Genomic DNA, 144,179 nt, shown 5'->3' with positions numbered 1-144,179 from the left:
TAACATAGTAGGCTAAGGGTAGCTATTAGAATGCTTCTATCCACTTTCTTCAATCCACAATCCACTTCCGTTCGTTGTGACGTCATTGTTTTACTGAGCAAAATACAATGGTATCCGAATTACCCGTGGCGCATGCGCAAACAGTCGATACCAGGCCCTCTCTCTTAGCGGCCTGGAATCGAGGCTAGCTCAGATCCAGATCATATGCAGTGCAGGGCATTAATTTGAAAAAAGAGGTGGGGCTGGCTATTAGATCCACGCGCATGCGCAATACTTTCCAGGTGCAAGGCAGCTGCAATCTATATCTCTGCACTCAAACTCTGCAATGGGAACTCTGCAATGGGTACCGATTCCGAAGCTTGTTTAAGTACTGCGCTCTTCTCTTCGGACCTTGAGGATTCAGATGTTATCCCACTTGTTGATGCTACACCATCGATACAGGTGGCTTAGATAATCCTGTGCATCGCAGAAGGTTATTCAGTGAAACCAATGAAAATCTGCCTTTGAATAAAGGAACCAGTAGCTGTACATCCAATAAGAAGCGTAAAAGCCAACAGAAGATCCTTATGAAAGCAAATTCTACCATTGAAGATTAATATTTTAGCAAAAGCTTCTCAGGTATATTGGATGCCGTTGAGAAGAGGCTAGAGGCCGTTGAGCGGAGATACCACAGTGACCAGTACAGATACAGGCAGCTCTGGTGTTCCCACACGGGTTAGGGTGAGTCATCTTATGTGTACGTTTAGAATTTTATATATCCGGTTTTTGATGTCATGGATACTAGCTAGCATTATTGTTGCTGTACAATGATGTTTTACATGTTTATAGCATGAGCTACGAGAAGTATACAAGGTTCTGTTGGATTATGAATCGAGAGAATTCGATACAAAGTAAGAAGTTCCCTTTCCCTTCTGTTAATTACTCATGATTATTATGATAGAAAACGCTTCACTGACCCTGTGAATCAAAATATTTTGCGAAAACTGGTGTCAGAAATGAGGGCAATTAATTCACATGTGGCTGCTATAACAGTAAGAGAATCAGTTACTTGTAAATCCCTCCTTGTGCGTGTACTATATCCTTGGGGCACACACTACATATACCTTGTAACCACTGACATCATTACATTTATGCTTCACTGCATGTAGATGCTGCAAGACGTTTTTATCAAACTAAAGTGGAAGAAGCTAAAGTGGAAGAAGCTAACTTAGCGTCGGCAAAATCGCATTAAAAGAGTGAGTGGTTTATTACCTGTGATTAATCTCATTATTTTCATAATCCAGAAACGTGATTGGAGAAAATTCAACTAGACCGAAGCCACCCCTTTTTGCTGATGATTTCTGGGGGTTTGGTGCTGAATAGACAATTGAACAAAACATGCTGCTGGCATTGTGAACTTGCGTTGATATCAAAGTGGATTATTATATACGATTATATGATTATTCTGTCAAACTAATATTTATGAATTGCTATATAAACATGGAATTTAGGGTAAATTTTTCTATACTGTAGCTTTAAGTTTCTGCATAGGAAACTTAATATTAAACATCATGCATCCAATAAAGTTTCCAGAAAAGAAAACGTGCTCTTTCCTATGAGTATACTTCTTCATGAAATTAATTAAGTGTTTTCAAGGAATATCAGGCAGGCAAAGGAAACTCAAAATTTTTTCCTGTGTGTGTGTGTGCTGTGTGTGTGTGTGTGTGTGCGCGCGTGCGTGCTCGCATGTTTGTGTGTGTGTGTGTGTGTGTGTGCACGTTGGTGTGTGTGTGTACATGTACATGCGTTTGTGTGTGTGTGGGTTTGTGTGTGTGTGTGTTTTGTGTCTGTGTGTCTGTGTGTGTGCATGCGTGCTTGCATGTGTGTGTGCGCGCGCGTGCGTGCTCGCATGTTTGTGTGTGTGTGTGCGTTTGTGTGTGTGTGTGCGTTGGTGTGTTGGTGTGTGTGTGTACATGTACATGCGTTTGTGTGTGTGTGTGTGTGTGTGTGTGGGTGTTGTTTTGTGTCTGTGTGTGTGTGCGTGCGTGCTTGCATGTGTGTTTGCATGTGTGTGTGTGTGCCGCATGTGTGTGTACTTCTCCCACAAACCAAGTCTAGAAAATAAACACGGCACAGTGCACAAAACGTTCCATTCATACTCTCTTGAATGGACTGAAATTCTTTTTGCGAGTTTCCCGCAGTAGGTCTTCTAACACACGATCTCGTCAAATTCACATCTCTCAGGTTTCAGGTAGGCTTGCTGCTGCTTAATAACATCATGTAGGGTCCTGTAATAATGGGTCCTGTAATAATGTCCCACTGGTGACAATAGATTATCATGAAATCGGTAAACACATGTACGTTACACAAGCAGGAGGATTATTCCAGGATGAATTACAGAAGGCATCATTTTCATCTCTCTCACGGCTCAGAGCCATCCATCAGGGCACGTTCAGTTTCAGTAACTGTAGCTGGTACTAGGCATATCCTGCAAAAGTTTATCAAGATCCATAAAGCTCATCATCAGACTCTTCTTGTATTGGAATGCCTTCATCAGTTCCACAAGCGTCCACCCTGAATAATAACAACGCATAGCTTATAATAACTACTAAATGTATTAAACTGTGACAACAAAACACACTTTCCTCCTTAGTTCAGACAGACAGAGCCACTGGTGCCCCACACTTTTCACTCTAATAATTATGAAGACAGGGTCGAGATACAGGTTGTATAGCTGACGTCCTTGAGATAAATCACTCTGTGTACCCACCACGAGGAATTGGGATCACTTCAAGACATTGTACAAAACCACCAGCATTGTCTCCTGCTACTTCTAGAAAAGATAGGCTTTTCATCCCAAGATCTCTCAATAGTTTGTAACATTTATTATAATTATACTGTCCCTATCAGGTCTATTGGACTTGGTGTCTTCTCCTGGTCGATTCAATTTTTAACACCTCAACCTCTACTCAGGTGAGACATTTATAGCTGTTGTCCTGCTGTTGTTTACTGTGTATAGTTACTGTGTATAGTGTAAAACTTTTATGATGAAATGAAACACTAGCTCTAAGAAAATATTTAAATGAAGCCCCGCCCATAATCAGTGGGGGTGGTCCTTTTTGTCAAAGCACTATTTCACTAAGTCTACTAGCTACTAGCTATTGCTGCTGCTCATTAAAAGCCCTAACAGAGAAATAACAGAAATGCTTCCCAGGGACAATTTTTTTGACAAAGTTATCTATTGCCTCACAAGCTTTACTAGAGAGCACTGCATAAGTCCACCGCATAAGTCACTTCACTGATTTACTTACTGCATGATGTAATCCACTGCATGATGTAATCCACTTCAGTTATTGTGCAAAGCTGACTGGTAGCAACTAGGTGTGTAAATTACCGCTTCACCGCAAGTTCCTCACAGAATTATTTTGAGTGGATCCTAGTACATTGTTTCATCTGGCTGGCTCAGCTGGCTGTTTTTTTAAGTTTTCTCTAAAGTGCACCATTTTATTTACACAATTCCTTGCACTCAAATTCAGGTGTAGACAACAGAAATTCAGACTCTATTGCAGTGTGTAAAGGAAATAACCCCAAAAAATGCAAAAAATGGCAGCAGGCCTTGTGTTTAGGATTGCGTTTAGGAATCAAACAATTTAGCACAATCGTCTAATCCAATTTCAAACGTCCAAGCCAATAATCAGATTGACGGAGCTCACTGAAAAGGGAGGAATTTATTCATTCAATTATGCTTACGTGCTGAAGCTTGAGAATTTTCTTGACAATTCCAATGGGATGCTCCGTCAAGCTTAAAAAACTTTCACCATCGACACCATCGACATCAAACCATCGACATCATTTTTGCTTGCTATAAATGTGTCACAAAACTTCTGCTCTTCTTCCTGAACTGATACTGCTGAACTGATACTGCTACTGCTAGAGTCATTCATTGTAGACATGTGCAGAAGAGTGATTTCCAGGAAGTTTAAACCACGCCCACTACCATGCAGCATGGCAAAGGACTAATTGTATGTTGTATTTGGGGTGTACAAGCATGGGGTGTACAAGCAAAAATGTACAAGCAAAAATGTACAAGCAAAAAGTACGTGCATGTTGTAATGGGGATAGTTGTTATTATGAAACGTCTGAAATCCTACAATTGCTAAGTCACCTCCATCTTGTTCATTCAAATGATGCTGTGGGATAAGTAGTTGCACTGTTACATGCAAGAGTTACATGCAAGAGTTTCTCATCACTCTACAATAGACATCATCCTGATGCAGGTATCAGAAAGAGATATCTCATACCGGTACCCCACATGGATCGCTAGACATTATGTCGGATTCAACAGGTAAAGTTGTGGTATGCAGACTTATACACCATCCTCTTATATACACCATCCTCTTATACACCATCCTTATAATTATAGTTAAGTTAATAATAATACTGCCCTTGACACGCATACTTTTACTTTTACAGCTACATGCTTGGATAATCTACATGCTTGGATAATGATAACGAAGCTCGTAAACGTGTTTCTCAAGTTGCTATTGACGACATTGTTGAAAACAGGAAAACAGTAAAGCTCAATTTGTAAAGCTCAATTTGAAAGAACAACGTCAATGTAGTTAGACCCCAAACCAAACCCATTGTTCAAGCAAGAAAATGGAAAATTACTTTAAAGACACGCTTGGATTTGTAAGTATAATTATTATTTCCTTTCTTAACCCTTTCCCTGCTTAACCCTTCCCTGCTTTAATTAAAAGTGAATATATTTGCATATTTTGTTTAAATATAACTCATGAACTAAAAACACTAGGTAGAACCGGACCTGTCACATCCATGGACTCATCATCGTCCAAACACCACCCCACAAATAACAATTGTTAACAAAAATTCACAATTATGTACACAAACAATAATTATTGTATGATGTTACGAAGTGACTGAACACATGATATGACTGAACACATGATATAAGTGCTGACTTAATCATGATCTGCAGAAACGAGGTCCCTTTTCCCGGGAAATATTTTCTTCACCTATATTTTCTTCACCTACACAGGTTTACAAATTCAATGGTGGCTCATGATGTCCACTGTTGTACTAACTAGCCTAAACAAACCTATGGTGAAGCTATCAATGCTACTGGTTCAGGAAGATGGTCCACATCTTTTTAGTTTGACCTCTGAAAGGAAGCTTCCTACCTAGCTATGATCTCAGTCACTGTCCTCTCACGTCCTCTCACTCTACAAGGCCATAAGCATCGATATTCTCACTCTCCCTGAGGTTGTACTACGAAGATCTTGTAGCAATTATATAACGGTCACTTTTCTTTCGACAATTCTGATCGAACTGTACCTCGAAGCAAATACCATGTGGAAGAGCAGCGCATAGCTCCAACACAGCGTGCACAATGATTTTTTGAAATTTATCAGTAGCCATGCCGACTATAGTCGGCTAAAGCGGGAAAGGGTTAATAGGAACCAGAGGAAATCCAAATTGGAGACCCTATGTATTGATTGTCGACAATATCGAAGCCACGTTCATATCATTATGTACGAGAAAACTGATGCAACAATCGCGGAAACATTTCTATCTCTAATACGAAAGGATGGTTTAACCCTTTCCCCGTTGAAGCCGTCATATGACGGCCACTCTAGTGGTCATTTTCAAAAATTCATTGTGCCCGCTGTGTTGGAGCTATGCACACGCCAGCATTGAGCTGCTCTTTCACATGGTATCTTTAATATGCTGCCTCGAGGTACGCTTTGTACAGTAATGTCGAAAGAAAAGTGACCGTTTGATAATGTTTCAAGATCTTCGTAGTACAACCTTAGTGAGGTTCTAAAGTATAGCTAGACAGTGAGAATATCGATGCTTATGGCCTTGTTGAGTGAGAGGACAGTGACTGGGATCATAGCTAGATAAAAGCTACCTCAAGCTAGAAAATATAGAGCCTGAAGGCCTGAGGAACAACTTCTTGGATCTGGTAAGTAGCATTTGTAGTCTTGATAGCTTCAGTATAACTGTGTTTAGGCTAGTTAGTACAGCAGTGGACATCATGAGCCACCATTGAACTTGTAAACCTGTGTGTAAGTGAAGAAAACATTTCCCGGGAAAAGGGCGTCTGCTGATACGACCTCGCAGAGAACTTTCTGCAGGTTCAATCATGTCACATTGAGAACACTCATTTAGTGTCTTTAGCCACTCTGTGCCCTCATACAATATTATTTGTGTACATAGTTGTGAATGTTTGTAAATAGTGGGGGTGGTCAGTTGCTAGGTAACGAAGATGGTGTCAAGATACCTCAGGGGTCTGCGCTACCTGTAGGATAGTTACAAGTGATTTCAATGTATGGTTCATGACATATGAATTTTGAAAGAAAATTGTTATTTATTCTGGTATTTTCTTGTTTGAAACGTCTTTGCTTTGCAAATAATTGGATACTTGTAATCCTCTAGGGTCACACGCAAGGTAGGAGTATAGTTTTTGGAAATAAGAGTCGATCCGCATTCAAGGCTATTAATTTAGCAACAAAAACCTGTATTAGCTATTCTAAAACCATTCTTTCGAGATTTAAGTGCTCTGCAACTTCCACTTCCAAGGAAGAAACAATTATTAAAGATGCATTTTTGTCCGACAATCTTGCCATTGCTCATGCTGTTGTAGACTACTCTGATAATCTGTGCATATTATTGACAGGACCAACAAAAATTCATTACTCAAAGACCTGCTCTGGACCTGTAACAAGGATATCATCAAGATACACACATACGTGAGGGAGGATGGTGCGCTGCCGAAAGGTAGACGCTGGTACTGAAACAGTGTCACTGTGGTGTACTTCCGGCTAGTTTCAGTTAGGGGGTACGCGTTCAGTTTTGTGAAGGCCTGCGAGGGAGTGGGTAAGGGTCTGTCTTTGCTACCGCGTTCACCGTCAGCTCCTTACCGCGTTCACCGTCAGCTTGTAGTCGCCTATCTTCCCTTCATGCTTGACCACAGGTACAATTGGGGCAGCCCATTCAGAAAAAGTTTTTAAAAAAGGTTTATTACACCTTGGTTTTGAAGTTCCCCTTATACCTTAGTGCGCAGAGAGTAGGGAACAGGTCGGGCTCTGAAGAACCTTGGTTGCTTCGAGGAGTCAACATGCAGCGTAACCGTGGATCCAGCAATCTCGCCGAGTTCCCCATTGCAGGGTAGCAATCCAGAACCTGCTGTACTGACTGCTGAGACGTGACCTGCCGTAGTAGGTGAATGCAGTAGGTGAATGCTTTGCCAGTCAAACTTGATTTTCTCCAGTCAGTCACGTCCTAGGAGGGTAGGGCAGGTACCACTAACAGTGAGAGACTGTGGTTCTGCTGTTGAAAGGAGACACGCAGGGTTATCTGTTCTAACACAGAAATACGCTCACCCGCGTAGGTTGAGGGGGGGCGGCCATCAGTTGGCCAGAGTGTCTCTCTCTCAGACATCACCGAGAGAGTGGCCCCCGTATCTAACTCCATAACTGTTTCAACAGTTAATATTACCTTGGTCCGAGGTGTGGAGGTTCCTCCTCTGAGTCAGAATTGTGAGCCTGTATCTGGTCACGGGCTGCAAACTGAGGCTAGATGTCCCAGCTTCTGACAGTAGTGGCAGGTGAAATCTTTAAATTTGCACGTTGTAGGGGAGTAGGCAGCACCACAACGAGAGAGTGGGCGGCTGGTTCATAGGGGGCAGTTTTGTCGAAAAAGTTTGTGTGCGCCGTTTTTGTTGACCATACATCTTATGTAGTGAGTGGTAGTGAGTGGCCTCCAGCCAGATCCTTAGTGCCCAGTGCCCCGTTCAGCCGAGGTTAGTGCAGCATTGGAAAGTAGTTTAAATTGCGCAGGCGTCGGTCCCTGCAGCCACAGACGAGCCGCATGTCGTCCAAAGTGTCGCCAAAGTAGCCACAAAATGCCCAATGCTTTCCGTGGAGTGCTGCTTCCTCGTGAAAAAATTATACCGTTGCAGGATTATTGAAGGGGCGGGGTCTTGACTAGTTCATCGAACCTGATGAGTTGATAGCAGTGAGCAGAATGGAGCGTTTTTTGTAGTGCCCTATGCGCTCTGTGTATCCAGTCCAGTCCTCGACGGTGGAGCCAATGTGTCCTAGAGAAGCTGCCATTTTTCGAGAGGTAGGTTAGGGAGCCTGTTTTTATCCTCGTCGCCAATTGTTGAGTTCGTGCACCGAAGCAGAGTTCAAGATTAAGATTTAAGATTTAACATTCAACCATAGATCAACTGACAGTATGCACAAAACACAGACGGTAAATACTAAGACAACAAAGACAGGGCTCCCATACACAAAGGGCGCCGCTAGGAGCAGGCCGCCGGGCTAGAGCACAAAGCAATAAGATAGACTATACAAAAGAAGTGCATGTACAATTAAACAGACAATTTAAACAGTAAACATTACAACACAGGAAATATTAAGAACAGGAACAGGAAATGACTAAGTGAATAACTAACTAGCAAAGTCATTACAACTCGTATTTGTGACACTTATAGTTGTGGTGTATCTACTAAGCTTCAACTCTAGTAGTTATTATAATGTTGTTTTACATGTACGTAAAAGTAACCATAGTTGTTACAACATTATAATGTACAGTTTTTCAACTATTGTTGATTGTTCTAACTATAACACTGTGTATAGTTGTTATAAACATCATGTACAGTCGTTTCAACTATTGTACAGTTACAAATATTGTTGGTTAATTTAATTTAACTTATAGATGTACCTATTATGTTTGTTTGTTTTAACCATTCCTTATTGTTGTACATTAATACAGTTTTCAATTGTTATTCTTATCCAAATGAGTAGAAACGACTTCTTTTTTTAGTTGAGGCAGTAAAAATATAGTTGCATGTATGACCCAACCAATGCATAGTTGTTTGTAACGTTTTTTAAACGTTACTTTACAAACAATGTGGTTATTCTAACCCTAATACCTATTATCTTTAGTTTCTATAACCATGCGTTCAACTAATTAGTGATTAACTATTGCAAATAACACAAGAATCACTGATTTGTAAACCTTGCAACCAACAATCCAACAATACGAAATCCAGCAGGATTTGTGCCAGACACTACACTACATCAATAAATTGGACTCTTCGGTTCTGATAGTGCATCAACCCAAAAACGTTTCAATGATAGAAGAATGCAGACAGAAAGATGAGCAACACTAGAAACAGTTGAAATTGTAGAGTCGATGCACCTTGGAGAAAAAAGCGGTATCGTCCAAGAAGATGCTGTTACTGATTCAAGTAGGAAGTACAACCCAGTTCATAAATTTGTACACGAATTCTGCAAGTTGTTTGGCAGTATGGTAGTGGTACTAACGATTTCCCAGACTTTCTAGCTCTTATGATTAAAAACCACACGGCTTGAACAGCAATCACGTCTGTTAACAAGAGGAGAGAAGCATTTAACATCACTTAACCCTTTAACCGTCAGATTCTTAATTAACAGTGAAGTGAAATGTCGGTTTCCAGAGCAACCTAGCAACAAGGAATAAAATGGTGCAACATGTGTTGCCTATGGCAACCACGGTTATTACGCCCACCCGTTTTTAAATGCCCGGCCAGCGGTGAGATAAAATCCAAAATTTTTTTTATTGATCAGCCTATCATATGCTTTACTAAGCTTGATTTTTGTGTTTTCACATCATCATATGAATATAACAGTGCTAAGATTGAAGTACCCAAGAGGTACATCGTGGGTATCGTTTGGTTGTTTTTGACGTTTGGTTGTTTTGATAAGGTGTACCATCGCCTCTGGACATTGTATAACCATCAGCCCTATTGTCACCAGGTATCTCTTTAGAACTGCACAGCTAGTGTGAGTGTGATACTCTTTAGAACTGCAAAGAGCTACCGTCACTGTCAGACATCAACAAACGTCAGACATCAACAAACTTTCATCGTCGCCCTTTTGTACCTTCACTGTCAGACATCAACAAACTTTCATCGTCGCCGGACAGTCCATCACCCGATGACACACTTTTGTCTGTCATCGTTGGACAGTGACCCCCTGATACTGTTGACATCAGAGAGAAGGTGGGGCTCGGTGAACGATCTATGAAATTCTGAGCTCACATAAAGACAGTGAACCAACCACGGACGAATCTGATCACTCTACCAAATACGATTTAATTGGAGGAATAACATCTTTGATGGCGGCTTATTATGTTTTCGACATTGTTTACTCATGGATCAAAGCGATGGATAGGCCTGTGAGGTACAGCATGTATATAAAAAACGCACATCTATAAAGACAGTTTGAAATGACATTTATAGTGTAGTGTAGTAAGTATTGATTGTTATTGTGCGCAATAATTATTTATTGCTTTATAATATTACTATATTAATTTTATTCATGACATTCTCTATCTGTTGTGCTATGTTGTGTATATACTTACGAAATGCGAACTAACTCGTGGGTCAATTTAACTATTTTATGACACGGTTCATGGTGCTTTTAACCCACTTAAAAGGTAACCCATTGGTTAATTTAACACATTGCAAACATAACCCGTGAGTAGTGTGGGTCATTTGGTGAGACATTCAAATGTGGTGTATAACACATGGGAACATTCTTAATTTCCACAGTGTGCCGGCCATCCTTGACTGGAAATGTGAAGGGAACAAGCTGACACTTAAGATTATCTATTCCTATGAGAGAGTTAGCTTCAGCCCGCATCTTCTTCTCAGACGCTATTTTTACACTGGACCCTAACATTCTAGAAGGAAAAATTAAAAGAGGTAAGTCATATATACATACATAACATATTCACCTTTTCATGATCCGCAGCTTGTTCCTGGGAATCATGAGAACAGACTGGATACCTAAACTTTGGCTGACTGAAAACGTAACCTGGAAGCACCCTGCCGTCTTTTTCAGCTCTTCTATCAACTTATCCTGATCTTCCTTCCCTGCAGTCTTGACCTCGTTGCTCATCTGCTGTACCTCCGCACCACCACTCACTCTCTTCCTGATGTCCTGCAGCTCACTACTGCGCCGTCTCAGGGTGGTTTGGCTTGCAGTGCCGCTGGACACGCTAGGTGAGCTGACTTGCATCAGCTTGAGAGGCTGTAAAAAATATATAATTATAATTATGTCATTATTGTTTTTATTCTCACCCGTCCCCCTGTCTTCACCTCCAGAATGCTGGAGTTGCGCATACTGCGCTTGATGAGGACAGTTTTCAGTTTCTCTTCAAATGGGGACAAGGACAGTTCTTCAGGTCTGCTTAACAAGTCTGAAGGGCTGAGGGCTGCTGGTTTGAAGTGTGTGCATGCACACTTGCTGTCATGGTGGGCCTTGTGGTGTTTTAAGCACCCGTGTTTCCTGCACACACTGCACGTGACCTCAAGGCTTCCCAAGGCTCTCAAAGTGATCTCGGAAGGAGGTTGTATTGCTTCAACATCATCAAGATGTCCTGATTGGCTGATGTCGTCTGAGACTCTTGTAGACACTGGCACAGACAATCTGCACAGACAAGACTACCGCACGTCTTGAGTTCGATAGGTTTGTCTACTATCTTTTTACAGATAGGACAGTCAAAACAACCTTGCGACGGTAGTACTGTGTCTTGTTCGCAGAAGGTGGAGGGAGCTATCAGCTTGATGTGCTGGATGGCTGACTGACTGAAATGAGCCTTTTGCCGGTCTGCCAGGTTTGTATTGCTTCTTCGGCCTCCCACCAACACTGTGAGTCTTAATGCTCGTACACACGGGGCAATCATCTTCTGTGTGATCAGTCCACGTAGCAATCACCTTTTTGGGGTTGTACAGTTTACCATCACTGGCCTTCTTGTGTGTGTGATATATTATGTTGTTGCATGGGTGGCAGTATGTTTTAGGGTGCATTAAATCCGAGTCATCTGTTACATCTATTCCAAACACCTCCAGGAGGTCGTCGTGCCTGTCAGAGCAGACATATCTCCAACCTGAGGGACCTTTCTTGTTCTTAAAGAGAGATCCACAAACCCTGCAGTGCCTGCAAAGTGCCTCAAGATGTTCTTGACTCATTCCTGAAGGTTGATGCAAATGAATTGTCTGTTTTTGTTCATTATATATCAATGTGCATGTGTAAATATCGTAAATTTGTGTCATGTTTCATATTGTTGCTGCCAAAAAATTTTGTCCAATACCTGTCGTTGTTGAAACTGTAGTATGGAACTTCCTCTTTCAGTTGTTGCAAATTTCACTTCAAAGAAACACTCTGGTAGTCAGTGAGTAGCTATCAAAACATCCACTTACAACTTGTAGTTGATACCTTTAACAGGTGCAGTGTAGTTTCTAGCTGCGCACGCGCAGCTAAATGCCTGTTGTTATGCGCGTGTCATTCAGTAGATGACAGGGTGCACATGACACTCATATAACTTTCATGTGACTTCAATGAATAACAAACAAGTTGCTATGGGTATAAGTTTGCACAAAACAGGAAATAAAATTGTTCAAAAACCACACCCACTTTTCAATATTTCGTTGAATTGCAGTCCGTTCTAATTACAAACTAAGTGGAGGTCTTGAAACAGCGGTGATGTATCAGCGTTAACGGTGCCGGTTGTAGTATAGCAATCCAGTACACCTTCTAGTGAGATTGCACATATAGAGCCGTAACTCGCTGTCCACGCCAAAGCAATTTTTGAACAATAGCAGGCTTTCCTCTTAGGCTGTATCCAAATTTCCGCATACAATCCCACCGATCAGATCCTGTTTCGTCTATAAAGACGAAAAGCTCCGGGTGGCCTTTATAGACTGAAATGTCAATCAAATACTGTGCACGCAACAGCTCACAGCTCTCAGAACCATTTTTTGTCTTGTCATCCCAGAGGCATGTATGTACCTCTGGTGCTTACGTTGACATCTGTCCCCGTTCTTTCAAGAAGATGTCCTTGTATTTCCCTTAGAAGATTCCAGGTTTTTGAATAATCAACTCCAGTATCATCACTTTATCTATAGCAGTGAGTTTAGCAGTTCCCTGATTAGGAGGATATTGACTAGGTTTAACGTTCCCAGTAGCTCTGAATAGACACACTGTTCTATGCACTGTAGATGGATCCACAAGGAGATTAGCAGCTACCTTTCTATTGGGCAGACCAACTACTTCTACTTGGTAGATCATTCTCCATCTTAAATCTGAGGAGTATGACTTAGATCTCTTCTCTTCACATGAATAGGCCATAGCTATAATACTGAGACTTTTCAAATCTGCATTAAATGATGATTACATAACCACAGTTTACATAAGGCTCTACTCTATCTGTGTTGCAAAGATTCTGCAAAGTCCAGTAGAAATAATTATCATACAGTCATGCATGCTGCACAAAATAGTGGTCTATGCTCTATATCTTTTCGTTTGGCATGAATATACAGTGCCAATCTCCGGGTATTCACCTGCATAAACAGATAAATCTAAAAAGGGGGAAAGCTGAATTGAGGAAGTTCCCCTTATAAATACAACTCCCAAAAACTGCCTAAGCACACATCAACTATATAGTATCTATAATTATCGCAGGCCGCCATTATTATTTTCAGTTTGACTCAGTTTGACCAACATTAGCAAATAGCAAATCCTATTAAATAATGTGCGTGCCCTTGGAGGTGCATGGTAAAGGCATGGTAATTGTGGTGAGATTAATTGTGGTGAGATGACCCTAGCAAAGCTACATGTAGCAAAAGACTGTCTATTGATAATGTTGGGTCTAGTACTCAAACTCCCTCTCTCTTCGTCTCCCCCCCCCCTACTAGATGAAACACATGTCCAACTTCCTCTTGACTTCCTCTTGATCAACCCCAACACCTTACCCCCTACCTGCCATGTACATTGTGCATGAGATCTGCAAAGGTCACATGATCCTAAAATCACATGATCTATGAAGAGCACATGTTGTAACTAACTCGATCTCAAGGAATCCTGGTAGGAAAAACAACATAGCAGTAAGTTAATTTGGGTGTGTTTAATGTCTATCACTTTGAATAATGTTTCTCGTAATGTACTGCATGGAAGTTGTTGATTGGACAAAGTTGTTGATTGGACATTCGTTTTTTTAGGTTTTTCTCTGGCGCAGGTTTGACGTGTTGAGTTCGTGTTGAGTTCGTTCACTCGGGTCAGAACCCTAAAAAAAAAAAAACAATACCGAATGATACGACATAGCAGAAAAAAACTGGATGATACTAGAAAACTTTTGAACCTTTGGCACAAGTTATAGAAATCTGGCACTTCTTGTCTGCAAACATAGATAATGTATATCACCAACTTTTAACATGTGATTCTATACAGTGTATTTTTATATAAGCGCAGCAAATAAGTTTCATAATCATCAGTATGTAAGGATTACTCAACCAAAACCACCTAGACATAACAATGATAATGCAAGATGCCTGATTAAATGATTTTGACCCCACTGTGTCTGTTGCCCTACCAGATGTACTACCAACCTTTCAATATAGCAAGTGAAGTGAAGCTAATTGCTCATAACAACACATAGGTTTCTAGCTATGCTCACAGGTGATGGGAGGACAAAATAAATAATTAGACGCTATTTAGTGCAGCGCGGTGCAGCTCAAGCAATTAGGCACTGATTACCTCGGCGAAAAAATAGGCGGATAATTATTGCTCAATCAAAGGCTACTAACGAAGGCTAATTGCTTGATCAATTGTCACGTCGTACCTCCTCTGAGTTTGCAGTATACAAAACACTCAACCCAGTGAGAAACCATTAACTTAGAGCAGCTATGAAATGCATATTTATTATAGCTACCTTAGTAAATTACTCACCTTAGTAAATTACTCACCTCCAGCTCCACAGGTCTTCTTTATTTCTCTGTTGGATACTAGATGCATAAAAGAAGACAGATGGCAGTAGTATAGTATAGTGCAGTGGTAGTCTACAGCAAAATGAGCTATCTAGCTACTATTATACTAGTACAGCAAGTACAGCACTTGCAGTTTAAGATACTCATAGGATAGATCATACTATTAACAGGAGTCATCTGCTCCTGCTATTAACTATTAGTGTGTCTTGCGAGCGCTGCTACAGCTAGCAAAATCAAGCGAGGCTGGCTAATTTATTCTTTTTACATCTAGACTAAGATCTAGCTAAGATCTAGCTGTGATTTAAACTAGGCTATAAGCTAAGTCCGTTGTTACACACACTTGCCAGGACACTTGCCAGGCAATTCTCAGAGTCAATGGAGTCAATAGTTTCAAGCCAGTTTGACGCGTTCAATTAATTGGAATGTTCTTCAAATAATGCACGCGTGGGCGACTGGTAACCGTAGGGGCGGAGCTTAGAATTTGCAGAGTCAGCAATAATTGAAAGTCCCAGTCCTTAAGGTTACGGTCAACCGTTTGCTCATTAATTATTCATGAGCTAGATCTAGTGATCTTTTCCAGCTAGAATGAGCTAGAATGAGCTGGACTTAGTCCAGCTGAAACGCAGTAGTCATTTTATGGCTCGAATAGACATTTTTACTATAATGTAGCTTCACTGCATGTAGAGGCTACTGAAAGCTCACAAGAGGCTGTTTTCCTTGGCTCTGGCCGCCATTTTAAGTGGAGTTAGTCTACATATTATTATTTTGTGAGAGTTTGTTGGCCTGGAAAGAAAAAAACGCTTCTACACGCCCTCCAGAATGGTAAGAAGCATCATATAAGACCAAGAACACAGAGCTAGAAGTGTTTTTGGAAGTTTAAAATGACTACTAGTTTTGTGTTGTTCCTAGTAACTTGATCGCTCAGAGCTTCCACTGGAAGATGTCACTGGAAGATGTTTTGAAGATTGATACTTGTCATACAGATTGATACACCAATATATTTATCATGTATGTGCTTCAAATTTCTCTCATGGCATTTATAGTTTCACAAAAATCATTATAAGAAAAATCATGAATATTCATGAGCAAACTGTTTGCCGTAACCTTAATGCACCTGAGCAGTTGTGGAGCGTGCAACTTATCAGTGTGCAGCTGGGTAAGTATTATATACATATATACAGCTATACAACTATGCACAACTATGCACTACTTTTTTGTTTAAAGGAAATCTTTCTGGACTTCTTCATGCCCTCGTGGCTGTGGCCGAGAGTTGGCTTTCAAATTGAGGAGGAGGATGAAGTGTTGCCGATAACATCGTATTCTTGCCAGTGGAACGTTCCGAAAAAACGTAAGGAAAGTACTCTTTCTCACCAAGCATGTGTATGGAAGGGAGAGAAAACATTCACTGAGACAAATTGAGGGTTTTGATCCGAGACTAGCCTCGATTCCAGGCCGCATTAAAATACGGCCTGGTGCCTGGTACCTATTGCAGGGGTGATAGTGCGCATGCGCTTCAAATTACCCAGAATATGGGTAATCGTACTACGAACGTAAAACCTTAGTAAATTACACAGGAAATTAGTCAGTTTACTAAGGTAATACTTTATCTCTATGACTGAGCTCTGTAAAGCTGTGGCTTATGCCGTCTATTGTGTTGGTCTAGAAGGCTTGAACACTAGTTTTAAGACAGAAGAGGCTCTCATCTACGTCTAGGATGGTCCTATAGCCGGGTTGTCTTCGCAAGTAGCAGTTTGAGGCACCATACACTTCCCATAGCCTGTACAGATCCAAGGTAAGACATCCTGACCATACAACCGTCATAGAGGTAGATGAGAGCCTCTTCTGGCTTCAGACTAGTGTGAAAGCCTTCTGGAACAACGCAATAGAGAGCTAAGCTGATGTACAAAGATAGAAAATAGATGAGAGAAAGAAAAAGGGGATTCCCCAGATTTTGGAGAATAAACTAACGCATGCACACTATCACCCCTGCAATAGGTACCAGGCCGTATTTTAATCGGCCTGGAACCGAGGCTAATCCGAGACCAGACGAGTACAAACAAACAGCCAATGACTCACTCCCTACTAAACTTCGAGGACGTGGATTGTCTATTTCCCTATCTCTAGATGACAGTCACAGTTGGAGAACTTCCATCAAAAAAAGAGCTGCAAGAAAGAGTGAGATTTGCCAGCCGAAAAATTGACCCGTGACCAGAGCAAATCACACTCCGTCCGAAGGTACAGGTTGACCGCTTCATATTTTGGATTAATAAAGCGAAGACGGCTAACGGCTGACTGGGGCAATAAACAGGCGCTTGAACAATAATTTATGAAAAATCTAAAAAAGAAGCCGGCAATTTTGATTTGTACACATGTCCATCTGGCTTTGTGATATCCGAGGATTATCCATTTCTTGGTGCATCACCTGATTCTGTGGTGTATGATTCATTGTCCAGCAACTCATTTGGCTTAGCGGAGGTGCATGAAATGTCCATTCTCTTTTCGAAACATGCCACCAGAAGAAGCCTGTACACACCCAACTTTTTTCTGCGTGCTTGATCAGACAACAAATACACACAACAAATACACCTAAACTGAAAAAACCCACCCATACTACTGTCAAGTTCAAGTGTCTGTGGTGTGATTTTATTGTTTTCACACAGAAAGTGATAAGCATATGAAGAGTTCTGGCAAGATCTTGTTCTGAGTCTAACTGATTTTTATGATAGCTGCCTTGCTCCTGAAATAGTTAGCCCGATTCATGTTCAAGTGCGAAATCTTAATTTGACGTAATTTCTGTATTCAGTGCTATTATATAAATAATATTGAGCATCGTAATTATCAATCAGAAATACAATCATGTTCAATATCAGCATCGTAGTCAGAATCATATACAGTGTCACTGCCTCCTCCCTCCTGCTCAGATCTTCACCGAGTGCCACCAATGCAATGATGTCAGCCAGGCACACACGCTCACAACTTGGTTGGCTATACGTGCCATGCTTAATGGCAGAGTAGATCTTAATATGGCAAAGTTCTTGATTCGGTTGATTCGGCCAATACATTGATTCGGCCAATACATCGCTCTACATGAGTTTGAACTTCGGCTGCATCTAGTTGCTTCCTTCCATCCAAGAATGAGGGGATATTCAGAGCAACACCCAACGGCTCAAGTTCAAGTTGGTCTTTTATGGTAAACCCACGGTCAGCCATTACTGAAATTTTGTTTTGGGAATCTTCTCTATGAAACCGGATATTCGAGTAAGCTGGATATTGCTCCTACAAACAATGGTGAAATGTACGACACTGTTCCATTGCACCCCACCAGAAATTTACACGTATTGTGGTGTTTGTACACTGTAAAAACTAATGGCTAACTATTTCAGAATTTCACATAAAGTAAGGTATGTGTATATAGTTATTCCTTTTACCTGAAGCACATGACAGCCCATATATGTTACACAGGAACTCATAATCCCCGCTAAGGAATACTCGTACACGTTACAATTATAAAACATTCAGTTTTTAATATTCTGCTTAGTACCTCCATGTCTTGCTCTGTAGGCTGTCCACCTCATCTTCGAACCTCTGTAGTGCGATCTTCAAGTTGGTAACGTTGTCGGGAGCCTCGGGAGCCTCAAAAACACAAAAAGCACAGGTATTAACAGGGGAATTAGGATGCTCTACATTACATATCTGAAATACCATCTTAAAACAAACTCCCTCCTCCCTTATCTCCACCCAACTTGACCCAGATCTCGTCAGCAGGTATCTTCCCTTCATGCCAAGTAAGCCGGTGCACTCTAAAAAGAATAAAATGTTTGCACAGTCTCTTAATTGGTTAATTAAATTGTACCTTCTCTCATCGTCATCATTGGAATTAAGAATGTGTTGACACCACAGCTTCATTGCAGCCGGAGGGATCCTAAAGAACGTCAAAAGCTTCAACAATTGTGTTCGGGAACCTTTTTTCAAATGCATCCCTTTGAATCAAGTAAGATCTACATTGTTAATTCACACCCACCTTATTCCAAAATGGAAATGCAGGTTTGCCCTCCAGGACTGCACATAAGTTTAGGGATTTTTTACCGGCTCTTCCAATTGATGGAGGATGAATGTCATGTGCTTGACAATGCAGTCTCATGGTTTGAAGATAGTCGCGAGAGGGGTGGCCCTTCATACTCAAACTTCATGAGTGACTCTGTGAGAGAGAGAGCCCTCAAGACAGGTGATTAAATTTACATGGAACACATAAAGCAATAAAATAAATGTATAGGGTAAACGAAGAAGTGGCTCAACTCAATGACCTGGTGGCCTTGCTCTGTGTGTTTGGTGAAGGTGAGGAGGAAGACGATCCTCGACTCACAGCACTCCGCTCAGAATTTGAGGAGAAAGCTTCGCACGCGAAGAAGCTTGTGAGTGATAATTATTATTAAACTAAGACGATGAGTTATGTACATAATTATGGATTAGGATGCTGAGTGGACTAAGATTAACGAGAAAACAGCAAAAGGGTACAAGAGAGAGGACGGACCTTTTGTTAAGGCTCTAGATGCTGCTCTAGAAGACTTCAATGTTCGGAGACAAACGTACTATGGTGGCACGTTTGTGGTGGGAAATCACGTAAACCGGACCCTCCAGGTACGTTATTAACTAAAAACAAACTTACTTTGAATATCACTCTACAGGTGAGGAACATTCAGAAACTCTGCAATGCCGTTGTACTCAGAGCAAGCAGTTATGAGCCGTCCATAGTTAAGAGTGCAAGTTTTGTGTCACCCTAACTCTATTCAGCAAGTGTCACAATATATATAATCAAAATATGATCACACAGGAGGAAATTGCTTCCCTAGGTAAATTTAAATTGTGTAAAATGACAACGTACCATGTAAATTTACTCCAAAGGTACTCACATCTCCACCTTTATGACATTTTATCGGGAGCAATTTCCTCAAGCAACCGTCATACCAAAGATGCACATGCTAGAGAAGCATGTGGTTGATTGGCTGGACCAGTGGCAGGTGGGAATAGGACTCATGGGAGAGCAAGGGGCTGAGGCGATCCACGCCTATTTTAACAATTTAAAAGTTACATATCGCAACATTCCAAATGGTGTGGAGAGGCTCCGATGTATGATGAAACAGCACTATGTTTACATAGCACCATCCACCATTGCATGCAGACCTCCACCTGTAAAGAGGCAAAAGAAGAACGATAACTGATTTTATTTATTTGATTCCTCTACAACATGATTGTGTACGTGTACAGACAAGAAAATACATGTTAAAAAGTGTTGCTTTGAAATAGTTAAAACTCACTTACAAAAATTTTGTCCCATTTAAGTCGCCTATCAATAGGTACCTAAGAGCTTACCTTTTCAAATAGTAACGGTTGCTAGTCTTGCGAAACACATTCTCCGGCAGTGGTACTTTTTTGCCAAAGACACCTCACATGACGTCTACAATGATGTACTTGTACAAACCAATACAGCTTGTGCTGGGATTGATCAATTTTTATCAAACTGGTATCTAGGGAAAGCATATGCTCTATACTTCCACACAGTCACATTTTTCACATACTTTGGAACCCCCCCTCCACAATGGGATGCTCTAAAACAGCCCCCAACTTCCACAGGTTTGTGGTTTGGTGGAATGTATTATCTTGTCATAATCATGTACTACATCCTGATAAACTAAGTGGTGAATTTTCATTGTTGTGAAACAGCGGTGACATTCGAGGACTTTATCACTAACTCTCTAGCTAGCAAATTACAACCATTTAATGGAACGAACTCTAACAGTGTGGTGGTACTGGACAATTGTAGCATTCATCATGTGGACACAGTTGTACAGGCCATACGTTCTACTGGAGCTATAGTACAATTTCTTCCACCATATAGCCCAGACCTAAATCCAATAGAAGAAAGCTTCTCCAAATTGAAATTGGTACTCAAAGCAAACGAGGAATCATTGGACTATCTTGCCACAGAAACAGTCGTTTTAGCAGCTATGAACAGCATATCTGTACATGATTGTTCACAATGGATAAGGCATGCAGGATATACGTAATCTATTGTAAAAACTTAACACTTGTACTTATTCTTATTAGTTAGTTACTATGGTGTTTGTTAGGAATGTATGATTAGCCCTTAACTGTTTCCTGTATGTGTGCTTTTGTTCTATTGTTCTATTGTAAGGAGGCCCTGCGTGTCTCTTCTATTTATAGCTTGTCTATTTATAGCTGTGTGTCCGTCCGTCCATGTGCTTTTGTCTTGTGTCTAACTTTCTAGCTGTCCAACTGTGTCGTGCTGATTACTCTCTAGCCAACAGGTTATGGGCCCAGGACTGATATAGCTAGAAAGAACTATAAGAACTCAATCGAACGAATCGACTCTACTAGCAACTATAGTCTACAAAAGTCTCATCAACTGGTATGGCGAATGTCAAGGTTTCGATCGCACCACTAAACGGAAAGAACTATCCTACCTGGAAGATTCAGTGCAGAATGGCACTGATGAAAGACGGTCTCTGGGGGATAGTAAGTGGAACAGAAGTAGCACCAGATGAAGGCAATGCAGAAGCCCTTGCGAAGTACATGTCGAGGAAGGACAGTGCTTTGGCAATAATTGTGCTCGGCGTAGACCCGACACTGCTGTATTTGCTTGGAGATCCGGAAGACCCTACCGAAGTGTGGAGAAGGCTACAGGATCAATTTCAGAGAAAAACATGGTCCAACAAGCTGCAACTCAGAAGAAGGCTTTTCTCATTGAAGCTAAGAGACGGAGAGCCTGTCCACGAGCATATAAAGACTATGACAGAGTTGTTCGAAGAACTTGCGGTCATTGGTGACCCTGTAACTGAAGAAGACCGAGTGGTGCACCTGCTTGCTGGTTTGCCTACATCGTATAATGTGCTGGTCACTGCACTAGAAGCACAGTCGGAGAATGTTCCAAAATGGGAACTTGTCACAGAAAGACTTTTGCACGAGGAACGAAAACTCAAGGAAAAGTTACCTGCAAGTGACGGACGAAGAGCACTTGCTGCTAATGGTCAAAGGAAGGGTAGGAAACCACCACTAACCTGCCACTTTTGCAAGAAACCTGGACACTTTAAACGTGATTGCAGAAAGTTTTTAGCGACTCAGGAGGCACAGACCAAACAAGGTGAATCAGCTAGCACCGCAAAAACGGATGAAGCGAGCCCAGAGAGCGATAGCGAGGCCCTAGTAACAACTCATGCGTTGTCTGCTGCTTCAAGAGGTAACTGGATTGTCGATTCAGGGGCCACATGCCACATGTGTAACGACAAAGAACTCTTCAGCGAAATTCAATTTCTGGAAACGCCGCAAGAAGTAACTCTCGGTGATGGACACCCATTACAAGCGAAAGCCGAAGGTACGGTGACACTGGAGACACTCTTGCCAGACGGCAGTACCAAGAAATGTAACCTGAACGATGTGCTATTCGTCCCAGATCTCTCGTACAGCCTCTTAAGCGTGTCAAAGGCTTCTCATGCGGGAAAAGTCACGAAGTTCGACAAGTCCGGGTGTGAAATCTTGAATAAAGAAGGAAAGGTGATCCTGTTTGCTACCAGGGTCGGAAACCTATACTATGTCGAGCATTGTCGAAAGACCCAAACAGTCCACCTGGCGGAGAATAACAAAGAGCGATTATGGTACAGAAGGTACGGACACATTGGTGAACAGAACCTCCAAAAGATTGCAAAGAATCAACTAATAGAAGATTTTGATTACAACACGTCAAACAACATTGGCTTCTGTGAAACGTGTATTGGAGGAAAACAACACCGAACCCCGTTCAACAGGTCAAAGAGACAATCGAAAGAGACACTTGAACTAGTCCACTCAGATGTTTGTGGGAAAATCAGTGAGAAATCCCTAGGAGGAGGTCAGTATTTCCTTACCTTCACTGACGACAAGTCAAGGTACTCCTGGGTGTACATACTCAAAACCAAGGATCAAGTGTTCGACTGTTTCGTGAAGTGGAAGGCACTTGTTGAGAAATCGAGCAAGAACAAAGTGAAAACACTGAGAACGGATAATGGTGGCGAGTACACCTCAACTCAATTCACAAACTATCTCAAGAGCGAAGGAATACGACATGAACTGACCGTACCCAAGACACCGGAACAAAATGGGGTGTCCGAGAGACTAAATCGCACTCTTGTTGAAATGTCACGTTCCATGTTGATTGATGCCAAACTACCGAACAAGTTTTGGGCTGAGGCAGTGTCTACAGCCGTCTACTTAAAGAACCGGAGCCCAACCAGAGTCATCGATGACAACAAGACCCCATACGAGTTGTGGCATGGATGTAGCAAGCAGAAAAACCTGCAGAAGGTGCTACAAGTGATATGAACACTAATGGTGATTACCAATTGATCCTCGATCTGTCTAGCACCCAAGAGCCTGAAACGGAACCAGAAACTCAAGTGGACACACAGACTAGAAGTCCTACTGTACCAGACGAAATTCGCAGGTCAACGAGACAAACGCGAAAACCTGACTACTATGGCAGAGTGGAATGCAACCTGTCAGAAACTCCCACATCATTTCGAGAGGCTACCTCTAGTCCTGACGAATCAAAATGGAAAGGAGCAATGGAGTCTGAGATGAGGTCGCTGAAAGAGAACGAAGTTTGGGACCTGGTCGACCTTCCACCTGATAGAAAAACAGTTGGGAGCAAGTGGGTTTTCAAGGTGAAAACAGGAGCTGACGGATCTGTTGTGAGATACAAAGCAAGACTGGTCGCTCAAGGTTATACCCAAAAGTACGGGACAGATTATGACGAGACAGTCGTGAGACAAGAATCTCTACGTGCTCTCTTCGCCCTCTCAGTCCAATACGGCCTAAAACTCCACCAGATTGATGTCACCACCGCACTCTTGAACGGCACCCTTGAGGAGGAGGTTTTTATGCGACAACCGGAAGGCTTTGCTACTAAAGGAAAAGAGCACCTGGTATGCAAGCTCAACAAAAGCATATATGGACTCAAGCAGTCGCCCAGGTGTTGGAATGTCGCTCTCGATTCTCACCTGAAACAAATGGGATTTAGTCAATGGTGACCCATGCATCTACTACAAAGGAAAAGGTGAAGAAATGGTCTATATGGGTGTGTATGTCGATGACATAATACTGGCAGCAAAAACAGAATCGAAACTCGAGCAGGAGAAGAAAGCTCTTGCGAAAAAGTTCAACATCAAGGACTTGAAAGCTCTAAACTATTTCCTTGGAATAAAAGTCGAGCAGAACGAGAAGGCTGGATCTCTCTGGATTGGGCAACCAGCTTATACTGAGAGTCTCCTAAAGAATTTTGAAATGCAAGATTCTAAGCCAGTGAGCACTCCAGTTGACATCAGCTCCAAACTCACCCAAGCAGCTGAAAACGAAGACGGTATTGACCAACCGCAGTTTCAATCTGCCATTGGGAGCCTGATGTATCTGTCCATCAACACAAGACCAGACATCTCATACGCTGTCAGCAGTCTGGCAAGATTCTCTAGTAAACCGACAAAAGAGCACTGGACAGCCTTGAAACGATTGCTTAGGTATCTCAGAGGAACTGTCGGGCATGGGATCTTATACAAACAGGAAGGATCCAAAGAATGAATTGGCTTCAGTGACGCAGATTGGGCAGGCGATGTAAATGATCGAAAGTCTACATCAGGCTACGTGTTTATGCTAAACGGCGGAGCAGTTTCATGGAGCAGCAAAAAGCAGAAATGTGTGGCACTCTCCACCGCCGAGGCAGAATATGTTGCACTGTCTAGTGCCGCCCAGGAGTCTGTCTGGTTGAGACAACTCATGACCGAGCTTGGAAGTGGACCTGAAACGCCAACATTGATTTTTGAAGACAATCAATCAGCGATAGCCATGACCAAAAATCCCCAATTTCACGGTCGTGCCAAACACATATACATCAAGCATCACTATATTCGAGAACAAGTGACTCTAGGAAATATCACCCTTGAGTATTGTCCAACAAGTGAGATGACTGCAGATTTCCTAACTAAAGGACTAAGTCGAGAAACCTTTTGTAAGCTCCGTAAGAAGTCCGGAGTAGTTGAACACTGAATAAGTAAGTGAGGAGGAGTATTGTAAAAACTTAACACTTGTACTTATTCTTATTAGTTAGTTACTATGGTGTTTGTTAGGAATGTATGATTAGCCCTTAACTGTTTCCTGTATGTGTGCTTTTGTTCTATTGTTCTATTGTAAGGAGGCCTGCGTGTCTCTTCTATTTATAGCTTGTCTATTTATAGCTGTGTGTCCGTCCGTCCATGTGCTTTTGTCTTGTGTCTAACTTTCTAGCTGTCCAACTGTGTCGTGCTCATTACTCTCTAGCCAACATAATCATGAAAATATTAATGTATAATGTATTGTGATGTCAAATCAGTGATGCGAATCAGTTCATGAAAGTCATGAAAGAGATAAATATGTGTTGTCAAGTGTTCTTTTCTGTTCTTTTCAGGATATACAACTATCTTGGTATAAATGTGAAGCAGATTTAAGTGATGACAAAATGTTCTTTTTCTGCTCAGCAAATTCTTCTGAGAGAACATGATCTTCAAACAGCTCTTCCAGACAGCTTCTTCTAAGCTGAGCAGTTTTCATTGGTGAAACAGTTGAGCTGGATCAGTGCACTGGCTATTGCGTTGGCTGCCCCAGTAAAAGCATCAGACATGGTGCTGATGCTCTCCTTTTTTCCCTTTGTTGGGTTGGGTGAGCCGGTTATAAGGGGTATATTTGGAGGAACGTCATAATTATCATGATGTCCAGAATGAATTAATCGTGCCCAAAGCCGCAGTTCATGCTTTTCCTTCAAGGTTTTCATGATGTCATCTACTTCATCTTCAACAAGGTCACGTTTGGTTCTTTGCTTCTTTGGTGGTGGTTCACTTTCATCTATACTGATAGGTCTCCCTTCACACCACAAAGTTACACTCTTCTTGTCAATATTCTTATACATTTCTGACACATCTCTGTCTTCCAACAGCCATCGCTTGTTGCTACCTCTGCCATGATAGTAGCCTACTTGAAAGCTCAAATCATCTGCAACTTCATTGGGGTAAAACTCAGCAATCTTAGCCTTGAGGCTTAACACCGAGTTAAATACTTGTTTGACATCATGCCAAGTCAATGTCTTGTAGCTACTTTTCTTCTTTGGGTTGATAATTCGAATTGTGTAGGAGTAGGAGTCTTCAGAGTTTCTTTCTAATGGTGTTGGCTTTCTAATGGTGTTGGAGGATCATCTACTTGTGTCGGAGGATAAGAAGAAACATTCCATGCTGGAGCATAGCTTGAAAAAAAGTAGTTATCCATTGCTAACTTATAAACCAGCTGCTGCTTGCAGTGACACATGCTAGCATTTTTAGCATAATCATATCTGTGGTCTCTGATCTGTGGGTTTACTACAATAATTTTGTTGCTCCATATAAGGAACGCACAACGCTCTAATCCTTTAGCTGTGTTGCTGCAAAGTCCAGTATATACCCTACTATAAAAATGTAATGTGTACGTTCAACAATTAATTATAATAATTGGTCATGAATATAATAATATTATATGCATATGCATGCTTTTGACAATGCATGCTTTTGACAGAGACACTCCTGTAATGATAATTTATATGAACTATATATAATTATATGTGAATTTGAAACAATTATTCTGAGTGTATATTAATTAATGTGTCTCAACTGGTGTGGCAATAATTACTGGCATGCTTCCAGATATTCTCCCAAAGCTACAGCTCGAGATATAAAACTTGTAATTGGTATCAAATCAATTTTAGAACGCTGCACGCATGACCAAACTTGAGAAGGACATACTTTACAAGGGTGTTCCATATACCATGTGACAGCGATTACCCACAAACCTTTCACATAAAAATTTTGGAACTCCATGCAATTTAAAACAGGTGATATATTTTCATCCGAAGCATCAAGCTATCTCTTTCTGGCGTGTATGTGTCTTCAATCTGCGAAAATTTATACGAAAATTTATACCCTCGAAATATACCCGCTATACGGTAGTACATAGATACTCTTTCGAAACAATAATATTAGCTTCATAATAATCAAGCATTACGTACCGAGAAGGTTTCTTCGTCAGATCCAGACTCCGGACCATTAGCACAGGAAAAAAAGATGCATTTTGTGACCTGAAATCTCTAAGGAAACGTGTAAATCATTTGTTGGAGCTTTATATTCTTCTCTTTACGGTAAAGAAAAGTGTACGATCAACTTACATCTCCATTGCCACCTAGCAGACTGTGCTAAAGATTTCGGACCGGTGTATGCATTCTGGTTGTATGCATTCTGGTTGTTCGCTTACGAACGTTTCAATGGAATAATGGGTTCTTTTCATACGAATGGTAATTTCTAGATATGAGCGCTTACATTCCAAGCAAATGGCCTACCGAACCGAGTATGTCAATGAATTTCTTCCAATTTTGGAACAGTTTAAGTATCAGCAGGGATCACTCCTTCAAAATACAGTTGAAGCCGCTACCAGCGATAGAAATTTTGTGTGTAATCCTCTCACTCCCGTTCACGAATGCTGTTGGCAATCAAATGAAATACAACGAAAATATGCCAGGTTGAGCTGAACTCACGAGACTGCCGAGTACGGTTAGTGCTTTATACGAGTGATGATAGGAAGATGAAGTGGAAACGCCTTTAGGTGGAGACTTGAATAATCCCGAAAAAAAGGCAATGAAGCTATAATGTGTTTTTTCTCTTGCTATTTCAAACTTTATTTCGAATTTCGGATACTGCTTTGTCTATGCTAATGTTCAAGTTTATGTGAATTTTGGGAGCATAGTTAGTATAGGTAGTATAGGATTTTCAGAATTAATTCAGATCATAACAATAATTTTTGGTATCACAACATCACTCAATTAGAAATCAGGTTGCAAATGTTACATACACTAATCATAAATTCGGAGGTAAACTATGTTTTACGAGTCAATTTACGAGTCAAAGGCCATGCTGTAATGCTAAGTCTTCATCGGTCCCTCTCACCAATGGCTTTGTGCCAGGATTGATCTTGCTCACAGTCACTCGAATAAAGCCGTCAGGGATGTCATGGCAGTGCACCCTACGACTCGGAGAGAAGTTGAACAGTCGCACCAAAAATACAGTTTGATGTTGTCTCTGAGTCACATTTAATACAATGTCATCCTCAGCCCCTTTTTTTGACAAAGTTGTGTACCGCTAGACTGTCGTACACGTGTGTTGCTTGAGCCTCTACAGTAGGAGTGTTCAGTCTCAGTGTACAATGGCACACCTGGAATAAAAAGCACTACCGTAAGAGTATGGGAGTATGGAACAAGAAAGAGTCTTTTCTTATTAAGACATTATTTTACATGTAAGTATACAATGTAAATTCAAAAACACATACCAACAAACTTGATGGAAGACAAGCTATTGTAAACAGCTTCCAGATTAGACTGAGATAAATTTGAAGGATGGGTCAGAGATATCCCAGGAGGCAATCCAATGACGTGCTGGGGTTTAAGGGCTTTGTATGGTACCCTTGCTTGTGAATCTCCAACAGCAAGAGCTGACAGACGTTCCAAACATACTTGTACATGTACTACTCTAATGTCACAGTACATAATTATGTATACTACACACATGTGCACATTGTAGTTACTTCTTAGTTACTTCTACCGGATACCGGGTTTGATAACTCACAATATTTAGCATTAAGCTGCTGCTGAACCAACACTCTTAATTCCCTGCTATTAGTACCATTATCATAATTATAATGATCAAATTTTAGCATATCGGATTTAGTTGATATTAAGAACGATGTGGGGATGTGCGGATTAGATTCCAAGTACCTCCCACATAGTCATTGCACACAATGTACATAACATGGACATCGAATTTTTCTGCCCAATCACACTGCATTCAATGCAAGCGATAAAAATGCACATGCATGCGACACACACACACGCACACACGCACACACACGCACACAAGTGGACTTTGCTATTATGTGGACTTTGCTATTATAATTATACTTTTTCTGGATAAGAATAACAAGTTGTTTTGAGTGTATGTACAGATACCACTTACATTTCCTTGCAAATTGCCCTTTGTGTTTCATGCCACTTGTCATGGTGGGTGCTTGGTCCAGGAGCAGATGACTCGGTGGGAATCTGAGCAGCAAGTTGTTCATACCTCCCCCTTTCATCTTGATTAAGTGCCGCACGATTCTTCTCTCCCAGATCAGAGATTGCCGTACCTTCTGTTGTGAGTGAATAATGTGGGTGGGATGTGTGTTAAGCGTGGGCAGATGGGTACAGCATGGGTACACATACGTACATGTCATGCATTTACAAGTAAGATGTATGCGTCTACACATGACACATGTGTTTGTATACGTACAGTACATGCAAACAGGTTTTAATTTGCTGTGACAGTCCATCCTGACTTCACGTACCTACTAACAGACACCACCACCTAACAGACACCACCACACCTCTCAGGTGGCTAATTATTTGCCCTGAAAGTATTATTATAATTATTATAATGAAGGATGTGAAATACACGTACCAAAATCAGCCACGAAATTGTTCAGATGCTGCGATCCTATTCAAAATCATAATAACTTGTACTATTGCACTTACCGGCAGACTGAAAAAATTCTCGTGTAAAAAGGTTATAGCAGTTGGGGGCCCTGAGCTTTTGGGCTTCTCTTTCTACGAGATCGCTCATTTCCAATCCAATTCTGCAACATAATAAGCATGGGCTTATTAATATTATATACTCAGGCTAATTCAAATTGTGTATACCACCAAACATTACTTAGATATTTATGCATCACCCTTAATTTCACTAACAGAAACACTACTGTAACACAAAATTCTGGAGTGAGGCACTGAAGCTGATGAGAGGATCCCATGTCTGAAATATGAAACTCTTCTGTATTATAGCAGACACTTCAATCCAGTGTCTGAGCAAATTGAGACCTTATCCTTATAGGAGCATGAGAGACCGTGGGGAATGATGAATACTGCTAGCCTAGTATACACCTAAACGTGCCGTATACATAATATAACCTGATCGGACGTCCCCCATAGTAGCGAGTATTACAGAGCTGACCAGAATAATGTCTGTTTGCACATATCGTCTGTTTGCACATATCGTAATGATATAATTTTATATTACTATAATTATTACACTGTATTCGTACACTATTGTGGGAACAATAATTATAACGTTGAGAAAGAGCTAGAGCAAGCTAACAACAGTGAAAACAGAGGGCGCAAAAGACCCCCGACCCCCATGTACATGTCATGTTACTTTCATATATATTTATTTAACACAACGATGGGAATATGGACCGTCAGCCTAATATCAAACCAAGAGTGCATAAGAAGAGAAGAGTGTCAAACTTACTGATACTTCTACAAACACTGTGCACAAAGTAACGTGACATCCTGTCAATTGCACGTGAGCAACTCGGACGTTTGACGCAACGCACAGAAGTTGTAATAGTGAGTAAAGAGGAGACGTTTTTTGTGAAGAGATCGTCTCCTATCAGTGTGCAGTGTGCAGCTCTAAACGTTGAACGCGAACAACTAGCTAGAATTGTTCGATTACCACACCCCTAAAAAAACGTCACAGTTAACATTTACTAGGAGATTACTACAATACTTTATCACGTGCTACTTTGTGCACATACAGTGTTTAGTATCACTAGTTCGACACTATGGCACCCCCATTTTCTGAAACACTAGAGTGTTATTTGGGACACCGAGCAAATCGTCACAGGAACACAAAGTATTTGACTTTGTTAAGCCAGTTAGTGTTTACACTGCAAGGTTAGGCTACTGCGTGTAAACGCAAAATGTAAGGCAATGAGGTAAAAGACAGATCGTAGTGAGACTGTAATAAGCAAAAACATAGTACCGTGAGACCTCGATTGTGTGTGGAGGGAAGGGAGGGGAGTGTGTGTGTGTGGCGTGTGTGTGTGGAGGGAGGAGAGTATGTGTGTGGTGTGTGTGTGTGTGTGTGTGTGTGTGTGTGTGTGTGTGAGCGACCCTCCAAATATGCGACCTCTAAAAGTAGCGACTGTGTTGACAATATTTTTTTTGTCGCGTCCTAAATGGAGGTAAATTTAGCCACACCCTAGCAGCCCACTGGAACTAGTGTTTTAAGGCGGTTGAGGCAAGTATAGTCTGTAGAGCTACCTCCGGCTCCAATTAGATGCGACCCTCTAAATATGTGACACCAGGACTTCAACATAATTTTCAACCTCCAAAAGAAAAAGTGTCTGGCTTAAAATCTATGAATCTATGCTTTAAATCGAGGTATTACGGGTCCAAATACAAACCTTGATGTAGGGCACGAGCTAGCTCCTGAATTTTAGGGAGTCTATCTTTAGACACACTGTTCATACCCCCCTCGAATGCTTTCAACAGCTCTTCCTTTTCCTTCCCCTTTTCTTCATCACTGAACTCTACCTTAGCTTGCCTATAGTATATCTAGTGCATGCCTATATTCACTGGATTTGGCCACGTGGTCACAGGCAACTACTGTATCTATAGTAGCCAGTATCTATAGTAGCCATGGAAATTGCTTGGTCCTAGATGGATGATGTCATCCTATTATACCTAGACCCGACAGTACACGGGTAATACCTGTAATAGCCCGGAAATACCGTGTGAAGCGGGTGAATTCCACAGCTAATACCATTAGTTTCAGTATTTTTATGATGACCTTTAACCTCACATGTATAATTAGAACGGCCTGTCTAGAATTTACGTTGTAGCTAATCTGACAAACGTTGTTGTGTACGTTGTTGTACGTTGTTGTGTACGTTCTGATAATCGTTCTGTCTGTGTACACACATCTAGTAATTGATACAAATGTTCTTGTGTACGTTCTGATAATCTATTTATTCATGTGAATTAGCAGATCTGCTTCACGCAATTGTCCTCGATTCCAGGCCGCTGAGAAAGGCGGGCTCGAGTCGAGGCTACAACAAGCCTCTTGGACTGAGTCAAGCGGCGAAGGCTCAAGCAGTACAAGGTGAGCTTGTATATATAGGTATAGATCTAGCACTAGCCGACTATACCACTCTGCATGCTGTCAGGTCATGTAGGGTAGAGCAGGCTTGGGGCATAGCTGTTATCTTAGTAACTTGACTAACTAAGCTTTGTAAAGCCAAGTACCTCCTCCGTGTAGCATTACTGAGAGTCCTGTGTATACATCTTGGCCTTTGTGCCATGATAATTATAATCAAATTCTGTGTGCATGCATTTGGTATTCTCTAATAAAAGTTATACAGGTTATTTGTATAACACAGTCTGGAACACAGTCTGGCGAGTATTCCAATGCTACGTGTGTTTTATAATTACGACTTTTGACTGCCTGCCTGGAATTTACACGACATACACGACATACATGCTATTGTAATTGTATGTATATATAGTGCTCAATACACGCATGCAGACAGGCCATTTGTGAGGAGTTGCGACAGCAAAGCAGCTTCTTGTCGAGGTGAGTATAGTCCCCAATGAAATCAGCTGGTGCAAAATAGTGACCCAATTACACTCGCGAACTCATGAGCGTGCCCCCCCCCCTTGGAAAATTGCACGTGCATGGTTACATGTACAAAATACTTATGCTGACACTTTTTATACGGAAGTTTGAAGTAGAGAGGACATCGTATCCTGCCTACAAGACCCAACAGGTGGCTGGTAAAGCCTACCTACAAGGTCCAAACAGTACGGCCCTCTGTATGCAAAAAATGCACGCCTTATAACAGCTAGTAAGCTCTCATAATAGATTGGATGTCTCACTTCATTCCTAGATGGGATTGGCAAGAACACAAGAGCTGACGGTGGGGGTGGGAGTAAGGGCCCTTCTCTAAGTTCTCTACATAAAATACTTGCTAGACTGGCATAGATCGTGGCATTTGTTACCTTCCTAAGTATCTTTTCCAAATGTGTCTCAAGGCTATCTCGCAGCAGACAGCTAAAGTACTAAAAAAAAACAGCTAGCTAACTAAGCTAAGTACAAGTACGAAAGTATCGACTTGTCTTGAGTGCCTGCCCCCGCCACGCCCATCTATAGGCCCAGTCGGTTGCCGCCCTCGACCTTTGCACTGCAGGGCAATTAATTAATGGGTGCGGTTATCGATACATGGCCGCTAATAACGCCTTGGGAATGCCTTGGGATAGCTTGGGGCTTGGCAACTACTCCATCAAGAGCATACAAAGCAAAAAGAGACCGCAGCCAAACCAACCTTGTTACCGCTGTGGAAAGTCGAATCACTCCGCAGCTGGATGCAGAGCATGTGGAAAGCAGGGACACATAGCACGAGCCTGTCACTCCAACCCACCCTCTCAGTTCAAGAAGACAGAGAAGAGAAGGTTCAAAACTCACTTAGTGGAACCAGATGGGAACAGCTCGACCGACTCAGAAGCTGACACATACCGATTGACCGACTCAGAAGCTGACACTTACGAGCCTTCTACACAGCCGATCACAGTTACAGTCAAGATCGAGTATACTCCACTCAAGATGGAAATCGATACCGGAGCTGCAATATCTATTATCTCCAGAAAGGCCAAGTTCTCTATGCTAAAGACATATACAGATGAGGCTATGATGGTAACGGGTCAGATTAATGTGTGTGTTAATTATGGAGAACAGGTGGTGCTTGTGGTGGTTGCTGGAAGTGGACCAAGTCTTTTTGGACGCAATTGGCTGAAGTACCTCCAGTTGGACTGGAAATGTATTGCAACTGTCAAATCTCCCCCTGCAGGTACACTAAAGAATTTGTTACACGAATACGATTCATTGTTCAAGGACGAGAGTACGGCCAGATGCTACTCCTCGGTTTTTCAAACCACATACTGTTCCTTATGCAACCAAAGAGGCTATTGGAGATGAATTGGACCGCATGGAGCAACAAGGTATCATCCAGAAAATACCTAGCAGTGACTGGGCAGCACCATTGGTCGCAGTTCCCAAGAAAGACGGACATTTTCGACTCTGCGGCGACTATAAAGTGACTATCAACCAAGACCTTGACCTTGAAGTTGATCAGTACCCCTTGCCTAAACCATTTGCAACACTAGCAAATGGCTCCCTTTTCACTAAGCATGAATTGTCACAAGCGTATCTACAGGTCGAACTCGATAACTATCAACACCCATCAAGGGTTATACCAGTTCAGCCGACTTCCTTTTGGCGTGGCATCAGCCCCAGCAAAGACTGATGGACACCATCCTACGTGGAGTGCCTCACGTTATCTGCTACTTAGACGATCTGTTGATAACAGAAGAAGACCACCTACACAATCTGGAGCAAGTCCTAAAACTTTTTACGGAACACGGGAAGAAGGAGAAATGTATCTTTTTGGCCAAGTCGGTAGAATATCTTGGTCATCAGATCAGCAAAGCATCAGATCAGCAAAGAGGGAATCAGCTCTTCCAAGTAAAGTTGATGCTATCTCAGCAGGTGCAGACGGCTACCCAACGTGACCCGACCCAACCTTAAGCAAGGTGTTAAAGTATGTCAAATCAGAATGCCCACAGAAAGTGACACCGGATCTACAACCATTTTTGAAATTGGCATCGAAAGTGGTTGCTTGATGTGGGGAATTTGCACAATCATTCCACAGAACCTGCATGCAAAGACGAGAACCACCCTGGAATGTCCCGAATGAAGGCTATTGCCCGCAGTTACGTGTGGTAGAGTGGACTCGATAAAAACATCAAAAACCAAGCAAAAGCGTGCCTATCGTGCCAGGAACAAGCACCACTCCATCCTTGGGTTTGGCCAAACAGCCCATGGAAAAGGATCCATATTGACTGTGGTATTATAGCTTTAGCAATAATAATAATATTCAGAACTGAACAAAACTTAACATACAGTAATCATATATAGATGTTAAATATAGAACACATGATGTAATACTATCTAATAATAGTCAGTTATGTCACATCTCCCTTTCCCGGCAATCAAAGCCTTAAAGTCTATTGGGGGGGGTGACTCGTGTGCCCGCCCGTACGTGATCTAGTCATAATCGGGCTTCGATCGTGATCATCCGGGGTATCGACAGATTGCGTATCAGGGTTCACTGTCAGGTGAGTTCGGTTTCGACGGATCACTCCGGTTGGGGTGGTCACCAGGTATGATCTCGGGGTGTCCGCATGAGCAGTAACTTGTCCTGGTGCCTGAGTACCAGATGTTGTCACCCAGACTTGGGTATCATTGGGAATGTCAGCAAGTGGGGAATGTCAGCAAGTGGTCTTGCACCGTGACGTGAATCGTAGTTCGATTTCTGTTTCTGTTTTAACTCTGCGTTTGCAACTCGGAAGTCTTCCAGATGTGGCCATTGTGGAGTAAGAGTTCCAATTGTTTGGGGAATGTTAGACCGGAGTCGTCTTCCCATCAGTAGTTCCGCTGGCGATAATCCACACCAGGGTAGTGGAGTTGTCCGATACGTCAGTAGTGACAAGTATGGATCAGTTGAACCTTTTAACAACTTCTTGGCTGTCTGGACGGCTCTTTCAGCATGACCGTTGCTTTGTGGGAAATGAGGGCTACTTGTAGTATGCTTGAAGTCATACTCCTTCGCAAAATCATGAAATTCCTGTGATGAATATTGGGGACCATTGTCGTTGAGGACCTCTTCTGGTATGCCATATCTAGCAAAAATCGACTTGAGGGCGGAAATGATGCTTGACGAAGTTGTAGTCGTCAACTTTATTACTTCTGGATATCTTGAGAAGTAATCAGTTGCCACAATGTAGATAGTCCCCTTGAGTGTGAACAGGTCCGTCCCTATCTTTTGCCAGGGGAAGTCAGGAAGAGCTGTCGGCATTAGGGGCTCCTTCCGAGGTGTGCTCGACACAATGTGAACAGGTCTTCACCAACCTTTCGATTTGGCTGGATATTCCTGGCCACCATACTGAGATCCTGGCTCTCAGTCTACATCTCTCGATGCCTTGATGTCCTGCATGTAGCTTGATCAAAGTCTGTTGTTGCATTGATGCTGGTATGACTATCCGGCTCCCATGTAGCAGGAGGTTGTCATGTAAAGTGAAGTCTCCTTGGTTTTCCCAGTAGGGTGCAAGTGCCTCATCTACTTTATTCTTGGTAGGCCAGCCCGTACGGCAGTACTTGATCACAAGCGAGCACAGGGGGTCTAAGCCTTGGGCTTGTTGATACTCACTGAGTCGATCTTTTCCTGCTGGGAGATGAGTAACACAGGCTTCCATGGCCAGTTCCGCGAGCTCTGAGTCGGGGTCATCACTTCCGGAGACTGGTGCACGTGAGAGAGTATCTGCGGTGTACAAGTACTTCCCTGGAACATGCTCAATGGAGTAATCGAACCGTGCAAGCCGTAGTCTGAATCGGAGAACATGAGGAGGGAGTGTATCTAGGTGCTTGATTCCTAGAAGAGGGACCAGAGGTTTGTGATCCGTCTCAATTGCGAATCGTTTGCCCAGAATGTACATAGAGAATTTTTCACATGCCCAGGTGATGGCCAGGGCCTCCTTCTCAATTTGAGCGTACCTCTGCTCGGTTTCGGAGAGTGATCGAGATGCATATGCAACAGGTTTCCAGCCCAATTTGGTCTTCTGTAGTAGAACCGCTCCCACCCCGTAGGCTGAGGCGTCAGCTGAGATCTTTGATTCTTTTCTGACGTCAAAAAGGGCAAGGATTGTTGACTTTGAGAGCTCTTCTTTCACTTGAGAAAAGGCCTGTTCCTGACTCGGGCCCCATGTCCATGCTTGCTTTTTGCTCAGCAGTACTCGTAGGGGTGCTGTCAGAGTAGCGAGGTCCTTGGAGAATTTACCCAACTGGTTTACCATGCCCATAAATCTCCTCAGTTTGGACACGTTGGTGGGTGGTTTCATCTCTCGGATGGCGGCAGTCTTCTCTGGATCTGCTCGGATACCATTGGCATCAATTATGTGTCCCAAGAACTTCAGCGACTTGCGTGAAAATTCGCATTTTTCTGGGTTTAGAGTAGCCCCAGCAGATTCAACTTGTTTGAGGACTGCTGTGAGCCTTGTGTCGTGCTCTGCCTGGTCGCGTCCAAATACTAGAACATCATCCATTTGGCAAACAACTCCATCTAGGCCACACAAGATTGCCGACATTCTCTTTTGGAAGTGTTCTGGTGCGCTGGAGATCCCAAATGGTAGTTTGTTGAAATGGTAACGACCGAATGGGGTGATAAAGGTTGTGAGCAGTTGTGATGACTTTGCGAGAGGAATCTGCCAGAAGCCACAGTTGGTATCGAGTTTGGAGAACAGTTTTGCTCCAGTGAGCTGGGCGAGTGCATTGGGTGGACTTCACGGAGTACATTCTCATTAAGAGGTTTGAGGTCAACGCAAATACGGACTTTGCCCTGTTTCTTGGGCACCACCACCATCCCAGCACACCATGGGGTTGGTTCGTCAACCTTTGAGATTACTCCCATTGATTCCATCCGTTTGAGTTCTGCTTCCACTTGTGGTCGGATTGGTAGTGGTGTGTGTCGAGGTGCAAAGAGTGCATGAGGTGTTGCGTCGGGTTTGAGTTTGATGGTGTTTGATGGTGAATTCCTCCCCTAGGTTTCCCAGGCCTTTGAAAACATTTGGAAACTGCTTCCTAATCTCACTGTCTCACTGTCAGTTTTTTCTTCCTGCGTCGTAGTGTCCAGGCGGGCGGCTAAGTTCAGAGCCATAATGGCCAGTAGGCCCAACAGATTGGTCTTGAGTCCTGTGACCACATATACCTGTTGTTGGGACTGTTTGCCGTTGCGTGCAAACGTTCCTTTAAACTTGCCCAGCACTTTCAGAGGTTGTCTAGAAGGGCCATATAAGAGTTTTCCAGGGGCGTTTAGTTTGGGCTTGCCCAGTTGTTGGTGTGTGGCTGAGCTGATAGCAGTAACCTCAGCACCTGTGTCTAGCTTGAATTGTGTCAGTTTGTTATTCAGCTGAATGTGTGTTGACCACGTGGTTTCCTGCTTTGAAGGTGTCAAGGTGTCAAGAAATGCACAATCGGTGTTATCATCTTCTTCGTCTTCGACTGCAACTGAATCTGCAGTGGATCTGGAGAGACACTTACTTCCGTAGTGGCCTTTTTTCTTGCACCGGTAACACTCTGCATCCTTGGCTGGACACCTCTCTCTTGGATATGCCTCTTTGCCGCATCGTGTTCATCGTTTCGTTTGATTGGTCCTACCTCCCTGGTTACTTCGCTGTCTTCCGTAGCTTCTATGACTGTCAACTGCTGCGACCGTTTGTTGTGACTCTACTCCTTTGAGTAGGTTTTGTTGCTCGTGAACGGCTTCTCGTTGGCGAATAGTCTGTTTTGCTTTTTCAAGAGTGAGTTCTGCGTCCGTCTGGAGTCGCTCAGACAATGCTGCGTCTCTGATTCCTACTACCAGCCTGTCCCTGATCATTTCAGACTGTAAGTTCCCATAGTCACAGTTCTCAACTAGGTTATACAATGCCATAATATATTGTTCTGCACTCTCACCGTCTTGCTGGTTCCTTCGGTTGAACCGCGCTCGTTCGAAAATCACATTCTTGCGAATCTTAAAGAATCCATCAAACTTTGTAATGGTCGAAGAGTATGTTGCTCGGTCTTCTGCCGTGGCATTAGTGGATATGAGTACAGCTTCAGCTTGTTCACCAAGGCAGTAGAGTAGGGTGCTTACTTGCTTCCCTTCGCTATCTTCAGATAGTCCTGATGCAACACGAAACTGCTCGAAGCGGCGTTTCCATCGCGGCCAGTCATCTGGATTCCGAAAGTCGAATTCTGAAGGTTGTGTGAGGTGAAGTTGAGCCATGGCTAGAGTAGGATCACCGCTGCCACCATGTGGTATTATAGCTTTAGCAATAATAATAATATTCAGAACTGAACAAAACTTAACATACAGTAATCATATATAGATGTTAAATATAGAACACATGATGTAATACTATCTAATAATAGTCAGTTATGTCACATTGACTACGCTGGTCCATTCTTTAACAAAATGTTTCTAGTGGTTGTAGATGCCCATTTCAAGTGGCCAGAAGTGATTCAGATGTCTTCCACCACGTCTCAAAACACAATCGAGGCACTGCAAGTACTATTTGCTCGGTATGGACTACCAGAAGTTTCCGACAATGGTGCACAATTCACATCCCAAGAATTTAGCGATTTTGTCCAAGCCAATGGCATACGAAATGCTCCATACCATCCCTCGAGAAGGACTGAGTTTGAAAACAAGATTGGCTCAGTTTTTACTGTCATACCCACATGCTACCACTAACGTCTCACCGAGGGAACTGTTCCCACTAACGTCTCACCGAGTGAACTGTTCCTTCAAAGAAAAATAAGTACACGATTCGATCTCCTCAAACCAAACACAGTATCTGACAAGCAGATGAAACAGAAACAGCAACATGACAAACATGCTAAACCGAGGACGTTCTCTGTTGGTCAACAAGTAATGCTCAAAGATTTCCGAACAGATGGTACATGGCTTCCAGGAAGCATTGTACAACAGACAGGACCAGTATCTTACAAAGGATACTATGTCGACATCTCGACCACATACGTGATAGAACTCATTCTCTTTCTCTTTCCACCACCGAGTCATCACAAGACGATATAACAAATCCAAATTTGCAAGATTTTGAAGTTTCCCCTGATCAGACCCCACCTGATGAGTCACCCTCGACTGGTGCTATCCGCAAAGAAATCGCAACAGGCCTGAACGATATGGTGGGTACACTAACATTTAACAGGGGAGGAAATGTGGTATCCTTACGACATGGAACTAACATGGAACTAACATTAAGATAAAGACTGTGATTCCGTAAATACTGTACTGTAAACCTGTGATTCCGTAAATACTGTGTTGTGTTAGTTCTAGTGGTTTCATGTTCTTGTTTAGTCATTTCTGTACTAGTGTTCTAGAAGGTATTTTTGTATGTATCAGAGTTCTGATTTAATGAATTATTGAAGTTATCTCAATGATCGACAATGATCGACACTGAACTGCTCAAATAGTTCCAAACCCGTAATCATTTTCATCTGAAATTGTTCGAACTGCCATCTTCCTTGGAAGCATCAGTGATAGATACGTCAGTGATAGATACGTCACTTGTGGACACACAGTCAACATCTGTAAATCTGATGGTGGGCGTTTTTGGAAATCCTGTTGCAGGAACTTTTGACGAGCCACTCATAAACATCATCACATCCGCCAAGCGTACTTCGCCGTCTGCTTCAGAAAGACCGAAGATGCCAATTATACATGATGGCTTCTTCTTTGGTGCGATTGTTAGAACCATTGTGTGAATAATGTATCGATATAGAATCACACAAGTAAGCAGATGTCACTTCAAAGTCCTCCGACTACATGACCAAGATCCAATTTGGCACTTACTTGCCTTGACTGACGATTACCTGCTCCAGATGAGATATGTGCTCTGTCCTGAAAACGACAACATCGTCCAAGTAAGCCGCACAGAAGCTTAGACCAGCCACCACTGAGTCCAACAGGCGCTGGAACGTCGCTTGCAAACCGAACGGCATCACCGTAAACTCAAGCAGGCCCGTCTTTTCGCCAGTACCAGGAGAAAGAGGAACTTGCCAGTAGCCCTTGGCCAAATCAAGTGTTGAGATGTTGAGATGTAGCCAGCTTTTCCCAGTAGGTCATGGCATTGGGTAGGCATCCATTCGCGATACCGCATTCAACTTTCGATAAGCGATGCATATCCGCTCCGACTGACTGACGGCTCTCATCTTCTCAATCTCTCATCTTCTCAATCTCCGCCACAACTTCAGCCTTATGAGCTTGGGGAATCCGGTAAGCGGGTTGCCGTATTGGGTGTGCCGACACCGAGTGTGCAACCTTGTACTTTCTGATCAGAGTTTGTACTTGGCCGCACTGGCAGTTCTTTTCCAGTAGTCATGCGCTTCTAGAAGGGCCTTCAGTTAGTTCGCCTTTGACTAGCACTAGCGGTACTTGTTCTCTTGTATATTGTTCCATATCGTTCCTGTCGGACTCATAGATCATGGGTCTATCCAAACCAGTAGACCTACCGCTGCCACCAATATGTAGCTGAGCACTCCTACTTTACAACTACTTTAAATTAGTTTTCGTTGGGTAGCCTACTTTAAAATCAGCTTTAACACAAATACACAAATCTCTTTTTACTTAGTCTCTTTCTCAACACGAGGTCAGTCACCTGACCTCCCACACAAAAATGATACTAATCACAAAAATCATACTAATCACAAAAATCATACTAATCACAAAAATGATAATAATAATTAGTTCCAATCTCTCACAGCACCTCACCTTGTAGCAACCATTTTTTCATTTTTCCGATATAGAAGAACGTGTTGTCAGAAACAGCCTTGATCTGGGTACCCACTGAACAGTGATGCACTAAAAATTTCATTCAACAGCAGGTGTAAAAACTCCCTCTGGGGGCCTCCCTCATCTGATCCTGGCTCTCCTAAGAATCTGACACGCAGCATTTTAGTAGTGTCAAAGCTGCTTCTAGAGAACTGACGAAGAGCGTCCGAAAACAAGTTCAAGTTGGATCGTCGCACATGGATTCGTTGCACATCTTCAACATCAGTATCGCTCGGCGTTGATGTTGGAGTATAACGTGTTTTACATCTTTGTCCATCTTCTTCTCATCACTATAATTATAGAGCTGAAAATAGTGAACACATATTATGTAAGAAGAGACCATGTGAGACCATGTGGGCATGCAGATGAATAAGTGAAGTGCTAAAATATTTCTAGCACTTTGTCCGCCCACGTGGGGCTGTTTTGCTGTTGCATACATGTACCTCTTTGTACTATGTACAGTGCAGCACCGATTAGTAGTGCAAAAAATTTAGACCATAATGCATTAAGTCTATCAGGTCAACAAATTCCCTAAGAGTATTCATCACTGAAAATTCAATGGACAGCACACACACACACGTGAACACGCACACACACACACACCTGTAACTGTCACGCTGAGCCTGACTGCTAGATGACGCAGTCACTTGTGGAGTGCCTCCGGAAGTGGGCACCGTACTTTACCATCAGTCACCTCAGCCTAACCAAAACGAAAACGATTACACGTTCTGATAGTCGTAAGTTTCGAAACTTACGTACACTGCACACACCCCACACAACATTTTTAGAGTTGCAGAATGAATATCAAGTTAGCGCTAAGATGCGCTGATTTATATCTACTACACTTACATCACAGTAGACAAAGCTAACTGTATATCACTCCAATTTTTGCCACTTGTTGGGAACTCAGGGATGGTATTGTTAACGACCGAGCCCCCCCTCCAGTTGGCTGAAGGTACAGGTCGGGATTGTTCCCCATTGGACCGCGGATCCTCCATTTCTGTGGTTAAGTGCAGTTTCCCCTAGCCAACAGTTTCCCCTAGCCAAGAACGATGCTACCACCCATTCTTCCGGTATAGGAAGACAAAACACATCACGATCATATGTCTTTGGCCGTTTCACTTTTGAATGATGTATGATGGGAGAACATGTAGAGCAGTGGGCATTGAAAGTTGACAATATAATTCTAGTACATATTAACTTTTGGTAAGATGTTTATACCCTTATACCCTTCTTTATAGCATATTTACCTGTAGCAGCTTGGGATTCACTGGGATTGGAACTAGTAGACGTAGAGCACCAGCTAGAGTTGCCAGAGCTTGTACAATACTTGGACTTGTAGCCATTTTCTTTTCCTTGCCATGTGCTACTGGGCATGCCCAGTCTGTACTTACTCTAGTCACGTGATGCAGCATGTGCACATGTTGTACATAGTATGCATGATGTACATAGATAGTATGCACATGTTGTACATAATATATATAGTATGTACATGATATACATAGAGTATGTACATGATATATATATAGTATATATCCCACCTACTACACTTTTGCCATGTAGTCTAGTGAGGTTTAACCGTCATAAATTGGCCTCATAAATTGGCACCTCAAGCATAGCAGTAGTAAAAATACAATAATTATAAGAATAGAGCTAAGTAGCTATAGCTGCAGTATACAGGTTAAAACTGAGAGTACAGTTCGTCAACTTCAGTCTCCGTCATTTTTATTGCAGTTGAGTTATTGCAGTTGAGTTGTTTGAAATATTTATCGTACATCCTTGCAGGTTCCCAAAACTTATAGGAAGAGAAGTTTGGTTTACCGGTATATTGAGTGTTTTTCTTGCTGTTCGATGGTGTTTTTGCAGTTCAGTTGTGGGAGAGACATAATTGAGGATACAGCTTCTTTTTGCTGCTGATCGTTCGATCTTTCATAGGTGTCCAGTGAGCGATGTCCAGTTCTTTCTTGTATTGTATGAGCTTTTCCGGTATTCCAGCATTGTACATTGCTGTTGCACTGGATGCCCTCAGACTGTGGTTTGTCTTGTGTCCAACCACGCCAGCATTTGCGCATAGCTTCTGCTGCAGAGTGTGCTTTCCCAGTGGTACTGCGGTATACCATGGTGTTATCGTCGCCTGGAAGAGCTTTTTCATGAGGTCTCACATAAAAAAGGTCTTTGTCCCTGGCTTCTTGTGGCAGCCTCCTGATGTATCTGTCGAGAATCAATGAGCTTCAACAGAAGCTTCGCTGACAAATGCAACTGCCTAAAGCTTCCATTTCGATTCTTCGACACGTTTTCGTGGTATATGTATTTGCCGTCGCCACGTTGTAATTGGCTGAGTTTGAGACACCTGTGTTCTTGACCTCCGCGCAAACAGAAAAATTTTCCAACAGTATAGAAAGTAGTAGTCAAGTGTACGTTGAAGTGGTCTGAACCGGGTGTCTTTTTTGTCGAGGAAATTTGGGCATCCGACAGGGTTTGATTCACGCATACAGATTCACGCATACAGATTCACGCATACACCTCAAGACGCCACAAAGCAGGGAGTGAAGAGTTGCCGGTGGATATTGAGCTCCGTTTGTCTTCCTTGTTTCAATTTAGCTGGTTGTTGATGGTGTCTGGATCAGTGCACTGCAGGAAGTCTTCAGGAACTTGGTCTTCAGGGTGCCTGGTAGATTTCCAGGCCTGGCCACTTGGTGTTCTTGGAGGTGTTCTGTGGAATCAGCCCTTTCGAAAATTCTGCCAGTGTGCTGGCAGCTCAAAAAAAGAAGTTATTGGAGTCAATATAATTATACTAGATAGTCTAGATAGTTCTAATGAAATTTTAACATAGCTTGGAAATTCTAGACTAAATTGCACGTGATTCTACAGCTCTTCAGGGATGTGCGTAGTTCGAGCTACTAGAATTTCGCAAAAAAAGTCACTATTGCAGGCCACGATCGTGGTTAAGATACGTATTTTTTCCTTTTATATAAACTAGTAACCTACTATATATAGTATCATACTAGTATACCGTATAGCGTGTAATTTTCGTGGGGCAAAATATTCGTGGTTTTCGTGGTTGAACACTGGACCACGAATATCCCACGAATAACATTTTTTACCTGCCTGCTGCGCTGTGGCTGCTCTCTGATGAATGGCTCTTTGGAAATACTTCAGCAAGGAGGAAAGCGTGGTCTACTTGCAAGATCTATCCCAAAGAGTTCCATTCTAGGTGCCAATTCTAAAGTGAGGGAACTTTTAAAAGAATCAAACCTGTCTACAAGCTCAACTACTGTTACTAAGACTAGGGGCTTCTATGCCAAATTTACCCAAAAGCAAAAAGCCGTCTTTGCTGCAGAGAATGGTGTAACTGCTGCGGTTCGGAATTATATAAAGAATTTCCAGCTTTAAAAGAAAATACTGTGAGAGATTGGCATATCGGATTGAAGAAAGAAGATATCAAGTAGATCTACAGGTGTAACAAGAAAGGTAGACCACTATTGCTTGGCGAGGAGATGGATAGGCAAGTGCGGTGCGGGAATACTTAACTAACTTTCGAGAACGTGGTGCTTGTGCAGAAGGAATAGTTAAAAGTGTAGACGCCAACATGCTTACCTGTAATGGTGGTCATATACTAAATGGTGGGGAAATGGGAATGGTTAAACGAAGGGCTAGCACTAAGGCTAAGGTATCGACAAGAAAGAGCAATTTTTATTGGACATCAAAGCCTGTGTCAGCATGGAGAGTATCCCTTTGGACCTAGTTATCAATTGGGACCTAACAGGAATGTCCCTGTATCATCCTGGACAATGGGATCTAAGCGTGTTGAGATTTGTGGGATTGATGACAAAAGGCAGCTGTTTTCGGGGTCTCGATGAGTGGTGATTTCTTGCCTATGCAACTGTTATACCACCCACCCTGTGTACAATTTTCCAACCGATTGGCATATAATCCACAGTCCAAATCATTGGTCAAATGAACTTACGATGAAAGACTATATTGTCTTGTGCCCTATGTCATGCTCTGGTTATTTACGACAAATTTAAGGGCCAATGTACACCAGCAATTTTGGAGCTTCTGCAGAAAAGCAATTTCGATATACCCGCCAACTGTACTGATCGCTTACAGTACTGATCGCTTACAGCCCCTAGATGTTAGATGTGCCAAAGTGTTTATGCGTCAGATTAAGGCAGCAAATAGCCTGTAGATTTGAGACTGAGCATTGTTAAACCACTAGTGGCCAGATGGTTCCTCAAATCACATCCAGATATTATTAAAGAACGGATTTACTGGAGCGGGTATTACAGCTGATTACTTACTTGACTATTTTTGGCAGTTGAAAAATTTTATATATAAGCACGCACGACATTGGGAGGTTGGACAAGGGTATAGTAAGATTCTACGGCCTGAAAAACATAAAATAAATAAAGACCACTCCATGCATGTGTATATATATTAAACAAGTAACAGGCAGTCAACTTAAGTTCATGATCAATCATAATTTGTGTTCCTCTCCAAAGCATTTCAGGATATGTTTTCTCATATCTTCTTGCTTGAAATGTGTTTGGCAAGGATCAGTGCCATATGCAATAGAGGTAATTACTGCTATGGCAAACAGACCACAATCTGCCCCACCAATTTGTTTCTGTAAAGGCTGCATTTTAGTGTTTCGCGTATGAAACATCACAGAATCGTATACATTCACCTCATTTGCTCTACAACCAATAGTGGATGCTGCAATCCAGTGGTCTTCTCGGCAATGTATGATTTGTAGCTGTAACTGTACTGTAACTGTAATGCACTTTCAGTTACACCCCTTTGTTGTAAGAGCGTTGATTGAAACCCATTGAGGTTGGGAAATTGTCTTTTCAATAACTTCTGAGCATAGTTGACGTGGAGATCATTTAACTTATCACCTTTCAATCATGATGACACTGTACAGTCATCGGCTTATCATCCATCAACTTTCTCTTTTTAACTGTCACAGCTTCAGCACCAACATCAGATTGCTCGGATACGTTTTTAATAGAACCAAGAGCAGATTTAATCAGTATTTCAGCTTTAGAAGCATAAAACTCGCTACCTTCAAAGCGTAGAACACAAGGTATTTCAAGACCACCTTGCACTAAATCTTCAGAATAGTGCCTTATCCCTATAACCGTACAATACATGGTTCCTCCACGTCGAAGAAACAGTGTGCATATAGATGATATTTTGCGTGGAACATGCCCGACGACAACTCCAGACTTCATTATGGCCACAGCATAGAGATCATGAGAATTGCTACTATCACAGCATTCCAAATGTGTTGGTACTCATGATATCCTCGTATCATAGCTCTGACTTCAAAAAAGACAGCCATAATATGATGTTAGACAAGCTTGCAAGTTAGACAAGCTTGCAAGACGGTACAGAGGTTCCAGCATGCAGCCAGATGCCTTAGCTACGTTTTCTAATTGTAATTATTGGATGGGTGTGGTTTCATCAAACTGCTACCACGAAAATATTATCCACGAAATGTCTCAATATTGCTGAACCACGAATATTTTGTCCCCCGAAAATTACGCGCTTTTATGGTAGCTATATCATGCATACTATATCATGCATACTGTATATCATGTACATACTATATAAATTATATATATCATGTACATATAATTATATGTATTAGTTAATGCACAGTGTAGAGGGGTTTATGACAGTAAACCTCCCGACTACGAGGTGAGCCCGAGGGGTGGTGTGTCATAAACCCCGAGGCACTGTGCATTAACTGATATATGTCCCATCTGATTGGTTGCTGAATGACCACCATAACTACCGCAACATACTAAACTGCAAAAAAAAAACAATGGCGTATATGCGTTGCATTGGTATGTGCGAATGGACGGGCTGCCCAGGAATTGCCACTCCCACAAACTGGCTCCTTCCAGCTCCTCCCCACTGAGCCACTCCCCCTCTCTGCATTGAGCCCGCCCTTCCTTGCTCTCCTATGGCTGACCAGGCAAGCGAAGGTAAACTCCACTGCAAAAAATTAATACTGCACAAAAATTTGCACGAAGTTTATAGCTATGGCTAGATTGTTTACTTGGGATAGTAGGATACCTCCCAAAGGCTACCAGCTTTATGCCAGACGCTGATGAACTGTCTGGGGCTGAGGACATGCATGACATGGACCTAGACGCTAGCGCTATGGACCAGGAGACTCGGGTATATTAAGGGGACTGGGACCTTCAATTATTGCTGAATCAGCTAAAACGCAGCCACGCCCACGATTTTTAATATGCTTTGTGTGTAAAAATTTTGTGCAGCTACTTATCTTTTTTAGTTCTAAAAACGGTGTTCTAAACCTTCCTTTTAGCTCTAGTGTAGTAGATAGTTCAAAGGCTTAAGCAGACATATCCGCTGGGAGAGAGCATCATGTTCTATTTAGAGTAAGTTATTAGCCTATAAAAATAAAAATGTCACTTATTGTCAGCTGTAAGACTAAGTTTTGTGCAAAATCTCACCTTTGGCCAAAGAAGTGGCTCTCTCCCAGCAGATATGTCTGCTTAAGCCTTTGAACTACCTACTACACTAAGAATTAAGAGCTAAAAGGAAGGTTTAGAACACCGTTTTTAGAACTAGAAAAGATCAGTAGCTGCACAAAATTTTTACACACAAAACATATTAAAAATCGTGGGCGTGGCTGCGTTTTAGCTGATTCAGCAATAATTGAAGGTCCCAGTCCTTAATATACCTGAGGAGGGCTCACTGTGTGACTCTGGCAAGTAGTATAGTATAGTATAGAATTAGCAGTAATGAACAGTCTTTATGTGGCTTGTAAATTTCATAGATCGTTCACCGATAATTATAGTAATACATGTACGTATTGTACTTCAAATTGATATATCTTAGCACTGTTACATTCATATGATGTGAAAATCAAGCTTACGTTAGGCTGATCCATAAAAAAAAATTTTGGGATTTTATCTCACCGCTGGCCGAGCATTTAAAATGATAAACCGTGGAAACCGTGGTTGTTATGGCAACACATGTTGCACCATTTTATTCCTTGTTGTATTTGGTTGCTAGGCATTTTATTGCTCTGGAAACCCGATAGAGCAGTGCTTACGTTATGACGGTGACTTCATGCCGCATAGTTGCTCTGTATTAATTGCTACAGACCAGTTGAGCATAAGCCATGAGGATAATTAATTTACTGGGCTGCTCCGGAAAATTCCTTTCACTGGCAAATCAATGTAAAAATTGCACTGCATGCGCATGCGCTTTAACCTGCATCATAAAGATATGTTTATCTATTTAATATGTTTATCTATTTAAACAACGTACAGCTGGAGAGTAATAATTTCTACTGCAGTAAGTTGAACTGGCTAAATTCTGGAGTAAAGAGATGTCTGGCAAGATCTGCTGCCTCTGTTTAGAAGAAGATGGGCCCCCATACCTCTTTGTACTGCTTCCCAGAGCAGAGTAGATAGTAGTTGGGATTCGACTGGGTAGGTTTTTTGCATCACCAGAAGAAAGTGTCTTTAAAGACTCTCGTTTACTTCATGTTCTTGGACTTCTAACACTTCCAACCACTCCCACTCTCTACTACAAAGGTCACCATTTCATAAACAAAGGCTTGCCAGACATCTCTTTACTCCAGATTTTAGCCCAGTTCAACTTGCTTTCTAGAGCTACTTCAAACTCCACATGCAGTAGAAATAGCTGTATGTTGTTTAAATATATAAACAGATCTTTAAAACACTGGTCAAAGCGCATGCAGTGCAATTTTTACATTGATTTGAATTTTTCGGAGCAGTCCAATCGTGACGTCACGGCTAATTAAATTCCTCATGGCTTATGCGCAACTGGTCTATTGCAAGGCCGTAGCATTGCAAGCGGTCAGGCTGGTCAGGCTTTGGCCTGACATGGTAGGTAATAATTTAAAATCGAGTTTCTGGTAATAGTCGTCAATATTATAATCCATTATTGAAAATCACCGCAGGTGCTAGATAGCAGTCCACAATCATGCTCAAAGAGTGGGTAATGATTGACCATGATTGTTGTTAAAAACGATCGATTTTTGCAGCTCTCTTCTCACCTAGCGTTCTAGCTACTACTAAGTAGAGTCAGTGGCGGATCAGTGGCGGATCCAGGGGGAGATCCAAGGGAGCAAAGGAACCTTTATTAGAATAGTAGTCATATCTTACCTATTCTACAGATGTACTAAGGTCACTACCTGCTAAACCCAGCTAGTGGATCGTCACAAATAGCAAAATTGAGAGTTCCGTACAATTTCGGCCCATCCGTGTCTCGCCTACGCCCACGCAATGCTGTAGCGGTAACTGAAGCAAGGCATCTTTTTAGAAGGACAGAGAAGTGCCTTGGCCTCAGGGATATTGCACAGGGCTATGCCAGTTAGTACTATGCTCTTAGTACCTAGTATAGTTGTAACCTTAACCTAGAAGTGTCTACTAAAGGAGTTTTTTTTAAGCTTTCCTTGACTGGCTGAGGATTGTGGGATTTTTTTATCTCTCCAAAAAGAAGTACAGCCTGTTTGAGATTGAAGACAAGTACAGTGGTATGTTAAGTGTTTTTTAAATGTAGCAACTTTGTGATTGACTCTCCATGGACTCTCCATGGTAGTATTTGCTGACAAATTTATTATCACACTCATGACTTTCACTTGTGGGATTTTGTGGAAGTGTAGGTGTTGAAGTAGCAAATGTATATAGGCTAGAAGTGACCCTTTAATGTTACTACATGCTATTGTACAACGAATGGATCGGCAAGTTTTTGGGGAAGAGTTATGAGAGAATAAACGACGGAAGTGTCAGTTGTGGAAGACCCAAGGTAACTGTTATCTCAAACTGATACTGTTTTTAATCTCAGATTGTGTGCATCTGATGATGCTTCTTCAGAGTTTACATCGGCAGACTGTAGCACGTTCACTGAACCACTATATACCAAAGAGGACGTTCAAGAAAATTGCATCATTATAGTAGACATACAATAATTATGTTAAATTGTTTGTATAATGAATTGTTTATGATCTAGATCTATAAAAGAGAAGTTAACATGTTCTTGAACTTCTATTAATTGAACTTCTAATAACACTGTGTCTGATCCCACTGTAAACTATTTCATACAATGGCGAAAACTCCTCTAATACTAACTTCTGAAACACGAATGGAAGCTAGTAGCCTAACTTGATCCTAGTAGCCTTCCTGCCTGTCTCATGTCTCTTTCTGGCTAGTCAGTAGTAGCCTTCCTGCCTGTCTTTTGGCTGTTAAAGATTAAAATACTAAAATTATTAAAAAAAAATTTTGGGTTACGCCCACTTTCGGTATAATCGGTATAATCTCCGCCCATCATGTAGCCCCTGGGTTAAGGCAGTTATATCTGCAGTTATTTCTGCATTTTAATGCGCGTTTATTTTTAGAATTGCATTCGGTCAAAGTCATGAGACTAGACAAGATCGATCTAGCTAGCTAGCTATAGCAAGGTAGACTCGACTGTATTCGATTCAAAGCAGAGAGATATCAACAACTAGGATGATTTGTGAAAAGTGAGTGCTGAGCCCTCAGTTCCCGTCCCGTACCGTTGCACGCACCGTTCCGTTTTTACGAGTCGAAAAAACAACTGTAGGTAGGGTATTATTCATAAACGTGCGTGCGCACGCACCGTTGTGCGTACCATTGTACGGGATAAAAACGGGATAAAAACGGGTGAAATTAATTGCTGAGTGGCTAGCTAGCTTTCGTAGCCTTTCAGTGCTTGGAAAGGAACCATGCAGGTTACATTTCCAGGTCTAATTTCCAGGTCTACAAATGATTGATCTACACCCGGACCCTTGGACTCTTTGATTGGAACTGTCAGCAGCTTCGAAACAGTGAGTGTGTTCAGCCAGTGCAGTCTGGATTATAATACATACACTGTAGTTATTAACTACAGTAAATAGAGAATCTCTATTAAACACAGAGAAATTTTTCCTTGTCGAGTGGTCTTTCACACTGTTGTTCAAGAAAAGCACATCCAGCACAGCACGTTATAATATCTGTACTGTGTAGAGAATTACTATCTTTTTTTGTTCACAGGAACAGAAGAAGAAGACATCAAAAAGTTTGAGCTGATGAAGACGCACAACTACTGAAGAACCACCCAAGAAAAGAATAGACGCAAACAGAACCTACAAAAAGGAACTTAAAACGAAAACACCTATTATAACGACCAACAGCGACCTGACGAAGTCTGATTCTCCCCAGCCCCTGCAAGATCCAGCCCAATGCAAAACATTCAAAACCCTCCCACCCTCAGCCCAATCATACTGATGCAGAACAGTCAAAACCCTCCCACCCTCAGCCCAATCATACCGATGCAGAACATGATCTCACCCCCAGCCCAACTGTGTCCCAGAAATCAAAACCACTGCTCAATGTACCTAAGGCAAGCTACAAGTTTGATTGCAAATATTAATGGGCGGAGCTTCCGAAAATCACGTGCGCTTGCTATTTTTAGCGACACGCCCATTATAAATATAGATAAAGATATAGATATAGACAGCTAGCTAGCTAGCTAAAGAACAATAGTGTAGATCGACGGTATAGTGACTTTTGCGTATAGCGAGAGACAGACTAGCTATGTCTTAGGTGCGAGTTAACAGCTCTCCTACAAGGTAAGTGTTGCATAGTATGAAGCTTTGAAATTATTGGTAGCTATAACTTGTTATTAATTATAAAATTATGTCATGTAGGAATGCCATTCATACTTCTATATCTAGGCATGTTGGAAGATGACTATTAATTTTGTACATTCACTGAGGGACCAACTAGGCTTGCATCATGTACATGTATACGAGTCATGATTTCTTTATCTAGAGCCTATACGACATAACATTTTACAATACCGGAATTCTGATCATGCATGCGCCACCTGGCCTCTTGTTTATTAAAAAGCGATGCGCCTATTGAGAAAAATGTTTTTGATGTCATTAATTTTGTAGGTATTACTGTATTACTGTGCAACATTTATGGTGGCCAGTTCCTTGTTGGTTGTAGTATCGGATGTGAGTACGCAGCTGTCCGCTTGATAGGACTCCCACTTGTTAATTAAATCCAGCTCAATAATGGCATTGCGAAAGTGGTTTAGCTGTGGGCCAGTCTCTTTGTAGTGAAGTTCGTGACTACCATCCAAAAATTCCACTCCCCCAGAACATGCCTTCCCACCATGCCTTCCACCAAACCTCTGGATAATATTTGGTATGACATGTTGTGCATTGTTGTGTTTTTCAATATGCCTTTAGCTTGCTGGAATTGTCGTTCGTGTTGTTCCGTGCTTCCGTGCCAATTCTAAACAAATTCTGAACATTAATGCAGCATGGCAGGCTAGCGAATGCAAATATCTCCCGAACATTTTTCGTCTAGTGAAGAGAACTGTGCATTGGTGTGCGTGGAGAAAAGTGCGATTGTGTAAACACAGGATTGTCTTGGGTGACTGAGGAGGTAGTCGACAGCTGTGCTGTGTTATAGGTGACTGATATAGGTGACTGATAGTATTTAGCTTGACGTAAATAAGCCTTTCTTAAGTCCAATTGTGTCCTTGCATAGAACAACAGCTGAAATTGCGTTGTCTGTTGATATGTTGTCTGTTGATATGATTGTTGATATGATGTTGAGAAGCCTCATCAATGATATTGTGGAGGTGTCCTTTTAGGTCGGGGAAATCTCGTAAGTGTAGTGATGCAAGTGTAGCTCTCGGACTGTCAATGCAGGGAAGTTACTGATTCCCATTCTTAGTTCCTCGAATTCTTTTTCCAAAGCAGGTTTTAGAAGCAACTTGCTATATTTTTCCAGGCCTTACCATTCAGTAGAAATGCCTGTCATAGTGTGAGCTTTGTACATCTGTCTAGGTCACATCTGTCTAGGTCATCCAATCTGTCGCTTACAACCAACACAACTGTAATTCCCGCCAACAGTGTTTCCGCTCTCAAACGGTCCAAAACGGTCCATCGCCGTGAAAAAAACGAATAATGTCGGTAACGTCCAGCTGTCGTAGTTCGGTCTTAAGATAGCTGCACTCCTTTCTGCAAGCTTGTAACGATGAGGTAGATCTCCCTAGAATATGTAATTCTGGAGCTTCAATTGTGCTTTGATCTTTCCTAAACTTCTGCTTTGCTTCTTCGATCATAAACAGCAAGTGACCATGTCCGGCAACTGCAGAGTGGTCATGCCACCCAAATCTCACACCCCCTCTAAGGAAACACATGCATGGAGCCACGAAGAAGCTGCTAGCATCTCAACCAGTGGATGCAAAAATTAACTGGACAAACTCAGCAAGAATGCTCAACATTCCAGGAAAAAATGCAGGCCAGATATTAAAAGAATATGCATCAAAAGAAGGCTTTAACATTCTTGCACTAGAACCTACCTAATCTGCCAGGCAGAGAGGTATCGATCCCCTCTTTACCACTGCCACAAGTAATCACCACTGAAAAGAACGAGATGGTTGCCAGTGGAAGGCTGTCATTAGGTGAACCATGTTCCCCTTACACTGTAAAAAGATCAGTTGTCACATCCGATGGGGAGGTTCAAACACAGAGGTAAACCGAAAACTCTCATTACTAGAAATTCGAAATTCGAAAAAAACTAATAGAAAAACAACAGCCATACATGCGCCTCATGACTAACGAACAGATTGAGCTACTTAACAGAAGTGAAATTACTGACCTGATGAACCGTGCACACCACCCAGTTTCAGACACTGCATCCATTGGTGAGTTGCAACTTCAGCTCGTTCGACTACAACGAACAAGAACACTAGCGTTTTGGCATGACCACTCCACTATTCTCCAACAAGGATACATCTTGTTTGCTGTAACGGTTGTACGATCCAGCAGTTTTTTTCACCGAGGAGGAGTTAAAGGCATATCTGGGAGCGAGGAATCTGCAAGAAGAAATAGAGCAACCCAGTATCCACATGATAGCTCCATGTACATCAGCTGTTTTGTGCCAATTAGCACTGACACCAGACAGAATTGAATGCCTTAAAGAACTATCTGAGACAATAACACATAATGGCATACCAATAACTGACAAGGCAAGATTTTTCTTTGGAGATAAACCCGCTCAGCAATTTGAGCGAGGGACTCAAATAGGAGGGGCATACAAATGTGGAGGCTGTGGCTGCGTTGATAAAATGTGACATGTTTGCAAACGCTTGGAACGGTAGCCAGTAAACTTAAACCCTTCGATAAGCTTCTAATAGCAGACTTAAAAGCTGAGCTCACAGCTAGAGGATATCAACTTTCATCTATGAAAAAGCCTGAAATGCAAAGCTTACTCACAGAGGAGCTAAAAGGAGCACAAAGAGTCCCAGCACTGCTGATAACAAACCCAACCCAGTCACTACACGAGTTAAACTTGCAAGACTATGAAATATTGAATTGCGAACCACTACATGACCTCAAAGGTCCACCAGTTACACCATGCTCAGTAGCAACCCTAGGTTTTCCTTGTCAAAGTTAAGTTTCTCTTTTCTTAAACCATGTCTTTTTGCTGGGGGGGGGGTGTTCTCGTCAGAGTTGTGTCTAACTCTTTTCCTAGAGGGTGTTGGTTCGAGGATTCTAGTTTTATTGTATTTGTTCCTATTTTGTTTGCAGCCTGGCCAGCCTGGCCATCCATTTGATGTTTTCTTTATTGTAGTGTGACAGACTGGACTAGAACTATCTAGAACTTTCTTGTTAATATTACTCTCTATTTAAACGTGAGAACAACACGTGTGTCCTTGTATCTGAGTGCTAATAAAATAAGTCAACCTGTGACGGCAGCGGTGCGATACCTCGGAACAGTTGTAGAGGAGACCCAGTTAAATACTACTACGGATCTAGTATTGGAATTTATGTCCGGGAGCAGAGACAAGCAAGCAAGATACTCATTGAGGAACTTATCTAAGAAAGACTACAGTGGACAACAGTGGACACCCCTCGAGACGATCGACAACTCAAGCTAGTCAAGAACTACCTAGGGAGAGCAGACATGGAACAGCTAGCAGCTGCATTGACTGAACTTACTGAACTTACCAAGTTTCAACAGGAGAGACGCAGCAAGAGGAGCGTCGAAGAGAAGAGGAAGAAAACAGCAGGAGTCAAGGCTAGGCACTCATGAAAGAAACAATGAAGGAGCGTGAAATTTCCAACCCAGATTGCACCGTACCAGGAAGATGGACCCCGAGACACCGGAAAAAGTGGCACAGCTGATTGAAGCATATGATTCTGCCCACAACTGCCAAGTTCTGCTCGCCTCATCTATTATGTACTGTGTTTGAATGTTAACGTCACCTGATCGTATGGATGATATCCTGCTCTTAACCCTTTCCCCGCTTTAGCCGACTATAGTCGGCATGGCTGATAAATTTAAAAAAATCATTGTGCACGCTGTGTTGCATATGATTCTGCCCACAACTGCCAAGTTCTGCTCGCCTCATCTATTATGTACTGTGTTTGAATGTTAACGTCACCTGATCGTATGGATGATATCCTGCTCTTAACCCTTTCCCCGCTTTAGCCGACTATAGTCGGCATGGCTGATAAATTTAAAAAAATCATTGTGCACGCTGTGTTGGAGCTATGCGCACGCTGCAGGTACCAGCACATGCGCATTGAGCTGCTCTTCCACATGGTATTTTTAATATTTTGCTTCGAGGTACGGTTCGATCAGAATCTTCAGGATATCATTAATAGCTTTCTGTTCGAAAGAAAAGTGACCGTTTGATAGTCAGGGAGGTAGGTTCTAGGGAAGCTAGAGAGTGAGAATATAGAGTGAGAGGACAGTGGACAGTGACTGGGATCATAGCGAGGTAGGAAGCTTCCTGCACTTGAGGTGGACCATCTTCCTGGACCTGGTAAGTCACTTGGTAAGTCACTATAGAGTAGCATTTGTAGTGCTTCACTATAGGTTTGTTGAGCCACCATTGAACTTGTAAACCTGTGTGTAGGTGAAGAAAATGTAGGTGAAGAAAATATTTCCCGGGAAAAGGGTGCCTGCCGATAGAAACTCACAGACAAGTTTCTGCAGATCCTGATTCAGTCCTGAGTGAGCCATGTCACATTCTGATGAACACTTTTATCATGTACTTTGTAACATCATACAATATTGTTTGTGTACATAATTGGTTATTTGTGGGGTGGTGGTTGGTTGCTAGGCAACAATGATGATTCCATGGATGCGACAGGTCCGGTTCTACCTGTGGAACTTTGTTACAAGTGTTTTCAATATACGGTCAATATACGGTTCATGAGTTAAACAAACTACGCAAATATTTACTTTTAATTAAAGCAGGGAAAGGCATACACTTCACATCACTTTTTCTTAATACTAAGAAATTCGAGATAAGGGGTTATATTTTACAAAGTACCATACGAGAAGCAGCAGGGGATGCTGGGTCAAAAAAAGTGGTAACCTCAAGTCGTGGTAACCTCAAGTCGGAAGAACAGCGTCAGCGTATCAACACACATTGTTTTAAAAGAGATTTGAAATGCGATCTTGCGGAAATCTGCTCGATATTTCACAAAAATACAAAACTAAATTGTGCCAAAAAATCAGATTCACAATCAACACTCACACACACTCACACACACTCACACACACTCAACACACACACACCACACACACACACACACACTATTCTCTCACACACACACTATTCTAGTTTCTAAGACTTTACTGTTCGTTGGCACCAAACCCAGCAGCCTCCAGGTCCTCCTAGGCCGCGTTGGTAGAAGTAATACAAGCACTTAAGTGTCATATTCTAGTGTGATGCTTCGTCGAGTCGGATACTCCCTGTTAAACAGCTTTTTTTGTGTGCTAGCGATAGTATGTTTCTTAAGTTAAGGTTACGTTAATTATTCATGGGCTAGATCTAGTGATCTTTTCCAGCTCGAATGAGCTGGAAGTCCAGCTGCAACGCAGTAGTCATTTCATGGCTACATTTTTATTACAAAATACATTTTACTAACTTCTGAGTCTTATTTTGTGAGAGTTTGTTGGCCTGGAAAAAAAAACGCTTCGACCCGCCCTCTAGAATGGTAAGAAGCTTCATCATATACGACAGAGCTACACAGAGCTTATGTATGTGCTTCAAACTGCACTTATAGTAAGAAAATCATGACTAAACTCACACACTCTCTGCCAAGCAAGAGTATGCACAGAGTATGCACAGTCTAGTCACACACACACTACTTTTACAAGAGAAACATAAACACACGTACACACACCAAGTAGTCTAGATGTCTAGACTGAAGATGAAGTGTACTGTATACAACTAAGATTTATTGTATAATAATTATCTTGACCCAAAATGTATTGTGGACATAACCATGGGGACATAACCATGGTGTTGTGTGCTTTAGCTGTGACCAAAAATGACTGACCTTAACTAACATTTTAGAAATGCAGCCTTCACAGGCTCTGGGCCATATTCGCGCAGATATCAATTTTGAGCTAGAGACCAAAAACGGCATACCTACGGCAGTATAGGTATGCAAGCATTTTTATCGTGCACAAATCATACTAATTAACATTATTAACATCGGATCGCAGGCGAACGGTCTAAAGACAGCCACTTTCCACGTTTTCCCCATGCGCAAACGGTTGCGCAACAAGCAGCTGCTTGCATTTAAATAAAGTCAAGTAGTGCTTCTGAGACAGCTAAAGCTATTAATGATATCCTTAATGATATCCCTCAGCAGGACCTAGGTGACGACCTTGATGGGAGAGAGGGAAGTTCAGATGATGAGAATGATAGGGATGATGATGATAGTTACGAGGATGACAATCATTTGGATAAGGATGGCACAGGTTCATAATTATTTTTTTCTTAAACAGGAGACCTCACTGCAAGGTGAGACAAACTCTACAATAATAATTGATGAATGTGAGAACGATGGGGACTGCACGACTCTCCACTGACTGTTCTTCCTGTGAGACTCTCTCTACCAGAAAGAAGGTTACGAAATTCATTCGTAATACCTGCGGATGTACACGTAACAATGGTGGCCCCTGCTCTACAATATTTACAACTACACACATCAAAAAGATGAGGATGGACCTCAGATTGTAGCTGCACCAACTTCAGGATCCAGGCACATAGCTGCAGAAAGGAAGAACCCATACACTGGGGAAAAAAGTGTGCTCTAATTTCTCTTTGCACCTACAAAGCCATGTTTTATACCTAGAGTGCGCGGGCGTATGTGGCAAGTGCATTTTTTATTTACTGCACACACAATGCACACACATAGACAAACATACGTACCGTGTACCCTAGAGTGCGCGGGCGTATGTATTTTGTGGTGTGTGGTGTGTTTTTTAGAGAGCTCTTCAACACTGGGTCTGTACATAGTAAACGTTTCAGTGTTGTGACAAGGGCCTCCTGACACTCCGGTGACCACTGTACTCTTACTGGCGTAGTTCATTATGAACAGTATCCGGTGAGTCCAAGAAATGTACGGACTTCTTTCTTCGTGGTTGGGACTGCAAGTTTGGGAGTCTCAGGGCAAATGCTCATCCAAGAATCAGATGAAAATTCGTGGTGTTACATAATTATATTGGAGCATCCTTGATTGTGTTTGAGTAATTCAATCCTCATTGTGAAGATCGAACGTTAGTTAGTTATTATAATAGTTATCATGTGAATTCATATAGGTGCGATTCATTAATAATTATTAAGATCAGTGCCCTTGTCATTGTGAAATGGCATGCATGATTTAATGCTGGACGAACCTATAACGATAATTATGTTGCGCAGAACACAGATTCCAGAAAAGAGTAAGGCACAAAATTGTAGCTTAATAATTTCTTGTGCATGTGAAATTCTATTCACAAAGATGCTGAGAAACAGATGAGAAGAGCACGAGATGATGAGAGCACGATACGGCAGCACAAACTACAATGGCGGTCTCAAGGTTACAGAACTTTACAGAGCTCAACTACAGAGCTCAACAGGCTATCAATCCAAACTAGGAAGCACCCTTCTGGAGTCAGATGACATCGATGCTCTTGACACTATAGTAGCAAAGTGAACTACAGATCTAGCTCTAACCCTATTAAACTATAGATCTAGCTCTTGTCCCAAATTATATTTTGTATGGGGGTGCATTTTGTATGGGGGTGCTGCGCACGATCTAGCTGCTAGTATTTAGGCGCCACACAGGACGCCTCTAAAAGATAGCTCAATTAGGAAAAATAAGGTAATAATGGGGAGGAGTTGGATTTAGAATTTGTCAGATTTGGTAGGCATTAATTTAGCTGTGCTCTGGTTTTCCCAGAGCCTGTCACCTGATTGAACAATATACGAGCATGCGCTTGCTAATGCCTCTCGCCATGTTATTTAACTATTTCTATTTCTATTTCTATATTATTCTATTTCTATAATTATTAAAGTCAGCTTATCTGTAAAAAAAAAAAATTATTTTATAAAGTATAAAGTTATAAAGTATAAAGTCAAAGTCATTGAGATATTTACATGCATCTTATTTACATTCTATAGAAGATTGATTCTTCTTCCAGGTTCAATGTATGACCTGGATGATTCTGTTATTATTATTTTCTCACACGAGCCATTACATCCACAGGAATAATTACCCCACAGGAATAATTAACCCTTTCCCTGCTCCTGCTTTAACCGATTATACGCCGCATTGTTACGTCAGGGGGGTTACACCCCCACCGCCATATTAATTTTTTAAAAATGCAAAAATTAGTTAGTTCTTAGAAAACTGACTGCTCGTAACTCGAAAGCGTCGTAACTCGAAAGCGCTTCGACTTTTGATTATGCAAGTTAGGCTAGGAAGATATACCAGTCAAAGATCTACAAGATGATGTCCAAATCGCTTACTATCTCGAAGTGATCTGCTTCTGTCAAGCAGTAAGTAGTAGTTGCGTATAATACTACTTTGTTACAAGGCTTTTTAGATTCGCTAGAAGATACAGTCTAATACTTATTGTAGTAAGTATAAAGGACGTAGCTGTAGAGTTTGTAGTGCTAAGAAGCGTTGCTTAGCGTTTTTTTGTGCAGCTAAACAAGGTACTGGGTGTGGCTTATAACCAGAGGCAGCTATGTGTAAAAAGAAGCACTGGCAGTGGCAAAAAGGTGAGTACAAGCTTCCTAAGCTGTATGTGTTGACTCTACTGAATGTTTAGAGTCTGCCTGCATCACCTATTATAGACTTAAAATCAGGCCGTAAGATTAAAATATTAAAAATTCAATTGGTTGTAGTTGCTTACAGTACTGTGTTGCATGCCTACATTGTATGTAGAATCGCTAGAAGCTGTATGGTTAGTACTGACTGTACCTGACTGTACATGATAGATAGTAATTGTATCTAGAATTTTTAGAGCCTTCTTTGTGTACGTACATACATACACTACGTGTAGGTGTGGCTGGATCCAATAATCAGAGATGGGGCCACGTATGTACAGTGAACGTGAACAGAGGAACAGTGGCAGTAGCAGCGAGGTGAGCCAGGGTACATATTATGTGTGTTGACTACTAACCTAGAGTGTTTTTTGAAATAGTAAATAGCCTCTCCTTTCGTTCTTTGAGCCTTGAAAACATTTTTTTGACTATCAAGTATAACAATAATATAATTCTTTGCGTAACAATAGGTAAAAGTGTCTGTGTCTGTGGCTACTGCTGTCCGTGAGTACTTGCTGTCACTGCCCAGTGCCCTGTCAAGGGTGGAATACATGGTTAGACACATCCTCGCCTAAATTCACACACACACACACACACGCAAGCATAATTATACACACATACACACACACCACCACACACACTCTCACTCACACACTCTCACTCACACTCACTCACACACACACACACACGCACACGCAAGCACACACGCACACGCAAGCATACACACACACACACACCTACACACGCGCGCACACTTACACACGCGCGCACACACACATACGCACGCACACACGTACTCTCACAAATACACTACTCTCACAAATACACGCACATTACTTAGGTTGACGTTCGTGGTAGGACTGTCACAACAGTGGTCAGCAGTATTCCTCTCAGTAGATCTATTGTTGTAATTATTCTATTGTTGTGATTATTGTTGTATTTGTGGTCTTGTTTTTAGTCCATGCATTGAGTGAAGCTATTTTATTTGTTGGTTGGAGTAATGTAACTGTCCAGCTCCTCTCTAAACTGTTATTGATCAGAAAATTCATGCCTCCATGACTGGCACGTCTCTGTCTATTTCAGCTGTTAGATCTTCTATGTCAATCTCTGCAGGTCCCCATTGTCCAAAATTTCTTACAGCACCTCCTCACTGGTCTAGTGTGGCCTCTTGGCCATGATTGTAGCTCTATATAATTTTTTGAAAGTGTTTGTTTATGCCAATAATTAATATTTAATTTGGCTATTGCAAAAATATTTTCTACATAGTATGAGTTTTTGACTGCATATATACTTACCTGAACAGTAACTGGACGTAGTCGTAGCGTTAAACTAGCTGCAGCCTCACCCTGGTTTCTTTACCGCAGAGAGAAGCCGGATCGCTGCATATAACGCCAATTGGCCGTGTCGGCCACTCGGCCACTTACCAGAGTGACGCAGAGTGACGCCAATACGCCAATAGGCGTCATTGGCGTTAATTAAAAGTAAATTATTATTGTTTAAAAATTTAACTCATGAACCGTATACTTGCAACAACCAACCACCACCCCACAAATAACAATTGTTAACAAAAATTCACAATTATGTACACAAACAATTATTGTATGATGTTACCGGTGACATGGCTCACTAATCAGGATCCTGTCTATGAGTTTGTATCGGCAGACACCCTTTTCCCGGGACACACAGGTTTACAAGTTGTTGTACTTATAGTGACCAACCTCCTCTGGGTGGCGGTGCTTCCAATTGCAAGTAAGTCAACTCCTAAAAATGGTTCGTCTGCAGGTGGACTGGCATCCTCTAATGACAGTGCTGTGTCATTCTTTACAGGGTATTGTAGGGATAGGTGATAACTAAAGCAACTTTAGATAAAAAGTATTCACCACGCCCACAGTATTCGAAAGGTTACTGTTATTCAAAAGGTTACTAATTTTAGTATGCCCATGGTCATAATTATGCATGGCCTGCCATGACATTGTTTCACGTCTTCGTCCACGAACAGTTCCAAGTGGATACGTCTATCATGCTTGGAAAGACGGTGATTAGTATATACCTTTTTAATGTCCTGTAACAGTATACATGCACAACCATTATTAATATACATGTACAGGAATGTACGTACCTATTATGTATGCGCAGGTGCGCAGGACAAAAGATTGAATGTGAAGACAAACTCAGGTCTATTTTGGCCCAACTGGAGTTTACCCAGACTATCCGTGACTATGACCAGAAAGGTGCTTACATGTCCCAGAAACACATCCGGACACAGGTCACACTTGGTATGAGAGGGAAGATCGAGGGAAGATCCAGGTCATGTGGAGAAGGTTTGTCTGTTGTGCGTGCACATGCATTGTATTAAGAGAATGGCGAATTGTACTAGACAGGGTGGACCTAAAACCGTCAAGTTTGAACGATATGTCGAGGCAATCAAAGAAAAACTGGCCTCACCTACCCCGCTCTGGTTGGGCTTCGCAAGCATGTGCAAGATGCGGAGAGGATATTTTCTTCGCCTCTAGCTGAGTTCATGGACCGGAAAGGCCGGAAAGGTTACACTGAAGAGGCTAAATAACTGAAGAGGCTAAATACATCTATGCCGTCAATGGTTGGAGGAGGGCTGCTGATGAAAGAGGGCTTTCAAGTCTGCAAGTTGATGCCGTGGCATTCCAGCCTAGAGGTCAACAAGTAAGTTTTCACACCAGCATAATTTTATTTATGTAAAGCATTTTTTTGCCCATTTTTTGCCCATATGTAGGAGTATCACTGGTATTCGAGGATTTACACGACAAGTTTTGATTGCAGTTGTCGCCCATATTGAAACTACCGAATTCAGAACATCCTCGTGCAAGATGATGTGGAGTGCTTTTTCAGCGTCACAAGAGATCTTGTGGGCAAGAATTTTACCCTCAAACAGGCCCAGATCGGGTGGAGGAAGATATGTTGCAACCCCGACTTACCATTCTACTATGAGGGTGAGAGACAGAGACCTTCTTTCGACGATCAACCAGCAAGGCAGAAAAAGGGCCAACGACTGCCAGTCTTGGAAGCAGGAGCCGAAGTGGTAGAGCATCTCTGCCTCTAAATTGATCACTAAATGTGAGAGCAAGGTTCCACAATCCACCAATGAGCCCACCTAGTGTTCCTATTAACGTCACTGAACATTCCGATCAAATTAAAATTCCTCTGAACGTTCAGACTCAACAGTCATTTATTGTTATCTGTTAAAACATTTGAACTTTCATAATTATAGTAGCCGAACAGTCATTAATTGCTATCTGTTAACGGTTCAATTGGGTGTGACAACATAATTATAATGTATAACATATGATACGTGTGACTATACACGACTATGTATTGCTTATTGCTATGAAAATGTACTTCTTGCTTCTCTTACTTTCTGCGACCATTCTCCAGTTTTTGAAAAAAAACGATTTAGAGGTGTGTCTAAGGATAAGATACCTGCCTTTTGTACCACACCCCCTTTATTTTGCAGTAATTCTGTTCATAGTATGTAGTTTAGTGAAGTGATTTAGTCGGAGTTTAAAACACCCTCTAGTAAAGCTTGTAAGATAATAGATGACTTCCATAAGCCCTTGTACTTTGTCGAAAAATTGTTGACCGTATCCCTGGGAAGCCTACTATTTCTCCGTTTCAGAGACCAGGAGAGCAAAGCGCTAGGGTGAGTTTTTAGTTTAGGTAGAACTAAGCAGCAGTTGGTGTTTAAACGCCGATTTTTCAATAGAAAAGTGAAATAGTGAAATAGTGCCTCGACAAAAAGGACCACCCCCACTTATAAATTAGTGGGCGTGGCTTCATTTTTAGAGAATGGAAGTCAATGTTTCATTTCATCAAAAAAGTATAGCAGCAGGTTGTTATAAGATGTGTGACAGGCTCTGGGAAAAAGGAGCAGATATTGGTATTGAGCAATAGCCAGATTTATGGACTGCAGTGTATAATCTCATAATAATTTTTCTTAGCTTATAGTTATCTAGTCTTATGATTATTTCAGAGCTTGGTTGAGACTGGTCAGTTTAACAAATTAACAAAGACAACATCCTTCAACGGTGAATTTTTATTATGTTTTAAGCTGTTATCTTATTACATCTAATAGGTATACACTTGCGCTTGTGTTTGGAACCGTCCTCCAGAGGGATATGAGTGAATTTCTAGATGACTGGAATAATCATTACATCAGAAAAAACAAACATACGTGTAGGAACGTTCCTTGTGGTCGACCAGCTGACCTATATGAATGAATCATTTCTTGTTTATATTCAATGTACTATATACTATTTCTATAATGTAATAGGTGCTGTTGATTGCATTGTTGAAGCTGACCCTCGGATATGGGCAACAGCAATGATGACACTGAGTACTGAACCACTGCCTTTATGTCCTCCTGAGTTTTCAGAGAACGCTTTGTTGTTTTTAAAGTGGACTGTCACTCCATGAAATAAACCGTACTAACTGCAGGCAAGTGTATTTGGACACAGTTGATGTTATTAATGAATTATGTGAATGAATTGTAATTGATTGAAGGAATTCATAAGGAATTCATGTACATTATTATGTAAAGTGACGGAATACATAATTTGTTATGGTTAACCTCATTTTGAGTTTAAAGAACGTGGTATCTAGTTCAAAAATTTGTTTCGTTCGTTCCACCACACCATGACCTACGAACAATGTATATACAATGAAATATGATTTGATTTGTTGCTTGCATGTTTACTTGATGCTCGGTTGCTATGCTTCTTCATAGCATGTAATAATTTTAAAGTACAGAAGCAACAAATATGGTGGCAATTCTCCAGCATCAGAAGAGCCAATTGTAGAAAATGTATCTTTACTCAACAGCTGTTCGTCGAAGTGCTCTGGCTGTATTAATTCACAAGCATATACATAAGTAGTGTATATAATTATACCAGTAATGGATCTTTTCGCTTTGAATCATACACTTTCAATCCAGTGAACATTTCGAGGCACATTTGGCAAATAAATTAATATTGCAATGCTATACGAACACAAGAACGTAACTTACCACTCCGTAAGAGTATACATCACTCTTTACAACATCACTCTTTACAGAATGCCTACACGTACTGGTGCAGCGTATCCCAGAGTTTTAGCTATACACGCAGCTGTCTTGAGAGTCACTGAATCTGAGAGTGACTTGGGCATTTCCATGGTAAATCCAAAATCCCTGCATCGAGCAATACATTGCTACTGTATAACAAAAATCAAATAATAATGAGATACATAATTACTTCATAATTAATAGACTTAACGGTTTTAGATCACCATGTAACATAGGGGGTTGTGCACTGTGAAGCCCTCGACAAACATCTTTGAGAATTTTTGAACGCTGTTGCCAAGTCAGTACTACTGTTGACTGAATGGATAATACATCTGAATGGATAAATAACGTTTGTCTAGCCTTAATAATAATTATTACACCATGTACCGTAGAGCGCATGTACCGTAGAGCGCACAATTTTCGAGGCACTTATATTTCGTGGAATGGCTGCTAAACGCATTTCGTTGCACAATGTTCGTGGAATGACTGCTTGCCACGCCTGTAATCTTTGCACATTATAGCACTTAATAAAAAACAATTTTCGTGTAGGGTTGCTAACCCACGACAATTAAGCCCCTCGAAAATTTCGCGCTATACGGTATAGTACAGATTGCCCTTTTCCATATATTCATATACAATCATTGGAGGCCTTTCACAGTATCCCATTAGGTCGACGAGATTCTTGTGTCTACATCTGCATAATAATACATGTTGATACCACATGCACCAATGCCATACCTACTCAGTGCTACAATTATAGCTTCAAGTCGAACTTGTAGATCATGTGGATTCTCGACCCAGCAAATGCCCGGGTTCCAGCCTAAATGATAGTTACATGCACCAACTGTTTAAACTATCTCTGACTAGCAACACACTTTTGATAGACGCTTTATAGCAACCATTTAGTTATAGCAACCATTTAGGTATCTTTTAAACACTCCTCCCTCCCCCAACTTATTCAGTGAGCTGAAACGGTCAGTTGCTTTCTGAAGTGTCTCTTCATCAAATTGAAGAAATCCAATACCTATACTTAAATAACACTGAATTGAAATGACCGCATGCACTCACCACTACATGTAGCTTTTATCGGTTCTGCTGACTTCACTGAACGAGACTGAAAAGAACGAGACTGAAAAGAGTCATAATTTACATTTTAAATTAACTTACACCATGCCCAGAGTCAATCAAAACAGGGTTTTCTGCACATACGTACGATTTGAGATAACAATGGAGATAATTATAATTATATATAATTTTATTATATACAATTGCATGTCAATTATACCTGTGTCCTTAGCACTGGCTCCACCACGCATCTTACGGAGCATCCCTTCATTCTAGAGAAATATTTCAACGATTATTATACTGTAACAGTAGTCTAGACATGATTATAACCTGAGAAACAACACTCCTCCAACGTGTGCTGTGGCCCTCTTTGCCACTCGGAGGAAGAGTACTACTAAAGGTTGATGTTGAGTTGATTTTAGTTTTAGAGTCAATAATGTAGGAAACTCCAATCTTTACAGAGCCAGAACTTTTTTTTAGCAAAGACAAATAACTGCCAACTGTCCAACGTCGATTTTTCCCTTGCACGGATTAAAGCACCAAACAAGCGGATTGAACTACAGGGTAATGGTCGGAGAATAAGAGCATTTGCAGCTTTATCTGCAAACTGTTCGTAAGAACTACTCCTTTTGATTTGTAGCTCCACTGGTTGCTCCTTATTATGTCGAGATGGTTGTTCCATCATTTCACACACAGTTATCTATGAATATAATGCACAACACTAGTAGTAAGTGCTCACATAATCATCACCACCTGCATCATCCTTTGAGCTACCAGACCGACCACGCTTTAGAACCTTCTGCATTTTACCTGCTCTTGCCAATATCTCTGTAATGAAAAGAACAATTAAGGCGCATTACATCACAAGAATGTGCTATGCCCCACCCCATCTGTGGGGGGGGGGAATTGACAACCTATTACTAGAGTGACTTTTACCTACCTCACGTATCAGCTTTGTACTTTCCCCTACTCACCCCCCACGCATTTGACAATAAAACTGTCTCTCTTGTAGTACTCTCAGTTACTTAGGGAACAAAGGTCGAGGGCGGCTACAACAGAATACCTGCCCACCTAGAGTGGAAAAGTCCTCAGGAAGCAGCTTTATGATTAAGACCTTTGACCCTGACAATCCTCCTCTGATTTCCCCCATGTGCTCCCCAGGGGGGGGCATATTAATCAATAGGTATGTGTATTATAGATTCACAATTTTAGACAACAAACCTTCTTCAGTTGGACTCTTGCTACCTGTAGATCTAGATACTGATACTTGACTATATCTGGAACGCTTTATTGCCAACTTGTTTGCTTGTTCAGACAACATATCAGACAATTCCATCAATATACCAACTTCCTCATCAGGTTCAGCACTTCCTTCGGCCATTGTCCTATTGGATCCCTAGCCTTCCTTCTTCTCTGCTCCTGCTCCTTGTGTCTTAGTCCTCCTTATTCAATCTCTTGCCTTTCTCTCCTCTGCTCCTTGCTCCTCTGCTCCTTGTGTCCTTATTCAATCTCTTGCCTTTCTCTCCTCTGGTCCTTGTGTCTCAGTCCTCCGTATTAGATCTCTTGCCTTCCTTCCTTTCTTCCTTCCTTTCTTTGTCTCTCCTGCTCCTCCTCTGCTCCTCTTTGTGTCTCCAGTACGATTCTCTATAGACTAGTAGACTTAACTGTGGTACAGGTGCGCTTTAATTATAAACATTGACCTTTTGACCTCTTGCAATGTCGTCATTTTAGGGCGGTAAGGGGTTTACCGTTTCAGGCGGGTAAAGGTTTTACCGCTGGCGGCTAAATGAGGCGGCGACCCTTTACCCGCTGGCGGCATTTCCTCGTTTACCGCTCGCGGCAAAATGAGGCGGTGACCCTTTACCGCTCGCGGTAATAGTATTAGCCGCGGGCGGTAAATGATTTACCGCTCGCGGTATTAGTTGGCAAGTGGAGGCGGGTGACCCCTATCGGCCACCGTATGAACGCGTCGTGTGTTGCCTCAGCACGTTTACTGAGCGTGTGTTGCCTTAGCACGTTGCCTGAGCGCGTTTTCTGAGCGTGTGTTGCCTGAGCGCGCTGCCTGAGCGTGTCTTCTAACCGTGTGTTGACATGAGTTTTATATTCCCTTATTTTTGACCCAAATGGCCCTCCATACATATCAGGTGCACAGAGTTTCGAATGGTTAATTTATGGGTTCTGAATGGTTAATTTTTTAATTTTTTACAAGTTTTTTGAGAACGGTCTGCCTGTTGGACGAGTTTCGAATGGTTAATTTTTGGGTTCTGAATGGTACAAGTTTTTGAAAAGTTGTGGCCTGTTGGATGCTCTTATCAGGTGCACAGTCCAATTTTGAGTTTCAATGTTTTGGGTTCTGAATGGTATGAAAAGTTGTGGCCTGTTGATGCTCGTATCAGGTGCTCATATCAGGTGTACAGTTCCGTTCCAAGGATTTCGGTTCGACTGGTTAATTTTTGGGTTTCTGAGTTTTTTGTCTGAAACTTTAAACACAGCCTGGTGACACGACACTGTTCCGTTTCAACGATTTCCAATTTTGGGTTTCGAATTTGGGTTCTTAACCCTTTAACCTTCTTAACCCTTTATTCTTAATTAACAGTGAAATGTCTAAATTCTCTGTCGGGTTTCCAGAGCAATACAATGCCTAGCAAATAGAATGCCCATACAACAAGGAATAAAATATAAAATGGTGCAACATGTGTTGCCATAACAACCACGGTTATTACGCTCACCCGTTTTTATCATTTTAAATGCTCGGCGGTAAAATCCAAAAAATTTTTTTTATGGATCAGGGGTTAGGGTTAGGGTAGGGTTAGGGTTATATGGATCAGCCTATCATATGGTAAAAGGCTCAATTGACTAAGCTTGATTTTCAATGTAACAGTGCTAAGATAATTATAAATTATATCAATTTGAAGTACAATACGTACATGTATTACTATATCGCTATGAAATTTACAAAGCTCACATAAAGACTGTTGATTACTGCTAATTCTATTTTAGCTATACTATACTGATATTCTAGCTATACTATACTACTTGCCAGAGTCACACAGTGAGCCCTCTCCTGGTCTTTCACCGTCCTGGTCCATACATCTAGCGTCTAGGTCCATGTCATGCGTCCCAGACAGTTCATCAGCGTCTGGCTCCTTCATAGGCACTGTCATCACCATCGCCATTGCTGTCCTCAAGCTGTTCAAGCACATCGGCACAAGCCATAGCTTCGTGTGCTAATGAAATTTTAACATAGCAACGTGGCTTGGAAATTAGACTAAATTGCACGTGATTCTACAGCTCTTCCTGTATACAGGGATGTGCGTAGTTCGAGCTACTTCCTCATGGACCCTCCTCTGATACCCCGCTGCTTCTGGATCCGCTGCTAAGTATCGCAGAATTAGAATTTCGCAACATGACAAGGCTAGCCCAGGGGTTACTTTTCATTGGCTTCATTGGCTACCTAGACAGGGGCTACTCCGATCACCAGTGGTTGCCCACTAAACTTTGACCTTTAACCTGCTTTGGCGGGTGCTCCAGAGTTCCAATGGTAGGTTTCAGATTTTTTGGAGCAGCAAGATAATGTTCTACAGGTGTTCGGTCTGGTTTGATCCCTCCGAACCTCTTCGAACTTCACTTGGAAAACGAGAGTGTTCCACAGGTGTTCGGACCCCTACACTAATAAACAAATATTGGTGAGAGGTGTGAACGAGAGGTGTGGTTCACCTCCGAACCTCTTCGAACTTCACTATTGGACGACTTGGAAAACACTTAGTGACAGGTGTTCGGTGTGACACCTGTGGTTCGACGTGTTCTACAGGTGTTCGGTGTGGTTCGAAACCTCCGAACCTCCAGGTGTTTCTACAGTCTGGTTCGATCCCAGACAGGTGCACATTTCCGTTTCAACGATTTCCAATTTTGAGTTTCGAATTTTTTACAACGTTGTGGGAACGGTCTGAAACTTTGAACACAGCCGTTCCAACGATTTCCAATTTTTTTAAAAGTTGTGGGAACAGTTAGCCTGTTGACGCTCATATCAGGTGCACAGTTCCGTTGCAACGATTTCCTTTACAAGTTTTTTGAAAGGAAAAGGAACGGTCCTGTTGATACACACAGCCTGGTCCGTTCCACCGTTCCAACGATTTCCACAATTTTGAGTTTGGTTAATTTTTTTACAAGTTTTTTGAAAAGTTGTGAGAGCGGTCTGATACTTTGAACACAGCCTGTTGATACAGTTGATGCTCATATCAGGTGCACAGTTCCGTTCCAACGATTTCCAATTTTGAGTTTCGAATGGTTAATCTTGAACACAGCCTCATATCAATATCAGGTGCACAGTTCCACTTCGAATGCATACCGTATCTCAGGTTGATCAGGAAGTGAGATTATCATACGGTTAACGTGCATGCTGTATCTTACCCGTTACGAGTTACAGTGTTGCACAGCGCACACATATAGCTAAATAATACATATTCATATTCTGAGACACACGGAAGGTGCTCAGGTGCATTAACTTTCAATTATTGCTGACTTTGGAAAGGAAGCTCCGCCCATATGGTTTCCGCCCACGTGTGTGGTTTGGTTTAGCTCATGTGATGGTTTAGCTCATGTGATCGCACTTATGTGATCGCACTTTTATTATCACATCCAGTTGACGCACGCATCCAGTTGACGCACGCAATGCACGCATGCACATTTTTGTTCCTGTGTGAAGAGGCCAGCCTGCCTACTCTGATCCTAGCTGTCTCTAGAGGCTAGATCTAGTGTGTGTAAGGTAATCTAGACTCGAGTGCTCAATACAACAATCTACTGCTATTATTAATCATTTGCCTATGTGCGCCTGAGTCTAGATCTATCTCTCCATACATTATAGCTAGCAATTAAATTATTGTTTTTGTAGGTCCAGTTTTTGTAGGTCCAGTTTTCCAACAACGAGCTGCTAACACGATAATTTATGGAGGTGAGCAGTAGGGCATGGTGTATAGGACACCCAAGTATAAGGGAGAATTATGCACACTGAATACAGCACCTACACAGAATTTTCCCTTTATGATGTACGCGTACCAGGTCAGCTGCCATTCATGTTTGGGTTGTAACGACGACGACACAGTTTATTTATCAAGGGCGTATAAAAGAAGAGAGGGCATGCAACTTCCTATCAGTACACGTAGCTAGCAGAGTTCAAACGTGGGCGGAAGTATGTGAAGTATGTGTGCTTTGCATGAAGTGCTAAAAATAGAAATTTCTATTTTTAGCATTTCATGCACATTCATATGCCCACGTTTGAACTGCATGCCCTCTCTACGCCCTTGGCATTATTTAGAACACACTACTTAGGTGTGGAGATCCAGGTATACAACTGTTACACGAGGCTTGAGAGCACTAGAATATATACCGGCCTCCATTACATGGTGGTTATAATTATTATTGAAAGCCACTAGCATTATTTTGGAGTTATGTAATTATCACTCGTTATGTAGTCATGTGAGATGCGTTGTATTTGAATTTTTTATTTTTAAGGCGCGTGCATACATGTATGAAAAAAACAGCACCGCAACAAATGAGTTAATTGATAAGCAAAATTGTAAACTAGCTATAACTAACCTAGCTATAACTAACTAAATGAATGTGGACCATATGTATTTGGCCAAGTCCATTCGTTTACGTAGTTGCTTGTAGTTTGTAGTAGGTTCGAACTCTTTCACACTCTGTTTGGCTGATGAACTTTGTCTAGGAGTATTCTTCTTTCTGTTCTTCAGAGGGTTTTTTGTGTATCCTGTAATTTTCTCAATCAGTTTAGCTGCTTTGGTTTGTAATTTATACATTGACTCCTCGGTGCTGGTTAATAATGCACTGTCACAAGTGGGTTGTACTATCACGGGTCACGTTGGCTATGCGTTCATCGGGAACCTGTGACAAATTATTACCCAACAATTGCCAAAGTTTGGTGATGTGCAGTAGCTGATGTGCAGTAGCTGATTGAGCAATGTTTTCAAATTCTTCTTCATTTGCTGGTGCTCGTTAGGTTTAAAAGTTCTTGTCCCTTTGTAATCTCCCCGTAGACATCATATGTAGACATCATATGTGACAGGCTCTGGGAAAACCAGACATTTGGAGTAGAATTTAGTATTGAGCTATAAAAAAATAAAATAAAAATCTCAAAAAAAATAAAGTGTAAAATCTCAAATAAAATGTATAAGTATCTACAACAGTCCTTCTACTACCTCTCCGTAAAATTTGATGCTCTAAATTACCTTATTTTTCCTAATTGAGCAATCTTTGAGAGGTCGATACTACATTTTACGGCTTCGAGTTTCTAACGCGCTTCTAACGCGCATAACTCGGGTATAAAATTAGGTATTTGAACACTAAGCATACTAAGCATATCAGGCAATGCTCTGTTCTATCACTTGGTACATTAATCACCAAAATTTTAGTCTGCTCCAAATGTCTGGTTTTCCCAGAGCCTGTCACTGTCACATATATCTTGATAGAGGGATTGATAGAGGGAGTTGGAAGTGTTGAGTTTTGAAAGTGGTTGTGTAAGGTTTAGTGTGGAAGGGTTGGGTGCTCCTAACAATGTTGTAGTTATGTGTCTTTTATGTCTCGAAGGCTTCAGTACACCGGCCTGCTAGCACTAGGGCTGTTAGCGACCGCCGAAGTGCATGGGGGAGATCTGGCATCATAGTGTCCGCAGCTTGTGTTCCTCGCTCAAATTGTTGAGCAGGTTTGTCTCCACAAAAAAACCTAAGCTTGATCTACCCCGGTATGCTAAGATCCTGGTGATGAGCTGCTTGGAGCAATCATATAAATTTCCGGCTGTTCTATGATTGACTGGATGCTAGGAATTTGTTTTCCTGTCTTAGTTTCTGTCTTAGTTTTGCATTCCTGTTCAAATTGTATTCCTGTTCAAATTAATTTGCATAATAAATGTACATGTATATATTTATAACAGCTATTATTATTTCCTAACACATGCAAACATACAGGTTATACTGGACCTGCCTTAGAGTGATGCTCCCGTGTATATGTGGAATGGAACTATAATAAATTAATATGGATCACTAACGGTGTTCGCCTCCAACTTTTAATTGCTTCCGGAAGCGGGGGCGTAGCTTCATTGCATACTCTACTAACCGTAGTAGCTAAATGACCTTTGACCAAAACAAGGGAAAGTGATATGATACTGATGTTCCTGGATGGATGAAAACAATGAAGAGTTAATCGAGTGAATAATACAATCATGATTGATGGATGGACGGATATATGATTTTGGCTTAGACTGGATACTGTGTGGCGATGTCAGCCATTACTTGGGTAAATGCAGCTTGTTTCGATTGAGGGGTTGACAGTCGCTCTCTCCACATGAACGCTCTCTCCACATGAACGCTCTCTCCACATGAACTCGTCAAGGTATGATGGCAACTGTTGTTCTGTCACCCCCCGCATCCTCTTCAGCTTGATCCTATTCCAATAGCTCTCAATGTTTTGTGTGTAACCCTGTGACGCTGTTCACAAACTCAATACTGTGGTTGACGGTGCCATGGGATGCAACATTTGGCAACGATGCTACATTATTGTAAGCGGCCCAACAGTCAGAATGTATCACTGTGCAGAATGTATCACTATGCCTGGTTGTACATGTGCCTGTATTATAGGCAAGAGTGACTGCTCTTCTATCTGCCACTAACTGGACAAAGCCAGTGGCAGGGGTTGTTGACGTGTCAGCCAACCCAAACACCCACAAGTCACTCCTGGGTCGCCTACCCCGTCCACCCTATTGTGTTTAAACGAGCATGCTGACTATAAAAGGGCGTGCCGTGGGCAGCTCCGACCGGAAGCAACCAAAAAATGACAAAATGGCAACAATGAATATTCTTGAGTCTTGCAAAAAGACGCCCTTGACAGTTATAATGCACATTCTTTACATTTTTACATTCTTCTTTTGATACGCCTTCTTCCGCTCTCTCACAAGATAGTAGACACAAACTAAAAACAAAAAATGGCTGTCAAAAGTTTATTTCAAGAAGCATGCGCATGAAGAAGTCTGTTCTCAACCTCCTACTGGGGGTTCCACAGGAGCTAAAGTTCGAGACTGAAGATACCAAGCAAGTCTTTGTAGGTTTAATTGACAGTGCTAAGCGTTGTCTTGCTGCCAGACATTTATTGGCCCAGCATGAGGATCTGACAAACTGATGCTGATGTGGACATAAATAACTCAAGTAAGTAGTCCATAGGTCTATAGTAAACTTAGTAGTCTAGTATAAAGTAATGTGACTTCATTAACCTGCGAACGCTTTTTAACATTTGCATTTCATTTTACGGATAAAGTAGTACGAACAGGAGAGTTGAAAGTCTGTAGGGAAGGACCTTTGTATAATATCTATTTGCAGTTTGTTCGTTCATTCTCATTCATATATACAGTCATTATGCCTCAGTTGGGCATGCGCAAGGGGGCATGCGCAAGATATACGGTAGTGTGTCTGTGTGTGTGTAGATCGACTGTTACAGCTGCTCGATGATAATGAAGAGTTTCTGTATAATTATTGTAGGCTGCTAATCATAATTATTAATTTTCTTGAATTGCAATTAGTTGGGTTTGCAAAATAATGCTTATGATTATGTTTGCTTACTTTGAAAGCTAGTACAACTTGTGTGTAGCAAAATAGGGGAACAACGAGAGAATAAAGTAAAATAAAAAAAATTAAGTATTATCCGCCAGGGCCGATGAATCCATCTAAAATGTAAATTATATGTACAGTGTATTCATTAATAATGGTACTGCATGTAGCTTCATTGCCTACACCGAGACATCATCACCCTTTCAGTAACATTCATTTTTTTCTCAGGTCGCGTTGAAGACGCTTTGAAGGACTGCGACTGCCTTTGCTTGTTGACAGTCTCCCTGGGTACACCATCAACCTATGTAGAAAATGTAAGTATTACTTCTCAGTGTATCTAGCAATTATCCCCTAGCTCTTTGCTGGGGAGAGGAGAGCCTCACTGTCTGGTGGCATGCACTCCACTTGCCCTATTAAAATGGTAGTAAAAAATTTGTTTGATATAGATGTACTGATATTCATATAAATTCTTTTTCAGAATCGAACTTTCGATGAATTTCCACGATGAATTTCCACAATGGCATATTTTCAATGCTCAAGAAAGCAAGCTTCCTAACTCTTCCACAACGTTCCCTGGAGTACGCTCACTGTAGCTGACCTGGAGCTCCTTTATTGTGCATAGCCTTTTGCTGTATCTATTCATAAAGTATTTTGTCAGCCATTATGATAATCATTTTATTTTTTTGTTTTTTTGTTTCTGCTTCTGGTAAAAAAGAAAAACTACCAAGAATGTATTTCCCTTCCCTTTGTGTATATTTTTTAGTGTTCACAGTGTGTAGTAGTGAGTGGGTTCTGAGCGCTTTTGCGCAAGAGAAAAAAACAGCTCGTTACTAAGGCTTGAATGAAAATTTTGGGGTCAAAGGTCGCGCCCACGGCAGCTCTTTTTATACTCAAAACTCGCTCCGGGATCCGGAAGTTGCTAATCCGGTAATTATAGCCAACATGCTCGTTTAAGTGTTTACAATATTATTGTGAGCACAATATTACCTTAGGTTTGTGTCGGAACAGACTTTCATCGATCTGAACAATAACACCAGCTCCTCCAAGACGGATAACAGTTGCGATTAGCTTTGCTGAGCATACCTCCCTGAGCCATTGGTATATATCACACCCCGTGGATGGTCTCACCTCAGCCTCCATTGCCATGTCTGTCACAGGGTATTCTCTGGACCACCACAAAATGGCTACCAACCACTGTTGGAGAGTAATCCTACTCTTAGAGAAGAAACTGAGGTGTCTGATGCTCCTGGTGGTCTTACATTGTTTGCAGGACCAACAGACGCCATCCTACCCTGCTGAAGACCTTCGCCGTTCGGTCATTGGCTATTTTTGTTTATTATTTTGATCACACCTATTTTTCCTTTATTATAATGCTTATTATTAATATAATAATTATACCTACCTTGTACAGTCGCAGGTAGCCTCGACTGCAGCCCCTTGAATAGTGGGCCTGGTATTTACTGTTGGCACGTGGGTGGACAATTAATTTATTATTCACCGTATTTTATCTCATTGAACGTTAAAACAGTATTTTATCTTATTTTATCTTATTGTGATAAAGAACAGAAAAAAGAAAAAGGAGAGGCTACCTCTCTGTATATACTGTAGACAGAGACAGCTAAGTAAAACATCAGCTCTGTAGATTTATTCATTAACTTGAGGCTCGGATCGGATACACACTCAGGCGACAAGTTAATCTCATAAGAAATTAGTTAAACCTGTGGGTAAAAAATAAATGTGGATAAGTACAGTGGCTGTGACGTAACATAATGTGAGGACTACTTATTGATTCACACAATAGATTTACCATTGAAGCACTATTTGAAGCACTATCCATTGAAGCACTATCCATTAATACACACTATTAATACACACTCAAGCAACAAGTCCGGATACACACTCAAGCAACAAGTCCCTCGGATCGGATACAGATCGGATACACACAAGTCCCTCGGATTGTAGACACATTCAGGCCACACAGTTCTCGGATCAGATACCACGTACTTACTCTGTGACCAATTTTCGGCAAATGTCACAACAATACTTCCTTCCAGAGAGAATGGCACTGAACGTCGAACAGACACACTAACACTTTGAAGATGGCTTCACTCAGAGAAACAAGAGGAGAAATCACCATCACAACACTTCTTTCAGAGAGAGGTGCACTGGTCCTGTCAAGCTTCACATCAATCAAGGTGTCTGGAAAGCAGATGGACTTGCTCTGGGACTTGCCATAGCCGGTCGGTACGGTACCGTACAGACACTTCAACACCTCCAGCTGCTTGTCTTTCAAGACTAGACCTGGTTTTCCAACACAGGATAACTTGTACGCGAGAGCAGAAGAGAAGGTAGCAGCCATTACACAACTTGGACTAGATTTCTTTTTTCAATGACATCATTATAAATGAAACGGATATCAATGTTTTACAACTAAATGCGGAATAAGAATACTGATAAATATACTACAATTTACGATTACCAAGATTCTTGGTAATTCTGGCGCATGCATAAACAGTGTATACCAGGCCGCCTTTCTCAGCGGCCTGGAATCGAGGCTAAGTCGCAGGTAGTTGCAAGCAGTCCTTTACCCCTAAGATAACTGATAATACCCCCTGTCCCACCTCTGTTGACATGCTCAATATAGACATACTGATAGAGTGGATGGATGGATGGATTATCAAAGATCTCAGAATGCCATGTGTGAGCGAATATCCCGGCAGTATGCACCGAGGTCAAAGGTCATTTAGCAGAGTATGCAATGAAGCTACGCTCCCGCTTCCGGAAGCAATTAAAAGTTGGAGGCGAACACCGTTAGTGATCCTATAATATTTAATGTGTCCTACATCACTGTATCATGTAATACCTGTGTACTATATATAAATGTACTATATATAATCACTTTCTACAGCAACTTACCAGTACAGTGACGATATCCCTCGAGAAAGACTGGCCGGTTGAGCCTATAATAAATAGCATTATTTATTAATTCTTAATTCTTATTGACAATAATTACTACTGGGATGGATATACTGGGATGGAGTGCTAGTGCTTGATTGTTGACATGATAGCGCATGCGCATAGCGCGAAAATTACACAATAATTAATTGTCACATGACAACGCCCACTTTATTCAGTGATGGCTGCACAAACACTGTCTGTGTCTAAAGTTACAATTCCAGAGTGCTGTTGATGATATTGTGTTGATGATATTGTTTTTGTGTCAAAAGTATAGCTATTACAATCATAAACTTACAATCATAAACTAGGCTTGCAGGAACACAAGAGGTGAAATAAATGCGTGAATATTGTTATTGCTTTTTGCACCCTAGCTTTGCTAGTTACTCTTTGGTCCCTTCCGTGGCAGTAGCAATACATTATCTATCCCTCTTCATACCTACTCCGGAATTTGCAATTTGTATTGACATAGTTACTATTTATACAGCACTAATTATCTCGTGACAGGAACTAGATTGTCCTTCTTTATTACACTAGATGGCAATGCATTGTTAACTGTCGAAGAGGCATTGGCTACATACTATGGATACTGTGTATAGCTAAACAAACGATAAGAAACCGCTTACTCAGTTATTTAGCCTAATGCGTTAAAACGGTAAAACGGAAGCATAATTCAATGCGTTCGCTCAATGCGTTCGTTTTGCGGCGCATTTAACGGGAACTTTTTTATTATATAGCTAGCTAAGCTTTCATTTTTCATTTTCAAATCCATTTTAGCAACCAATTGAATTCAGATGGTAAATATATAGTATAGTGTATAGCTAATTTTCAGATGCAGTTGTGTGTGCTTATGCACAGTTCTGAATTTCATTTTTCTGACAATTATACTTAATACTGTATAGAGCATTTTTAGATAAAAACCGGGTTGGGTTTTGTATATTTGGATTGTTTTTCATTGCTTCAATTCTAGTCCCTATTTGCATTAATCCAAATAATTAATCCAAACATCACGATTTACATCTAGCACAAGTAGACAACATTGGTGTTGTAGGGAACATGGATGCCTGCATGGAATTATTGTGTTATATAAAGTAAAGTAACATACAGGTAGAGAGGTAGAGGGGAAAAGTAAAGGGAAAACTGAAAAGTAATCAGAAATGTTGCTAAAAAAAGTATCAACTCAATAGTCTGTTAGTATGTAAAATTGCCAGCTATATTTTGAGCTCTAGTATAGCTAGCTGCAGCACTGCCATACTATACTGCAGCTAGTCAATTAACTGATTTGGTGGCAGTTAAAGCTAGCCAGAGCAGTGGTCAAAAAATATCTAGAGGTGGTAGTTACCTAAACGACCACTGTAGGCAGAACCCTACTGTAGGCAGAACCCTGGACACTACAACTAGTACTTGAATGCAAATTTTAGGGGGGGGGGCTGTATGACACCTCATTTTCAGAGCTCGAAACATAGGTACACGCTATCGTTGTGGCCCACTCATGGAACATTGGGTTTTTTCAACACAAATCACACACGGTGATCAATCAATCAATCAATCAATCAATTAATATTTTTGAAGTTCAATTGCAAAGGTACACTCTAATGTCACTCTAATGTCTCAAAAATTTGTTGTTGGTTCCAATCACCCTTTAGTTCCAAAAGATGAACTAAAGATCAGCAATGCAGCCCTTGTCGTAGAGTTCTTGCCTTGCTTGCTCGCCCAACTTCTTCAACATACGGACCGACATTCACGATGAAGGTCTTCCCAATCCCTCCTGCTGGCAATCAAACATTTAGTACAAAAACACAATTTTCAGGCTTAAAAGCATGCTGGCAGTTATGTCTGCAGCAAAGAATTTTATTATAAGCACTTCTGGAATGTACTCGGTGGATAGACAACCACGCAGATGCAGCAGAGTACATAACACCTATTGATTTTCTTTGTTCTGAGCATTTAGAATGCAGGAAAAGAAAAGCACATGCATAGAAAGCACCTATTACCGAGCCCAGACCAACCACCACCGGCATCAGATGCTCAAGATACACAAAATAGCTGTCAGAGCTAAGAACTTCCCATCAAGGAAACATAATCATAACAACATACTCTTACCTTGTTTAAGTCCGCCGTATTTGTTGCCAAAGATAATCTATAATACTAAGCAAATACATTGACCTTATGACGTCATGTGCAATGAATAACATTAATAAACATTATGAATCTCATTAACACTACATCATCTACATAAAATGTAGGCAATGAATCTTATCAGTGCCTAACCCAGACACAGAGATACTTATCCTGGTCGCCAAACACAGCCCCACGTGTAAGTGCATCTAGGTAGAGGTGTGTGCTGTGTCGGACGTAAGGGGCCTTTTCCGGAGTAAGCCACCACCGAAGAGGGCAGTCGTTTCATGGTCACACAAATTTGTGTGCTTAGACCAGAGAGGCCAGGACACCATCCCCACCACTGACGCCGAGAAAGATACCGCAGGCAAAGTCCTGTACTATACACGATTAACGATTATTAGTACACGATTATGCTGCTTTCCGCCTCTTCCTGGTCTCCAAACTTGAGAATTGTGGAGTGCCGGAGTGCAGTGCCGGAGTGCCGGGCAAACACACGGTCTCTGGAACCATTGTCGTCCCCAAGAGTTGGGAACACCCGGACCTATTATTGAGAAAGTCTTAGACCTGTCTCCAGTAACTGAACTTCCGTCTGGGGTAAGGTAACATAGGTAACATAGATAGTTGTGTGTGGGCTACATTCTTGATTTGTCTGTCAAAAAGGCTTGCTATGTGTTGAACACGTGTTTGATTCCCACCAGAGTATCGACATTTCAAGGTTATCGGAACACTTAGAGGAATGCGAGCGTTTGTCGAGGTATGCATCAGCTACTATAATGAGTTTCGTGTTCCCTGGAGCCTCACAATCTTGATTATTTTCTCATGGAAGAGACCTGACATGACCTGTCTGACTCCAGCGACGATGACTTGCCACCAATCAGTGTCAGGTGTGCAGAGGAGGCAATGATACAAGAGGCCAGAGTCAGAAAAATACTCCAAACTCGTTCGGTTTGTATTATTAGGAGTTTTCTTGGTCAACTGCCCTCTTCAGAACACTCTTGGCAGTCCTTGGTCCCCTCGCGGCGCAGTATGGCACACCTTGTTTTATTGAAGTGAGGGTGGTGACGGATGCGGTCTCAGAATGGTGAAGGTAAGGTGGTGATGCAGTAGCGTGTGATAGCTTGAATGTCAATCACTCATTAATACCGGGCAGTGGCGTAGCCAGAGGGGTGCAGAAGGTGCCTCAGATTCTGCTCCTTTTACTACCGTAATTGATGTAATTACAGCGCCAGAAAAAATTAATTTCACTTCTGCAAAAAATTGCGTTGAACCCAAGCTGGCGTGAACCCAAGCTGGCGCCTAAATTATTATGTTCAACAACTAGTATAGAATTTGTACAGAAAATGGGCGTGGTCTAGCTCAGTTTCACTGCACCGTTGAGAGCTGAGTGGACAACGTTCATTGACTGTATATAGCTATGGGTAGTAGGATGTTTATAAGTGCCAGAAAAAAATAATTTCAATAACGGTTGGCGCTTTTTTAGGACCTAAATATTATGCTGATGCTGATGCTGACGTGGCGCTGTACATCAATTACGGTAAATGATAGTGACTATAATTATAATAACTATAATAAATAATATAGTTGCGATCAACTCAAAACTCCACCTCCAACTAGCTAGCTCCACCTCCAAATATTCATTCGCATCCGCATCCAGTGCACATGCGCAAGACCAAGGTCCCCCCCCCCCCATAGACTGTTTAGCAGCAGAGCAGCACTGCTTGCAAGTGGCAGAACTTGGTTAGCAGCTGCATGATTTAATTGTCACAACTTAAAGCAATGCATTTTCATAGGTGCCAACCTCCAAAGAAAATTTTCCAGTTGCTTTCTGCACCCCACCCACAAAAACTTGCCCCACAGTTCAGCAGCCCTACCCCTACCCCTCTTTTCTAATCAATGTTTTGATCATAGGATAGACGGACAGAGTGCAAGAACATAGTGAAAGAAACTGAATTCTGTTCATGATTTAAGCTTTCAAGCCATAGCTTCAGTATTTTTGAGCTTCTTTGAACTGTATTATCCCAGCAGCAACCTTGAAAATCAGGGACATTTCAGGTAAAGCAAGGTAAACAGGACAGAGCCCCGTGACTGTCCCGCACCTATGCATTTTCATAGGCAGATTCTTATTGCGTTAGAACAATCTCAGAGCATGTAATAACAAACATTTTCTGGGTCTGGGGGAGTGCCCCAGATCCCCCCCCCTCCCGTTGGGGCACGTTTTGCACCCACTGGTATGCCCTCAAATGTGTCAAAACAAGTTCAAGTGCCACTCAGGTTGTGCATGCATGTCTACATCAAATGACGGTTCAACAATTCCAAGGCTGAAAGGCATCTGAAAAATAACCTACCGAATGTTTTGCGAGCATCAAACATTTCAAACAATTGCCAAATTTTCTGCTCGGTTTTTCATGCAAAAAAATCAAAATGGCACGAAGGGTTGGTCCAAACGAATATTAGCCACTCCGAACTATGTCAGAACTATGTCAGAACTCGTTCTCTGTACCATCTGCGCAAAATTTGTGAGTGTAACTTTTTTCATCATCCATGTCTGTATGTGTACAGTAATCCATTTATGGGAAAAACCGGTTCACTGCATTGACATTTTGAACATTTTGAAAATTCATGAGTGTAATTTGGCAGGATCCATTGTATACAGGTTGAGGTTGAGTGAGCCTGGAGAAGATGGAGAGGGTCGGCTCTTTGCGTCTGGGGTCAGGACTAGATACGTCGCTTTGCAGGTACATGTATCTCGTGTTATGTAGTGCTCATTTTCACCTTTAGAACAAAGAGTTTCTGAAGATAGAACGTCAATCTGCCTGGTCCAGGGTGGCTGTGGTTTCCCCTACTTTCACCCTAGAGTGTACAAGTACATGGTTGGTGGCAGTGATATACCCGTCCGAGAGACTGCCATTCAGGTATCTGTGTGATTCATTGAATTTTGTGTAGATTCGCGTAGCGACCTTCCCAGGTGCAGTTGAGTGACCAGAGAGGAATTGTTACAGCCAAGCAAGGCACAAATTGATCAACTAAAAGAGGACAGGACCCTCTTCAGCGAGAAGGACTCCAGTCCACTGCTGAAACATTATCCTTGCTTTGCAGCCTGGTTAAAATCCTTGTTCATGGGCAACATCAGTTCATGGGCAACATCAGTTACTCCCCAAGTGGGGTGGAGGTGGTGTTGACGTACTTGACGTTCCTTGAGGACTGCTACCGAGAAGGTGTTCCATCTTGTGAGTGTAGGCCCTTGCCCAGGTGAGGTATAGCTGTCATGCAGGAAACACATTGTGCTTTATATATTGTTCATGCTCAGTGATAAACTGGTAACCGCATGCAGTGAGTTGATAGTAACTTGCTCCTTGGAATGCAGTAAGTTAACAGTTTGTACTATATCGCCGTACTATATATACTGCCTGGTTATAAATTAGCTGTTATTTTTTTCATTATGAGCAGAAATCCTTCAAGCCAGGTACAGGTGCCTGTGCAGGCTACAAAGTTAAAGTGTGATTTCATATTGTTTGTGATTTCATATTGTGATTTCATATTGTTAACATGGCATCAAGTCAGTTCCAGATTTGAAACCGTTTCAGAACTTAAACTAAAATTGAAAGATACAACCCGTGTTTGCACGAGAAGACTTAGTTGCGATGTACTATATATGTATGGTGCTGAGATTATTCTATGGTGTGATTGATAGTGACCAAGAGCAGCCACCTCGACCTCGAAAGTGAAAGAGTACCTCTACGCCGTCAGAGAAAGTGATGAATTGCTGGAAATCATGGGCAAACTTAAATTAGGCACTTGGCACTTACACTGACTGATCCTCGCTATGGGGGAAATTTATTCAGTCAAAGCGGCTAATAACTGGTTGTACTGACACACGAAAGGCAGACTCAGTTGGGGGTGTTCTATTCACTGGACTGGACCACTGGACTGGACTGACTACTGGACTCCCAGATTTTTCTTTAATAGAACAAAAGTAATAGAACAAAAGTATATAGTAGATACTCTATTATAGCAAATTTTTACAATTTTACCTTTGACCATGAGCATGCAACAACGTCAAAAATATATTTCAAGAGTACACTCGATAACACTTTCAGAAGGGCAGGAAAACTGTTCGTCGATAACCCCTCGGACACCTGTTTCACCTATTCTTAATGTTGACCCAGAAACCATTGCGAAGAGGGTTAAACTGCCGTTGCCTTGTATTGAGGGAATTGTTACTAAAGCATCAGAACTTATACACAAACAAGACGCAATAGTCCCCGCACCTGGTCACTGTGCAGAGACTAGAATGGTGCTTAGTTACAGTACCAAGGTACCACATATGGTTACACCAACCAAGGCAGGAGGTTTTAATTGTGACAGTAGTTGCCCAAATTGGAAATCTTTTGGTTTATGTTCACATAGCTGTAGCACATGTTAATGGAAAACTTCAAGAATTTATTTCGTATTTGAAGAAAAAGAAGGCACCCATCCCCACCCATCCCTTGTCACCACAAACATGCCTCACCACAAACATGCCAAAAGGAAGAGACAGGAAAGGTGGTGTTCCTCCTCGCAAGAGGAAGCAGAATCACGATGATGAAACTTGTACCCGTGTGCCAATGACTGTTACACAATCGAATACGCAAAGTATTTCAGTAGGAGCCACGTTTCAAGATAAAAGCAGTCCTTCATACCGCAGTCCTTCATACCACTTTACTTCCATATCCGTACTGTCCAAGTGGACCGAGCATTCCAGTGGATCAAGCACTCCATACTGTCCAAGTGGATCAAGCACTCCATCTTATCCATACTGTCCAATTGGATCAAGCACTCCAAGTGGACCAAGCACTCCATCTTATCCATACTTCATACTTTCGGGGTGGATCGAGCACTCACAAGTGGATTAAGCGCTCCGTACCATCCACCATCTCCATATTTTTCGCCTGGTATACGAGCACTCCATATGGTCCACCTCATTCAAATGGAACGGAAACATTAAAGTATGCTTTGGGTTGCTTTGGGTGTAAAAATCAGTACGAAAAGAATCTGAAGCCACCTAACCAAGAATGGAGTGAGTTTATACCAACAGGAAGTCGAAAAAAATTCTCTAATGTTTACTACCACTGCAATCCCCAATGTGTCTGGCTTAGATGGGGATCCTTCAATCCTTCCTCAATAATTCTATCTGACATTGTAAGTGAACTAACAGAAGTACAGAAAAATTTTGGTGTCTGATAGATCACTTCATATAAATGAAAATTGCACAAAATATATCAAAAATTGGGTTCAAAGGTGAGTCCAGTAGTCCAGTCCAGTGGTCCAGTCCAGTGAATAGAGACACCCCTCAGTTGGGGAAGTTGTGGCAGGTGCTGCCGCTGCTATTGTTAGCGCACTCAAGGGATCACCTAATCAGAACCCAGTTGTGTGCCGATGTCCATGAGTAGGACCTACTCACCAAATAATCAGGCGAATTTAAGGCGTAAAGATCTACGCACACTTCACAGTCTGTATGAAGATGGTAGCAGAAGGCAAGCATTTTGTCATCGCTACGTGAACTTAATCTGTTCATGATGTAAATAATAATTGTTAATAATTATACATTCAATTAATTATACATTCAATATCCAGAATGATCAATCCAGTTGACACAATCTTCTGAAGTTACTCCGCACAAAATATTTGTCTCTAAATCATATCCCTTAAAATGTTCTCATTGCCCTTCATAACGTATTTAACCTTTGAGAATAGTTCTTATATTGGGTTTGACTATAGGGAGGTAAAAAGTACACTAGTTGTTATAGTCCATTGTCCATTACAAGCACACTTACTCCAGAAGTTTACTGCTTAGTTCCACTTCTAAAAAGGTTTGGAAACATTCAGCATTAACTCCTCCCTCCCTCAAAGATTAGAGCACCGTCTGTGCACATTGCAGCAATTACAGACAATCGCTTTCCTCTATGTAGATGACTAACAGCTTGGCACGGTTGACCTCTTAAGCTAAAGCTATGCTATAACAATACTTGCGCAAGATATCTCGACAATCGAAACCACTTTCGTCAATGAACACCAGGGAAAAAATACGAAGATACAAAGATCCATCATGTAAACACTCCTGGAGCGTTGGCCAGCTATTCTTGTGCAAAAAAGAACAGATGGAGTACCAGTTGTCTTGAAAACCTCGTCTTGTAATAGTATATTCCAGGGTGTTCAGCCACTAACTCTAAAATCAAAAACTCACTTCAGATGGTGATCATGTCCAGGCTTGTCACCACTTGCCTCAAATCGTTTGATTAGTCTAAGGTGGTATCAACATTCAAATTTTGAGCAATTTTCTTGAAACTTAGCTGTAGTCCAAAATACTGATATACCATTCTCCATCGGATTTCATTTTGAGGCTGTGCTGAAGTCATGGTTGTAGAATGTAGATTTGAACTTGCAAATTAAAGTGCACTGAGCATGCTGTGGTTACAACTGCAAAGTCTACTCAGCAGTACCAGCTAGCTATTTATCTGTTTTGTAGCTATTGTAGCTATTGTAATTTGATTCAATGATCGTACCTGTTGTTTTGATGCACCAACTGCCTGTTCAGGTTAGCTCAGCTAGCTAGCTCTACGCAAGTCTATTATGGGCTGGCTGAGTATGGGATTTTCCCTAGTCACGTGTGACCGGAAGTGGAGCGCTGCGCGCTCGCGCTCGTAGTTTGGAACCCCCCTATCATTTTTCCTGGATCCGCCACTGCGTGAATCTGGTAGCCTCCTTCACATGCAACTCACTAACCAGAGGAAGGTGTTAGAATTGAAAAAGCAAGATTGAAGCACTTAACTAAGGTCACTAATTAGTTTTCTCGTTCGGACTACTTAAGGACTACTTAACCGTCGAATTCTTAATTGTCTCTCCAGAGCACCATAATTATATACGCCCATACAACAAGGAATAAAATGGTGCAACATGTGTTGCCATAACAACCACGGTTATTACGCTCACCCGTTTTTATCATTTTATAGCGCTAGCGTCTAGGTCCGTGATGTCCTCACAGTTCATCAGCGTCTGGCATAAAGCTGGGGAGGTATCCATAGGCACTGTCATCACCAGAGGAGACATCGCCATTGCTGTGCTCAAGCTGTTCAAGCACATCGGCACAAGTAAACAATCTCGTGCGGTAAGATGCTAATGAAATTTTAACATAGCAACGTGGCTTGGAAAATTCTAGACACGTGATTCTACAGCTCTTCCTCTATACAGGTAGTATCGCAGAATTAGAATTTCTCAAAAAAAGTCACTATTGCGGGCCACGATCGTGGCCCGTGACGGTTAAAGGGTTAAGCCTAGTTTTAGTGTTTGAAGCTTCACCTTGAGACCAGCTTGGTGTTTACCTCGAGAACAAGCACTCTAAGAACTCTGCGCACTTAAGGCCCGGGTCCAGATTTCAACACCAAAATTTACACTATGTCCTGTATTATTTGCATCAAAATGATCCAAAATGATTCTTTTTCCAAAAAACTAATTAGCTTAATTCAATTATGCTAATTAGTCCCTATGCTAATTAGTCCCATAAATGGTGATGACGTCATGCCACTTTCAGAAAGAGAAAGAGAAAAGAGAACTGCAAATACGGCAATTAATACGGCATTGAAGATGCCAAGATCAAGATGAACATCTCATAGCTAGTATCCTTGATGGGAAGAGTAAGAGTTATTGTATTCTTGAGATACACCCTACCTCTAGAGTGGCTGTCAGAGTATTGGACATTTTTGCTTCCCATCAAGGAAACATAATCATAACAACATACTCTATCTTTTGAGGGCCTAAACAGCTACTCTTACCTTGTTTAAGTCTTAAGTCCGCCGTATTTGTTGATCTATAATAGTTCTAGCAGCTAGCTAAGCAAGTACATTGACCTTATGACGTCATGTGCAATGAATAACATTAATAAACATTATGAATCTCATTAACACTACACGATCTACATCTACATAAAATGTAGGCAATGAATAAAATTAATCTTATCAGTGCTGGCCCACCACACTGTTGCTAAGGAAAACTAACTATGAAACTGCTGCCAGTAGAGACATAGGTCCTTCACTATACTTAAAAGCACTATCCTACTAGTGCCTACCTCAAGAATCAAGAAGAAATATCATCCAGAATAGGTACAGCAAGCCATTTTTAGTGAATAGCTAAAAATGGTTCCGCTTAGAAAACCACTAGTGCTAGGGACTTGGTTTTTATATCATTTATATCATTTTATGTTGTTTGAAAGTTTTTTTAGAAACCTCCTGTGTTCAATTTATAGACTTTTTTTGCTGTGACACACCCAGTTTAGAAAAATCTAGACCACTCTGCGCAGTTAAGGCCTGGGTCAGGCACTGATAAGATTAATTTTATTCATTGCCAACATTTTATGTAGATCATGTAGATCATGTAGTGTTAATGAGATTCATAATGTTTATTAATGTTATTCATTGCATGTGACGTCATAAGGTCAATGTATTTGCTTAGCTAGCTGCTAGAACTATTATAGATAATCTTTGGCAACAAATACGGCGGACTTAAACAAGGTAAGAGTAGCTGTTTAGGCCCTCAAAAGATAGAGTATGTTGTTATGATTATGTTTCCTTGATGGGAAGTAAAAATGTCCAAAACTTTAGCTATGCTAGCTTCTTTAGCTCTGACAGCCACTCTAGAGGTAGGCTATTTTGTGTATCTCAAGAATACAATAACTCCTACTCTTCCCATCAAGGATACTAGTACCTAGCTATGAGATGTTCATCTAGCCTTGTTTTTGAAGCTTGATCTTGGCATCTTCAACGCCGTATTTGCACTTCTCTTTCTGAAAGTGCCATGACGTCATCACCATTTATGGGACTAATTAGCATAATTGAATTAAGCTAATTAGTTTTTTGGAAAAAGAAAACATTGAGCTTCATTTTGGATCATTTTGATGCAGCATACACTGTATATTGCAATACAGCAGTATGAACATAGTGTAAATTTTGGTGTTGAAATCTGGACCCGGGCCTTAAGTGCGCAGAGCAGAGGAGGTCCGACAACAGTGCGCCTGAGCTTTCTGAAGCAACGCTCTTTAGTAAAAAAAAAGATCATTATGCTGATTCAGCAAAAGCAGTGCAGTGCATGCAAGCATTTGGAAGAAAACATCAGTTTTGGAAATATACCTCTGAATTTCTTTTTGTAAACATGGAAGCATGGAAGCAGTACGCACAGGTAAACTGCTACTAGATGTTAGTATCATAAAAATAATGGTGAATTTTCTATCTCATCTACTGTAGCTAGCTGATGCCTGTCGAAACACTGTTCAGAGGGAGCTGCAAAACCGTTTCTCCTCTCCTGACAATGCCAAGGCTGAATACAATTTGACCAATAAAACAAACTCTTCTTGCCCAATGATGAACAATTGTGTTTTATCAGGCACTGGTCAGACAATATCAGAGCTCTGTCGAGAAGAACAGATCGCTGTGGTGACTAAGCTGTTCCAGAAATATGCACTTCTTTATTATGAAAGAGTTTATCCTTCCGATTATCTAATTCTCTCTCTTGAGGCTATGGTACAATTGGATCGTGGTGGTGGAACCAATGTGATGTACAACTTGGCGAAAGCAATAGGCACAAAGAGACCTATAACAGTATGAGAAACGGAATGACCCCGATCTGCCGTATTTTTATTATACCTCCAATCACGACCGCTTCTATGAGGGTGACAGACCTGATTTTGACATTCCATCCACACAATCACCTAGAAAAATGCCTAGAGTCCCGAGAGCTGAATCGATGGCCACTTCTACGTCCCTTCCATCACACAAAACAGCAATTTTTCACAATCCACCAGAAGAGCTGCCGCCACCACCTAATATTCCCAATTACATCTCCGAACACTCGTATGTCTAACTTTCGAGGACGTATTATTGCTATTATGTATTCTTTACCTTGTATTCATACGTCATTTGCATGCGTTAATTATCCAATGTCATACGTTCAAAATTAACAACTGTGACAGATGATGACCATACAATTATTGCAAGTTGCAGTTCAAGTAAAGGTGCTACAACATCTTTTAACCTTTATCGACCATTCTCCTCTCCGAGTGACTCCAATACAAGCATAATAGCCAGGCTGTTTCTTCCAAAGCTTGAACTTTACCCACACGAACTCGACTACTAATATGTCCCCTTGTTTGATAGCTGTGTGTACTTCCTCACAAATTTCAGAAACAACATAACCAATTGTCCGCCAAACCCCATTATGAAGGCACTGAAAAGAAATTGCCTCAGGATCAACAATATTCTCTGGCTCAGGTTTCATCTTCACTGGAACAATGTCACCACTTTTAATTATATCCTTAACTTCATGGAGAATGTTCTGATACTCCATATCACGAGTGACACCTATGCATTTAAATGGAACATAGCTCTCTTAAGTGTCTTCTTCTTGGGATGCAAACTCTTTACTAGATATTCTGTCACACACACTACTATCAGTATCATCGTCACAGTTTCCATCATTAAGTAGCCAATCTCATACGATTAGAAAACCAAGCTTGTCAAAAGCCTTTAGGTGTCGTACATACACAACTTTACAAAACTCTTCAACCTGTAAGAGAAGTACATAGTATTTGAGTATGCGCCAGTACAACAAAATTGGGAAGCACTTACATCAACAAAACAATGGTCTTTAATAGTGATAGCAAAAGGGGTGGTAGACGGTCTAGAAGGGTCTGGAAAGCTCTGGTCTGATCTCAAGAATCCATCATACACACGTACAGATCCATCTAAATGTTCAAACTGAAAATTAATGTTCCTTGCCTCAGTGCAGTTCAACTTCAATTACAGAAAAGCTTGGAATTCTGCATGTGAATTGTACACCTATGTTCAGCACAGAGACGTTTACCTCATTATTAATGGCAATGTCAACTGAAGTGTCTGGTATAGAACTTGTAGCGCACATTGCATTTTATTCATATTCAGCAGCCTGCCAAAATTAACTTTGTGTGACATTTATCTTCTTTAGCTTTTTGCTGAATCGGCATAATGATCCTTTTTTTACTAAAGAGCGTTGCTTCAGAAAGCTCAGGCGCACTGTTGTCGGACCTCCTCTGAATCTAGACCATATATGGATCAAACCTCTCTGTAATGTTGTTAACATGACATCATGGGTTAACTATGCTAAATATAGGCCCTATCCTGCACGTGGAACTCCAGATCGAACGTTTTAACGCTTACCCTCTACGGTAATGGCTAAATAGCTCGCAAATGAAAGCCACGCCCCCAAATGATATTGCGGTAGTATGGTAGTACAGTGTACGTGCGAGCGCAGCCACAACTAATGAGATATAATGCGCACGCAGTGATTGTAAACATTGCGTGTGCAATTATTGCAGCCATACTATCTGCATTCTTGTGGTTAAATGTTATCAATTTGTTACTATGGGTCAGCACCTTTAACTGCACAGAGAATACAGTATAACTTCCCCCGCCGGATATTAGTACTAGCAATGATAAGTTCGTTTTGAAGCTTACCAGAAGCGGGCTTTACAGAAGATTTCCCAGACACGGAGCGAGTTGCCGCCTTTGCAGGAGGCTTTCCTAAAAACATATAATTATGTACAATACAAAGTTAGACAAAGAACTAACAAGGATTTACCTTTCTTCTTCAGCGGACTACATCCTCTGAAAAAGATTCTTCTTGTCTCACTGCAATAGACAAAGTAGCACATAAAGCAACTGTGACTTGTTTGCTATCATTGCTTCTCTTCGCAGCAGTCAGTTGTTCGTGTATGTGTGTGGGTGCTATGGCAACCCCTTACCAGACGCGGGATTTACAGAAAACACGGAGCGAGTTGCCGCCTTTGCAGGAGGTTTTCCTAAAAACATAATTATAATTATGTACAATACAAAGTACAATACAAAGTTAGACAAAGAACTAACAAAGATAACAAGGATTTACCTTTCTTCTTCAGCGGACTACTGTTGTCTGGTATAGAATCTTCTTGTCTCACTGCAGAAGGACAATAAAGCATAGTGCGATGTAGAACATTCTACACTCTACCATTTGAATCTGCAGGTGTGTCAATATCCTCGGCTAAGTTGCATCAAGTACGCTTCGCTGCATAAATAAATAAGAAGCATCACATTAACAGTATATCTCGGAAGTACTCAATTTATTACCATTCAAGGAACTGCTCCTTTTTGCATATAATTATTTTCTCCACAAATTCTATCAAATATAATACATGCATAGTTAACCGTCACTAAAATTCTAAAATTGCTTATATTTGGACCAGGAGGATAGTAGTCATCATCTATAAAAGAAAAGTGTATTATGTGTATGCATGTATTATGTGTATGCATTAAAATGATGTACATACCATCAGTGTGTACAAAATAGTCGACTTCAGATTGAACTTCATTCTTGTCAATGCTGTCTAGCAACCACTTTGGGTGTACGGTACCATATGTCAGTTGATTGTCCGAATAATTACCATGGAGTAAAATACCTGTGTTTGTCCACACCAGTAAGTGAGTACACTTATTTGAGACCATGTACACTCCACCACGACATTCTACTACTGCTCGTCCCTTAGTTGAACCGGTTACACATATCACTAAGCCAGCAAGAAGATCAGCATCTTCGATCACTGAAATGAGAGTGTAATAATAAGAAAATCGAGTGAACATGAGGTCACTTACCACTGCAGGCACCATCCTTTGGTTCTCCACTTGGCTCTACTGTTGACTGCTTTTCCTTTCTTTCCTTGCTTTTTCTTTTGATCTCTCTTTAATTGCTTCTTGCCGTCGCCTTTGCCTTTGCATCATCTGCAGCTAACTGTTGTTCTAGACTCAACGCACGCCCAGATGACTTGGGATGCTTTATCGGAATCTTACAGGGTTCCTGCGGCAAAGTAAGCATATTGGAAAACGTGATATTGAAGAAGTGCCTCTGCAAAACTGTCATCAGTGCAAAACTGTCATCAGAATCGTTTCCACCTCCCAAATCACAATGTAGCGGACTGATTTGATTGTTCTCCCTCATTGGCATCTTGGTGACTTGGCCTCTGACAAATTGGAATGTACTTGTACTTGAGCCCTGTTTGCTCAGCCAACGAGTCCGGGTTAAACCGTTCAAATTTATCCTCGCCAGGCAATGTGATAGCCCTACTATTGAATGGGGTTATTTTAAACCCAACCTTGATATTGATGATTGTCATTGACAGATCCCATGCCTTGTGGAAGAGTGTTGAAAGTCATAACGGCTGATGACTCGCCCTGGGTTTCGTGTAATAAACTCATGACAGACGTGCTTCCAGTTGGATTTCAATGCCGAAAACATGCCTTTGTCAAGTGGGCAGAACAAAAAGAATCACAGCTGCTATACGGCTATACGGATCATTTCTGCAGAGTAGTGTGAGGAATGACCATCCATTAAGAGTAAAAGGGGAGGAGCATAACACAGGAAGTGCTGTGAAAACCAGTCTTGGAAGAGAGCTCCACCCTTTGTTGGACAAACAGTGTTGGGTACCTGTACCTCAGTGTTGCGGATTTAGTTTTTTCCGGTCGAAGATGAGGAATGCAGTCCCCCGCAGCATTGACACAAGATAAAATAGTTATTTGAGCCTTTGTGGGGTTCTTGGCGCCTTTTGTTCAGTCTTAGCTTTGTCTAGCAGATTATTGGTCCTGAGGGTATTCTCCAAAAGGAGAAGATCTGTCCATGGCCATAGATCTGACCAGGGAGAGTGCTGTCGAAAACGTTGCCACCAGCCATTTGACACTATTTTGTTGATGTTTTTCTTATCAATGTACTGCTGTACAATCTCATAACCTGCGGTCTTGTGCCGATCTGACTCACACCAATCAAAAAGTTGCAAAGTAATATTCAGATATCGCTCAGGTCCTTGCGCAGAGAGATAGAGATGCTTCATCGCATGGTCATAGAGTGTAGTCTTCGGAACTCCATATACTTCAGAAGCTTGTATGCTTCAACTGCTTTAGCCAGGTTTTCAGATCCTCCAATTGTGGTATGTAGGGGGACGCAAAGGTGGACACATGGTTTCACTACACGAAACTTGTTGCTTATCCCGAACATCTCGTGCATATGCCGTACGTTGTTGTAGATTTCGCTCATGAAACACAGCCTAATAAACTTGAACCATTATCAACAAATAATTATAAGGGTGCATATATAAGGGTGCATAATTATAAGGGTGCATTCCTATTTTCAAAGAAATACCGCAGCAAGTACAGAACACAATATTATTGATATTCACCGGCAACACTGTCATTAAAATTGTCAATAAAGAGTAAAATTTAGGGCTGTTAAATAGACTATAAATTAACACTATACACTAAAGTCTAAACAACAATTAACAGCTAGTATACCATCTTTCCAAACCAGAGCTAGACTGTAGACTAGAGCAGAGAGACAGGTGGATAACGCATGTGTTTCACGTGACAATTTTGGCCCCGCCCTGTTCGAAGCCTTATTCCATAGTGCCTTGCAAGACTTGGCTGCCAACTGCACTGCAAGCAAGGGTTGAGCTCGGGCTTGCAGCAATAGCTAGGCTAGTTAAAATTGTGATAAGTCGATGCATGTATGTGCAGCTGTTCTAATTTGAATACGTTTGACCAATTTTATGAATTATCGAACACCCACACCCACCTATTTTTGTGCAACGATCTCTGTGATATCCAAGATCTAACGCTACTGCAAGTTAACCGACCCGTCGTCTGGCCTGGCATATTGATCAGTCACTTAGCCGTGGCGACCGTTCGAGTATAGGGTGTGGTCGACATATGATGCCTTACTCTACCGAGATGCAGCAGTATTACTACCAGAAGGAATCAAGCTAATTGTCTCGATACATTTGTCTCGATACATTAGGATACACTATACCATGGAAACATTGGATGTTACTAAGAAAGTTATTTCCCATCCCCAATCCCCAAAAAGCTGACACAACGAAAGCTCTGGGGACATGCACTACTAGCTCATTCTCCAATTGAGTGATATCCCCCCGACTACTAAACGCAGACAGCGAGGAACGAATGTTTGGAACACTAAAGGACATAACAAAACGGACATTACAAAACGGACATCGCCCTTATCAGTACAAGAGGAGCTAAAGCAACAAAGTACTGCCCAGTAAGCTAACACAGTGATAGAACAAAACACAATGAAGAAACACTCCCTGTTAGAAACCATCTCAGACTATCTAATTGAGGGCGAAGGCACATGGTGAATTACCTAACGGAAATATAGAATTTTTTGATATCACAATGCCAACAACTCAAGGTATCCATCTAATCCCATACTTTCGCTCATCAACTGTACGCACTTACCTTTTGAGTACATGGATGGACTGTGTGAAGAAAGACGTGACTCAACTAAGAGACAGATGTGACACAGTTGCACTCCGGACGGCCTCTGTTGGTCGCCCTTTGGAGACGAAAAGTTGATCCCACAGATACGACACGAACCGACGCCATCGCCACGACAAAGACATAACAATACAGAATGAAAGCGACGACCCTGACAAATTGGACACTACTATCACGTAAGAAGATGAGTTTGCGGTTCTGGAGATTGATAATGAAAATCAGGCCGGGCCGTCCAATGAAGTAGGCTGCATTATTAGAAACTAACACACAATGTGTTGGAGCTTCACATACCGCCGTTTGAATGCGAAACCATCTGATACGAACTACACCTTCCAAACGGCATTACCGTAAATTGTTTGGAAAAGAGAACAAAACAACCTACCAAGGAAGTATACAAACACAATCCCAATTTCTAAAGAGACAATACCTTGAGATCGAAAGCAGCACTTCAACAATGGTACTAAAAATCTATACAGAGAATGTGACTCAAAGATAAAGAAGTGGGAAAAAACGCACAAACAGTATCATGGCCATATTGTCACGTGAGTAATTATTTACAAATGGATTGTAATGTTCCAAGATATTAAGACTTCCCTAGCTATATGCTTTTCCTTGTACCTCTGGCGAATTTCACAATGTTGGTGGATATCAAATGACACGCGTGTCAATGTTGAAACAACCCACTTGAAACAACCCACTTGTTTAAAAACTAAAAACAGTAGCAGCGGCTCCGATCAAGCAGGTATGGGCGTGTCTACACAAATATGTCCAAGTTAGTTGGGCGGAGTCCAACCAATACGTGGAGGATTGGACTCCAACTGGGGCGGATCCAGGGGTAGGGGCAAAAACTACCTATGTATTGGATACAAGAACCCTCCTGCCTAAAGACGACACATCTTGACAACCAAGGCTCACACAGAACAGACGCACACAGAACCCCCCAGAACCCCCCTGCCTAAAGATAAATCACCACTGGCACACAACGGTGAACCTATGCTAATTTTATATATGGTATATAGATACACATAGACTACATGTACACCTTGCTAGGATAGCATTTCCTTGCTACTATTACTTAGCAGTACTAACGTAACCTATTAGTACAGTGAGTGTCCTGATCCATCCTAGATCCTACAGCTACACAGTGCAGTACAGCCAGCTAGCAATGGCGCCTTTTGTTGCACATGCGTAATCCCGCCCCACAGTTCAATTAATAATTGTCACAGCAAGAGTAAGCTATAAGGAGTTGATTACTACTGCAGCCCTCCTTACAGTAGCTGTTCCCCTTGTGGAGTGCGTGATCGCCCAAGATATGGTACTCCTGCAGGAGGCAGCTTTTATCAGAAATTTCTCTTTCCTCTAATTGAGCTCTATACGATATAAACACAAAACTGTCATGGCAGACAGAGCTGCTAAATGCACTGTGCTGTGCTGTACCAGTATTTGTAGGTTCTATATATAGAAGATATAGAAGGTGAGACCATCTCCCTTTTTCTTCCTCTCCCCTTAAAAGTTTTGCTCTTTGTGCTATAAAATGCAGAATATTAGCTACATGGTGGAAAACGTTGATTCAAATGGCCAACATTTTTGCCTTGCATGCACAGGAAGACACCAATTAACACTATACTCAACCAACTATAATCTTACTCTCTTCTGGAAGCCAATTTCGCCTCATATTTTCGACAGATGCAAGACGTCTAGGCTGGCTATCATTAAAAGTACGGCGGTGAAGCATTCCATACTATAATTATAATGTATAACACAAGCCTAGCTCCTCTTCTTGAAGAGGAAATCTGCAACGTTTTGATTCTGCTGATTATAACAGTTAATTAACAGTGTAATCAGCTCACATCGCAAGATCAGGGGCAAACTTTTCAGAGACACTTTCGTGCAGTTTCTTTACTGCTGACTGGAATCATTGCAGTTAGATTGACAACTTACCGAGAGCATAGCTTTGTACAGTTTTTTCTTTAATTCGTTCTTCAAGGATGGTTTGAGCACTGGTTATTAAATGCAATTTCTGGAGTGTCACTAATCATTTTCATCATCTCATCCATTCTTGAGGATAATTCAACAAACTGCTGAAAGGCATACAATTATCAAATTGTCTTGGCGGGTATGAGGACTGAGTTGCTAGACTGTAGTTGTCTAGTGAGAGAGGTCTATAAAATCCTCCTATAGTGCAAATGATAGGCTATCTAGCTACTCAGTCAGCTGAGCTGCCTTGCCATACCACAATCTGCAGATCTAACCACTGCATTCAGTTTTTCTGATAAGACAAGACAAAAGGGGATTCATATGTACTTGCGTACAGTCTACGTAGAGCTATAGCTAGACTCGACTCGGATAGCATCAGTTCCAGCATGAGCTCTGAGTTGTTTGGTGAACCATCCAGTCCTACCCACCCCCAGTACAGATCATCAACATGAAGAATGTGAAGATCATATGCAGCACTAGAAGCACCAAGTCGCCATTCAGTGGAAGATAAGCGCAGTACAAAAAAGAAGCGGAAGAGACAGCAGAGAGTCTTAAGAAAGGTAACATTGAAAGAACAGTTACGCAAGGAAAGAGATGCTCTAAGAAATGAACAACAAGCCACCCTAGAGCATGGCTACTAAAACGCAAAGAAGCACACAGAGAAAATCTGACGGCTGCAATTCACCAAGTTCGAAGAGATCTAGACATACTTTTGCGCATCGATGTTGCTTTCTCCAATTCACATATGCAAACAAGTAGGTTTCAGTCTGTGGATGACAAGCAGCGGTTTAACTTTAGATAGTTTTCCTACATTTAACTGTCGCTTGCTAACTGTCAGTTGGAAGGCCAGTGTGCCATAATAACGGAGGATGAGATGTTGTTAGGACCAGGTTTAACAGATCCAACTAAATCACTAGCAATCAGTATTGAAGAAGTAGGACAGGTGTATTATATCTTTATGCGGATACATGTGATCGTATACAGATTTTAGCTGTTGAAACATGAGAACTTTTTGCTGGAATGGTCAAAAGAAATTTCAGTACCAGCAGTTGACGAGTAACATCATGCCTACAACGGTGCCAAATGTTGACTTACGGTATGACCGAGAGGAAATTTTCATTAGAGAGCTTCTTGATCTAAACAAAACCTTGCTGTGATTCTATAGATTTTTTAAAGTAGATTTTTTAAAGTAGCTAAACACGAAAAACAATCAAGATTGTATTTTCTTCGTTTCCAAAGGCATTTGTCTTTGCATAGACTATGATTAAGTTTCCCGGTAAACTTACCCGGGGTAGAAAGCGAAACACGGCATTTCTACATAGACTTCATTTCTTCCGTTGCCAATCCTATCTATGTCTATATCTATATCCAATCCTATCTATATCTATCTTGGAAGCCACACACCCCTTTACGCCGTGAACCCCATAGCCATGTATTTGATTGTGCAAGTTAGTCAAACTAGTCAAAAATCTACATGATGATCCCGAATCAGTATACTTAAAGCAGTGAGTTGTACTTAGATCTAGAGCCCAGAGCACACTATTAATAGTGTGGCTCATCACCTTACAACTTTGACCTTTACTACATGTGACTATAAAATATCTGCATCTTCTCTCTACAGTAGAGTGTATTTGGGAGAGAAACACACTGGGAAGGCTGAAGGTATGTCGTCTTCATACATGTCTCAATTTTTGGCAACATCTCTTCCACAGGTTTTTTCACAAGAAGAGCCGAGGCAGTTTGGTGGTGACTGGTTTGGTGGTGACTGGTGAAACGAGATTCAATCTGAGAAATGAGTTCAGCAGGAATGTTGGATCTATGTGACGAGGCAGAGACGGCTCAGCTCCTACACTGTGGCACATTTGTTCAACTGTTGTGATCATGTTGTGATCAATCTACTCCACCTTCACCAATGAGCTCCAACTCAGCTTGAATCACCTTGATTTATTCTGCACTTGCACTGTCAAAATGTGCTTACTGACCCTTTTTTTAGGTAAAATTCCAAGCGGGGAATTTCTGTTTATAATTAATTTTTGGTGTGGACTTGGAAGAAGAAGGAAGAAGCTGTGGGTCGAAGGCACCTGTACCGGTAAGCAGGCCGAGTGTTGTCCCACGGGCAGAAAAAAAAATTCCAGAAGTTAGAAAAGCATAATAATTAATGTGACAGGAAAGACCAATCTCAGATCGGCTAGACCTAGAACACAGTAATCATAATTATAAAGTAATGAAATAAAATGTAATACAAAATGCTACAATGTAGGTACTGACTCTAGGTTTAGGTTTGAGTTTGACGAGCACATCCTCTCGCTGCAAGGTAAGAAATAACAATTTAGGCTTTAACTTTTAACAATTCTTGCCTTTGTTTAGGTGATGACGATGACCATAACGATGACGACGATGACGACATTACACATGAAACAGATCCATTGGAAGCAACGCTTGTACGGATCCCTTCACGCACCACTGGTAACGCTCTCGGTCCAATGGAGCTCTCTGTGATTCTGTGATGGAAGACGAGGAGGAGGAGGTTACAACTTTTGTGCGTGACACCTGTGGATGCAAACTTGCTAATGGTAGCCCTTCACACGAGGAACTCGACATGGCTCTTTTGGAACAAATTTCAAATTTTGGCCTGCACTAATCGTAGCGATGGTGTGAATCTCGACACGTAGCGGTATCACTTGGATGCAATTAGATTGACTTAGACTAAAACTTTGAGTCCATTTTCATTTAATATTATGACTAAAATACAAAAATTAAGATGACGACCTTTACCATTTAACAATATACGTAGACATTCTGCCGGCCAAGCCACAAAAGAGTTCTCGCATGGTAGTCCGTCTAGACCAAACGAATCAAGACAGCATAGTGTCCTCCTATACATGTTGGATTCGTACAGGAAGTGTTGCATGATGCACAGTAGCGATCTTCGATCATGGGAGACAACTTGGAGCAGTGTGTGACAGTGTAAGAAGTTTTGTCAAATCAGCATAGGAGAACATATAAAATGTTGTTAGAAGTGAGGACACTGAGTTTAACGGGTTTGACTTCAATATAGGGTACGTTTGTACTCAGTTATAGTAAAACAATTACAATTTCAGGTGATTCTATGTACTGTTACGGTGTATATATATACTTACACATTTAACCATAATTATACATATACGTCCTAACCCTCCAGAGCTACATGCTACATTCAACAGTCCTTCCGTACCCTGATTAAAGAGGTGGTGGCCCAATTCCACAATTCCAATTCCACAATTCCAGTCATGTGATATTCGATGTAAGTCTTTTTGTAGCTGCTTAGACTAGCTAGCTAGTCTGTGTGCTTCTTTTTTACTATAGCGGCTGCCTACACATACTATCGAAGTAAGCATCAGGAGCAGTCCCTGAAAGAGAGAGGAGTCTATGCCGATCGAAATAGAAGAGAAAGACTTTTGAGGGTAGCCCCATTATAGCTGTTTAGAAAATATAACTAGAACTGTACCCTTTTGCTCATTGACATTTTTTTGCTTGCAGAAATTGCAAGAACGTTCGTGTATTCTTGATAAAGCGGAGTTATCAAAAGACAAGTGGAAGAAAGTGATGATATCTGAGGTCATGTCAAGCGAAGAGAGTACCTCTGAATCTGACAATGTTTTTGTAAAGCCCCTCCCCTTGGCATTCCAAAATTTCTTTAATGAATTGGACAAAAAAGCTCAACAAAGAAAGATATCGATCAATGAGTCTCAGCGTACCATTCCACCTGGATTACCATTCCACCTGGATTACCCAATCATGCAGTTGACTTTTGACAATAATTATTGTGTGTTTTGTTTTGGTATTGGTATGCTTAAATAACTGGTTTATGACATTTGTGCATGCTGGCTACATTTCTGCCACAGATCCTAGACATGAGAAATTAGGGGAATCCTACAGCTAGGACAGACATCATCCACCTATCCAACAAAATACCTACAGCAAAAAATTTAGTATTTGAACCAGTGAACCCTAATTGAACGATACTGACAAATCTAGCCCGGTACATTATTATAGTACTGCCTGTACAAAATCTGAGGAACAGTCGAAGGTCTTCACGAGAAAGGCTTGCAATAAATTGCCTTGTTCTCCCCCTCCTCATTTTCCAGCATATTCAGAACTGAGCGAGCGCCCTTGCCTGGACAAAACAAAATTCCAGACTTGCTGCCAAAAAGGGACATGAATTGTATTATGGATAGCAAATTCAAAGGTAGCAATTTGAATCATTTGTGCTTGAGCTCTACAACCAAATCGACTTATCACAGGAACTCTGAGAACCGTTACAAGTTTAGCTCTTCACTATTCTCTTTGAGTTGCTAGCTGTCAGCTTCATGAAACCATTCGCAGACATTCAATGTACTCGCAATGATAAAACTCCAGATTGATGGTTGAAAATGTTTTAAGATTGATTTGAGGATGCATAACAGGTGAAAGCAGAACGTAAAACGTAACATGGTGCGATACATCGCTTCAAAAAAGCTTCAACATTCAACATAATTATCTCTACAAACACCACCTAAATCGACAGCCATTTCTCCAGTAAAACTTGGGGATACTTATGTGCATGTGCGTTGACCTGAGAGCACTGACTCGAATATATTGGTGCGGACAACCTGGTGAGTAATTCCTACAACTGTATAATATTATTGTTGCCCTGGGATTTCCTACCCCCAGCCAAAATTCCTCCCCCCCCCCCCCAATGATGTCATAATTATAATTATAACAACCAAATGTACCGTCATAATTATATTGAATAGTTAGAGGGATACGTGATGATTTTACATTCAATCTGCAGTGGAACCTCAAAAACTACGCTTTTATAACATTTGCTAATGACTGACCACACCCAGACTTTCCAAATTCCCAAGGAAACATGCATGTGTAAGCGTGCTAGTGTAGACCTTGAAATAATAATAAGTGAGTTTGCACGGACTAAGCACGGACTAAGCACGCTATGCACTGGGTGTAGAAATAGGTGATGGCCTCGATTATTTCCTATAGTAAAATGTATGGTTGAAGCCCAGACCCCCCTCAATTAAACGTTTCCCCCTAAAAATCCTATGACAAAGATAAGTCTATGACAAAGACATAAAATAACATTATTTACCTTCGTCTCTCAGTTTCTCCGATAGTTGAGTTCAACATAACATTAGGAACCTTCGTGAATAACTCATTAGGAAAATGTCACGACACCACCCTAAATTTACGCCCACCCACCCACGCGTTTGCTAGAACAACTAATATCTGGATTGCTCTTCCAACACAGCTTCCGCAGTAAAATTATTGGATATGTATACAAAGCCAGTCAAATTTAATTACTGAAACTGCACCAAATCTTGCCAAAATGGAATCTCTTACACTTTCTATACCGTCTTCTGAGCTGGCATCAAGAATCAGAATGGAGCATCAATTTCACCTTTCACAAAGACGTACTGATACAGCACCTACAGGTACTCTGGGTACTTAAGGCCTGGGTCAGGCCATTAATTTTATTCATTGCCAACATTAATGTAGATTATGTAGTGTTAAATGAGATTCATAATGTTTATTAATGTTATTCATTGCAAGTGAAGTCAAGGTACTGGAACTATTCTCCAATATCTTTAGCAACAAATGCGGTGGGCTACTTGTTTAGGCCCTTAAAAGATAGACTTTAAAAGATAGAGTACGTTGTCATGATTATGTTTGCAGCTGAGGAAATTAATATGCCACTCTAGAGGTAGGCTATGTTTACTCTGTTCTTATTTTTGAAGCTTGATCTTACCCAGGTAACAAGAGCTTGCATACTTGCAAGATCTTGCTGCATGAATTGTACAGGCATTGCATGATTATCAATCTTGTAACTTGCAAGTCTTCTTGCAAGGTCATATAATCATAGCATGACAAGTCTTGCCATGCAGGTATTATTATTAGTATTAATCGTGCAAGATAATTATTATTCTATAATTAATTATTAATTGCTTATACAATAAGTCACGATAATAATATTGATCATAATGAGAATTGGTGAATTAATGGTAGATGCATGATACAATGAATTATACAGTCTTGTTGTGGGCAGATCAAAGGAAACACTGTGCCAATATCTAGATACTTGGCTGAAGTTACCTAAAGCCCACCCTCCACCCAGTAACCTGAAACGGTACACGTTATCATTGCCGTAAAAATTATTAAAATTATAAGAATGCCCATCATGCCACCAGTTGGTGTCCAGGCATGATGCTGATGGTCAATTTTTTGAGTGCTGTTCAGCGGAAAAGTTGACGGAGTGGCTGGTCTAATGCTGCAGCTTTCACACTAGGACAGATATCTGCGGGTGTGATTGGAAGCACTGTATTGTCCCGGTGTTTCAGCTGCTTCAACTGTTTTTTTACCAAAACTTCCTTCAAGTTGTTTCCATGTACATATAATTATTCTGACTCAGTATAAAAGTATACATATCATAAATTGCATGCATACAAGGGATTATACCACTATAAGAGGAGGATATGTGCATGTGGCATATATCTACGTTAAAAAAATTATTATACATAGAGCAAAAGCAGCAGTGGACGACACCTATGCCATGGTGGTAACCACCATAAATAATTATGTTAGTGCTAAGAACTGTAATTGAACGCCAAGAGACTCAAGCATTATTTCCGATTTTTTGTTGACGTCGGACCTCAAACTATACAAGTGTAGCATGAAAGGGCTAAATGTATACGTATATATATACGCTACAGGACATGGTGGAATATCGATGACAGAGCGTCTCAAGGATCAAGGATCAAGTATATACATGTAGCTATTACTAGATTTCGTGATCCATATCTGACCAGGAATCTGAATCACTGGAGACAGAGCTTTCCGAATCAGACAATGCGACAACATCCGGAATTGTAGGGAATTGTAGTGCGTTTCTAATGCGTTTCTAAAAATATAATCAATGCATGCATGGAACTTGCGCATGTTATATTAAGCAATATATTTTTTGGTTTCGAAACGGCTGCCTTCCTCTTTGGTGTGGGTTTAATACCGCTCTATATAATTAGATCCATGTCATGATCATAATTATCGCTCATCACCTGAAGTTTTCCCACTATAAATATCTTCAGTGTAGGTGAAGAAAAGTGTAGGTGAAGAAAACAACATTGAGAACACTTATTTAGTCAGTATACAATCGCTAATTAGTTGGGGGTGGTCAGTTGCTAGGTAACGATGATGGTGTCAAGATACCCCGGGGTCTGGGCTACGAGTGATTTCAGATACGAATTTTATTCTGTTTTATGTTTTATTCTGTTTTATGTTGTATGTTTTATAATAAAATAATGATTACAACTAGACCTTGGTAGTTGAGTGATCGCTTCGCTAGTTGAGCCTTCGCGTGATCGATCGCTAGTTGAGCCTTCGCTAGTTGAGAGCTAGTTGAGTCTTAACGTTTGACCTATGGGTGTGGTTTGATGCACTAAAGGTAGCAGACAAGTACGTGCAGGATCCAATTTACAATGACAGTATACAATGACAGTATAACTATATTTATCATGAGATATAGATGATTATAGACACAAGTTGTACAGAAATACAGGCGGCCTGGGCATAATACTATCATGTTCTGTTTTGTGAAGTTAGTGAAAGATCAAAGAAGAATATTATGAATATTATTCAAAGAAGTACTGTACGTAACTCATCAATAAACAAAAGAGCGAGGGTTGCACAAGGTTCACTATAGTTAAACTTCAGGCTGCAAGCCAAGTGTAACAAACAGTTACCCCGGGGTGACGATCACCTTACACCCGGGGTAAGCTAGTGACTGGAAGCTTATATATACGTAGGGGTGAGGAACCTACCCCGGGGTAAGCGAACTTTACCCCGGGGTAGCTTTTGCTTCAGGGTCCTTAACCCTTTCCCCGTTTTAATTAAAACAAGAAAATACAGAATAAATAACAATTTTCTTTAAAAATTTGTATGTCATGAACCATACATTGAAATGACTTGTAACTATTTCCTACAGGTAGCGCAGACCCCAGAGGTATCTTGACACCATCTTCGTTACCTAGCAACTGACCACCCCCACTAATTAGCAATTGTTTACAAACATTCACAATTATGTACACAAATAATATTGTATGAAGGCACAGAGTGGCTAAAGACACTAAATAAGTGTTCTCAATGTTCTCACGGTGACATGGTTCAATCAGGATCTGCAGAAAGTTCTTTGCGAGGTCGTATCAGCAGACGCCCTTTTCCCGGGAAATGTTTTCTTCACCTACACAGGTTTACAAGTTCAATGGTGGCTCATGATGTCCACTGCTGTACTAACTAGCCTAAATATACAGTTATACTGAAGCTATCAAGACTACAGATGCTACTCGAGACTTACCAGATCCAAGAAGTTGTTCCATCGCAAGAGCTTCTTCCTCAGGCCTTCAGGCTCTATATTTTCTAGCTTGAGGTAGCTTTTTATCTAGCTATGATCCCAGTCACAGTCCTCTCACTCAACAAGGCCATAAGCATCGATATTCTCACTGTCTAGCTACTTTAGAACCTCACTGAGATTGTACTACGAAGATCTTGAAACATTATCAAACGGTCAATTTTCTTTCGACATTACTGTACAAAGTGTACCTCAAGGCAGCATATTAAAGATACCAGGTGAAAGAGCAGCTCAATGGGCATGTGCTGGTACCAACAGTGTGTGCATAGCTCCAACACAGTGGGCACAACGAATTTTTGAAAATGACCACTAGAGTGGCCGTCATATGACGGCTTCAACGGGGAAAGGGTTAATTATTATCGCGCATGCCACCATGCCATGAGACTCTTCCATACTGCATGCCCAAGTGAGAACTCTGTCTATTCTGATCTGAAGATGGAAAAGGAACTGTTTGAGAAGTCTGTTCTTGTTTGCTACAAAGCGTCCAGTGACCTTTATGTCCAATGGCACCGTTGATGAAAGGAGGACGTGCTACCAAATGACAGTGATGCTACCACCCTGGCTCTGCAAGTTAAACACGAGGGGCAACTTTGTGGACTTAGAGGATGATAGGAAAGGATGTGATAGAAGTGTTGTACAAGTTGCCATAGAACTAGAAGTGAGTTGGGGGCATATAAAAGAAAATCTCTAGCTTTTAGATAATGTTAACCATAGTATAGAGTTAGTGTTCACAATAATGTAGCAAACATTAGGCCACTCAAACAAAGAACTTAGTTTCCCGTCCTGACTTCTCAGAATTTTAACAAGGGCGAGCTTCAATACCAGCCTGCAGCCACATGGCCTTGTGGTTTGATGATGCCATATTAATTAATTAAAATGACATCCAACCACTGAAAGCATGCGCGCTCAGGACGGGAAACTAAGTTCTTTGTTGGAGTGGCCTCTTAGATCCTATCTATTACTTTGGGACATCATATGCCTTGGTGCGCATGTGCAATTGGTGAGCATGTGCAAGCGAGGTATACGGTTGTGTGTCTGTGTGTGTAGACTGCTACAGCTGCTAAGAATCAATGAGTGCAAGTAAAAGTTTCTATAGGCTTCTAGTCTTGGATTTTAATTCGCAAAATAATTCTCGATTTATGCCTTAATTGGAATACCATTGCAGCGGAAGAGTGCGTAGCAAAACTTGTCCATGTAGTGTCGCTACACTCTTAGTAAGATAGCAGCGATTAATTAAGACTTGGACTGGATGTTCATCATGATAATTATAACGATTGCTATAATAGCTAGTAGCTTTAGCTCCACCTAGCCTGCGGTGCTTTCATTAATTAACAGCATGTACCAGATCAAAGAATGGAAGGTATAAACACTCAGTTACATGTGACTCCCTGATTGCATAGTCATAAGTTATACGAGCCCTTTAACCAGATTGAACTGCGTAACCACAAGCATCAAGTCGTAGAGTGATCTGCTGGTTATAGCTATAGCCAGCCAGCTGTATAGTGGCATAGTAAAAATAACCATGCATGCACTACTTGTACATGTTAAGAGTGAGGTGATAGGAAACTACAGGCTTAACTCACAAACATGTAAAACACCTCAGAATTAGCTCCTTGTGTTTTCACAGCTAAACCATTTTTGACCCAGGTGGGTTGGCTGTTGTTGGGTAAAATTTTGACTTGACTTGACCTGTTCTTGTCTTGATTTTAACAGCCATGCTGTCAGGAAACTTTCATTAGCACTAAATCTCTTCCTACTTCTTAGACATAACTTGGATTAAGATTGGCTGGCAGAAACAGAAACACTCCCCCCCCCCCCCCCCCTCTGGATCTCACCCAAAACACGAAAACACAGTACTGTTGGTTTGGTCTTTGGGAGTTTTATATACCAAAAGTCCTCCATAACTAACTTGACACTACCGTATAATTGCTCAGTCTTACAATACAACTATAATTATTTGCTTGGTGCATGCCTTTAACGCAGGGAAACATAAAAGTATGCTGTGAGGTAGCCTCGTTTACAATCCTTCTTTATAATTAAACATGGCATTTATGTATTCTTTAAACAGTCATCAATGGTTCGCTTGTAAAGAAAGCTCTAAGTGTTTCAAAACAGCTGTGCAGACCGTCTAAGCTAGAATCTCATGCCCTCAACAATCTGTTTCCTTCACCCTCCTATGGCCCCTTCGACCCAACCAGTGTGTCCTGTGCTAGTTCTTCTCAAAAGAAAAAAAAGGCTACGAATACTCAGGGCCGTGTGCAAGTTATGTAGTTTGTACGAATCGAGGGCAATATCGAAATGAGCTCAAGGGTGAAGGCAGAGTGCAGACTATACAATTTAAACGTTCAATGAGCATCTTGGAAGGGAAATTGTTCGAGCATTTTGCAACATCGATAACTTACAGGAGTGGCAGTACTTGCAGACAGATACAAATCATTAACAAATCGAAATGGATGGAAGTGATGTCATCACCCGAAAGGGGTTCTTATATCTGAGTGAAAAAAACAGCTAAAGCTAAAAAGTTAGTGCCAATCCTATTAAAGCTTTTTACAAAATAATTTTACTTAGTATGTTGGTCAAACAACAATAAACAATAAGTACTTAGCTACAGATGATAACAATGATGGTATATATCAAGCAGTCAAAGAGAGTGATGCTATAATTGCGTTAAATTAAATGTGTTTGTTTCACTATAGGCGCCCAAGTCTTCTGGAGGGTGTCAGTGCTAACTCTTCTTTGGACATGGTGGGTGGTCCAAATTTGGTACCGGCTATTTGTTTTGTTCATGATACTAAGCTTATTGTTTATCACAGGCTGGTCCTTCTCATGTGGGTCCTTCTCATGTGGACAAGAAAACAGTTCTTTGGATGATGTAAGAATTATGGTTTAGTGATGATGTAAGCATCATATAAAATTATGGTTTAGTGATTTTTTTTATGGTGAACTATTAATTTTGCTCTAGCAAGATCCAGAGCTTCCCTCATACTCATTCAAGGAGGTTCCTCAATTACTGAAGTGATCGCACAGCAGAATAGGGAATTTGATGCATCGATGGCTGTCGATCGACAAAAGGTTATTAGTTTGGATGGCAGTATATTACCACCCCTGAGGGGCATTTGATAGTATAAGTATGTACTTTTGTTTTTGGACAGGCGAAAGAAGAAAATAAGTTGAAGCGACGAACAGAAGTATTTTAACATGACTGCATGTTACCCAGGCAGCATGCACATTATTAATTTTTTTGCATTCAGAAACTACAAATGATAAGAGCAAACTTCTCTTGCAAGTTTTCCGTCTTAGAGCAGCGAAGTGAGTGTGCCACCTAAGTCACCTTTCGTCTTCAAAACTCTGAAAAAATTGAATTCACATTCAGCTCTACGGAACCGACTCAGGTGAGTTACCTTCCCCCCCCAGGATTTGGCATTTACTGCTATAATTATGATGACTTGTGAGCTGAAGAATCTATCAATTTTCTGGAAGCATGCTCCCTAGTTTGGCGTGCATACGGCGTGGGACACTTTGACCCTCCTACATTCCCCCCCTGACCTGGAGACCTGGATGCGGCCCTACTTATGATTGATCATTATTGTACATTATCATACCTCTGCATCAAGAGATGGATATGAACCCTTTGCCATTTTTAAGTCGTTCCCTTGAGAGCATGTTCCTTGTTCTGGCTCCCTTGCCATTGGTGAAGCTGACATCCATGGGCTGTTGACTGTTGAAACGAATGTTCCTGGTTCAGTGGTTGATCCAATGATGCTGGTCGATGAGTTACGTTAGAAAACTTCTCACAAGGTGAAGTAAACCATCAGTGAATCTAGTTGTCAGGCCTATAGCTGTGACATAATATAGTTACACTACATGTACATCAGTGGATTTGTCGACGCATACACTCTCACTGGAAGAACCTTCTCTGCGCAGTTAAGGCCTGGGTCAGGCACTGATAAGATTAATTTTATTCATTGCCAACATTTTGTGTAGATCATGTAGATCATGTAGTGTTAATGAGATTCATAATGTTTATTAATGTTATTCATTGCATGTGACGTCATAAGGTCAATGTATTTGCTTAGCTAGCTGCTAGAACTATTATAGATTATCTTTGGTAACAAATACGGCGGACTTAAACAAGGTAAGAGTAGCTGTTTAGGCCCTCAAAAGATAGAGTATGTTGTTATGATTATGTTTCCTTGATGGGAAGTAAAAATGTCCAAAACTTTCTTAGCTATGCTAGCTTCTTTAGCTCTGACAGCCACTCTAGAGGTAGGCTATTTTGTGTATCTCAAGAATACAATAACTCCTACTCTTCCCATCAAGGATACTAGTACCTAGCTATGAGATGTTCATCTAGCCTTGTTTTTGAAGCTTGATCTTGGCATCTTCAACGCCGTATTTGCACTTCTCTTTCTGAAAGTGCCATGACGTCATCACCATTTATGGGACTAATTAGCATAATTGAATTAAGCTAATTAGTTTTTTGGAAAAAGAAAACATTGAGCTTCATTTTGGATCATTTTGATGCAGCATACACTGTATATTGCAAATAATACAGCAGTATGAACATAGTGTAAATTTTGGTGTTGAAATCTGGACCCGGGCCTTAAGTGCGCAGAGTTGATGTAATCAAGCAAGGTGCAAACATTACCGTAGTTAGTGCATTGTTAAATTTGAACTGTGGACGTCCATGACATAGTGTATGTACTGGTCAGCAGTTAAATTTGAACTGTGGACATAGTGTATGTACTGGTCAGCAGAAGTAGGAAACCCTTAGGTGGGTACTATTTGGCAAGTGTGTTTTTAGAGTGGTATAATTTATTATGCCTCGGTGTGCATGCGCAAGCGAGGTATACGGTAGGGTGTTTGTGTATGTGTGTGTCTGTCTATGTAGGATCAATGAAATGCACACACACTACCCTCATAGTCAATTCCCTGAAAGAAGTCAACTGCAGCCAGTCCAGAACGTCAGCCCCAAGGAATGGTCCCCCAAAAATGTAGAGTATCTGTAGGAAGTGACAATATGTATATATTCACAGAATAGGGCAGTCTACGTTCCGCTTGTTCGTGAGATGATGTGGTGGACATGACCCTGGCAAAATTAATGATGCTCGGCCGGGGTCCGGCTGCACTCTGCCACCTACCGAGCCACAGCAGCGGAAGTCGCTGAGTGGTTGCAGGGTCGCCGGGCCCTGGTGGATGGGCGAGTGTGGCTTTGCCAGTGTGCCCCCTGGTCGCATTTCGACTTTCGGAGCCGGACTTGGACCATGGTTGGGTCGGTTTTCACGCCCAAGACAGGCAGGAGTTCACCGAGCCGAAAGAACCCGGTTTCTCTGGCTTGTCGTGCAGCTGGTACATCAGCTTGATTGTTATGGGGAGTCTGATTCATGACCTAGCGCCTGCCTGTACCCTCTTCAGGATCTCTGCCAATCGATATCTGCATATTACGGATAGCTGCCAAATATAGGATTTGCACGTTTGCGGCCCTCATCAGCCAGGAACGAGACAGAGGAGTACGCAGGGAATGGGACACAGAAGTTGTGGAAGTTTTGCTGACTTATACGTAGGGGCTAGGCCCTGTTGATCTGCTGGTCTAGGAGGAGGTCCAGCAAACGCCAGGGGACGTGGGAGGGGAACGCGTCCGCCTTCACAAAAAAGGAAGGGAGCCGGTTACGTGAGAGGTCGTCGGCCAAATGGTTAGCATGTGTGACAGAGTCAATGTGTATGTTGTAGGACGCCTCCACGAAAGTTGCATGATTCCTTCGGTGTTGGTTCAACGACCAAACGACCACCTGGTTGTCACACCCTTGCCCCCAGGTGGTGCAGGCCAGGATTATGTCAGGTGGGAAGATCGGTAGTCCCACGTCCATGAGAGTTGGTGCCATGCTCCGCATCCGGATGCGTCGGACGTCATAGTGACATGGGGCATGTGGTAGGGGTCCCGTTCCAGGCCAGCCACCATGCCAGGTCGCTGCTGTTCAGACGGATGAGGATTGTCCCGTGGGGGGGTGGCACATGGAGTGCAGAAGGTTCAGCATGCGGCGAAGGAAGGAGCGGACCACCTTACAGGCATGGTTGAGGAGGCCGATTAACGACTCGAGCTCGCAGGAGGAGTCAATTTCGATCCCAAGGAAAGTCAAACAGGTTGTCGGGCTCTCTGTTTTGTGAGGAGCGAGGGGTACGCCCAAGGTGGCCTAGGATGATAAAGGTAGTGGTCCACATACGGAATGCGTGGAGGTGCCACGTCAGGGCGTCCGCAATTATTTTATGGTTGCTTTTACAGCAGCTTGCTTGGAGGCGTGGCCTCCAACAAGGAAAGCCCCACACCCACAGAGAAACTGCCACGCCTACATCAAGGTAAGCCCCGCCCAGGCCGCACCCGCAGAGAATAACTGAGGCCACGCCCTCGTCCCTTAATTGCCGCCCCCGCTTACCTGCAGTGTATCCAGAGCTAACCACAGTACCTCGCACGGTTACCCCAACCTTACCCCCTCCCTTGCAGTCCCTCAACCAGCCTCCACCCGGTGCCACGGTGTCAACCGCTGTTGCCCACAAAATGTGAAGTTTGTGGAGATAAGCAAGATCACCTCGGACAATCCCCCACCAACAGGACGCCCGACACCCACCATTTCCGTCTGGGTGGAACGCTATTCTGACACGGGATGCTCGCCCTCATCGTGAGGTGCAAAACAAATGGAACAGGGCCAAACCCTCGGCTCTACCAAGAGGCGGGACATACCCCGCTGCTCCTACTGCTTGGATGACAACCACCGGTCAGAGAACTGCAGGGCGACCAGGTACTGGGGTGGAGCCGTCAACCCTACTCTTCCTCCTCCCGCTCCCCATGTCGTCCGCCGCCTACAACAAGAGACTGTGTCAGGCAAGATGCAGGTACGCCAACGGCCGTAGCAGATACCCAGGAAATCGTCCTTCGTGGAACAGACCCATTATATAAATTCTACTCATTCGGCATTCTATTATGGTTGACATGATTGGGATATATAAATTCCACCTCAGGGTGTGACTGCCGGGAAGCAGCACATGCAGGAGATTCGGATTCTCGTGAAGTTCCGCTCCATGTAGTCACCATGTCTGGGTCGTCGGCCATGGGGCTGAGCACCGCAACAAGACAGGTCGGCGCTGTAGTCGGGACTGATGGGGTGGTAGGGGTTTGTTGTCATAGCGTGTAGGTTAGGGTACTTCCCCGTTAACTACGTTTAACTACATTAATGAATAGTAGGCGTGTTCAGTATTATTGACCACACGTATCGACGTATCGACAATAAGAGGAAAGAAAAAAGACAGTTAACTTGCCCCGACCATGGCCTGCACAGCAAACGACATAGTGCCTCTACGGGCTAGTCCTGGATTTGGATTCGAGTCTAACGGTGTGGAGGTACAGCTGCATGTTGATGTGCACATTCAGACCACAAAAATAAAATCCGCGAAATCCTGTGTAGAGCCCATCCGCGGAAATTTATACCCTCGAAATATACCCGCTATATGGTAATGCCCCACCCCCCCCCACCTGGGGGAAACGTGGGGGACCATCCGTGACATGTATCAGCCCCATGTATCAGCTGTGTAATGTTACCCGATCCCCCATGTTGAGTAGGCCAAAAAATTTACTATAAAGAGAACAATAACTATAAACAACGATCGAGGGCGGCTACAACCGAAGGTCACTTCCCCCACCAATCCCCACCTATGGGGCATCAATATGTTGACCATTCCACTACATTTCCCCCATGTGCTCCCCAGGTGGGGGGGGGTGGGGCATATCATTGATAGGTGCATAATATCCAAGATCCATATCCAGAATCAGAATCATCTTTGTCTTGAGGGCCTACATATAACAATATAGATAACAATATGCATGTACCCAAGTTCTTAGATATTATATACACTGAACTACAGATCCTGGAAGAATCAATTTTCTTCTTTCATGAGGTCCAATAAATCTACTATAAACGAGGCATTAGCAAGCGCACACTCGCTATTTAATAGCTGCAAAGTCTCTTTTATCCCGCCCCCGTCCAATCAGAGAAAAGGGAGTGGCATGGAATGTTACCAGAAAATCAATATGTTGACCATTCCACTACATTTCCATCACCAGAAAATTCTACCCTAAACATGCACTAGTTGGGCGGAGCCCGACCGTCCCTGACGGGAGGTAGGGTTTCAAACCTATGTCAGGATTTGTTGCAGCCCAATCAGCATTTCTACTGTGGTCTGTGTCACGTCCGGTTGCGCAACCTCAAGCAAGGTAAAATTGGTTAACATCCACTTCATATTCATAGAATAAAATTATTATTCATAGCTTATCACATAATTCAGCAAGACAAATCTTGACATAGGCTTGAAACCCGACCTCCCGTCAGGGATGCACTGCATTTGCTGAAGTTGCAGAATCAGTCCAGAAAATCATACCTGCGCACAAAAACAATACCTGTGCACACACCCCCTAGTCTCGCAAGCGGACAGTGTTATATACATGTGTAGTCAAACACCCACATGCGGTCATAAATTAGCGTACTGATGTAACCCACTTGTTTTGGAGGGATCTTTTCTGGTATGTTTCTGGACCAGGAGGGTCTGTTTTTGTGCACAGGTATGTTTTTCTCGAGGGTGCTGTTTTTGTGGGGGGTCTAATTCTGCATCCTTTTTGCAGTGTCAGCATAAGTGATAAAATTCCATAGATGCGACCCTCTGTAGAGGGGAGGTGACAATTCTGACACCATGCGTGTTGCATTCCGCAAATGTTGATTGCGATTGATTGCGAGCCTGCAGTACATTATCCATAGTAAATTTATGACCATCAGAGGTCCATGTAGCACTATTTTACATGTATTTAGCTGGGAAATTGAAGGTATGAAACTTTGTGGGGGGATATCTTGAGCTAAGAAGTAGTCATGGTTGCGTGAGAGTGATTAGAGTGTAGAGGGAGCATTAAAATATGCCTTCGGCATAGCTGTTTATTGTTGGATATTAACATAAAAGTGCGAAAAGAAGAATTCAAAAGTACATTTGTTTGCAGGGGGAGTCGCTGGTTAACAATAGATTGTACATCAATAGATTGTACATCACTATTGTTTAGGTCTACATATTGCCCAATGATCCCGATGTGCCTTGAGAAAAGTTTTTCCTTGCTAACCTGTATAGTTTTTGAAATAATTATGCTAATTCAAACTATCCTTTGGAAAAGCCAATGACAGAGGGAAGGGACACATGATAACCCCACTGTTATTCATTATGATTGGTCAATTCTTTTGCAAAAGCTGTGTAGTAACCTGATGATGGAAATAACACCACTACCTAAACATCGTCAGACTTATGTTCTGTGTTTGAAAACATAATTATTTCTCCATGCATCCTTTGTGATTGTGTGAATCAGAATAAAGTATGCATCTATACGAACTGTGCCTAGTACTAGACTAGACTCTAGTTTTTTTGTGAGTGCATGCCTTGTTCTTTGAAGGTTTGTTGAGGACGTGTAATTCTTCAATGCAACGGAAAAAAGTCTCATTCTGATGTATAGCAAACAAAGAAACTAGATCTATCTATGTATGTATCTATGTATGTAGCTACTATCCCAGCCAGAGAAACAGTGTGGATTATAAGAAATGTGAAGTGAACTGACTTATGTCAGACCATTTACCAAATGATCAGTCAAATAGATTCCTGTTCTGCCATGAATGTCGCGGCCCCCCCCCCCCCCCCCAGAATGTTTTTGTATTTTAGATGCCTCGAGACATTTCATGGATTAATAGTCGTATAATTTTCTTGTCATGAATGATAATTATATTACACGTTCACATAGTTATTATGTAGGATCGAGATAATTAATAATTATACACATAATTAATGTATCAGTATAAGGTCAAAGGTGAAAATTTATTAGTTATCGAACCAGGAATCCCATTCATCCAGTGACAAGGTAGAGTCGGACTCAGCTTCGTCAGGAATTGTTATTGATGTACTTGTTGAGCCCTCACCGCTACGAGGAGCATACCGGTTGCGAGTACTCTGATTAGGTCTTCGTGTAGAGTCATTCCACCAAGTTTCCACAGCTTTGTTAGGTGAAAAATCTTCAAGTGGAGGTCCCTCTAGTCGAATTTCTAGAATGTCAGTTAGCATTTGATGACTAAGTTGTGTTCTACGATCTGTTTTTACCAGTTTCAAAGCCGAGAACATTCTCTCTATGCACCCATTAGAAAAAGGGAGGCTAAAACATAGCTCACACAACAAAATGACATTTTCCCATCTGACAGCATCTGGGCAAACATGGAGCTTGTACCATACACTCTTGTAACCGTCTGTTTCTATTGACAAATATTGTCGAGAATACTCTAATACTTCAGTTATTTCGTCTTGAAGTTCCAGAATTCGAACACCTACAGCCTCCAGGGGTTCTCTGAATGTGGTTGCTATTACATCAACAGCATTCTGAACTTCTGTGAGTGCTTTGTCCTCCACCTCTGCCACTGGGGCGCGCCAAGTTTGGGTATCAAGAAATGTCAGTATTGCTCGAAGTAAGTTGACATCTGACCACTCAAGTCTCTCTCGCATGCTAGAATCAAGTCTTTGAACATCTGCCAAGGCTTGGTCTCTGCATGATGTCAACATAGCTTGGTTGTAGTTCTTTAGAGTAGCTCCTTGATACTCATTCCCAGCTGTTAGTCTATTGCAAATAAGCTTCACAGTCGGCCATTGTAGGGGATCAGTGTCGGTTAAGCTCTGTAGGGACTTCTTAGATTTTAGAATGCTCTGTAAACTAGAAACAATGTCCAGTTTCTCTTCTTGCAGCACCTTACTGAGCATAGACGGCACTTTTAAAGCATCCACATACATAGAGCATCCAATAAGTATCTTGCCTTGCTGCCACTTCAACAGATATCCTTTTAAACGAGCTCTGTCGGAACTTGAAACTGAGCGATCTTCTGCTAGAGATTCAAGGTGAGCCATGTACGCACCATAGCGATCAACAATCCTCTGCAATGCCTGGCGTTGTGCGAAATCCATCGACTACCCTCAGAGCGAATTGGGGTATCACCACTCTTTGGGAATTCAAACACTCCTCTCAGGTCACTGACTACTTCTGCCAGCTCTCTCAGTTTCTTTGGAGACTTGGAGTATAGGTAGTATAGACGGAGTAGCATGTCACTAATACCCTGAAATAGACCGCTGGTGAACGAGTCTTTACAAGCCAGCTCCAGCCTGTGAGCATAACACCACCCCCAAAAAATCCACGGGAGTGCTCGTTGCATTTTTCCTCGCATACCGTTGCGTTGACCAATATTTACTGATGCTCCATCAGTGCAACTACCAATTAGTATTGGCCTGCTCGCCAACACGTCAGCCTTCTCGAGCACACTATCAATTCCAAACGGTTCTAGAGCTTGCTTAACACACACAATTAGCCCATCTGCATTGACTTTTGTAGGGACCTGGATACTGAAGAATCTAACAAATGACCCTACTTCAGCTTTATTTTTACAAAAGCCCATTATACCAATTAGTTCATCTTCTACATTGCCAGCATCAGTAGTGCCATCCATAAGAAAACTAAAGAAGTGGAGATTCGACTGGATAGTGTTTACAAATTCATTGCGCTGGGTCATTGCTATGTACTTAGTAAACGATCGAGCTGAGTCCTTGGTCATATACGATTCCCCCAATTCTACACCATGACGTCTCTCCAACTGATGAATGGGTGAATATTTACGGAAAGCTAGGTTTTCCTTAGCAAGCATATAACATATGTCAAATTTTCTGCCCATTTTCTCTTTCGTTGCTTGGTCCATTGGCCCAGACAGTAAGCTTCGAGCAATTGGAGCATACTCGATGAGTAGTGCCTTTGTTGCTTTTGCATGCTGGATACGCATAACAGACATGGACCGCTTGTGTTGATCACTCTTGGCATGATCAAGGACATTGCTTAGCTTTTGGTTTGTTGATCCTTTAATCCAGACAGCAGAGAAGTTTTTTGTCCCACATATCTTGTCTTCGAATGTTCTACAAGTTTCACACCACAAAGTATCTACAAACTTGTCTTGCTCTGTACAACGCAGCCACGATAGAGTGCTGTGCTCTTTCTCTTGTTGGAGCTGCCACTTCTTAAAAGTTCCAACAGACACTTGTCTTTTAGGCTGCTTAGAATTCTGAGAGTGTCCACTGCTAGAGCTAGAGCGCTTTGATGCCATAATTAGCTAGCTAGCTATTCACAAAAACAATAACTATTTTTTTCACGTGGCTAATTATGATGAATCAGCATGCAATGAGAACTAATTAGCTTGCTGAATCAGCACGCAAATGCGCATGCGCAACTAGATCTCGAGTTCTGGCAGGTCATTGTGGCAGCCCAGAGCTAAGCTGACCAGTTTTTCAGGTGTTTGGGTCGGTTATTAGCCGAATGCCGACCGTTATAATCCACACTGAGAAAGCTATAACTACTTTCTTTTGGCCCCAATTAAATTAACTTCCTGTCTATTTCCGGTGCGACACGCATGGGCCGAAATCCCTGTTTCCAATCCCTTCCCTCTACTTAGTTGGGCGTGGCCCCACCCTGGACGCGAACGTAGGGTTGGGCATAGCCTCCTTCACCGGCCTCTTCCCTAGTGGGAAGTGCGGCCTGGGATCGAGGCTAGGTTGGGCACCAGTGTCAGGTTTGTTCCACAGGTACTTAGCTTTAGAGTGTGGCTAAGCATGAAATGATTAATTCCAAGTGTCCAAGTGGGCGGTAACCGCAAAGCTCAGTTAGAATGCTACTGCGCAGGAGTCACTTTTGCATACCACTCACTTTTTGCATACCACTAGCTCTAACTGACCTGGTTGTGTTCCTGGATCAAGCTGGCTTGTCTGCTATTGTTGCATTTTGATTTAACCATAGATTGAGTAGATTGGAAACGGGATCACGTGCGACAATGACTCCAACATTGCCTCTTGAAACCATCCGTGTTACGGTTCAGAGTGCAATAGGCAGTGGGCGTTAACCTCCAGCAGCAACTAAAACCATGCTAAAACTCCTCTTCTCCAGCTTCTAAAGTTAGGCTGAGTACAACCCAGCCTATAAATCTCTGGTGTTCATCATTTGGAACCACATTAGTTGTGAATTTGTCCAAGTTTGAGTTTCAAGACGACCCTACAACACTTTTGTGAGTTTTTATATGCTTTTTCTCCCTAGAGCCAGAGTTTAAATAATCTTTAACCTAGAAAAAGTATATAGTGTTTCAAAGTATTCCATTAGTGATTGTAATGAGCCACAATGGTGTTGATTGAAAAACATGTGTTGCTGATTTCAAGTATCAACTACGCTAATTAATTTGTGTTTATTTGTACCTCTATGCAGAGGTGAAGAGGTTATAATTTCACAATTTTTAGTTATAGGCCAAGCATAGGAATAGGTTCATCGTAATGGCTTATTTCTATGACCTGAATGCATTCTTGTGAGAGTTACACCTTGCTCAATTTAGTAGGTAAACGTTGAACATGTCGACCGTTTGTGTATGCAGATATGCCTTGAAGACCCAAATTCCAACATCATCAGGCAAATACAAGAAAGAAATAACTTCAGAAAGATTATGGGATCCCTATATAAGTTAAAAAGTCATAAAAGAACAAGAAAGTTTTTTCGTATTTTTTTTTATTTTTGTAACTTTTCCATACAAGCTTCATTTCAGTTTATATTTCACAAAAATGTCATAAATATCACAATAATAATGGCCAATAGACAGTTGATATTTCCAAATGGCCAACAGGCATAATAATGTCTTTATAGAGCCTATAGTGTCTTAGGTGAGATCCAGAGGAGAGTTTTGCTCAATCTGGCTGATGCTACAAGCTCTCCCCTACAGCATGTATGCAGGAACGATCACATTTGCTGCTCATCAGCCCTGTCTTCTGTCTTTTTGCTACTCATAGCCAGCCACCTTTGGTATAGCCTACATTCAAGCCTGGTGGCCTGGTTTCGAGGCCTGATCATATACATGACGTCAACCGTAACACGGATGGTTTCATCCGGTTCTATTGCGTTTCCAATCCCTCTCCCTCCTTAATCTATGATTTAACTAAAGAGAATGACTACCGTAAACGTTGAAATTTTCGACGGGTGTTTAATTTCGTTTTTTTCGTCCTTGGACTCAACACACGAAATTAAATATATACGTGGGTGTACGTGTACGTGGTAGCCACACCTACGTTAATAATAACGGACGAAAATTTATGCGCACGAAATTTAAGAATTGTTTTTTTTTTTGTTTGTTTTTTTCCAGCATTGAAATTTTTTTTTTTGGAAATGTTAATAAACATGTAATGAATGAGTGACTGAGGCTGATATATAGATATGGCAGGGTAATGTGAAGCTATAATATTATTATTCAGAGTTTAGACAGAGAGGTTGGAGTCCGCAATGGTGAGGTCCACGGAAGCAGCTAGATGGCCGTTGAAGGATGACTTCGAAGATCTGGCGCCTCTCAGACACATGATGGAGGATCTGAGTAGAGAGAAAGATATTCTACATCTTAGCCAGCCAATGGTGGTGCTGTATGGTTGCTTCCATTTGTCTGAGAGCATGCTAGCCAGGCGTTTGTAGAAGGCTCCAGCTGCTGGGCCAAGGCCACCTGTGGTAGCGAAGACCAGGGGGGTAAAAGAGGAGTGCTCCACTTCTCTTATACGTTGTTCATAGTGCCTCTTTTTCAGGTGCCTCTTTTTCAGGTTCTCATGGTGGCGATAAGATGCGGTTAGAGAGGAGTGTCTGTTCGAGGGAGCAAATGGGTTAAAAACCCTAACGTCAAAGAACGCTCTCTCGAAAGAACTTCCCCAAAAACCATTAGCCACTACATCAAGACGGGCACCGTTCTGTTGATTTGCGGTGGTTCTGTTGAATGTTTCGCTTGTGATGGGTTGTAGAGACGGTTCAGTGGCCACTCCATGGCAAGTTTCTTTTAAAAGCGATGCTGTGATGTCTCTCAGCTCGTTGTGTCTAATTGAGGGGAATCCTCCTCTAGGGCACGAGAGGGCATGTTGCACTGAAAAAGAATGGCCACACACACAGTTTGTGGGGATCTGCGATGGGGGCCAGCCATACCGAAGGGCAATGGCATCACGGAATGCTGTTTTGTGGAGTGCGAATCCGTGCTCTTCTAGCGGTAAAGCAGTGAGCCAGCTGGAGGCACCTTTTTCTCTTGCAAGGTCTGTTGCTAATTGCATTGGTGGTGTGAGAGACTCTTGTATCTCATTAGCCACCTGCAGTCCTGTACTTCTTGTTTCTTTTATTTTGTTCTTCGTGTTGATTTGGTGTACGAGGACTTCATAGGGGTAATTTTTGTTTTGCGAAGCTATTAAGTCAACGAGAGGTTTTGTCACCTGTTGTGATGATGTGTATTGTTCGACTGCCAACGACGCCGGGTTTCCTATATTTAAACCTCCTAGGCGAGCGGTGAGGGCAAATAGACTCCTCTCGAGATCATTGGGTGCGTCTCTGCCTGTAAGTTTTGGGAGCAAGGTGGTTCGAATGGAGTTCTCAAGGGGAAGCAGTAGTTGGTCAATATCTGGGGTAGTTCTTGAGAGGTAGGCCCATTTACTTGCAAGGCCATGAGTGATAGCACCATAGGCTGCGTGCGGTTGGCTGTCTGCTATTTCTGACAGTTTTTCAATTTCCGCTATCCAGTGTGTTACTTTTCCTGTTACAAAATCAGATATGAACTCCTGTTTGCCAATTGGGGAACCAAGCACTGGTCTTCCTTCCGTGGTGATGTTGACCTCAGAATCCCCAAATATCTGAGAGGCTGTGGAGAGGGAGCCATCTTTAGTGACTAGCCACGTTTTCTTGGGGTTAACAAAGTAACCAAAAGATGGACCAAGTTTTGTCAAGTTGTCCCACCATTTCTTCAGGTCTGAAATTTTGCCTGCAGCAGTGGCATCATCAGCATACCAGATCTGTTTTAGGTCGGGTGTGTCTGTGGACAATCTGTCGATCAGGGGTTTTGTTGCTAGAGCATAAAAGGGCATTGCTAAAGGATCTCCTTGTGTGGTGCCCTCTTGGGACAGCAGGGTGTTGGCTCCTAAAAAGAGATCTGTGCTTTCTCTGTAGATGTTAATTAGAGCGGTGGAGAAGGGGGGGGCAAAGAGTTTAAGAATTGTGGGCCTAGTGCAGAAAGTGCGAAATTTTGATGCGTCGAAAATTTCAACGTTTACGGTATATAGTTACTGACTCGTTCATTAATGAGCCACGCCTTCACACTTGAACTCTGCAATCTGATTGGGCTGCAAATTTTGCAGCAGGAACAAACCTGGTTCGAGGCTAGAACAAACCTGACATTGCAGTGGGCCCAACCCTACGTTTCGCGTCCAGGGTGGGGCCACGCCCAACTATCCCTCTACTATCTATGAACTTCAACAGAAACGACCTTTGACCTCTGGCTTTGTAAAAGTGTCACGAATAAGTATTATTTCATAGATGTAGGAGAGAGGGATTGGAAACGGAAGTAGATTTCAATGTACTTCACATATGACCTCGATAAACATCCGCGCCTCGCTTAATGAGGGCTAATCTATTCCTCAGGAACTTCGCGGGTAACTGAGATTATTGCAAATCTAGGATTTTATGAGTTGTCACTAGTATTCTGTAAAGTTTTCCAGTATCCAGTGCAACTGTGCTTTATATAGATAGTGAATAACCATTATTCAAGCTCTATTTACCGTTGCAACTATCTTCTTCATTGAATTTAGATAAGTTTAATCTTGTATTGTACACATTTATCCCTTTTTCTCTGAAATGATTAATGTTTAGGTCGTATACTTCAATATGCTTGTTGGTAAATCATATGGTATCACCCCAAGCCAAAGAAAATTAGTCATACATCAGCTGGTAGAATTTAGTGCTAGAAAAAAGTTGAATTAAAGAGCACCACTAAAGATCCCTTTTTTGGGAATACGCTAAGTGTTACAGAAAATTTAATTTTAGGCATACATTCCCTTATGATTGGTGATCACCCCAAGAGCATTAGTTTTGGATCAGGTGGATGTATAGCTTTTGTGTGCATGAATGTGTAGTCACCTTTTTTACCTCATAATTGTTATTGGCCCGGTAGTAGATTGTGGTGAAGGGCCTGTAGGCCTAACTACTACAAATGCTGTTTCATCTATATTTTATATAGCAATAACTCGCAAGCCAAAACTTACTGAGTACGCTGAAGAAAAGAAGACAGAAGAATACCCCTCCTCTCTACACCCCTACACGTCACCGCCCCTCGTAAATGTTATCGGCTGTTCCGGCTATATATACACCCTTGTATACCTCACCAGCTTCTCTCCATCTAAGACTGTCTGATTAGAGTGCTAAACTAATCATAATTATAGCTGTAATAATCATTTTTATCGTGTAAGTTTTTGTTAATGTTGTTCGGTTTGATCCCACTCGTTTTACACTTAGAAAGCAACTGGCAGTGCTGTGGAGTGTTTTGCTGTCTCTAAGTGTATGTAATTATACTTAATGAATTGGAAATTTAAATGTACGCTCACCAGCCTAGTATATATAGAAACTTCGTACAATTGATTCATCAAAAGTGAAAACAATTATTAAGAAAGTTACATGGTGTATTATGTATCTTGTCGTGTGAATGATCATGGTTATTGCCTCAAACTAGTGGACTTCTTGATGGTTTTCTTTTTCATTAATTAAGTTGGCAGCAAAAGAGAAGCCTCTGACAGTCACAAATACATTCACAATTTCAGGGAACTAAGCATCCTCTGATGAGTTTATATCTACTGTGAAACAAGTATCCAATACCACTAGCTCTGCACATTCTCCTTACTATTACCATACCAATGCACTGTTGATTGTGTCTCTTTCCCTCTTCTTTCACCCCTTATGCAATGAGTTTTCCTAGGCAAGAAAAGAAGACAAGAAAGCGAGGCGCGGATGTTTTCCGAGGCCCACTTCGGTTTCCAATCCCTCTCTCCTAGTCCAACCAACTGCCCACGTAGCTGCCGATAGGTCTATTGGACAAAATTCGGGAGGACCAAATCTTACACTGGCACGCCATGTTGCCTCGGGCAAGAGAACTTGCTCGTAAGTATGGAGCACAACAGCTGAATAATTCAGCACTTTACTGGGCTGATAAAGCCTTGTCTCTATCTAACGGTGCTCTCGAAGATCTTGTGGTCTATATTCAGTCCTTGTTCACTTGTAAGGAGTACAGAAGAGCCATTCATTGCTTGGAGTCCAGTACGACACGGACACTTCTTCATCGAAGTAGCACATTGAGATACTTAGCTGCAAGGTGAGTCTATTGCTACCGTATTTTATAATTACAGTGCCATATCCTGTGGCAGACAATTTGGTGCTTATAAAGCCACTCCAGTGATACTTAGACTGGAAACCACTCCCTTCGCTCTGGGCTCTGGGGACTGGCAAGTTGCCGTGTTGAGTTATCCCATTGCTCTGGGGACTGGCAAGTGCCGTGTTGAGAGTTGTCCCGTTGGAATGCAATTAGAACAAACCACAAAATGCGTGGGTGATATTATTTCAGCCTCGATAACAGACTGCCAGTGTTGTACTTGTACTCGAGGCCGATAATATTTTGTGCAGTAATAGTTAACGTGTGGGCAGTGGCACATGAGTATTTGTGACGTTTTACATTCTTGTGGCAGCGTGACATTCCTCACGCACTAGGACAACTCTCAACACGGCAGCTTGCCAGTCCCTTTCTCCCGAGAGAAGGGGAGTGGTTTCCAGTCTAAGTGATACTCTGGTTTCTGGTCTACCGCCCGCATCAGATTTTGTTCTTGGATTAATTTCTACGCATGCGCAGAATGTCGATGTGTTACAAAAATAGTGCGATAAATAATGCAAAATAAAAGGTGAAAATGGCATAATAAGAAAAGCCACCCGCCCGCCCCCTTGCAATTAGTGAAACTTCAGGACCAGAAACCAGAGTATCACTTGGAGTGGCGTGGCGCTTAGAACATTAAGTAAGGCCATTCCAAGTGATACTCTGGTTTTTATGCAAATGCGTTCCACAACAGGAGTTCAACACTCTTACTCTTATCTACTTTGGGTGTTTGGGTGTAAGTATAAGCGTTTCAGACATTTTTCGATGCTAGTTAGTTCAGTTAGTAAAATGGCTCTCATCTGGCAATGATCACTCTGCGACAATTCCTAGCATCAGGAAACCCCCCTTTAACCATAGATAGAAGAAGAAAGAAAGGGATTGGAAACGCAGTAGAAATCCTGTTGTGTCATATATGAAAGCAAATGCCATACTTAACCCCTAACGCACAATAATTTAACCTGTTTCCACATGGAATTTGATGGAAACCTCAAAGAACAAACGAAGATAATATTAACACTAGAGCAAGAAACCAGAAGAGTGCATGATTAATGCAGTGCATGTAGCATGTATGACTAGCACAGCAACTCAAGAGCCATAAAACTAAACCAGACTGGAGGCATGCTGAAATGGTACATGTCACATTAGACATGCACTGTGGACTGGGATCACAGCAAAGAAGCCTGGAGTCTTAGACTTAGAGAATATGGCTCCTGCCAGGCTGGAGTATAGGATCCAGAGTCAGCCAACAACCAGTCACAATTTTAGCTTTCTACTATCTTATTCAATTGTTCCTACTTTAGCTGCAACTACGTAATCAAGGCCACGTAATCAAGGCCACGTGTAGCTATAGCTAGCTGCCAACGTGCAAGTTCAAGCTTCTTAGCTTTTGCTCGACAATGAAGCTTTAATATCAAAATCTGCCACTATTTAAACCAAGATATTGTTCTGTGAATGCAGTGCTGTGGTACCCAGGTGAGTAGATATACCTGTGACAAACAAACAGACCAACAGATTACTATACCCATGGCCGCCCATGCGCACCTCGGGTAACAAGAAGAGCAAATTTGTATTTCATCTTGAAGAAGAAGAGAAGACGTTAACTGCCAGAGAGACGATTTAGACTCCCTGAAAGCTTCTGGGAGTCTTTTAGAGTTTTGTGATTTCTACGATAAACACACCCATGGATAGAAGACACCAATCATGACATTATATTTATACAACAATTTATCACTTATGTGTGACATTGAACAATGCTTATACTTAGCACATGTATGTTGGTGGCTATATCTACTACAGGAATGCTCTCCTTGGCTTGACTTCCAGTAGCGCAACTACCCTCTAAAATTATGTTATGGCGTCACACGTACAATTGGTAGAGCATCACGTGATGCGTTTCCAATCCCTTTCCTTCTTCTATCTATGCTTAACGTATTGTCTGCTGTTTCTTATTATACGAAAAGGGACAGGGCCGCTCGAAAAAATGTTCCTAAGAGAGTGGCAACTGTGGAGTAGTGATAAGGATCTAGATTTTTTGCAAGAACAAGATGTCTTCGAGTCGCCTTCTTCAGGTGTCGAATACTGGTGAGAAAAGCAACCTGGAAACTATGCAGTCAACAAAACTGACGCCAAAATCTTCAGTTTTTCCAGCTAACCTCAGACCAATTCATTGGATTACAAGGCATAATAATTATGTCTTGTAATAGACTAGCCTCCTTCACCGGCTTCCATAGAAAAGAAGGCTTGCTATCGACTGCTTGCGCATGCGCAAAATTATTGGGATCTTTTTTCCCGTAAAATTTCCTATAATACTGAATTCATCCGAGAAAATATCCTAAAAGCTAGAGACAGAGCTGTGTAGGTTTGTTGTACAGCTATTTTCTTCTGATACAATCAGTAGCAGTAGTACATGTATATTAGACTTTCCCCAAAGTTAGTGTTAAATGGGCGTGGCCTGTCCATGTAGGCTCTTGTCGGCTTTCAGTCCGTTCAGACGATCGTCATCCACACTGTTGCAGGCTGTGAGTCTTTTGTTAACATAGCACGCTAAGGGTAGCTATCAGAGAATGCTATCCGGTGGGCTAGAAACCTTCTATCGAACTTTCTATCTAGTTCCTTCAATCCACTTCCGTTTGTTGTGATGTCATTATTTTACTGAGCATGTACGATGTTATCCAAAGCCCCCAGATACTGGGGGGATATTAGCACATGCGCAAGCAATCGATACCAGGCCCACTTCCCTGAGTGAAGTGCGGCCTGGGATCGAGGCTAGTAATAGACCAGTTGCATGTAAGAGCTAATCAGCCTTTAATTGCTGTGACGTCACAGCTGGATGCCGTCGTGGGTGTTAGATCTATGCACAAGTCATCGTAACATTTTTGAGACTTTACACGTGCACTGTGCGCATGCTATCCAGTAGAAAAAATTTCTACTGAATCTGCAGTTCTCCATGTGCAAGTTATAGTATTTGTTGCAAGTCAAAAGAGTGGACATAAATAAGGGAAACATAAAGACAAGAGACAACTATAATTATATCTCCTTTCATAGACTTCCTAGAGACCCAAGCAAGAGAGCTGAATGGGACCTATTACAATAATAATTATTATTGTGATGAGAAATTAATTATTCATGAGCTTTTAGTATACTGTACGAATAGATAAACCACGCCTTCCACTTTATTGATAAACAGCAGTACCACATGGTTGTCTGCGCATGCGCAGAAGATAAACGGGCCTGTCTCCATAGTAACAGCTGCAACGCACATGCGCATTTAAGGGGCACGCCCATGACACGTTACAGTAGCACCTAGCTAAACTATCTATTAAAATTTTGTATTCGAGCCATCTGCCTTTCAGCTGGACTTCCAGCTCATTCTAGCTGCTTGAGATCACTAGATCTACGCTCATGAATAATTAATGAGCAAACAATTTACCCTAACCTTATAAAGAGAGAGAGCTTAATACCAGACCTAAAGCTACTAATTGCACCGTCAGCTCAATTAGCACTCGCCCGCAGATGATTATCACCCACTTTGTGGTTTTGTATACTATTATAAGGTCATACTTTGCAAACTTGCACGAGGTGCGATTCCCAACATACCGTATATGCTTGATCAGGAGCCGCGGCTACTAAATGTTTCATTTTGCTGGAAGAGGAGGCTACAATTCAAGAGGGGCCACTGTTCAAGAGCGGCGTTTATTAGCTCCAGATAATTTAGTTTGTCATCAAAAGTTGTTTTCACCTGCATAAACTTGAACTCTACCATGAGAAAGTCTTTGTGAAGCACTAACAAGCTGCTACTCATAGCTACGTACATGTAGACGTAGCTAGCTGCTAGTAATAATTTTTTTGGCTGCCACGTGCAGAAATGCTAGAGTCAAAGTTCACTGAGGCTACTATTTGAGAGCGGCTACTAAATGTTTCATTTTGCTAGCAAGGGAGGCTACTATTTGAGTGCGGCCTTTATACAAGAGCGGCCTCTGATCGAGCATATACGGTAATTATTATTAAAAGACGCTCGTTCTGTTATCTGCTCCTGCATGTATTATTATAGCGTGAATTTTTATGTTGAATTATTACAATGTATGATAATTATGATGAGGCGACATTTATTTTTATTACATGTACAGTTGAGCCTCGATTATCCGAATACCTGGTGCCCTCACGTCATCCGGATGACTGAAATATTCGGATACCAGAAATAATCCATACCCATCAATAATTATGCCTCGGTGCGCATTCGCAAGCGAGAAATACGGTTTTTGTGTCTGTCTGTGTGTGTGTGTAGACTGCTACAGCTGCTCAAGGATGAAAGTAGGAGTTTCTATAGGTTTCTAGTCATGTTTTCGTTCGTGGATTTGCAACATAATGCTTGATTCTCAAGTTATGCCTAGTTTTGCTTACTTGGAATGCCATATTGCAGCCAGAGTGCATAGCAATTAAATCTTGTCCATGCATTGTTGCTACTCTAGTTACATGTACAGTGTAGCTCGATAGCTAAAACGCTAGCTATTGGTGGCTGCAAGAGTGAGGCTAGGATAAAGCGCTTTCTGCTAGTCAGCAACACAAGCATGTGGATACTTAAGCGCACACGCGAGTAGGTGGTCGAATCTTTCATCCAGATGTCGAGAATTCGGATGATCAGGGTTCCGATAATCGAGGCGCAACTGTATGTCGTTAGGTTTCTTTTCATGCGCTAAAGTTTTTTTTTTGCAGATGTTTTGCTGAATGTGAAGAATGGGAAGAAGTTATAACCATTTTAGCTACTCCAAAAACGGACACTTCACCACTTGGCCAAAAGAGATTCTCTGAGGAGGATGGTGTCAAGTCACATGAAGTAGGTTTATGGCCTTCTGCATGATATCAGATAGGGTGGGTAACTGACGTTAAAAATTCCATGATGAATTTATTTCTTATTGTGTACTACTGTTGTAAATACAGTACATGCCTGACCCAGGATAGTTGTATTAGCTGTACATCCCTCGTGCATGAGTAATATAACCCCGGGCAGGGCTACATTGGGGGTATTTCGCTCCCCCCCTGGGATTTGATTTTGATACAATAGTATTTATTAGGAAGCTGAGGTACATTTAGGTATAGTCAGTTTAGTTTTGAACAGCTATAGTTATTATATTCTGCGCACCTAACACTACAATCATGTAATGATGATTGTCACTAAATTGATAGCTACTATGAGCTGAAATTGCGCCAGAATTGATCTAAGCTAGCATGCCCTCCCTTAGTTTGGCATCTGACCCAAAATCCTGAATGCAGTCCTAAATCTACATCTACAAAAGTGTACTATACTAAGAATTAATTTTGTCCTGTCGTAAAGGGTCATGCATACATATGTGCATTGTTATTAGACTAAGTTGCAGGCAGTCTTGATTTTCAGTATCGTGCTCTTAACAAAAATTAAAATTAAATGTTTTAATAAAAATGATTTAATCATTGGTTCTCGAGTTATATATATATGCCTAGTTTTGCTTACTTGGAATGCCATTGCAGCTTTTTCGGATGTGATAGCTTCTTCCTGTTCTCGAGTTATGCGCTTTCTTGGAATGTTATCAGGGGCGGATCTAGCAGGTAGCAGAGGGTGCTTTAGCACCCCCCTGACCTTGGACAAATAATTATCTTTGTGTCTCACCCATTGGCTGTGGAAGTCACTCTCAGACTTGGTACTAGCTAGCTAAGTAGCTGTAGACCTATTACAGTAGTGTCTTATGATAAAAGCTTGACAGCTGCACTGCTGTGCAGACTAGACTCGGTAAGTATTAAATACGGAGTGCAAGGAACCTCTGAAATGCAAACCACACCTAAAAAATGTCATGCACATTGATACCGCACCCACCGGAAATGACGTCAAAAGGGGCGTAACTATCCGCGCTACCGCGCAGGATTCTCCTTACCTCTAATTCTCAGCACCTACATGTACCTACCACTTTTTCTAGATCCGCCACTGGTTATTGTAGCTTTTTCAGAAGAGTTCATAGCAAAACTTCTCCATGGAGTGTAGGCACTAGAACGCTAGCTATTGGTAGCTGCAAGAGTGAGAATTAAGAGAGGTGCAAGGCTCTACTGATGAAGCTGTCATTAAATTTAGCTTTTAAACTTCGTGCTTTTGGCATCATTCTTTATGCCTCGAGGCGTAGCCGCACGAGGGATACGATAAAGTTGACTGTGTGTCTGTGTATGTGTGTGTATTCCAACTGTAACTGCTCAACGGTTGCAATGCGACGAAAACTAACAGTTTCTATATAGGCTTCTAGCCACGTTCTCTTGGATTTTTTCGTGGATTAGCAAACTTCTCAAGTTATGGCTAGTTTGACTCACATTGAAGGCTGTTGCAGTCTCTTCAGAATCTTTCATAGCTGCTCTAACAGATCTTTTCTGACTCCTGTAGCTAGCAAAAAGCTAGCACTTTAGTGCAAGGCTAATTCATAGGTTGAATAGAAAGTTTGTGCGAACAGATGATCGATGATATGAAAGATTCTAAAGAGACTGCAACAGCCTTCAATGTGAATCAAACTAGCCATAACTCGAGAAAGAAGCTTTAGTTAGCTAATCCATGAATCAAAATCTAAGAGAACGTGGCTAGAAGCCTATAGAAGCTGTTAGTTTTCGTCGCATTGTGCAGTTACAGCTGGAACAGACCATAGACAGTAGAAGAAGGGGATTGGAAACACAGGCAATTAACACTATTTCACACGGACAGTCCGTGTTGCGACCTCAATTATAGCCGCGACCATGGATGCAACTTAAAGTGCTGAGCTTGCAATAAACTTTTTGTGCACAAATGGCAGTTTATGCTAAACTAAGAGCTTGAGCAAGCTTATGATCATGCATAGACAACAATAAGCATAGCCTCGTCCCCAGGCTTTTTTTTGTTCTTGTCTGTTCTCTCAATATAGATGAGCTAGAGATGATGGGACACACTAAAGAAGGACATGATTGATGTGAAAGAAAATGTAAAGCCTGGTGTGCGAAGTCGCGTGATCCACATACATTTTTATGAACGTGGGCGATATGTAGCCCACAATCGTGACGTAGAGTATTTGCCCACGCATTCTACCAAGGCCAGGATCTAGGAGCAAACTGAGAGACCAAGCTCAGTGCAGAACCAGCATGCCCAGCTCTGATAGCAAGTAGCTTAGTAGCTACCTAGATGATAATGATAACTAAGCTATTTAGTCTAGCAGATCTTGCTCAGCATGGCACAACAAAACTGAATATAGATTATCTGAATCGTAGAATCTAGCTAGATCTAGACAATCTAGTACTAGTAGGTACAGCTAGCAAGCTTGTATAACACATTAAACTGCTTGCCAATTCCAAATCGATAGTCATGCATGTACGTCCATCAACCAGTCCTGCACAAAGTTTTTAGTCATTGAGATAGAGGTGTGGGGGCAGTCCAGTATCTACCTCCACACTCAATTTCACCCTTCTACCGTCACGCGACTTCGCATACCAGGCACTCTTTTTTCTTAACTTTACCTCTATTCTTTCTTTATTCCTCCAATTAATACCGTATTTTATCTTATTGAACGATTGTGACAAAGAACAGAAAAAAGGAGACCCTGGGAACGAGGCTACAATAAGCAATCAATAAAAGGTATAAGCAAAAAAAAAGGTCTAAACGTGAATTATCAATGATTTCTTAGTCCAAGTTCTTGCCACACATCAACACTGCGGTGACAAAATCAGAGCATGAATAGTGATTTTCAAAATCTAATGGATTGGAAGCAATAATATGGACATTGATCTTTAATATTGCTGAGTCTCGAATATAAACTCAGCTTAGTGAAGCTCCCCCGCAAAGATGGCTAGTGAAAATCAACAAATCGGCCAATAACTCAAGAAGTATGATATCCCCACTTCCAATATAATTATTATAGCTGAATCAATAAAATACCATCATGTACTACTACTGTGTTCATTCATTTACAATAGATGCAATTCATAAGTCGTTCGTACCACAAATAAAAAGGAGAAGCTAGTGTTTTAAGATCTTCAAATGTTGTGTGCTACCAAGAGTGAACATGACTTTTAGCTAGTAATAATGTTACATTTTGTACCTAGCCATACCTCAAGACAAATTTTAGGGCTATTCTTTACTTACCTAGTGTCCTCTCATTTGCTTCTTTTCAAAAGCTTCTCTTGACCTCAAAACTAGTAAAATCACACCTCAGTTCAAGTCTATTGATTGCAGCACGCACTGGCCTTACGTTGCAAGCATAAGCTCATGTGATCCCGTTTCCAATCCCCTTCCTCTACTATCTATAAACAGACACATTAGGAGTTGCCATGCCACTAAAGCAGGGAAAGGGTTAAGGTCAGTACTCTTGCGCTGATGTCGATAACAAGCCACTCGTGGTCTCAAGTCTAGCACAAGAGCACTGACTTTTATCTCTGCTTTGAAGCAAAATTGGCAAAAAATAAATTGACCACCCCTGAAAATGAAAGCAACGCTGGTGCTAATGCCTCGGTGGAGGCACCAAACATGAAGCTACTAGATTCATCTAGCTATTAATTGTAGTATTATTGGTGCAAAAAAGTGGAAAATGTTAGCAATGATCATGGTCGATCACTATTTGCATGTAAGAGCTATCAGCTTTTAATTGCTGTGACGTCACGCCTGGATGCCGTCGTGGGCGATAGATCTATACACAAGTCATTGTAAAATTCATAAATTGATATCTTACACGTGCACTGTGCGCATCCTGTATCCCAGTTGAACCAATCTCTGCTGAATCTGCAGTTCTCCAAGTGCAAGTTAGTCTTTGTTCAAAAGAGTGTTCAGAATTTGTGGACAATCTACAATCTACAATCGTTTGACTTGCAACAAAGACTAACTTGCACATGGAGAACTGCAGATTCAGCAGAAATTGTTTACACTGGGATACATTGAATAGCATGCGCACAGTGCACGTGTAAAATTCAAAGTTACGATAACTTATTACGATAACTTATGCATAGATCTAACGCCCACGATGGCATCCAACCGTGACGTCACAAGGTAATTACCAGCTCAGTACAATCTTTAGCTTATATGCAACTGGTCTATTAATAGCTACAGGGATTTGTGGAGTTCATGCAACTACAATGTCTAGAGCGGAAGTACCTGTCACGTGATATTCTTGTACATTAAAGCCAGACAACATCACACCAGCATCAACATGCTGAGCCAGGAAAATTGTAGTGCAGAGCTAACTACTAACTAGTTGATACGATCTACAAATGGGAAAAGTGCCTCAGAGAAGATACTTATTATACCTGCAACTTACTCGGTTGTAAGCTAGTTAACTTGTTGTATTGTAGTCAAGCCTTGAGGAATGGTTTGCGCATGCGCAATAGTATCTAGTATCTCTCGGTGTCCGTGTGATTTAGAAGCTCTCAGCAGTACCCTAGCTACGCTTGGAGTACTAAATCAGTGCATTTGGGCTTCTAATCCCATAGACACCTTCACATCAGTGTCTGTAAGAGTAGTAGCAACACATCAAGTTTTGCTACGTACTGTTCTACAATAGCGTATATATTAAGCATACCTAGCTATAACTAGACATTATTTTGTTAATCCACAAACTGCTATCTAAGAAAACGTGATTAGAAGCCTATAGAAACTCTTAATTGCACTTCATGCATCTTGAAACTCTACACCCACAAACGCACTGACTCACTTTGCGCATGCATGCGTACACCGAGGCATACATGTAGTAACGTTCAAACACTTACAACTAGGCCAGAAGTAGTCTGCAGAAAATTTGGAGAAATCCAATTAGTGACCTTATTTAACTAAGGTCAAGTGGTTCCAGCCTCCTCTGATGCATGCTGGCCAGTGACAGTCCCCCCTCAACTGTAGTAATTTTGAGCAATCAACAGTCACAGTTAATTACTTTATTATGCTGATGAAACTTTTTCATTCGATTCTTCATGATGTTCATGATGTTTATTTGTAGGTGCTGTCGCTTGGAGATCTTGAAAGTGCATCATTGGTCCTACGCGGTGCTGCCCATGAAGGGCTAGGTGACCTTCCTTCGGCAATGGAATGCTACAAAAAAGCTCTTGTTGTTGATGTTTTTTGTGAAGAAGCTCTTGATAAATTATGTCTGTATCATTTTCTTTCTGCTAAAGATGAAAAGCAATTGCTCTTATCTATGCCCTTCAAAAAGCAATGTTCCCACCCTGAAGAAGCAGCTTTGAAAGCATTGTATCAACGAAAACTAAGCCATACCCGTGCAAGTCATCTAACTCAAGATGTAGAGCTTCCTTCGTGTATCGAATCTCTTCAAACCAATGCAGATGTTTTGTCAGATGTTGCTGACTATTACTTAGATGCTATGAATATTGATGCGTGTTATACCCACACTTCCCGGATTCTGAAACTCGACCCATACCATCGACATGCTTTGCATCTTCACATAGTATGTTGTGTTTGTAGATCGTTTGTTTCTGAACTGTTCACTATTGGACATCAACTAGTCAATACATTTCCCAAGTCTGCACTTGCTTGGTATGCAGTCAGCTGCTATTACATCGCGTTACAAAAGCATCAAGTAGCAAGAAAGTACCTTAGTAAGTCTATCAGCTTAGATGCTAATTTTGTTCCGGCCCACATGGCTTTTGGCATTTCACTTGCTTCTGAAGGTGAGAGAGATCAGGCTAGAGCCGCTTTTGCCGCTGCAGCAAGGATCATGCAGGGATCTCACCTTCCCCTTATGTTCTTAGGCCGTGAGTATTATTTAACTTGCGCCATGGCAACAAGTACAAAGTTTATGAAAAATGCTCTCTCCATATCTCCTCACAATCCAATTCTACTCCAAGAGGTTGGAGTGATGCTTTTCAACAATGGTGAGTACGACAAATCCGAAAGTTACCTCCAACTAGCTGTAAAACACTTGCGTTCAATCGATCCAAATGTCACATTGTCTGAATGGGAGCCAGTGTACAACAATCTAGGCCATGTAATGCGCAAGCTTGGTAAGTATGAAGAATCTTTGCAAATGCATGAATTTGCTTTGCAATTGTGTCCTAACGAATCTACCACTTTAATATCAATTGCTTTAACGTGCCTTCTAAGTGGGAATGTTGACAAAGTTATCAAGTTTACAAATCAGAGTCTGCGGTTAAAGAGAGAAGACCAGGTTGCTTTGGAGCTGCTTCATACTGCAATTGAAGAGTCTACAATGGCCATGATTAGTGAATCTACCCCACACGGTATGGAGTGTATGACAGGCAAGATGCTGTTGAAGCAACAACTTACCCTTGGGGTTGACGGGCAACACTAATAATATAAGTATACACACTTTGTATTATGCAAGTAGTTAACTATGTTGTTGATTGTTATTATTGTGATTTAACTGATTATAAGCAATTAATTTTATCAGTGTGGAGTACGTACAACACTCACTGTATTTTTGAACTCTTAACCTAGTTAATTGGGCGGAGTCCAACCAACGAGCGAAGCGTTGGTTGGACTCCGCCCAACTACTCTTAACCTAGGAAATTCCAAACGAACCTGAATGAACTGTTATTATTATAGAGATACAGCTAGGGTGAGTACTGAGGCTTTTGAAAGTGCCCATTATGCTCATCTGCACTATTGCATTACAAGGATTTGGCTTTCAGAAGACTTAAAGTTGTCTGGTAGTTGAATCACAGCAAAGAGGATGTCTTTACCGAAACACTAATGTCATAAGTCACGTTTTGTAATCTATAGGGCCTGCATGGCCTACAGCATGCTCTTTCTCGATCTTGTGTACAATGGCTGCTTGCTGCTATTATCCTGACTGTCGCTACACTGTCAATTTATCTAATATACCGTATAGCGCGAAATTTTCGAGGGGCTTAATTTTCGCGGATTTCGTGGGTTAGAATTCTACACGAAAATTGTTCTTTAATTAGAATTACCTGCTATCATGCAAATATTTAAAGGCGTGGCTTCCGGTAAGCAGTCATTCCGCGAACATTGTGCAACGAAATGGCTTTTAGAGGCCAATCCACGAAATATAAGTGCCTCGAAATTTCGCGCTATACGGTACATGCTACTAAATCCGTCACTGAATCCTAGGACGCAGGGCCATTGTCCAGGGGGTCACTCAGTCCTAGGATCCAGTGAGGTACGACATCCACGTGTCAAAGGAAATGTTTTAGACACACATTCCTTAGGTCAAAGTTCAAGGAATGTGTGTGTTTATGACACGCTGATGTCGTACGTTCTCTGGTAATTAACCGCACCAGCCATGAAATGATTATGAATCACGATACAGAATGTTTTGCGAGACATATGGGAACTTTGCGATGGGTTGATCAATTCGCAACCTAAATTAAATACACATACATGTACATGTAACAAGCTGTGTATTCAAGCGGTATGAATCGTCATGCAGGCGGTCAGAACCAATATTCAAGCAGTATCAATGCAAATATGCAAGCGGTATGAATGAACATGCAAGCAGTTAGAACAAAAATTAATATGCAAGCGGTATATATGAATGAACATGCATGCAAGCTGGCAGTATTGTCATGCAAGCAGTGTATAGTGCAATTCGGCATAAACTTGTATTCAAAATTGTATATTCTACAACAGCTTGCTCATTAGTGATTACTTACATTATTAGGGTGTAGGAACTTATTTCTGAAAAGTAACTTATGGAAGGCATTAAAAATGGCACAAAATGTTGGTCCAAACGAATGTTAGGCCACGCCCACTCCTAAACTATGTCAGAACTCGTTCTCTGTTCCATCTGCGCAAAATTTGTGAGCGTTAACTTTTTTCTTCATCCACTTATAATGCTATATAAATTATGTAGTTTTGACGTCTGTATGTATACAGTGATTGACTAGAATCCGAAAAACCCCTAAAAGTGACTTCACTGCATTGACATTTTCAAAATTCCTGAGCGTAGAATGGTTTGCAATGGAATGTAAGGCATGCATAACAAATTTGGTGTTGTAAAATGAAGCAAAATCCATTGTTCATACAAAATGTAGGCCCACCACCTCTTAGTTGACCTGCATATAGTTGAATAGTGGCCGTAGTGATTCATTACTGAGCTAATTGTAAAACAACGTTTTGGAAGTTTATGCTGAATTGCACTATATCATGTGACTTTGCCACTCAAGCAAAGCTACAGGCGAATGCCTCCCTAAGAGACTGGGTAACTGTGCAAACCTGGCTGCCCCAAGCAATCAAATCCCTCCAACTCCTTGTCAAGGCCCTCAGGCATCATCTCAAGCCTCTCTGGTCCTCCAGCATTTCGAGGCCCTCAAGTGGAGTCTTACCCTACCCTACCTATACCGTGTTTTACACCCATGAGTTCACCTTAGTCTCATGAATCAGCCGCACCTTTGGTGTCAGTCTGAGCACTCTTTACGTGAAGTCATTTCACAATGGAATGTATTACGTCACTGTACAAGCTAACAAAACCATAAAAATGCAACCACATCCGCTATCTCTGCTCAGCCACATCACTGCTTGCTGCTCAACCGCATGTAAAATTTCACTATTTGTTGCCTCCTATTCAAGTCACCTGATGCTTGTGAGCAATCTCATTGGTCACGTTGGAAATCCGACATGGCCCATGAGTTCATGTAAGAGTGCTCAGACGGACACCAAAGGTGCGGCTGATTCATGAGACTACCTATGGGGACCATTTAGTTCCACTGAATTCTCAAAATCTCTAGAGGAACATTGGAGAAAGAGCCTCAGAACAAAGCTAGGAAAGAATTTGGAAATATGGAGAATGGGGGACCTCTCCAAATTGATGGATGAAGGCAAAGCCATTCAGAATAGACTCCACCCCCACATAAACAGCCAGGTCTTTTGCAAATCTGATGTTTGCAGGAAAATGCAAGGCGGCACTCGATATTCTCTGAAAGCAACTGAAAGCAACTCGATCCTTGATCTTGAAAATCCCAACGACCCAAACTCACAACCTGTTAAGGACATCCTTATTAGCAAGCACCCTAAAGGCATACAGGGAATATATACATCATAGCCCCTCATCCAATAAGATTCGAGGGGATAACACAGCTACTGAAATGTGACATGCAAGCATGCGGCTGCCAACAGCTAGGGCAGCTGTCGGGTATAGAAGCAGCAGTACTGCAGTACACGCCACAAAAGCAACCTTTGAAGTGAGGGAAAATGAAGGCCATGCTACTCGCACGACCATGTTTATGGATTGGAAACTCTTAACACACAACTCGACCACAAGAAAAACGTTAGGAGGCTGAATAACCATGCATGAGAACACCTCTAAAGCTATGGAGTTGAACCAACTTCTCCCGGACACTCTGCAAACAGCAATGGATCGCTTCCTCATGGCGGACGGCTATCAGAACATGGCTTTACCCTACACAACGGAGCAAGCACTGCGCTACGGATGGAATCCATCATCGAATTGTGACTGTGGCAGAGCTTTCACTATTGAACATGCTCTATTATGTGCCAAAGGAGGTTTCCCGACTTTCAGGCACAACGAGATACGGGACTTAACCGCATGCAACGATGTTCGGACCTACAGCCAATTACCGAAGAAACACTCTGGTTTGCCACAGCTAATACGTGCTCGTCTTGACATCTCAGCAAATGGGATATGGGGAGGCAGACTTGCTTTGATGTACGAGTGTCTAATCCCCATGCCCCATTAAACAGAGGCTCACTAGCAGCGTGACACGAAAGAGAAAAGAAAAGATCCTACGAACAGAGAGTAAGAGAAATAGAACATGCATCATTTACACCTTTGGTAATGTCAATGGCGTATACGCCCTTGATAATGTCCACTACTGGTGGGATTAATTGGCTTCCCTGCTCTCGCACAAATGGGACACCCTTACAGCAAAACCAACCACTGGCTAAGATGCCGCCTCTCCTTTTCACTACTTAGATCCTCGATCCAGACACTCGATCCAGACAGTGATTGCTTTACTTGTGTATTAATTTATTCTTTTTGTTTTTGTTTACGTTTACTGTTTTTTGCCCCGAGATGGAGTGCATAAAATAAAAAGATGGAAGCAAATTAAGCCACGCCCATTTCTGGGCATTTTTTGTGACAATGGCTATAATAATTATACGCCCATCGCAATCCCCTTAACCAGAGCTTTAAGCCAATGAGATCACTCCTGCACACTGAGCGGCGCTTGCATATCGTTCTGACCACTTGCATGACGAGTTCTGACTGCTTGCATGATGATACCGCTTGCATGTTCATTCATACCGCATGTTCAGACCGCTTGCATGACACTTGCATGTTTGTTTTGACTGCTTGCATGACGATTTGGCACCAAAAACACTTATGAACAGATGGTGCAAAAGAAATTTTTTATCACTGCTTGTTTCCTTAGAATGAGTGTCTGAATATCCATTGTGTCTGATTATAGATGCCTTACATGATCTATGAGTATAGGGAGTCCGAGAGTAAGGCTTACTCTCGGACTCATAAATACTAGTATTTTAGCCTCGATTCTATTTAATCGGCGTATCTATGCTATACTCATCGATCCCTTCATGCACTCTAGTCTCATGAATCAGCCGCCGTTCCTGTGCGGCTGGTTCATGAGCACATCCTGATATACCGTATAGCGGGTAATTTTCGAGGGACAAAATATTCGTGGTTCAGCAATATTGAGATATTTCGTGGGTAATATTTTCGTGGTTGCATGTTCCTTTCAGAGTTAACCAAGTCCACGGTTAACGCTGCGTGCCCACATGAGGACCTTGCTCCTCTAATGGACATGATTGATGATCGGAGGAGAGAGAAAGATATATAGTCGGCAGCACATGGGTCTTTTGTAAATGCATTACCTAGCCCCCCAAAGTACAAGTGGTGTATAGGTGGCATGTTCGTTCATAGGACCGCTTTTTGATCCTTTCATGCTTTCTGTATGCGGAGGAGAGTTGGGTATGTCTGTTGGACGGGGCCAGGTGGTTAAATACTCTAACGTCAAAGTAAGTTCTTTCAAATGTTCCTCCCCAAAAACCGTTGGCTCCATCCTGACGGTTGGCTGAGGCACCTCTCAGAGCTTCCTGTGACACAGGTTGTAATTCCGGCTCTGTACAAACATTATTGCACACTTCTGTTAGGAGGGTGGCTGTTAGGTCCCTGATCTCGTTGTGCCTGATTGAGGGGAATCCTCCCCTAGCACAGGACATGGCATGTTCCACTGATAAGTTTTTTCCACATTCAGGGGCATGTCTGCTGGAGTCCAGCCGGGCTTGTTCCACCAATGGTATGGCAGTGGCCATGTTGATGCTCCCTTCTCTTTTGCGAAATCCATCGCTCTTGGTCCGGCAAGGCCTCCGAGATCCTATTCGCTTCAGCAAGGCTATTTGCTTGATTTTGTTGATGAACTTGTCTCTGCTGCTTCGAAACAATGGTGGGGCCATAGTTAGGGTCCTGAGAGAGGATGTGGTCACAGAGAGTCGACGCTATCTTATGAGCCGCTGTTCTTGATGGAATGTCTATCCCAAGGCCACCAAGCCTTGCTGGTAGAGCAAACAATGCACTGTACGTCATTTGGTGGTGTCAGTGAGGCTTCAGCAGGGGGCCTATGTCAGGGGTGGTGCGACTCAGGTAGGTCCATTTGCTCATCAGACCATGGGTGACAGCAGAAAACGCTGCATGAGGTTGAGTTGTAGCGATTCTTGCCAGGCTCTTCACATTAGAGACCCATTCTTTGACTTTCAATTCAGTATGAGTTGTTACATATTCTCTAGGGCCAATGGCGACTCCCAGGTATGGTCTGCCATCAGTTGTTACGTTCACACCTGTGCCGGTGAAGAGTTGCAGTCCTTCTGACCATGTCTTCGATGCTTTTGGAAAGTAGCCATGCATAGCCCGGGCCTGCTGTAGTTAATTTGTCCCACCATTCACGTAGTTCTGTAATTTTTCCCACGGCTGCGGCATCGTCTGCATACCATATCTGTTTGTAGTTTCCTGATGAGTAGTACGGCGTACATGGGCATCGCAAGTGGGTCTCCCTGAGTGGTTCCCTCTTGAGATAGTAATGTGTCTCCATCCACGAACAGTTCGGCGGTGGGGGCTCTGTAATTGTTAATTAGTATGATGACGAGGGGTGGACACGTCTTTGAATATTCAACTTGTCTGTTAAGCGAGTTAAAGGCGTTGCTGGCATCGACCAGGAGCATACCTTCGTTGTCATCTGATTCAAAGGAAGTTCTTACCGCATGCACTGCAGCTTCAATTCCAGCGATCTGTCCCCCACACAGTTGAAGACATCCAGCGGTGTCTTGTATGTCCTTCCTAGTAATGGAGAGGACTGCTTTAGCAATAATCCGTCTGGCAGTGCTTATCGCCTGCAGGCAAGTAGGGGTGAGATAGATTTGGGATCAATATAAGATCCTCCTTGCTTCCAGAGCGAGCGAGTTGCATAATTATGTCAGCAGAGGCACCTTTATATGATGTACATATTCTTCTCCAATCGTGTGCGTCTATGCCCGATGGTCCCGCTGAGCCCGATCTAGCATCAATAGAGTCAAAGATAACAGGGTGGATAGGTTGGGGATTATGATGCATTCTGTTCTGGCCGGTTGGCCCAGAGGGTGCTTGTTGTTCAGTGCTTCTCTGCTTCTCTGACTGTGGGGATGTTTGGGTCCGATGGGTGAAGAGTGCCACCTTTCTCCCCTTTCTCCCCATTGTTCGATAGCAGATCCAATGCGGCCTTTATTTTTCCGGCAAACATCAGCTTGGCAATGAGAGGTTCTGTTTGGCTGTGGGGGGATAGGTCTTTGGTAGGCGATTCTGTAAGGCCCTACCTTCCAATACTAATTCATTTAAGTCACCAACTCTCAGCCTTCTATCCAGGCATGTGATGTGTTCCTTTGACTTGGAGGTGCGGTTTGGTTTTTGAAGAAGCAGGATAGGCGGTACGGTGGCAGCCCAAAGGGCGATTGACTCCATCGAAGATTCTGTGGCAAAGGCTTAGAGAGCTCTCGCACAAATTCTTTCCCGGCTTTTCCTAGTGGTATAGTAAAATAGTTTGGTCTCCAGTGTACGACTTCTGAGTACGTTGCTTCAATTATTTGAGTGAAATTTGTGGCACTGTGGATACCCCATGTAAAATTAGTAAGAAGTTTGGTAGCATAGGGTACGATCTCTGTTCATTGCTGGTAGTTGGCGGGGTGGGAGAGTTGCTGTAGCTTGTGCCTGAACTAGATATGTGGTCTCCCTCTTCCAGATCCAGTAATGTTTGTGGTGACAGTGGTATTGATTGAGTGGTTGACAGTCGGTTAGTTGGACTACGACTGGAACATCCACGCTGGAAGCAGATTTGGGAGAGCTGTTTTGGCAGTTCCCCAGCTTACTTGGCAGACAGTTGGAGCATTTATTGCCTGCTTTCACACAGGAGCAAGCTTTGCACTAGCCTCGATCCCAGGCCGCTCTTAATTAGGCCTTGTGAAGGAGGCTAGCTTTGCACGCCGGTGTCATAAAATTTTGGCCCCCCCCAGGGCCTAGAATTTTAAAATTTTTGGCCCCCCGGGCCTAGAATGTTAACAGTTTAGGCCCCCAGGGGGTCCAATCTGTTAAAATTCTAGGCCCCCCTCTTCTGCTATCCTTTTCTGCACGATGAACGAAGTCAAAGAGATATAATAATATGGTAAGGTTAGCTCTATTAGTTGACAAAGCATCAAAGAGACTGCATGCATGCAAAGACTCTGTATCAAAGTAGCAAAAATGTTTGCATTATTATACTAAAAGACTATCATGGAATTCTAAGTGAAGGAAGTTTCAAGTTATACTCTAGCCTCGAGTTACTCATGCTTATAGCTATAAGAGTTAAATGCTTTGATGCAGCTCTGCAATTTTGGATCTGCCTGTAAAATAATTGATGTTGTGCATAGCTATCGCCATAATTATTGGCAACTTCGTGCTTACTTTCTCAGCCAAATTTCAGGACAAAACATGGCGGCGTTATCCCCAAGCGGCTGGCCGCCAAAGGAGGCAAATTTTGTGAATTCATAATTATTATAAAGTATAAAGCACACAATTTTCAGTGCAAAGACAACAATTCATATCTTCCTCCATGTTTTCCTACATAGAAGATGTAAATTGTTGTGGGGATCCGATGCTCCAATAGCATCACTGGCTCAGATCTCAAGTAATGTGGAATCATAGATAGAAGTCAAGAGAGAAACTGTTGTATCTATGGTGGAATCACAAGCAGTTTCCTTTCGAGACAAGGGTAATCTTGGACAGTCCAGACTCCTGACCAATTCGGGACAGTTGGCACCTATAATAATGTGCTTTGTGCTGCATGAGGCCTAATACATAGAATGACATGGTCCAGTGTGATGGCTGTGAGACCAGTGCCCTGTGGTATACTACTGTACATGCATGAAATAATGAAATGTGTGTGTGTGAGGAGAGCTGCATTCAGTAACTGGCACTGCATAGACTGTGAAGACCATAGAAGACTGTATTGGTGTATTTTGAGAATGCACTGTCACATAATGTTACCGCTGTTGCGCTGTTAATGGGGGCCTAAAATTTTAAGAGGGGGCCTAAAATGTTAAAATTCTAGGCCCGGGGGGGCCCAATCTCATGGGGGGCCTAAAATTTTATGACACCGGTTCAGGTAAAGGTAGGTAAGGTCGCTTCATTCGTGGGTAAAATATTCATGGTCAGACCTCCAACCACGAAAACCACGAATATTTTGCCCCACGAAAATTACACGCTACACGTACGGTAGTCTCATGAATCAGCCGCCGTTCATTTGGAACCACCGTCTGAGCACTCTTATCATGAAGTCATTTCAAAATGGAATGTTGATTGCTCACAAAACCAATGGAATGTAATTAAATCGTTATCTTACCCCCACACATATTTCCTAATTGTTATACAAATCGCCAA

General features: G+C 41.8%; 3 protein-coding genes and 12 long non-coding RNA genes across 24 annotated transcripts in view; 6 read left to right on the top strand and 9 right to left on the bottom strand.

Annotated features, from left to right (window-relative positions):
- LOC135348043 (uncharacterized) overlaps window positions 1–1,397 on the top strand; it is a 2,979-nt gene extending 1,582 nt beyond the window's left edge. Inside the window, exons 1-5 of the long non-coding RNA XR_010398642.1 lie at window positions 1–720; window positions 829–890; window positions 941–1,031; window positions 1,149–1,235; window positions 1,284–1,397. The exon at window positions 1–720 is cut by the window's left edge and continues 1,582 nt beyond it. This is a non-coding gene — a long non-coding RNA (uncharacterized LOC135348043). The remainder of the gene's footprint in view (window positions 721–828; window positions 891–940; window positions 1,032–1,148; window positions 1,236–1,283) is intronic.
- Window positions 1,398–10,615: 9,218 nt separating this feature from the next.
- On the top strand, window positions 10,616–12,264 carry LOC135348042 (uncharacterized). The gene is made up of 4 exons (XR_010398641.1): window positions 10,616–10,756; window positions 10,806–11,056; window positions 11,159–11,704; window positions 11,906–12,264. It is a non-coding gene; the product is annotated as an uncharacterized LOC135348042 (long non-coding RNA).
- Window positions 12,265–17,579: 5,315 nt separating this feature from the next.
- Window positions 17,580–19,580, bottom strand: LOC135348041 (uncharacterized). 4 transcript variants are annotated; one of them, XR_010398640.1, is made up of 5 exons: window positions 19,485–19,580; window positions 18,840–19,016; window positions 18,672–18,740; window positions 18,360–18,618; window positions 17,580–18,094 (listed from the first exon to the last, which is right to left on the bottom strand). It is a non-coding gene; the product is annotated as an uncharacterized LOC135348041 (long non-coding RNA). The 4 variants fall into 4 exon arrangements; XR_010398638.1 differs by having other exon boundaries at window positions 18,840–19,227; window positions 19,485–19,570; XR_010398639.1 differs by lacking the exon at window positions 19,485–19,580 and adding an exon at window positions 19,123–19,375.
- On the bottom strand, window positions 19,577–20,322 carry LOC135348044 (uncharacterized). The gene is made up of 3 exons (XR_010398643.1): window positions 20,189–20,322; window positions 19,701–20,005; window positions 19,577–19,601 (listed from the first exon to the last, which is right to left on the bottom strand). It is a non-coding gene; the product is annotated as an uncharacterized LOC135348044 (long non-coding RNA).
- A 7,339-nt stretch (window positions 20,323–27,661) lies between these two features.
- Window positions 27,662–28,803, bottom strand: LOC135347736 (uncharacterized). Its single transcript, XR_010398530.1, has 3 exons — window positions 28,534–28,803; window positions 28,238–28,399; window positions 27,662–28,123 (listed from the first exon to the last, which is right to left on the bottom strand). It is a non-coding gene; the product is annotated as an uncharacterized LOC135347736 (long non-coding RNA).
- Window positions 28,804–58,547: 29,744 nt separating this feature from the next.
- LOC135347193 (uncharacterized) lies at window positions 58,548–64,385 on the top strand. 4 transcript variants are annotated; one of them, XR_010398308.1, is made up of 7 exons: window positions 58,548–60,103; window positions 60,254–60,328; window positions 60,613–60,694; window positions 60,844–60,927; window positions 61,215–62,408; window positions 62,518–63,052; window positions 63,123–64,385. It is a non-coding gene; the product is annotated as an uncharacterized LOC135347193 (long non-coding RNA). The 4 variants fall into 4 exon arrangements; XR_010398307.1 differs by lacking the exon at window positions 58,548–60,103 and having other exon boundaries at window positions 60,110–60,328; window positions 62,518–62,694; window positions 62,755–63,052; XR_010398306.1 differs by lacking the exon at window positions 58,548–60,103 and having other exon boundaries at window positions 60,110–60,328; window positions 62,518–62,694; window positions 62,751–63,052.
- A 1,965-nt stretch (window positions 64,386–66,350) lies between these two features.
- Window positions 66,351–68,771, bottom strand: LOC135347194 (uncharacterized). Its single transcript, XR_010398309.1, has 6 exons — window positions 67,450–68,771; window positions 66,840–67,337; window positions 66,730–66,781; window positions 66,612–66,643; window positions 66,513–66,558; window positions 66,351–66,468 (listed from the first exon to the last, which is right to left on the bottom strand). It is a non-coding gene; the product is annotated as an uncharacterized LOC135347194 (long non-coding RNA).
- A 2,626-nt stretch (window positions 68,772–71,397) lies between these two features.
- LOC135347197 (uncharacterized) lies at window positions 71,398–75,886 on the top strand. Of its 2 annotated transcripts, XR_010398311.1 has the most exons (5): window positions 71,398–71,460; window positions 73,490–74,722; window positions 75,350–75,435; window positions 75,477–75,542; window positions 75,600–75,628. It is a non-coding gene; the product is annotated as an uncharacterized LOC135347197 (long non-coding RNA). The 2 variants fall into 2 exon arrangements; XR_010398312.1 differs by lacking the exon at window positions 75,477–75,542 and having other exon boundaries at window positions 75,600–75,886.
- LOC135347198 (uncharacterized) lies at window positions 73,999–76,524 on the bottom strand. The gene is made up of 3 exons (XR_010398313.1): window positions 76,109–76,524; window positions 74,142–74,277; window positions 73,999–74,108 (listed from the first exon to the last, which is right to left on the bottom strand). It is a non-coding gene; the product is annotated as an uncharacterized LOC135347198 (long non-coding RNA).
- A 128-nt stretch (window positions 76,525–76,652) lies between these two features.
- On the bottom strand, window positions 76,653–77,354 carry LOC135348157 (uncharacterized). Its single transcript, XR_010398666.1, has 2 exons — window positions 77,130–77,354; window positions 76,653–76,839 (listed from the first exon to the last, which is right to left on the bottom strand). It is a non-coding gene; the product is annotated as an uncharacterized LOC135348157 (long non-coding RNA).
- Window positions 77,355–88,200: 10,846 nt separating this feature from the next.
- LOC135348228 (uncharacterized) lies at window positions 88,201–95,346 on the bottom strand. Its single transcript, XR_010398684.1, has 11 exons — window positions 94,570–95,346; window positions 92,884–94,325; window positions 92,691–92,831; window positions 92,562–92,628; window positions 92,362–92,410; window positions 92,243–92,299; window positions 92,141–92,191; window positions 91,838–92,057; window positions 91,714–91,779; window positions 90,850–91,040; window positions 88,201–90,787 (listed from the first exon to the last, which is right to left on the bottom strand). It is a non-coding gene; the product is annotated as an uncharacterized LOC135348228 (long non-coding RNA).
- Window positions 95,347–95,958: 612 nt separating this feature from the next.
- LOC135348229 (uncharacterized) lies at window positions 95,959–100,988 on the top strand. Of its 3 annotated transcripts, none has more exons than XR_010398687.1 (7): window positions 95,959–96,110; window positions 99,167–99,207; window positions 99,258–99,634; window positions 99,806–99,859; window positions 99,913–100,604; window positions 100,727–100,828; window positions 100,891–100,988. It is a non-coding gene; the product is annotated as an uncharacterized LOC135348229 (long non-coding RNA). The 3 variants fall into 3 exon arrangements; XR_010398686.1 differs by having other exon boundaries at window positions 95,959–96,553; XR_010398685.1 differs by having other exon boundaries at window positions 95,959–99,207.
- A 15,931-nt stretch (window positions 100,989–116,919) lies between these two features.
- On the bottom strand, window positions 116,920–118,205 carry LOC135348146 (uncharacterized). Its single transcript, XM_064546323.1, has one exon. The coding sequence runs from the start codon at window positions 118,177–118,179 to the stop codon at window positions 116,920–116,922; it is 1,260 nt and encodes a 419-aa protein (XP_064402393.1). The 5' UTR covers window positions 118,180–118,205.
- A 2,058-nt stretch (window positions 118,206–120,263) lies between these two features.
- On the bottom strand, window positions 120,264–122,277 carry LOC135348093 (uncharacterized). The gene has a single exon (XM_064546265.1). It carries the CDS (start codon window positions 121,982–121,984, stop codon window positions 120,359–120,361), a length of 1,626 nt encoding a protein of 541 aa, XP_064402335.1. The 5' UTR covers window positions 121,985–122,277; the 3' UTR covers window positions 120,264–120,358.
- A 1,684-nt stretch (window positions 122,278–123,961) lies between these two features.
- LOC135348092 (cell division cycle protein 16 homolog) lies at window positions 123,962–135,688 on the top strand. The gene is made up of 3 exons (XM_064546264.1): window positions 123,962–124,257; window positions 129,022–129,142; window positions 134,265–135,688. Exons 1-3 carry the CDS (start codon window positions 124,019–124,021, stop codon window positions 135,591–135,593), a joined length of 1,689 nt encoding a protein of 562 aa, XP_064402334.1. The 5' UTR covers window positions 123,962–124,018; the 3' UTR covers window positions 135,594–135,688.
- Window positions 135,689–144,179: the final 8,491 nt, after the last annotated feature.

This window comes from Halichondria panicea, chromosome 14 (assembly GCF_963675165.1).
Source record: "Halichondria panicea chromosome 14, odHalPani1.1, whole genome shotgun sequence".
Lineage (NCBI taxonomy): Eukaryota > Metazoa > Porifera > Demospongiae > Suberitida > Halichondriidae > Halichondria > Halichondria panicea.
The sequence above is the reverse complement of the archived record's forward strand: the minus strand, read 5'-3'. Positions and strand labels throughout refer to the sequence as shown.

Bases quoted from the DNA above. Each gene is read 5' to 3' on its own strand.
- LOC135348146 (XM_064546323.1), bottom strand. From the start codon at position 118,179: ATGGCATCAAAGCGCTCTAGCTCTAGCAGTGGACACTCTCAGAATTCT.
- LOC135348092 (XM_064546264.1), top strand. From the start codon at position 124,019: ATGTTGCCTCGGGCAAGAGAACTTGCTCGTAAGTATGGAGCACAACAG. The intron at 124,258-129,021 runs GTGAGTCTATTG...TTTTTTTTGCAG, and splicing joins TTGAGATACTTAGCTGCAAG to ATGTTTTGCTGAATGTGAAG. The intron at 129,143-134,264 runs GTAGGTTTATGG...GTTTATTTGTAG, and splicing joins ATGGTGTCAAGTCACATGAA to GTGCTGTCGCTTGGAGATCT.
- LOC135348093 (XM_064546265.1), bottom strand. From the start codon at position 121,984: ATGCCCTTTTATGCTCTAGCAACAAAACCCCTGATCGACAGATTGTCC.